General features: G+C 41.0%; 4 protein-coding genes across 6 annotated transcripts; 3 read left to right on the forward strand and 1 right to left on the reverse strand.

Annotated features, from left to right (window-relative positions):
• Window positions 1-17,341: 17,341 nt before the first annotated feature.
• Window positions 17,342-22,331, forward strand: krt8 (keratin 8). 2 transcript variants are annotated; one of them, XM_029505812.1, is made up of 9 exons: window positions 17,342-17,542; window positions 17,612-17,856; window positions 19,417-19,625; window positions 20,166-20,226; window positions 20,331-20,426; window positions 20,676-20,840; window positions 20,929-21,054; window positions 21,180-21,448; window positions 21,568-22,331. In XM_029505812.1, the coding sequence occupies exons 1-9, from the start codon at window positions 17,455-17,457 to the stop codon at window positions 21,776-21,778; spliced, it is 1,470 nt and encodes a 489-aa protein (XP_029361672.1). In that variant the 5' UTR covers window positions 17,342-17,454; the 3' UTR covers window positions 21,779-22,331. The 2 variants fall into 2 exon arrangements, with proteins under 2 accessions (XP_029361672.1, XP_029361671.1); XM_029505811.1 differs by having other exon boundaries at window positions 17,342-17,856; window positions 21,180-21,444; window positions 21,558-22,331.
• Window positions 22,332-41,270: 18,939 nt separating this feature from the next.
• LOC115046040 (keratin, type II cytoskeletal cochleal-like) lies at window positions 41,271-46,171 on the forward strand. Of its 2 annotated transcripts, none has more exons than XM_029506124.1 (9): window positions 41,271-41,897; window positions 43,263-43,471; window positions 43,571-43,631; window positions 43,751-43,846; window positions 43,948-44,112; window positions 44,464-44,589; window positions 44,742-44,962; window positions 45,067-45,114; window positions 45,440-46,171. In XM_029506124.1, the coding sequence occupies exons 1-9, from the start codon at window positions 41,376-41,378 to the stop codon at window positions 45,585-45,587; spliced, it is 1,596 nt and encodes a 531-aa protein (XP_029361984.1). In that variant the 5' UTR covers window positions 41,271-41,375; the 3' UTR covers window positions 45,588-46,171. The 2 variants fall into 2 exon arrangements, with proteins under 2 accessions (XP_029361984.1, XP_029361983.1); XM_029506123.1 differs by having other exon boundaries at window positions 41,272-41,897; window positions 45,067-45,125; window positions 45,361-46,171.
• A 2,707-nt stretch (window positions 46,172-48,878) lies between these two features.
• On the reverse strand, window positions 48,879-57,048 carry LOC115046041 (mitogen-activated protein kinase 14A). Its single transcript, XM_029506125.1, has 12 exons — window positions 56,907-57,048; window positions 56,019-56,148; window positions 54,815-54,873; window positions 54,345-54,456; window positions 53,771-53,800; window positions 53,300-53,347; window positions 53,058-53,172; window positions 52,241-52,312; window positions 50,586-50,665; window positions 50,341-50,419; window positions 49,630-49,803; window positions 48,879-49,456 (listed from the first exon to the last, which is right to left on the reverse strand). The coding sequence occupies exons 1-12, from the start codon at window positions 57,038-57,040 to the stop codon at window positions 49,395-49,397; spliced, it is 1,095 nt and encodes a 364-aa protein (XP_029361985.1). The 5' UTR covers window positions 57,041-57,048; the 3' UTR covers window positions 48,879-49,394.
• Window positions 57,049-58,345: 1,297 nt separating this feature from the next.
• On the forward strand, window positions 58,346-118,179 carry plxnb1a (plexin b1a). The gene is made up of 39 exons (XM_029506022.1): window positions 58,346-58,634; window positions 86,845-86,937; window positions 87,450-88,318; window positions 88,490-88,732; window positions 90,340-90,522; window positions 93,771-93,899; window positions 95,472-95,572; window positions 95,659-95,791; window positions 95,980-96,136; window positions 96,256-96,364; window positions 96,585-96,693; window positions 97,094-97,831; window positions 98,854-98,952; window positions 99,214-99,336; window positions 99,739-99,832; window positions 99,961-100,130; window positions 100,720-100,871; window positions 100,967-101,072; window positions 102,279-102,415; window positions 102,546-102,719; window positions 104,042-104,279; window positions 104,362-104,604; window positions 105,945-106,121; window positions 106,295-106,443; window positions 107,579-107,679; window positions 107,789-108,006; window positions 108,276-108,454; window positions 108,544-108,610; window positions 108,749-108,895; window positions 109,849-110,023; window positions 110,330-110,433; window positions 110,524-110,608; window positions 111,194-111,366; window positions 111,552-111,712; window positions 112,815-112,962; window positions 113,255-113,319; window positions 115,202-115,277; window positions 115,401-115,475; window positions 116,068-118,179. Exons 3-39 carry the CDS (start codon window positions 87,458-87,460, stop codon window positions 116,170-116,172), a joined length of 6,504 nt encoding a protein of 2,167 aa, XP_029361882.1. The 5' UTR covers window positions 58,346-58,634; window positions 86,845-86,937; window positions 87,450-87,457; the 3' UTR covers window positions 116,173-118,179.
• The last annotated feature ends 18,318 nt before the right edge of the window (window positions 118,180-136,497 follow it).

The raw sequence follows: 136,497 nt of genomic DNA on the forward strand, positions 1-136,497 counted from the left end.
GCACACAACTCACCCTAGTTATTGACCAGTAGGTTGCCAATTACTCTACTTAATCTACTTACTATTTAATCATGGATGCCTGCATTTATCTCCCATCAAGTGATTGGCGGAGAATGAGTCTCCATGGGAACAGGACATACCAATTGACTCACTGACCAAAATGGATAAAACTACCCTTAAAAATAGGAAGCACTGCTCATTGCTGTGAACATCCAGCCTATTTTCCCATTGATAGACTTAACATCTCGTGGATCTCCCTCCTCTGGGGTAAATCTCTCAAGTAAAGCATTACATAACAGGATTACATGCAAACACATGCAGCCAGGCCGCACATTGGCCACATTTTCTTCTGCCGCTGAGCTGCAAAGACAGATGGAGACTGCCATACAAGGAAATACCTGCGCAACAAATCTGTACCACAACAATGTCAATTTTGTTTATTTTCTAATTTTTTGCATCATGGCATGGCATTGGTTCGTTGAATCATTTCATGAAAACACCTTCAGGTTGTGCAGGCGATATCTTGAGACAGCAACAGCAGCTGTGGCAGGAGGGGGCAGTATAGTGCAGGTGTTTGTTGCCACAGGTAGAGGCAGCAGGATGAGTGTCAGGTATCATGGTTACTTTTCCCACCTTAATCTTCCCAGACCTTTGCACTCCATTGCTTTTACTGGCTGTGTCCTTTATTGCATAATGTTTTGCTGTGCCCCAAGAGCCCATGTGGTCTTATCTGATAGTTTGGCTCAGTTAGTTTGATTAAATCTGTGTGTGTGTGTGTGTCTATCTGAGGGAGGCATCCAGCAGAGAACAGAAAGGGCGTCTATGGGGGTTTGAAAGGGTGGGTGTGGGTGTAGCTGTGTGTTTTCTCGGAAGCAGTGTTATCAGCAGCAGGGGAGCCAGAAACATTAAAGGTTTTGCAACTGGTTTCCAAAACAATAACCTATAAAGAAAATAAACTGTGTCTTCCCACATGCTGATTTGAAAGCATCTAACTATTGTCTCACCAGGGCATACAGACCCAGTAGGAAAAAACAGGTCTGCACACTGCACCCTTCCCTTTCCTATTGTAGCCCACCATGTTGGCTTCCCCTGACTCATTCCTCACCTCACTTATATGTCGCTGTCAGGTTTTAATTCTAGTTTTACATTTCTTTGTCTTGCTCTTTCCCTCCCTCCATCTGTAAAGCACCTTTATGTCCCAAGACAGAAAACTTGTTTTTCTCCAACCATAAGCAGTACATTTTTCTGCTCATCTCCAGTCATTCTCCCTGAGGCCAAAACCGCTGCTATTTTTACTCCTCTACCTGACTCTTGGCTACTGTGGCACCTTTGATAACAAGAAGCATGAGCGCACAATATGCGCGTGTGCAGTACTTTCACTGAATTAATATCAAACACAGAACTGATTTAAAATCAGAGACACATGGAGGTCTACTTTTAGACTGTCTTAATTTTTAAATCTTCAGACTGTATGGAAATTGATAAAAAGCCAACATTTGAGGAAACCTCTGCAATGGGACCGCCTAGTTTGTCTTTTTCAGTAGGGCCTAATTACAAAGGGTGGCAGCACGACGGCATGGTGGTTAGCATTGTTGCCTTGCAACATGGAGGCTGTGGATGCGATTCCAAGACCTGAGTCCTTTCTTTGTGGTGTTTGCATGTTCTCCTCATGTCTCCGTGGGTTTCCTCTGGGTACTCCTGTTTCCTCCCACCGTCCAAAGACATGCATGTCTCAGTTGATTGGTGACTCTGAATTGCCCGCAGAAATGACCGTGAGTGTGATTGGTTGTTTGTTTTTGTCTGTCTCAATGTGTTGGCCATGCAATGGACTGGCAACTGGTCTAGGGTGTGGTCATGTACCCTAGTTGTGGGTGTTTTGTGTCTCTAAGTGGCCTCATCGTTTTGGGTGCCACAGAAGTTAAAACAATAGGGCAGACTTCAAAGATAACCCCCCTTTTGTTATAAGAAACACATTATGTATTAGGTAATACCCAAAGCGCAACCTGCCCTTTAAAACTCCCCCTTTGCACACACATACTCACAGCAGACCAATCCCTGGCTGTGGGTCAGAGCAGTAATAACTCACTCCAAATGTCTGAGGGCATTATTGAAGCAGACATGGCCCTTTACTGGGAGTCAATATAAGTTATGTAACCAAAGATAGGAAACATTATAAGTATGTATAGAAAAGAGATACAGGGGATTGAATTGGAAGATGTTTAGGGTTTAAAGATAAGAATGGTGCACAATGAGACACATGGAGCATTCAGAGCATTTGACCTTTAATTTACAGTGTTGTTCTGTACATTCTACATTTATATCAATTATTTAACTGTGAATTTAATACTATTAGTTATATAAGAAAGGAACTCAGACTTTTGTCAAGCCTAACATTAAATAAAATGCAACAAATCTCAGAGAGAAATAGTCAAAGTCAAGATAAGCCCCCAAATTACATCCATTGTTGAGCCCATGACTGATTCCTTCAGTTCAGGGGAAGCTGGTTCAGTAGCTTTAAAAATTCACATGGGCAATATATTTCACTGGTTGAAAAAAACAAAACAATATTGCCAACCTGGTGGTTCAAACCAGCAGCTCACCAGCCATCACAGAGGGTTGATGGATGATCACGGTAAGAGATCATGTTCAAAACTAAATGCGACCAAGAAGCAATGCCAAATTCCAAAATGGGTCCACAAAGTTATGTGCATTATTAGCAAATTCACCCAGCTGTAATTCTCTTTGGGGCCAGTATGTGTATGGCTCCAGTCCAGCAGCACAGATGTTTACCAACAACACAGGACTTCAGGGAAAATAAGCCATCAATCATAGTGGATGAGTTCACGTTGTCTAAAGTGGCTTTGTGTGCAAAGCTCTGAGCCCAGAGATAAAAAGGCAAGTCTGGGCATGTTAAAATGCTTCTTCTTCAGCCATGTCCTGAAAGCAGGGTTGTGGACTGAAGACAAGTGAGGAATTGGACACCTCACATTCTTTGTTGAAACTCATAAATCTCCCTCCACCACATTGGAACTCTGACTCCAATGTGCACTGCACTTTCTGCACTTTCACTTTATTCCACTCCCACAGTTTATCCCATAATCCAGATTTGTACTCCCTACTTCACTGTTGGCTGAAGAGGCAGTTTGTGACACTCTGAGGCCTTGCCCTCGCTTTCTCTTCTTGCTTCCACTTTTTTTTTTCTCTCTCTTGTTGTTCACTGCAGCTGCGTCTGTTGTCTGATTCATTCTTGAGTCATGCTAAAACCCCTTGTCCGCAAAGCAAGATTTTGAGATTTTAGGAAACAGAAAGTCAGAGAAGATATTCCCATTACCTGAGTTTAGCTAACCTGTTTCGGAACAAAGTTAATAAATTACAAATAACACCATGACTTTTCAAGTTAGTGCTACTTCATCACCTCCTCAGTTTTTCTGGGGATCACCTGACCCCAGCCTGTCCCTGATCTATCAGTCCTGAAACCAAACCTTGTTTTTCCATTCCATCCTTCCTTCCTTATTGATCATCCCTCCCTTTCCTTGTCTTTCTTTGCTTCACTTGCTCGCTCTGGTTCTGTGCAGTCCTCTGTCTTCATACCTACTTTTCACACAAACTCTGTGTTGCACAAGTTTTCCTCTGCAGTAAACCAGGTTGTGGACAAAGACTCTTTGATGTTGCTCAGGACTCTTTGCCAACTGTTCACAGATACTGCACAGGGAGCATAGAAATTATTTGGACTTACCAGTAAAGTTTGATTATTTGTGGGCTCAGCAAATTTTGGAGATATACATTTATTCCATCTTGTATGAATTTACATTTATTTGCTCGGGAAGGTTCATCTTGTAAGAACATTTTTAATGTTTTCATAAAACATTATAATCGAGTCTGAAAATACTGTTATGTACAGTAGCCACAGAACCTTCTCTGCTCAACGTTTAATAGCTCTTTATGACTCATCCGTGGTCAGAACAGGAAGCACAGATTTAAGGCTTAAATTTCGAGATGTTGAGTTGATTCTCTTCTGCCACATCTTTTTTCTCTTCCTCACTGAAGAGCAGCCATGAGAGAGTGAGTCACATCCACTTTAGTTCCCTTTGGTGAACGTCCCCTGTTTTGCCACACCATTGTTTCTCTTTTTATTGTTCTCCTCTCTTTGTGCCAACATGTAATTTAGCTTACTTTGGAGAGTGTTAAAGGCAGAATTGTATAACCACATTCCATGTTTTTGGGGATGAATGTAGTGTTAGTGTTTGCTTGGGAAAGTGGGAAGCATTTGCAAATACAAAATTAATTGTGGTGTTGAATGGCCAAGCCTGCACCCTGACTGGAATCAAAACTACTTAAACATCTCAGGAGCCACTCAACACAGATAGTGCTGCATGCAAGCTACAAAAATACACATTGTAAGTGTCATTTGTCACACTGTCTCTGTGCCAAAGTGACACACCTTGGCATAGACACAATAGCTATCAGATCACCTTCTCCCCTCTGTTTATATTACTGCTTTCATCTGCTTTGCCCCACCCAGCACCATATACCATGTATCACACAATGAAATCTAGTCGCCTGTTTCAAAAGAAGCACAGGGAACCCAGCTCTGATCAGCATGCCCCAGTTTTCTTGTTGTTTTTCTATAAGTTTGCTGCACAGCCATCAATGATTTCTCACATAGCACTAAAAAAACAGTAATCATAAACGTGATTCTTGACTCTCTTTTGTTTCTTCTAACTACTTTTCCAAAGTATAACTTTCTTTTATGGTGATCCGAGTGGAAGACTTGTTTGACCTTTTGGATATTTTTCTTATAGCTCTGTTATTCCCTGTCTCTTAATGAGGAAGATTTCTCTGAAATTATGTCTCTGGAACCCAACACAATACACCCCATTCAACCCCAACAATTTGATAATAATCTTATTCATAAGTCATACAAATCAAATGTGAGTTTTCCTGCTCAAGCACCTGGATCATGAAGAGGCGTGGTGCAACACAAACAGTTTCGTTTGCTGATAATGAAGTTAACCATTAGGCCAAGGAGGGCCCAGGACCCCTCAAGGGCCCAAGTCAGTGAGGACACAAGGCAACATGTCTCGTTCAGACCTCTTTGTGTCAACATTTATTCACTTGGAAAAACTAATATTAGCAGTTAGCATAGAAAGTAGCTCACAGCAGCTATTCTAAAACTGTAACAATGACTCACATGCACAAATGTTTCGGTTGAAAAAATGTCACTTGAGCTCACTTTTTCTGCTTCCCGTCTCAAGACTTCCTCTGCGGTGGCTCTATAAAAACACTCTTTCACATTATTTTGCAAAAAACGCTATTTACTTTGTAATAGCATTACTGTTTTGATCGGTTGTAATCTGTGGTGTTTTTATAGAAATTATGTAAATGTATTTTTATCATCATGTCACTCAGAGACGTGCTCATAATGTGGCACTAAACAGAAACTAGTTTTAGCACTTCTGGTTCCCTAATGCTGAACTCCCTGTGTTTATGGTTAGAGGAGTGTGGATCGTGGTCAGCCGAAAACATCTTCACGTTTTTCACTTTCACTGATTTAACTCTGATGGTTGTATATGGCCTTCAAAAATGATAAAAGGTGTTTACATGTGTGTTTTTTTAGTTCTTGTAATTCAAAAGCAAATCTAAAAATTGTGTTTCTTTTCATCTTTTTTATCGCCTGACCCAAACAGGTTGGCCTCAAAAAACATTTAATCACTATCAGGCATGTTAAGGTGTTACAAAAATTCAGGGTTAAGCTTTGATTCCATTCATTCATCTTCTACCGCTTATCCATTTACAGGTCATAGGGGGTACTGGAACCACTCCCAGCTCACATTGGGTGAGGGCGGGATACACCCTGGAAAGTCACCAGTCCATCACACCAGGCCTGGGAACCAAACCTGCAATCTTCTTGTTGTAGGGCAAAAGCACTATACATTATGCTGCCATGCTGCCCCTTTGATTTAATTATCATTTATTATTTGTTTTTGCTTAAATCTAAAAGTTTTAAACTTTTGTCTACTTTTTTACCCCAAATATTGTTAAAGGATGTGTGACAGAGTGTGTAGTGGGTAGCGTGGTTTCTTTGTGTGGTGTTAATTGTACTGATCATTGGGTGATGCCATACAGGTGTGTTGAAGTGTTGCCTCCAAACCCTACTTATCTAGCCACACGCAGACTAGAGGCATCATCTTTGTTGTTTCTCCTGTGTGTCTCCTTTCTGTAGTGGAGCTTTTTTCCTTTGTGTAAACAGCAAAGGATTACTTGCATGTTAATGAGCTACTTTGCCTGATCCTCCTGTGTGCAATGGGAAAAACCATACATACAGTGCCTAAAGCCGTAATTCAGCCTACAAAAGATAAGGTGTAGTCCATATTATTGTGCAACTGTCCTAGCCCGTGCCTCTCAAAATAAGTGGTGTCCATTTTGTCTTTAAACCCAAATTACCAACACCAAGATAAACAGGGCCTCACACAGCAGCAGAGCATTAGAGTGGGCCCAGTTTAAACACTGTCATCAAGCTATGTGCTTTCGTGTTAGTTAAAGCATAGACACACCCAGCTGCAACATGCAATGGCCAAAGAATGCAAGTCCCAAGCAAGGACAGAATATAAATATCTGTTCAAATGTTTTTTTTTTTGTTTGTTTGTTTTTTTTGTCTTTCAGGTTTTTCACTGTCTGTTTAGTCAGTCGTGCTGCTCACCTATGACAGATCCACCCAGTCCTTCCATTATCACATAGTGATAAAAACGAGAAAACAGGTTGTTGCGCCACGATTGCACTCTGGCTCTCTCAATGCTAAGTTACTGTTTCCTGGCTGAACCTGTCTGCAAGATAATTGGCTTACCCACATCTCATTACTGTTCCATTTATTCCTTAGCAGCATTAATTTTGAGTAGCATTAAAACTAAACATTATTTCAAAGGGAAATGAATTGTTAGTCTCCACATTAATGATGTGATGCAGTTTGAGGCCATAGGCACAGCTCCTTCATGTCAATCATTCCTTTCTATGAAGTGGAGCTGCAGGGAGGGCAGGGCCTGTCACTCTCACTGTTTGAGTGCCCAAGAATCTGGTTTCCAGCTCAACTGCAACAGATTGTGACAGATATGTTTTTCCAGAGAAAAAAAGGAATAATGTTGTAAAAAGTCATAAACTAATAAATCTTTGTGTTGAGCACTTGAAGGGATCCATTTTATCTCCTGACAAGTCAAAATACCACCTTATAGACAGGAAAATAATTTTTTATTTATTTCTATTTATTTTTATGAATGAAGCTCTCACACATACTACACAAAAGCATTGTTGGAGAATGAATCATACAACATGCAGAGTGTACAGCTATGCCAGATACAGACAAGTTAACAAAACTTTGCTGGGAGTTACACCTAGTCAAATGTCATTATTCAGACACTTGCAACAGAGGAAGTGGAATTTTATCAAATTTGTTAAGGTAAGGCTCTTATTCCTATCAGGTTCTAAATTTCTCCCCAGAGCTTTCCTACCACAAACCAAAACACTTTCCAAGCTTGGCTCTAGCGCTGTTTTTTTTCCATGCTTTTTCTTATCACTGCTTGGCCTTTTGGACATAAAATGCTGGCATGTGAAACACAGTGTAAGTATTGTTATGGGGCTCCACTGGGGCTGAAGAGTTTATGATGCACTGGAGAGCTGCAACTATACCAACTAAAAATTAAAAAGAGGAAAGCATAATAAACTACAACATCATTATTAGAAAAAACTGCCAACAATGCCCAATAACTCCTTTATGAGGGAAAACTAAGGTTTACTAACATTTGAATTTAACCTAGGTTTCTGATTACCATTCATGTATTATTAGTTATAATGCTAATGCCCATTTTCTGTTACACTCCAAACAAATTGGGGCAAAACTGCATTTGGGGATGAAAGTGTCAATGCAGCCTTGTTTTGAAAATTGACTGAACTGACTCCGACAAAGCAGACAGCAATGAGCAGCTCACATGCTGCATTGACTGCATTGAAATCTGTGGGAAAATGTCCTTCCTTCTCTCCTGATTTGTTATAGGAGTAAACATTTTCCTAATGAGTTTAGTTCTTAGCCTCTACTTCTAAGTATAGACTCTCTAAGTATTCAACATGATAATTTTTCAAATAATCCCATTTAGAGGAAAATAGACAAGAAATTAGGGGATGGACTTGGGGGTGGGGCTCCTGTGTGATTGACAGATTGAACTGCCCAATCAGGATAGAGCCCAGAACAGGTTAGAGCCACCTCTCCAGGAAATGATGGTTTAAAATCAAAATGCCCGACAAACAAATGACAGACTGGAGGCTTAAAATAAGACATTTTACCAATAAATGATCTTGAAGGGGGTTGAAATTATTTTCAATCCGGTAATTTTGAAAAGAATCTGTTTATTTTTAGCAGAATGGAGTTACAATGGCATGCATTATCACCTCAGAGCAAGTAGTTTGTGGGTTTGATTTTCTAGGCCTGGGTTAGGCTTCGGGTTTTCCAGCTGCAGTCTCAAATGTCTGTTCATTATTTTAATAACTTGTCTTCTCCATGACATTTCATAAGTGAAATGTAATGCACAACCAAACCCCAAAAATTACTGCATGCCCACCAGAAGACATGTTTTTTTTCTCGTTATAATTTTATAGGATGAAGAACAAATAGAACATGCTGACTTATTGATTTATCTATCTATCTATCTAGCTCCTGTAAATGTAACTGAGGGTGGCATCGCGTCAGCACCGTAGTATAGTGGTTAGCGCTATTGCCCCACAGCAAGAAGGTCATGGGTTTAGTTCTGGTACTGGTGACTTTCTGTGCGGAGTGCAATGCCCCCGTGCTTACGTGGCTGTCCTCTAGGTACTCCAGTTTCCCCATCCAAAGACATGCATGTTTAGATTAATTGGTGACTCTAAATAGCCCGTAGACCTGAGTGTGAGTGGTTGTTCGTCTCTATGTCTTAGCCCTACTGACTAGTGACCTGTCCAGGGTGTACCCTGCCGTCACCCAATGTGAGCTGGGATTGTCTACAGAACCCCCTAAGACCTGGAAATGGACAAGCAGTAGAAAATGAATGAATGAACTCTAATTGAAAGCACACTCTTTGTCCAAAAACAGGGATTATTGAAGGCACTTTTATTGGAAACAGATTCAATTTAGAAATTATCTGCACTGCACATAGACTTCATTTTTTTATTTGAAGCATCTGCCACTGTTTATTGGTCTTTGTATTGTTCTCCAGAAGGACTGTTTTTGTAATCAGAATTCAAGTTTCAGCACAATGATATGTGCGTGTGTGTATTTGTCTTTTCCCAGGGGGATAGAGATAAAACCCTCCCGTTTCCACAGTTACTGTAACTGCACTCCATGTGTAATTTCACATTGTATGTTTTCTTTTCCCCTGTGTGCTTGTGTGTTTGTGTGTGTGTGTGTGTGTGTATGTATGTGTGTGACTCCGTATCCATGGCAACCAAACCAACAGTATTTCAATAGTAGTGTGTTGCACATACAACTGGCAAAGTCATTGCTGCTCTGTTATAATCCCTGTTTCCATAGCGACAGTGGGTGTGGTTAGAGGAGGTGGAGCATTGGAGTGACATGAGTGGTAAGCGGAGGTAAAACAGTTACTGAGGGATTGCTCAAGGAAGCATGCATAGGAAACCTTAAGGGTGACATATGGTGTGCGTGTGTTTGTGTTGATAGAAACAAAAAAGAAAATAAAATTTGTGATTCCTCTCACCAGCCATGCAGGAGAATTATACAAAGTGCTGTTCAAAAAGAGGAGGAGGAAAAAAAATCAGGTGACAGAAACTCAAATAAGGAAGGCAACATTTGTGTGCCATGGCGGAGCATGTGTGAGGCCACTGAGAGGGTGGGATCAGGTTTTTCCATGGAGCATGTTTGTTTTTGCTCCTCCCCTTCTCTCCCCCCTCTCTCCCCCCTCTTAATTTTTCTAGCCATAATATGCAAACTGCTGTGGGAGAGTTATAAATATCAGGAAGGAGATGGCACAATGGCAGAAAACGGATCAGAGTTATTTCACTCTGTAGTGTTTATGCTCGACAGTTGGCTAGAGTATCTGGACTTCACCCACTTTATAGATCATGCCAGCTTGAAGTAAAAAGATTAGCTAATGTTATACTGTAACATAAATTTACTAAACCAGTTAGTTTGACATGCAAGTGAGTTCAGCTATTGAGATTCTTTTAAATTACTGCACAGAAAAATACTGACACTGTTAACTGCCTCGATCAACCCATTTGTCCAGCACCAACATGACTTATTCATGCAGCTCTCTACAAAACATTTTAAGAGACAGTAACAGTTTGGAAGAGAGAGAGTATAAACCCAATGAACCTGTTAAGGTTGTCTGATGAGCAGCTTGGTGTTCATGTTCAACTTGATGATGTTTATCCTTCCAGACATTATTGGTTGTCTCTTTTAAAAGACGTAAAAACTTTATTCCTACTGTTTTCTCTTGAATTTTATGCTGTAGAACAAATAGCTTGATCTAACCACAGACTTTAATTCAGTCAATGAGCAAATAACGTATTTAGAAAACCCAGAGACTTTGTCACAACTCAACCAGAAACACTAGGATGCAGCTATGTTGGGTTTAAAGACAGATTCCTGCAGCACTCAGTCAACTCATTACACATGTTCTCTTAAGTTTTTGGAAAGAAAGGCAAAGAAGGAAACATTTTCCTGTTATTATTATTATTTTGTTTGTATCACTTTCACTGCTATCACATTTGAGCTACTTCAACATATGCAGACTGTCAAAGCTTTATAAGCCCCTGTACCTAGTCACAGTTGCTAAGCTGTGATTGGTCCATCGTTTTAAAAATATTCCCCACCAACTTCCATTTATGTATTTTTACAAAACAGAAAAACCTGCATGCAAGTCGTGATTTGATCCCTTTCCAGTTTTCTTCAGCTGCTGCTGATTACCTGTCTGACAAAGCTGCTATGGGGAAGTTATGAGCAGAGCTCAGTGTTTACTCTCATGCTCAGGCAGAAATGACAGGCATACCAGAAATAACAGGTCAAAGTGTTGTGGACGATTATTCAGGTCCAACAGAAGGCTTTACTGCTGGGGAACAGACCAGGACTAGTACTACGTACATCAGCTACTACTGAAACACAGTATGGCTTAAGGTCACTGAGACAGAACAGACTTGCTATTACGTGTCTCACCTGACTGACATGCTGAATTCACACTGGCCTCACAGCTGGATATCACACGTAGGATGATTTTAATTGAAGCCCATAAGAATCTTTTCAGTTATTATGGTTGAGACCTTTGAAAGTTTTCGCTTCTGCTGCACCTGATGAACAGGATAATTTACAGACTTGATTATTCAAACATGATAACTATATCTAACTATATAATCAACACAAATTTCAAAATCTTGAGATAGGGATGGAATTACAGGATGACAACAAAATAATAAAGGTAAGTAAGTAAAGGTTATGAGCTGTGGTTCTTCCAAAGACGGTTATATCACAAAATTAGCACCCTGAGTAGCTATATTTTCATGAGACTCCTTATTTAAATCTGCAACATTCATTCATTAATTCATTCATTTTTAACTCTTCCGTTTCCAGGTCGTTGGGGTGCTGGAGCCAATCCCAGCTCACACTGGGTGAGGACAGGGTACACCCTGGACAGGTCGCCACTCTATTAAAGGGCCAACACATAGAGACAGACAGAAACCAACAACCACTCACACCAATTTAGAGTCACCAATTAACCTAAACATGCATGTCTTTGGATGGTGGGAGAAAACTGTATCTTGAGGAAACCCACGCAGGCACAGGGAGAACATGCAAAATCCAAAAAATAAAGGCCTCAGGCTGGGAACAGAACCGCTAATGCAGCAGGTCAGACTCCTGCTCTTTACTGGATGACAAAAACAGGAATAACATATCACGCCTGTTATATTTGTTGCCATTACATGGCTGAGAAAGCAGCTTCCTGTGCTCTCATATCTTCCACAGAAGTTATGTCATACATTGCAAATTGTATGGCATATGGGAACGCCTTTTATATCTCATGGGTGTCGTCCTTCAGCTGTGCACTTCCAAAATCTGTGTATGGTGAGGATGTTAAAAAGGCTACACCATCATCTATCTAGGTTACAGAATTTCAAAGGTTTTATTCAGGCATAATTGAATAACACAGACACTGAACTGCAACTGAACATCTTAAGTGTTTGTTTTTCTCTGCACTCATTTAAGTCTACACTGACTGAAAATATCTGCCCCCCACACCTGTACTTGACACTGGAATTTCTTTGTTTATCCATATGTTTGCTCCAAATATTTGTTTTCAAAAAACAGTGAAATGTGAATAAATTCAAGGAACAAGAAAGTTAAGCAAGATGAATCATACAAAAAAAATAGCTTTGTTTATATCTCAAAATTACAATATTTATGACTGTTTTGTACATTATTGTACAGTCTAGGTTATTTACTTTCTATATTTAATTCATTTTGTACTTTTTTTTTGCTCTTTTTCGAAGTATTTCTTTAATTCTTCTATACTCTCCACTTTTATTTTTTTAGTATTATGTTACACCGTAGAGGACAAAAAAAAAAGAAGCATGTAATTTTGATTCCTTTGTGTATCTTGCATGTACAGAAGAATTGACTATAAAGTTGACTTTGATAGTAGCAGCCTGCATACTGGATCTCAGTTGCATGGTGAAAGCAGAAAAGGAAGGACAGCAGTTAGGAAATTTTATTAGAGTCTGTCGAACTGGACCTCCCTCTGTGTTTCAGCTGAGCTCTGTTTGATTGTATGAATCCAATGTGACAATAAAATAAATGTGATTGTGAGAGCGGGGGGGATTTGTGGGTCCTTCACTGTTTAATGGTGTGGACATTTTGATTGAAACACAGAGTCCTTAAAACACAAAGGGCTGTTCAAAGTGCAGAGTGATTGTGGTGTATCCCAGCAGGAAGGGCTGACAGACAAGCTGTGCATTAAAACCAGAGTCTTATCAAACATATTTGTTTAGGAACAGTGGTGTGACAGGAGGCCCAGTGTAAATCACGTTAGTGATAAAGAATGGCGTCGGGTCACAGGGTCTGTGAATGATGATTAACAATACAATGATCCTCCGCCCTGCGTGTGTCAAATGGAGCAGAGGGGAGTGGGAGAAGGATTCACACCCATCAAGACACACCCTGACTGGCTGCTCCAAACACACACACACACACGCTACAGCAGCCGGTGACACTCAGTCTGACACACCTTGTGACAGTGATTGGTTCTTTGAGATGTTATAGAATGTTACAGCACACACAGTGTAAAGGTTCATTTCTTTGTACTCATATTTATCCCGCTGTAAAATCCCACTCAGATGCAGGTAAACAAGAATAATCAGCGGTGTGTGATTCAGATAGCGTAAGGCCATTGATTTCTAGGCCTTCATGAAACCTATTCACCCTGATTGAGGTGATTAGAATGAATGATATCACCCTCAGCACTGACACTCACACAGTTTATCAACCTCATCACACATCCTGAGACATTGTTGCTGTTATTATAGGGTTTCTGAGAGTAAAAGTGCAAATATAGTACAAGGGTGTTTCACAACTTTACTGTACTGAGTCACAGCTGGATTTCTCTCTGTTCTTCTAAAAACTGCTGATGCACATTTATCTTATTGTTTAACACACTCTCAATACACAAGTGGCCATCTTCCTTCATTGTTTTTACACATTTTTTTACACAGCTAACATTGGGTGAGGGGTATACCCTGGTCAGGTTGCCAATCCATCACAGAGCCAACAGACAGAGACGAACAAACACTCATACTCACATTCAGAACTATGAACAGAGAGGCACCAGTTAACCAACACATGATGTCTTTGAATGGTGGGAGGAAGGCACGGGGAGAACATGCAAACTCCTCACAGAAAGGACCTGCGAGCTTATTGTGGTGAGACAGGACTAACCACTATGCTGTGGCGCTGATTGACAACATACACACATTAAAGATGCTAGCTAAGCTAGTATATATATATATATATATACATATATATATATATATATATATATATATATATATATATATATATATACACATACAGTACATATACGGAAAAGACCGAGTATTTTTACTTAGTCTGAAATGAATCTCGAGAGGAACTTTAATCAGTTTGGTTAGCTCAGTTTGATTTAAAGGTAAACTACTTTTTACTCATGTACCTAAAAAATAATTATAGTAGTAACAACAAAAGTTTTATCTTTGTGTTTGACTCAAATCCAAAGTTTTATCATGGAAAAAATGAGAGTCATGCGATCATCCAAGCCATGTTTTATAATTCATGGAGTTATGAGCTGACATTCCATTAATTTCCTGGCAGCTCTGAGAAAAGTCTGTGTTTGTGAGGGTTCAAATCAATGTCCTACGTGATTCATAACCTGGTGATGGGGAACAGGGAGATCTCCGGAATTTCAAAGCAGTCATGTGAACTCCTGTTCACAAAGCAGAACAGGAGTTCCCCTTTGGCTCACTTTTGTTTCCATAAGATACCAGATTGTTAGTATGTGGTGGCATCCACGCAGATTCAGAATTGAAGTTGCCACATGTTCATTTTATAGGACAACTGAGTCAGTCCCTCTGCGCTTTGCAACCTTGCACATGGCAGTTGCAAAAAAATGTCCCGCCAGTCATAAGCTGGCATCAGTTTGGGCTGGGGGAGGACAGGAGAGTGTTTTATTTCGGTACGTTTCCATGGCGATAATGAGTCCAAGAGTCACCAGCGGGAAAGAAATATGGTTAGAGAAAGGGGTCCAGTGGAGGGGGTTGGGTGAGCAATGCCAAGACTCATGACTCATGGTGAGGGACTGGAGGAGGAAATAAACAAGGGCGGAGAAGAAAGCACCAAGGGCATTGGTGGAGGGGCAGCTTTGTACTGCTGCAGATTCACTGTGAGAAATGTGATGAAGTTACAGTTACAAGCAGGAAAAATAAAGCTGTCTGAGTGCATCACCACACTGTTTTGCACACTGATGGGTCTATGAATGAGCCTTGGTTATGAATTATGAACAGGTGGTAATAGAGTAACAATATAAAACAGGACAGCTGTGTGTATAAGCATAAATACCCTTTGAAAATTGTGCTCATTGGTTTGTTTGTTTGTTTTGTTTTTTTTTTAAGCCTTGGTATTAATCTAACACACTTCCAGTCCAACAGTAATGGGAGTCAGCTGGTCACTGCAATTCACCCAGTGTGCAGGTCCAAGTATACAGAGACAAAGGGATGCACACAGGTTGCCCAGAGCTCAGAGGCACCAAACCTGCTAAAACATCTGACCCTGGTAACTAATTGCATTAACAGCTGTAAACCTGCTTAATGAAATTAATTAAAATACAGGCACAGTAATTACACCGTTACTGTTAAATTTCTCAGCATCATGAGCTATTTAATTACTTGTTTTGTCAGACAACAGATAGGATTGGTTTTGCTTTTTTGAACACACAGCACTAGGCCCCTTTGTTTACTGTAAATTCCTGTGCTGTTCCAGTTTTGCAAAAACCTGCACATGAGGCGCAATCATCCTCACAACTGATGCAATGTCATAATACATGAACATGTGATGTTAATTACACTCCTAGGCTGCACAGTTACTCACTTTCACAGAGTTTGCATGATGGCCTGTCTGGTTACTTTTAAACGAGCACACACTCAGTCAGATACCAGTTGTTAACATAGCAAGCGATAGAACAAATTTTAGTTATCATCCAAAGTGACTGCCCTGTCAGTCGATGATGGGTTGAGGCTTGAAAATATGAGGCGTTAGAGGTGTGTGTAAAGTAAGTGTAAAGTGTGTAAAGAGTTTATTTTCGTGTCATATATTACCACCAGCATTGGGATAATTTTTAACTGTGAGTGACTACAAACATGTTTTTTTTTTTTTTTTTCCTTTCACACTTTTTTTCTCACTTGCAGAAAAAAGATTAATGTAATTTATGTTGTATGTATGTAATATGTTGATATGTGATCTAAAGATGTAGGTTTCTTAGATTGTCTAGTTTCTAGATGTTTCAGCTGTTTTCAGACTTAACAGGTCTAGTTTTGTATTTAAAGCACATACAATGAAAATTGTATGAAAAATGTTTTATCTAACATTTGACAAGACAGTGAATATTTTCACACTGAGCTGTCCCTTTAAGAAGACAAAGACAAGCAACATTCCTTGAATATAAAAGTTGTAGTTTTTTAATTGTATCTAGGATAACATGGGGTAATATTGGGGTAATATTGACATGTAATGTCACACATAAATAAATGTGTTACTAATTATTCCAAAACAAGTTCTTTGCTGCTGTGTGTTCAAAAGCAGCACATAACAATAATACACACACTGTCTAACTTTACTAATGGAAAACAAGAAAGAAGTTGTTTGCTAATGTAAGTAATTAATTTATCATAAAGCAGTGGATCTGTTATCCAATTATTTGGATCTGGATCTGAAGTCAAATTCATGGATGTCAGCACATATCATATCTTAAGATCCAAATATTACTTCCTGGGAAATTCATGAAAATATTTAGAGGCTGGGGCAGCACGGCAGCATAGTGATTAACACTGTTGCCCCCACAATAAGAAGGTTGTGGCTCAATTCCCGGCCTGGGGGCTTTCGTTGTGGAGTTTGCATGTTTCCTCCAGGTACTCCGGTTTCTTTCCACTGTCCAAAGACATGCATTCAGGTTTTTTAGTGACTCCAAATTGTCTGTAGGTCTGAGTGTGAGTGTGAGTGGTTGTTCGTCTCTGTCTATCTCTGTATGTTGGCCCTGTGATGGACTGGTGACCTGTCCAGGGTGTACCCCACCCTCACCCAGAGTGAGCTGGGATTGACTCCAGCACCCCAGAAACAAATAAGCAGTAGAAGATGAATTAATTTAGAGGCTGGTGTAAATCAATTTAGAGCGTTTTGCATGAGCCATTGAACGAACACAAAGAGATTGAAAACATAAACTCTGTAATCAGTAGCCCATCCCTCTTTCCAAACAGAAGTTCAGATGTAAAGATGAGTCATGAGTAAGGACATCTGAACCTCTTATCACCCATCCTGTGGACACAGAAGACACACAAGAAAATTAAATTAAATGTTGACAAGCCTCTCAAAAGATAAGCTTTTCTCGACTAACAAAATAGAGAAGCCTGTCGAAAGACCAGGTTATGATTCTGAGTGACTGGACAATGTGTCATAGAAGTATAAAGTTACAGCCCCACCTCCCTCACTCACCCAGCCATGCAGCCAATGGCAGCTCAGCATAAGCCCCTCCCACACCACCAGGCTTTAAAAGTTTTCAGGAGTTTCTTCTCTTTCTATCCACTTGGGTCTGCCCCTCTGCCTGCTTGTTCCACGTCCGAGCCACACGGTCTGACTTTTCCAGACTCAATTCATCCAAAATCAAAAACTCTCATCCAGACTTCAGTATGTCTTCCACCTATAAAACCACTTCTTACAGTGTGAGGAGTTCCACTGCCCCACGGAGCTTCAGCAGCAGTTCCTACGCTGGACCAGGCGGTATCACCTCCCGCAAGAGCTACACTGTCAGGAGTTCCTATGGAGGAAGCAACAGAGGATTTGGAGGTGCTGGCATCACGAGCAGCTCTGCCTATGGCCTAAGCTCATCCATGGGCGGCACAGGGATGGGGATGGGCATGGGCTTTGGGGGTGGCATGGCCACTCAGGCCCCCATCACCGCAGTCACTGTGAACAAGAGCCTGCTGGCCCCACTCAACCTGGAGATTGACCCCACCATTCAGGCCGTCCGCACCCAGGAAAAGGATCAGATCAAGAGTCTCAACAACCGTTTTGCTTCCTTTATTGACAAGGTAACAGAGGGTAGACAGGTGTTTGTGTGTGCCTGTGTGTGTGGGGGTGCTTCAATGCTGTGAAATCATTATGCAATTTTTAATATGAAAGCCCATTTTGGCTGTGTGGAGAATAGGCTGATTTATTTCTCTCTCTACTTTCATCACCTCCCACAAATGCAGTCAATGGCAGCAAAGAGTGAGTTTGCTCAAACTGCAGGATTAGGCACTTTATCTTTTGGCTCTGGCTGCCTTTTTATGGTGATGGAAAACAGCTGTGCAGAGACAGGCAAAGACAAAGGGAGAGAGAGCTAAGGGTGTGTCAGGGTAAAACTCAGGGCTTGTGATATGAGTTACCTTGGGACTGGTCCCTCCCTTCATTGGGGTGTGGCTCTTTCTACTGCCCTGGTTGTGCCCACCCCTCCTACACCACACACACAGACACATACAGTGAGTACTTGCCACCACTGTTACTTCTCTCAGGATGGCAAATTTTATAAGGATTATTCATTGGGTGTATGAAAAGACATTTTAATCAGCATCATCATAACAGTTGGTGTTAAAGTCCAGGAATTGCATAATACTCAGGGGTGTCAGTCCTCCAAGGCCTCAGCTGTGGGTTAATATTTAAAAAGGCCAGCTGGTTTCATGTTCTGGTCATTGCCAACAGACTGGCAGCTCTATCAGCTCTCTTCCTGGCAGTGCAACAATCAAAAGAGGGATTGTAGTTTGCAAACTCAAACACAAAATGACAAACTCCAGTTGTGTGCTTTCACACTGTAGAAGCATATGCATTATTTAAATTTACTTCACTTCAACTCGCATCCTTGACTGGATGTCAGGCCCATTGTGTCACGTATCTGCTTTCACTATTTCGCTTCACAAATATGCAAAATCCTCACCTGTTTACATTCCACCCACACCACCCCATTTCTGCCAAAGGCCTTCACTTTCCAAGCTCCACCTCCCACTAACCTTATAGTCTATTTGCATGTATAATACAGTTAAATGTTTCATTTTATGGATGTGACTTGGCCTCAGCCCCTCAACCCCCCCCCCCCCCCCCCCCCCCCAAACACATATCATCACCTCTTCTACTTCAACTTCTACTACTCCAAGTTGGTCTTCTCTGGCCAGGAACTCCTCTGCACAAAAACAGGAAGACATGGCAAATGAGGGGTTAACTAGTTCTATTTCTCCCTCCCTCACTTTTTCCAACCTTGTCTTCTTCTCTCCCTCCCTCCCTCCTGTCAGGATGCACGCATGTTATGCAGGCCTTCCTAAGGAAAAGCATTGCCAGTGTGGAAACGTAGCCAACAACAGCTTAGTGATCCCTGCAGATAGATAAGAACAACAAAGACAACAGACAGTGAAAAAATAGGAGCTGCGAAAAGGTTATTCCTGTGAATGACTTTATAAACTATATATAATTTCTCAACGATTTGCTACTCATGTCAGGCAATAAGTTTGCACTTCTGCCACAGAAAACAAGCATGTAAGTCATCAGTTGTCTTTCTGAGTAGTTATTCAACTCCAACCCTCCATGAATTCACATACTCCTTTCTTTCTCCCGGGCATCAGGTTCGCTTCCTGGAGCAGCAGAACAAAATGCTGGAGACCAAGTGGAACCTTCTGCAGGGACAGACCACCACCCGCTCCAACATTGACGCCATGTTTGAGGCCTACATTGCCAACCTGCGCAGACAGCTGGACAGTCTGGGCAATGATAAGATGAAGCTGGAGGCTGACTTGCACAACATGCAGGGCCTCGTGGAGGACTTTAAGAACAAGTGGGTCCGGTGGGGGGGGAGGGGGGGGGGTAAAAATCGAGCATATCATTAACATTTCAATATTAGGAATGCATTTTTTTCCAATTATACTGGATAGCACAAAAGACAGAAATTTTATCCTCCAACACAAACCTTGCCATAGGGTGAGTTAATGTTTAGTAGACTACTCCCTACATCTGTCCATTGTCTTGCATCAGACAAACTCATGGGAGTTACAACATTGAGACAACGTGTTCTGCACTCCCATTACATGGGAGAGGAGGAAAATCTATCTGTAGCTTTAACTAGTAAGAGAAACACAGTAAATTTCTTGAGGACTAACGGGTACAACAGTGCAACACTTATTTGTCAGTTGTCCGTTGAGTTGAAATATATGCAACAGCTCTTGGGCTTGGCCCAGAGTCAATAGATAAGAGTGTGCCACAAATGCTTAAAAGGAGATCAAGATTCAGGGATGGACTGCTTGTGCCTCCTAGTGTTAAGTCAGTGTATTGACTCTCAGAGCTGAACTGGAACATGACTCAGATATTTCTCTCTCAGGTACGAAGATGAAATCAACAAGCGCACAGAGTGTGAAAATGACTTTGTACTCATCAAGAAGGTCAGTATCAAGATTTACTCAACAAATTTGTTTCACTAATCCAACTTTTTGGTTTGTTGCTGAAGATTTAAATGATAATCTGTTCTGACTTTTCTTGGTTCCAGGATGTTGATGAGGCCTACATGAATAAGGTTGAGCTGGAGGCCAAGCTTGAGAGTCTGACAGATGAGATCAACTTCCTGAGGTCGATCTATGAGGAGGTTCAGTGCCATCAATTCTTTCTTACTCTGCCCACAGACATTAAAACCGTCAAGCTGCAATCTGCTGACTACATTCATCAGCATTGTTTTTGATTTATATATGCTGTCAAGGCATTCTCATGATGTTTTTGGTTTCATCTTGGAATCCTTCAACATCTTGACACTTCTTCTGAAACCTTCGAAGTGACATTAAGACTGATGTCTCTCTTTTCGCTGTTTTTTTTTTTTTTTTTTCCCCCTCCTCCGCAGGAACTGCGTGAGCTTCAGAGCCAGATCAAGGACACCTCAGTCATTGTGGAGATGGACAACAGTCGCAACCTGGACATGGACGCCATTGTGGCTGAAGTCAAGGCTCAGTATGAGGACATTGCCAACCGCACCCGTGCCGAAGCAGAGACATGGTATAAGACTAAGGTGATGGATTAGTCTTACTGAGATCTTATCTTAATCATTGAAAGGCTTTCAATTTTCTAATATCTTACGATTGATGATGTTCATGTAGTACGAGGAGATGCAGACGTCCGCCAACAGATATGGTGATGACCTGAGGGCTACCAGGACGGAGATCGCAGACCTCAACCGCATGATTCAAAGACTCACATCAGAGATTGATGCTGTGAAGGGGCAGGTATGGAAAGTGCTTTTGCATGGTGGCATTTTCAGCCAACATGTAGTTGTTTTTTTGATCCAAACACAATTGGAGATAAGCAAAAGTTTATTATTATTTATTTATTTTTTTTAATCTTGTGCCAGCGTGCCAACCTGGAGGCCCAGATCGCTGAGGCTGAGGAGCGCGGTGAGCTGGCAGTGAAGGACGCCAAGGCTCGTATCAAGGACCTGGAAGACGCCCTGCAGAGAGCCAAACAGGACATGGCCCGCCAGATCAGAGAATATCAGGACCTGATGAACGTCAAGCTGGCTCTGGACATAGAGATCGCTACATACAGGAAACTGCTGGAAGGAGAGGAGGACAGGCTGGCAAACGGCATCAAGGCTATCAACATCTCCCAACAGAGCAGTAAGTCACCTCTGTCAACCTAGCTTTCATTCCCTGGATTCTATTTGACTCTTGTTCAGTTTGAACAGATTCCACCCATCTGAATATTTTTTCCAAACTCTTTGGCTCAACAGCGAGCTACAGCGGTTATCCCATGGACAGCTTGAAGAGCAGCTATTCCAGCGGCTACTCAAGTGGCTTTAGCAGCGGTTACGGCAGCGGCATGGGTGGCTTCAGTGGCGGCAGTGCTGGCGGATACAGCACCACCCAGAGCAAGAAGAATGTTGTGATCAAAATGATCGAGACCAAGGATGGCAGAGTTGTGTCCGAGTCCTCTGAGGTCATTGAGGATTGAGCCGTTTAGTTTAGAAGTGTAGCTACCTGTCTACTATGATCTCCTCTCTGATAGTTTTATACCCACATTTCACCCCACACCCTGAGTAAAATGCTTACAAGCCACTCTCAAACACACCTAAACATGCATTTTTCACCAAGCAGTAAATGAACACTTCCAAAGATCTGAAAGGGACCAAAAAAAAAAAAGAAATTATGTCTGTCTATACTAAAAAAAATTTTCTCTAGAAGTTTAAAAAAAAAAAGGGGCAAATTGCAACTATGTAAAAAAACGTCCTTGAATCATCTATTCCATACAGGAAGGGCCATGACTTCAAAACTGTTTCTTCCAATGGATATTGGTGTCAAAGGAATGTAAATGTACTGAAAAGTGCGTCAGTGCGCTTGGTTAACTAATTTCTTAAGATTGCCTGCTACAGTAGGTAGTGCATGTCCTCCCTATGTGTGTCCTGTAACTGAAACTGTTCGACCCCTTAGGAAGCTGCCCAAATCATACTGTTGTCCTGAGGTGCTGTTTTTGCTACCAAACAATAAAAATTTGTTTTTTGTGTTGATGTTCTGTGTGGTTCTGTTTTTGATTTGAAATTAATATTCAAAGAAGTAGTTCTATAAAAATATCATATTCCTATAATTTTGATTTAATTAATTCATTCATCTTCTCGTGTTTCTGGGTTGTGAGGGGTGTTGGAGCCAGTCCTGGGTCACATTGGGCGAGGGCAGGGTGTACCCTGGATAGGTCACTGTCCATCATAATACTCCAACATTTACCCTAACATAGAAATGCATATCTTTGAACTGTGGGAGGAAACTGGAGTATTCAGAGGAAATACACGCATGGGGAGAATATGCAAACCCTATATAGAAAGGCCCCATGTCTGCATGGCATGAGAATGTAAAAAAAGTAATAATTTGATTCTATTAATCTTAGTTTAACATGACTAATTGTGGAACTGTGGAGGTTTGGTCTTGAAAAGTGAGACCAGTCAGTTTAACTGTGTAACATTTCATTGTATATGTATAATATGATTGTTCAACTCCCACTGGTCAATGGAGTCATAATAAATATCCAATATATAGATGACATCAGTACAAAGTTTATTTCATTAGGCTTTTGCATGGCTGCAGTGTTTCATCTTTTAATGTTTGTATATTTATAAAAAGGTGTGGTTTCAGAAAATGAAAAATTAAAATACATGTGTGCTGAAGGATAATTAATTTTAGTGTTGGAAAGTAATGAAGTTCTCAAATCCATTTTTGAGTTAAAGGGAATGATTTCACTATTAAACTGGAAAGATGTAATTACCTATATACGGCAGGCATCATGCATCGAAGAAGGATATTGTAGCTATGAATTACAAATGAAAAATGTGCAGCGTTTGTTCAGTGTGGATTTTAACCAAAACCGGCAACCAAACAGGCCTTCCCTTGGCATGACAGTTTTTTCAGTTATAGTGGTACTGTGTTTGCATTGATATAGTAATCTTTATTAACTTTTCATATGGGTGCTTGAGGTTGTCTGCAGTAATTCAATAATGTTTCAATTTCAAAGCTCAAAAAAAACAAAAACAAAAAAAACAAACTGAATTAAGCTAGTGATTTGACAGAAATGATCATTTCATGCGACAATGAGAGTATTTCTCCCTAAATTGTGTCATAATTACCATTGTCACAAAGAGAATAGTTTTCAGAGAATGGAGTTTCAACAAATGACCAAGCAATGATTTGACAGATCATGCAAATAGAATTTCTGCTTTTGGCAATTATTTACCACCAGGGGGCAATCAGTCACCACCTGGGCTGCAGCGCACAATGAGTCCTTCCATGGGGCCTGATTGCACCCAGTGAGCTGTAAAGCTGAAGGGTCAGGTCATGAACAAGATAATTCGTTAAGCAGTAACAAATACAAGTTTTAGGAACATGCATTAATCAGTGAGATGAACATTACAGTAAACATTAAAAGAATCAAACTGCATTCTAATTCAGTTGGATTATGCTTCAGCTTTTATCAGTGTCACTCCAATGAGACACTATGAGCACAAAGTGTTTGCTTACTGGTCAGGCTGTCTCTCAGTGTGTCCCTGTAGGCTCTCTGAATAAAAGGTCCTCATCCACAACAGCATTAGATGGCAGCATGGTGGCATAGTGGTTACCGCTGTTGCACCATAACAAGAAGGTTGCAGGTTCAGTTCTTTCTCTTGCGTCTTCTCCCCGTGCTTGTGTGGGTTTCCTCCCATGATCCATAGACATGCATTAGATTAATTAGAGACTCTAAATTGTCCATAGGTCTGAGTGAGAGAGTAAGTAGTTGTTTCTCCCAGTGTGTGGGCCCTCCTACAGACTGGCGGCCTGTCCAGGGTGTACCCTACTCTCACCCAATGTGAGCTGGGATTGGCTCCAGCCCTCTGCAACCCAGAAATGGATAAACTGTAAGATGGATGAATGAATGAATGAATGCCAGCACCATTTGAGGCCTGTCCACAAGGAGGCACTATTGTGTTAGACTCATCAGCACCTTGTACAACAAAGCTTTTTCTTTCTTTCCTTCCTTTTAACTTTGATGTATTTTTAAATTTAGTATTAAGAAAAAGCAAAGAATATATAAAAATGATTGAAATATAGTCTCGTTAATCCCTGATATTCAGTCAAGCAAAGAAAAAAAAAAAAAAAAAAAAAAAAACCAAACACACCAAAATTAAAGATTTTCGGGAGCTGTTCGTTGTGTGTGCAACACTTTCAGTGGCAGCTCCACCCACGGTGCCACGGTTGAAGCCATGATTCATAATGACTTGTGGGCATGCTAAGTGGGCGAGGCATGGAAAGGGAGTAGAATCTGTCTGCTCTTTCTTTGTGTTAAAGCCTAAAAATCAAGCCCTGACTGCTAGTCTTTGGACATGCACAAATATGTACAGCAATTAACACAATGGCAATCAGACCGGTAACCATGTAAACGCAGATAATTGACACCACACCCAGATACTGACATCCATGTTTGCAAAAAGAAAGTCAAATTAAGTACAGATAAGTCATAAAATAATGATCCCGTTCTTGCTTTCCTTCCTTTAAAAAAAAAAAAAAAAACTCCTCTGTCTAGCCTCATAAAAAGGCAGCATGGTTAAGTCTTCCTCAGGGTGCAGTTAAGTCCTGTGGCTCTGTGTCTGACTCTGTGCTGCTGCTAATGTGGCTCTGTCTGACTTTGCTGCTGGTATGGTTCTGTGACAGCCCAAGGCTTGGGCTGCGTGTGTTGTGTTCTGCGTATTGTGTTGTGTGCTTCCAGGTCTGCCATTAAGGTGATTGAGAACACCTGGCCAGTGTTCCCACAGAGGCCTATTTAACTCTGCCTTTTCAGATGCCCACTATTGCTCTGCTATCCACTCTGCCTTTGTTCTTGCTCCACCCAGCCGGCATGCTGGTTTCTTCTTTTGTTTTGCACTGACAACATACACTACACATTGATCATTGCATACATACACTCACCTATAATACTGACATTAACTTCCACACCCCATTTGGTTTATTATTTACTTTCATAAATACACATTTAGTTAGCTTAAATTCATGCACATCTCTTTTGTTCAGGCCCACGTGCCGAGGCAAAGAAGCAGGCACTGCAGAGGGTGGTAAATTCTGCACAAAAGAGCACCGAATGCTGCTTTCCAGCCCTGTCAGTTATCTGCATTAGCCAATGCACTGACACAGCTCCCTGCATCATACAAGACCTCCCCCACTCTACACTCTAGCATCTGATTGAGACCCACCAGACTGAAAAACAGCTCTTCTTCGACTGCTAAACAGATTAGCACTGCCACACCTCTGATTGCAGCATTTTTAACTATCCATTCCTTCTTATGAGGTATTTGACGCAGTTGCACTTTGAGGGCTCCACTATAGCCCTCAAACCATAGCTATACTATAGCTACACCTTTAATGTTCATTTTAACCTTATTTTAGATATTTTGAGATTCTTAGTTCTCTATACATATTCTTTTTACCACTTAACACTGACACCTGCGTTTATTTTTTCCTTTTCATGTTCCTTGGTGAAAAGTTTACAATAAAATGAGTCTGAATCTTTACCCTTGTGAATACTCCAATGGCCCAAAAGAAAGCTTGATGAATTTGTTTATGCAGTGGGTACAGAAAATATTCAGAGCCCCTTATATTAACCCCCCCATTGTTACATTGTATCCATCCATCTTCTACTGCTTTCCCGTTTCCAGGTCGCAGGGGTGCTGGAGCAAATTCCAGCTCACATTGGGTGAGAGTAGGATACACCAGTCCATCATAGGGCCAAGACAAAGATGCACAATCACTGACACCTACGGACATTTAAGAGTCACCAGTTAATCTAGAAATGCATGTATTTGGACGGTGGGAGAAAAGACACGCAGTTACGAGAGAACATGCACAGAAAGGCCCCATGCCTGGAACTGACCCTCAACCTTCTTATTGTGGGGCAACAGTGCCAACCACTACATCACCGTACTGCCCTGTTACTTTTGCTAAAGTAATGCAAGTAGTTTTTTTTCCTCATTAATGTACACAGCACCCCATTTTGGCAGAAATGTAGACATTTTTGCAAGTTTACTAAAGAGCAAAACCCAAAATGCCAGCATTGAGTAGAAGCACTCTTTTGGGTCAACACAGTAACAAGTTGATTTGCAACACAAATTATGTGTTGGAATTATGCAACACATTTTTCTCACCTGGATTTGGGGATCCCCGGCCATTCCTCCTTGCAGATCCTCTCCAGTTCTGTCAGCTTGGATTGTTAACGTTGGTGGACAGCCATTTCCAGGTGTCTCCAAAGATGCTCCATTGGGTTTAAGTGAGATCACTGGCTGCGTGGCTATAAATATTCTCATTCATCCAAGTCATTGTTCTCTCTCAAAATTGATTATACAAGAGGCTTCATCAGTTCTGCTTGTTGGTCTACTAATCTGCACTAGTCTGAGCAAGACAGTGGAGCAAGACCCAGGTATTTAACCTCTTTGGGTGTGAACACATGTCTAAATCAGACCAGAGAATCTTATTTCTCACAGTCTGGGAGTCCTCATGTGTTTTTTGGTAAACTTTGCACTTAGGCAAGGCTTCCATTTGGCCACTTTCTAGAACTTCCTCCCATCTCCCCATTGCATCTCTGGAGCTCAGCCACAGTGATCTTTGGGTTCTTCTTTACCTCTTTCACCAAGGCTCTTCTCCCTCGATTGCTCAGTTTGGCTGGATGGCCAGCACTAGGAAGAGTTCTGGTCATCACAAACAGCTTCCATTTAAGAATTACTGAGGCCACTGTATTCTTAGGAACCTTAAGTGCAGGAGAAACTCTTCTGAAACTTTGGCCAAATCTGTGCATTGCCACAAGGCTTTTTGGGCAGTTCGTTCAACCTCATGATTCTCATTTGCTTTGACAGGCATGATGAGCTGTAAGGTCTTATATAGACAGGTGTGTGCCTTTCCTAATCCAGTCCAATCAGTTTAATTAAACACAGCTGGACTCCAGTGAAGGTCAAGGATGATCAGAAGAAATGGACAGCAGCTGAGTTAAATATACGAATGTTACAGCAAAGGGTTTGTATACTTATGGCCATGTGATATTTCAGTTTTTGTTCTTTTATACATTTGCAAAAATGTCTACATTTCTGTGGTTTTCTGTCAAAATAAGGTGTTGTGTGTGCATTTTGATCTACTTAATCTACTTAAATGAATTTTGCAAATGGATGCAATGTAACAGAAAGTGGAAAATTTAAGGAGGTCTGAATGCTTTCCGTACCCACTGTAAATTGCATTGTCTGCCAGCAAGAGACTTGAAAACAACAAATTGACCTCACAAGGGGTTGGGAGCACAGAGCAGTAACCATCTTTCCTTTCATTTACATATTTTAATCAAATTCAACCAACACAGTTATTACAGCCTTTGCTTGTATCTGATTGAGGCCTGTGGGCAAAGCTTGTTTTTACCAGAGCCAGCAGAAAGCAGGTTCAGGCAAGACGGCAGCATAACTCACTAAGTTTGGAACAAGTCAGATTTATCTTGTAATAAAAAAAAAGAGAGAGTGGCTTTGGAAAGACACAGAAATTCAGCTCTTGTCAGAACCTGTTTTGTGCAGAAACTCTTTGTGCTCCTGGCAGTGGTCTGAAAAAAAATTTATCAAAACCTCATTGCAAAACTCATTGATGAAAAGTGCCGGTGACCAATGAACCAGTGACTAATGCTCAAAAATCCCTTGACCACGTTTGAAGCACTCCTTTTCTGATCATGGAGGATAACCATAGCAGAGCTGGTTTGTAGTGTTGCTGCTTGTTGGCAGGAGTGTATATGGGTGTGTGAAAGGGCGTTGGCACATTAATAAGGTGAGGAGATACCAGCGGATGTATAGTAAAATACAACAACTCAAAAATGTCATCTAGAGCCAAAAGCTACAACCTACAAAAGACTTTTACAATTTCTCTGCCTTTATCAGTGACTCAGCTGAGTTAACGTGATTTTAATAGAACTTTTATATGACTTATTGATTCTGTCGATGAGAGATTATTGCTGATACTTGTCGCTCGGCCTTATCTGTGATAAACGCATGTAAATCACAGCTCTGCAAAATCAAATCAGAACGTCATGACTAAGAGCATCTTCTCAAGCTTTCAAAGAAACAAGATTCTGACAGGCTTTATCCAAGTTAAGGTATTAGTGGGGTTTATTTCCCATGAGACTGACTGGGAAAACAAGAAGGAGATGTCCTCTTCATCGTTTAAAGAACCAACATTCAGTCCTTTGATAGCTGTTCAGTGCCAACTGTTCCCACTGGGTATTAAACCAACATCTGTAGTATCCTTTGCAAGTCTGCACAGCACGACAGTGTTTGAGCATGAGTATGAGTCATAAGCTTTAGGCAACACAGTCTTTGGCTGCTGGTACTGGTTTTGGTTCTTCATACTGATTGAAACTAAAGTAGTACTTCAGGTTAATGTAATATAATGTAATGTAAAGTTGTCTGAGGTAGCAGCAGGGGCACTGCCACAAAAGCTGCATGATGCTCTGCTAACAGCTAAAAAAAGTCAAACATAAATCCTTTTAGTGTCAGGCATGTGCAGAACATCTCGCATTTTTGGATTTTATTTTGCTGCATGGCCTGTGTCACACCTCACTTATTTTTTATGCATGAGGGGCAATTTTTGTTAAGAAATAACCTGCCCATTGATAGCCCATAAAATATCAGGTCATTTTGACAAGTGACATAAGTATATAAGTATACTTTCCGCTATATAACATTTAGATTTTTTATCCATTTAAGCAGCTACATGAGTGGCATTTTAGAGTCACACATTCAGCAGTGATCAAGGGTCATACCACCATGAAATAGGTTTGTCATCTGCTAGTGGAGTCACATTACAGCACCAAGTGATATTATTTTTCTTTATGCATTGCTTCACACTTTGAACTGATATATTAGGTGTAGAAAATCAATGCAAACCAATGTTGCATTCTCTACTTAATGCAACTCTGCTGTCCAAAAACATTGAATAATTATATTGAAAATAAACTCAATAGTTAGTGCCAGCTGCAGCATTTTAAAACAGAGCAGGGCTGCTCTGTCAACATGTCTCAAGTGCTATGCAATTAATTGATCTCTACTTGTTGGACTGTATGAGAAGTGGTGTGAGTGAAACAAGTTATGATTAGAGAAAAAAATCTAGTGCACTTCAAATGTGCTGAGAGGTGTGGTCTTCACCTTGTGGCGGTTGTCATTCTTCTCTGACAGTGCAGGTGTATTAAATGCCCCAGGAAAAAAAACCAAGCCTTCACTCAGAGGTGGGGTGGTGACAGCAGAAGTCTGACCATAAATCAGTCAAAGGCAAGTGACAATCGGTAAATTACAAAAATAAAATAAAAAAAAAGATTTAAGAGTGCACAGGTAATAGATAGAGCCAGAAGAAAAAGAATGAGTTAAAACACAGTCGGCAAACCACCTTCTTAGAACTCAGTCCTGATCCTTTTATTTCATTTTGCCTTGAGATGATTTCATGTGAGTAAAACAGCATACTGCAAACAAAATTGAGAAGAGGTTGCAAAAGGTGGCCTTTAGAACAAATGTCAGTGTCAGTTGTTAGCTCATAGTAAGCCAAACATAGGATGAAGGCCCAGTATTAATTTCAAATCCATAGGATTTGTATCCAATATCCATAGATTTATATCTAAGGTACCATTAACCCCTGTGAAAGAAGGCTCTCATGCACCCTGCAAAAATTAGGTCACCAATTGAGCACTTTGTTTTCAGTGATTATCCACCTGCAAATATGTAGTGTAAAAATAACAATAGTACAATAGTATATTTGAAAAATATAAGTCTGGATTTAGTAAGAATCACAACAAGCTCAGGTGTAAGCTCAGGTGTAACATGGACTCACATATGTTATCAGTAATGGTGCTACCTTCGACACAGTAGATCACCCTATTCTTTTAAACAGGCTCCAACAGCTAGTTGGCCTATCTGGTACTGTTTTTGCTTCACTGAGAGAGGAAAGATTTTTGTTTTTAAGTGTGTCTTGGCTCATTCTCAACTGTAAGGGTTCAAGGACCCCATGAAAGGCTTTCTAAAACTCTTGCCCAAAAAAAAAAAAAAAAATCAGTCCAAGACTATATCCAATTTTGGAAAGCAGAGCAAATCAAAAAACTGTTTGAAATCTCCTTGTGTAGCTGTTGATTTGGAAGCGTAAATTTCTGAGTAAAATTCTTTAAAACATTCATTGATGTCCTTGAAGTCTGTAAGCATCCCTTATAAATGGTTTGTTTCTTCTTTCAACTGTGTTGCCAGTAGCTTCTGTGCCTTGTCGCCAAGCTCAAAGTGCCTCCTTTAAGTTGTAATAATAAGCAAATAATAGTCATTTGCTTATTTGTTCTCCCAGAATGATATTAAACTCGTACCTTAATTTAAGAATTGTGTTGTAATCTGATGAGTAGTGAGGTAGACCTGTTGAGCGGTTTGTAGCCCTTTTTCAATCTTCTCCAATCTACCTCGTTTAAGCCTTTTCAGCATTGCTTCATAAGAAATAATTTGTCCTCTAATATACACTTTGAGAGTTTTCCACAGCATTGTGCCATTCACCTCCCCATTGTCGTTGGTCTCAAGGAACTGTGTTATGTGCATAGTGGTGTGTGTTTTAAAAGCCTGATCCTCAAGAAGATTAGGGATTAAAACGGCAACTATAAGCTTGTCTAGGGGAGCATAATTTAAGATTGATATCAATGGGACTGTAATCAGATTATGATATTTGGCTCAGAGTCAACGAGAACATTTTCTTTCTGGTCTTCCCAAAAAAAGGTATCTCAGGCCTACAACATTTACAAAAATCTGCTGCACATTTGCTGACAAAGTCCAGAACACTGCATTGGCTCCGTGTGTCTCACAGGATTGATTTTAAGGTTCTTTTAATGGTTTTTAAATGTCTTAATGATCTTGGGTCTTCTTATCTTACAAAATTTCTTGTCCACTACGGACTACTACTGTCCTCACGGACCCAGAGGTCTTCTGGCACTGGCCTTTTAATTATTCCTCACGTTCAAACATGTGCTCTAAGGGAGGCATCTTTCAAGTATTATGGCCCCCATCTGTCGATTGGCCTGCAGAGGGACCTGAGAATGTTGATATTTTTGGATTTCAGACTCTGGTGCTGGGGGTAGGTGGGAGGGGCATTCCCTTTAACCATGTAAAGCACTTTGTGCTACATTTATTTATAAAAAGATATTTATAAATAAAGATTGATTGATGGGCTGTCATGTAATTTTATAAAAGTCAACTGGTCATTGGCCTCAAAATGAACTAAAGTATAAAACTTGATCTGGTCTCTGGGTGAGTGAAAGGTCAGTGAAGTCCATGGTGAGAAGCCTGAGGTTTTTATTGCCACTTGCGCAGGTACACTAAGGGACAGGTACACTGAAATTCTATGTGCGTATCTAGGATAAAGCTAAAGGATAAAGGGAGGCCTTCTGAAAGTAAACTAAATACCCATTCACATTAAATGGACAGAAGCAACACTAAAAAGAAAACTATACAGATTGATTTCAGAGCTAAGATAGTCACACACCTCTGGGAGCCCCATCAATTTGTGTAAGACTCAAGACTGTTGACTGAATGTTTGTTCGTATGGGTCAATTTAGAATATTCATATAGATGCATTTGCTTTAAATATCCAACCTTATCTTTTACACTCCTCACTCATTTAATAGATACTGGACTTCATCAGGGCCTTCTACTGCACTGCACTGAGGCTGCACAGATATCCCTCACATGAGTTTGTATAAATTTGGATCATCATTGCACAGATGTTCATGTTCGATTTCCTCGTTACTGATAAATCATACTTTTTTGCTGATATGTCAGGCACCAAAATGTTCAGGATAGCTCAAATTTCTTGCTCAAATGTAATAGTGATTTATATTTCGTTTTTTGAAAAACTGCAATGTGACCTTTAGACCCTTGTTGAGAGTGAGAGCTGAAGAGTGTAAAGGAAGCTAGTTGGATCTCAGAAATAACGAATGTTGCACACAATTAACTCAGAGGCAGATTTAGTTTTCAGTGACTGACAGTGGCAAAGGAATTCTTAAAAAGTGTATTTGTATTTTAATAAAACGTGTATATATAGCCAGGTCTGTTCAACTTAATTCATCCAAGCGGTTTACTAAGTGACCTACCACTCAAGTTAAAGGGCCGCTGAGTGGAAATGAATACTGTTTCTTGATGTCTGTTGAAGGTAGTGACAAGTGGGATTATCAGAATAAAACTCTCTGATGAAACAAGAAAACATCCAAATCTTTGCTGACTGATACTGACATTTCTAACTCAAATGATGGGTGCTGCACGTTTCAGAAATCCACCATCATGGGTGAAGCAAAGCCCTGAGGCGGCCCACTCTATAAGCATGCAGTTTGATTATGCAGCTGTTAAGAAGAGGTCTTATATAACAGCTGTGGCAAGTTGTCTCATGTGGCGAGTGAGCAGGTTTATCCAGTCCTCTAGTTCTTCTCCAGCTCTTACATGCATTATCTAATCAAAATTAGTAGTTCAATGAAACATATTTAAAATAGTGCTTGTTTAGTTTTTCCTGAACTGTCAACACATGTGAAGTGATTTACATCTGAACATGCACATAAAAATGCCAGCTGGGGATATTTTTATATAAGCATGTCAAATATGAAGTGATCCAACAAGTTTGCAAAACTGCCTGGCCTATAATGAGAATGAAGGTCAGCAGAGCTACCATGGATCCAGATTCTGCCAAATTAGGGTATCCTTTTTTTTCCCAGTTTTGTGAATGGACTTTTCCAGATGCATGTAGAGCAGAGCAGCAGCCAACTTCAGTAGTCATCTTCTTGGCTCACTGTCTGCACCAGGGCTTCAAAACAAAATTAAACTCAAAATTTAATTCAGAATTACCACAGCACATTAAAGACACCAAGATATCACAGAGCAATATATTTGCAATATATTAAGGTTCCAAGTGTTTGTTGTTTAGGTTCACTTTTATGGGACACATAGAAACTGTGTTAAAAAAAAAAAAAATAAATAAATCCTGTGGATACCCGGGCCCACACAACACTTGTACATTCAGGATGTTAGTATTGTTGCCAGGGTGTGGTCTGTCTTTCAAAGATTTGATTAACAGTAACTGCTGTAATTCTGGTGTCATGTATGACTGACTGTCTCTCACACACACACAGAGAGAGAGAGAGAGAGAGAGAGAGAGAGAGAGAAGCAAAGAATTATGTGAGGCGTTTGTTCTGCACTGCCACCTTCAAGTTCAGCTTTGCCTCTGCTGTACCAATTTACCCTCTGGCTATTGTAGCACTGGGTGTGGTTGAAGATGACTTGAATTGTAGGAGCTTTATTCTCCAACATGGCACAAATTCACTAAGGTGAATAACCCTAACCCACATTTGAAGAGGAAGAGTCATAATGGGAGTTTGGGTTATTTGATGTGTTGTTGAGTGAGGAGACTGACATTTCAGTTTTTGCCCACTGAAAAAATATTTAAGTGTATTACTATAATAACATTAATTATAATTTTAAAAAAAACAAAAAAAAAAACTATTTCCTTCAAACTGCCCTTTATTTTGGTTTTCTCAATCATCACACTTCCATATTCCTTCCTATCTGGGTATGAGTTATATGCAGGATTACTGGCCTTTACATACAGCAACACATTTTGGTGTGCTCGCTGTAGAAAAAGTATTAACCCCCTTTTACACGAGCATGAGTATGAGTAATCAATATGGCCAATAATGTGGTGATGCACTTTACCGGACTTCTTGCACTGCTGCTATTTCTACTTCTTTATTATTTTGGCCATTTCCTCAATTTAAGGGCATCAGTGGGTGAAATACAAGTTTAAATGACTTAAAAGCTGTGCTATCTTGGGCTGAATGTTTCATTCACTGGTCACTAACTGTTGTATGGAGTCAAAATCTGATAATAAAAAGCACAAGAATGTGGCAATCATCATAGTTAAGCAAAAAATTTATTAATTTATTTGAAGTCTTTATCCATTGATACACCCTTCTAATGGTCTGTGCACATTAAGAAAATTTAGCTTTTATGTCTTTGGAAAGAGGACTCTGGAGTTACACGTCTGACTGCAGATTCACTTAGCAACACGTCTAAATGACAGAAAGAACTGTCAGGAGTTCAGTGCCACTCACAATCAGAAAACATAAAAAGTTAAACACAGCTAAACAATCATGCATCGAAAAGGTAAATCATTAAACTGCTGATTTATTTTACCTGTGAGGATAACTTTATTGTTGCCCAGTGACTAGACTCACGCAAAAAGACACAGAATGTATGGTAAATAAACTGAAATAGAAGTGTGCAGCTGGATCAGATCAGCCAGTAAACACAAAGCTGAAATTTTCACTTTACTCACTTCACTGAAAGCAACTTGTTTGAGTGTTGCTAAAGCCTCTTCTCTGAGATAGAAATACACACTGTGCATCCATGATGTGAGCTGTTATTCTTCCTAGCAGGTTGCCCCACCCTGGTGCTGCAGGACCTTGTGTCGTTGCAATTACCTGCACCAACATGCCGGATTCAAATTAGAGGCTCCCTATGAAATCTCTGCAGAGCTTGAAGGCAAGCTGATCATTTGAGTCAGTTTTGGTCGAGGGGTGAAACCTCTAAAACATGCTGGTCAGTAGCTGGGGACCCCTGGTTTATATTCACTGGTGTGCTAACTCTTTGCATACAAGGGTGCCTCTTACTTCCTTACCTGCAGGCTGTTGTTTTCAGTCTTTAAAACTGAAAGTCTTCTTTGTTCCCTTGAAATCCAGGAACCTTTGCAAATAAACCTGATCCCCTTGCCCGATATGTGAAGACCAATTAAAAAAATAAATAAAAACTCGCACCCTTCAGGATCAATACTACTATGTGATTGCAGTTCCTTGCACCATCCACAGTCGTCTATACTACTTGTGTTTGGACCAGAATGCAAATCCAAGAATGTATCAAGGCACATAAGCATATCACTGCAGTCTCAGCCTGTGTTCACTTCCTCTTCCCCTCACCACTAAATTTAAAACCTATATATTAAACCATGAATATCCAGGCCCAACTTCAAATCGCAGACCTGATCCACCACTACTGAGTTCCTGAACCTCAGGTTTGAACCCTCATCCCTCATACTTGTCCCACAGTCACATTTAAAAACGAAAGGGTCAAAGCTTTTTAAATTGAGTTGAACCTGGTCACATCCACAACATACCATTATGTACATTACTTGTCGTCACCACTTGACACTGCACAGCTCACACATACAAACTAAAGTGCTAATACAAATGGATTTTCAGAGCGAAAATAAGCACAATGCAAACATAAAAGATAAGCCCCCCTCAAAAAAAAAAAAAAAAAAAAAAAAGCTATCTACAGGATCAAAATCCACTCAGTCAGGAGGGCAACTGAATATATCTGATGTGTTTCATCTTTTTAGTAGAGGAGTGATGCTTCTCCACAGCAGAAGAGTATCATGCAGAATGGTGGACTTAAAAACCAGACAAACTATTCCAAGAGTCAGGGTCTGTAATCCAGGCAGGATCAGTACACAAACAGTGGTCAGCTCAGCCAAAGACCCTTTTAAAAAAAAAAAAAAAAAAAAAAAAAAATGCTCACATAGGGGAAAGCAATTCAACAATCAGGACAGCAGGAACTAAACAGGACATGTGGAGACACCAGACCTTCAAAATAAAACAAGAAACAGAACATTTAGACCCTGACAGTACCCCCCTTTACAGCCAGCACCTGACAGCTCTGGATCCTGAGGGTATTAGTGGAAGAAATCCTTAATCAGGTCACAAGTGTTCCCTAGCAGCAACTCAAGCTCTTTCCTTGCACCCATAGCGCTTCCAGTCTAGCCAAGTACTGCAAGCATTTACCCCTGCGATGGACTGCCAAAACCCTCTTCCCTGTGAATGTGATGTGCCCATCAATGAACTGGTGGGGCAGAGGGGGTTTGGAGGCAGGCACCAGCTGGCTTTCCTTGACAGGTTTGAAACAACTGGCATTGAATGCAGGTTGAACAAACATCTCATATTCAGGGATAGTTCCCAAGTAGAGCAAGCTGCCCCCAGTTAAAACTGTCCCAGAAAATGTTCCCAATTTGAATGGGGGAGAGAGGAAGAGTTTTAAATAAATAAATAAATAGTGCATGCAGACTCCAACTGTAGTTATTACTATCGCCAGTTAAGCTAACAGGCTGATGGCGGTATCAGAAACTACAAGTTTTGAAACATCTCACTGGCTCACCTGACTGCATTGTCAAAATACATAGACATGTAATTGCCCCTGTTATTTATTTCATAATGATTGCATTAAACTTTTGACCGCTGTGCAGAAAATGTCACCAAATTCCCTTCCAGAATTCTGTCAATTTAAACTCATTAACCTCAGCAGCTGAAGTCTCACTGACAGAGGACTAATACATTTTGACAAGGGAAACTGGGCCAATGAACCAATTTACTTACAAAGCAGACAGGCTATTTCATGGTTCAGGCTCTTCAATCCAAGCAGGGTCAGTATACGAAAGGCAGTCAGCTCAGGTGAATGCATCCAAGAGGGTAGACAAAGGTTCACTGGTCAAAAGACAGGCGAGTCACACCCACAAGAAGAATACATTAGGGAAAAGAACTGCCAGGAAACTCACACAGGGGAAAGAAAATCAAGCAAAGGACAATGGGAAGACACTGACAATAAGCACTCAGGCAGGGGAGATAATATAACACAGGTGCCAGCAATCTGACGATCAGGAGAGCAGGGCGCTTGACCTGAGCAATGCATTTACTGAATGACAGGAAAAAATTTACAATGGTGTGATTGTGTGTCTTTAAGAGATGACAAAGGTCTTTCAATAGGCACACAGACTGACTAGTAATGTCCTTGGCCTGGGGGGTATTCCAGGTAGGAGGTTCAACAAACTCTGAGTCTATCCCTGAACTCTGAGATGGGGAAACTCTGAGTATCCATTCCAGACCAGCTGATCTGAATTGGTTCAATCAACTCTGACTATGTTCACTTTGAGTTGAGCGCATGCACAACCTCGATAAAAACCTATCATCAATAGAGCCCTCATACCACAAGTCACCATGACAACTGAGAAAAAAAAAAAATTCCCATTATTTCAACCCAAGTGTTGGAGGTCTTAATGCAGGCCTATGGAGAGTATGAGCACATGTTTCGCCATAAATGTAACACCACTGCAACAGCAAAGGAGAAACAGCAATACGTAAGTTTGGATGTACTCTTCGATTGATTTTACATTTAACCATAAGAGATCATAACTTACAGTTATAACTATAAATGGGAATAAAATCAGATGTTCATTTAGGTGCCGTCCATCAAGAGAGAAGCGTACTTGGAAGCAGTAAAAAGTGAAATATCAAAACATCATTCAAAAAGGTCAGGGATATTTTGCTAGGCTATGATTGTACCTCACATTGATTTTAATAGCCCACTGAGTAGATGAACACATCATACAATGTTTACCCATTTATTGAAGTAATTAAAAAAGTGATGATGTGTACACAAATGAAATAAAATCTACTAATTTAAAAACAGAGATTAACATTTGAATTCTGCTTAGCCAACAGAAAGAAGGCAGAGGCCTGAAAAACGAGTGGAGCTGCCACCACCACCTCTGACAGAGGCTGAGGAGCTGAGGGCATCCTGGGGTCACCCCCCCCCCCAGGACACAAGTACTTTCATCAGATGTAAGTAAAAAACTTGTGTCTTTTAAAAATGATGGTGTCATCTGCCTCTTTCAGCCTTCCACTGAAACTACTGAACACCCAGCAGTTGTGTATTGAGTATTCCAGACTCAGATCTTGCCTCTGTTCAAAGTATTCTGAAACAGAATCATTTCCTGCATCAAAGGAGGAGGAGGAGGATGATGATGGTGATGGTGGTGATGATGAAGAAGAAACGCTGTCTGCTGCCACAGGGAGAGCAGCAGAATGTATTATTTAAAATAATAGAATATATGATTTCTAAATCAGTCACCTGCAATACTGTTGAATTTCTCTTTGATGTTTCTTACAGGTTTGTGTTTTGGGAACACTCCCAACATTGGGAACAGCCATTTCAGTGCAAGAGTTATTTTTCTCACATCTCTACACACTGTTGCTTTTCCAAAGTGCTCTGCATCACTGATGTTGTAAAGAAAATTACCGTTTGCAAAAAAACCCAAAAACTTAGCACCATGCAAAAAATTTGCTGTGATGTGAGCGCATGTCCACAGTGTGAGAGGTTGGTGATGTATGGCCGGAGAATGTTATTGAGATAAATGACAAACTCCTCTGGAAACACCAGGACATCTAATATCTCGCCATGTAAAGCATTTCAAATTACTTGGCCTTAGATATCAGTTGGCTGGGAATGAATAGGCAATCCATGTCCAACAGCTGTCTTTGTATGGGAAGAGACAGGTAGAAACTCAGGGTTTCTTAAAGAAAACCTGCCAGCAAGCAGGTTATGTTCACACTGTTACCATTGTGATTGACTGAGTTTTCACATAACCCGCTTTCTGGAATACCCCTCTGGTCAACACAAACAACTTGATAATTAGAACTTTTTATCACAAAACTGCACTGGATTGCTGTTTAGTGTAATAGACACTGAAACATCAGATTACATTACCCACTAGAAATGCTTTCATAATTGGCACCAGTGAACAGCAACTACTGCTTGGCAGAATAAAGTCATTCTGAGTTGATTGTTCTTGCTTCATTGCATGGCACCTCCTGCCAAGTTTCAGTATAGTAAACTCCAATCTCAAGCTAGGTTCTCACACCTAAAAGAAGCTTGAACATTCCTCAGCATGTGCTGACAAGAATGCCTGAAATGTCACCTGTCTCATCGTGTGAGATCAAATGCAGTCATGTTCAAGATTTGTGGGTAACACCACCACTGAGTGAAGCTGAAAAGCTTTCATTGCATAATGCCTGCCAAAAAGTCATGTTTTCATTCTGACCTTTCTGTAAATGTTAAAAATGTAATGGGGCAAGGCATTTATCCTTCCACCCATGTCTCACTCAGACCAATCTGAGTGTTTTTTTCAACCAGATTGCTATCAAACTTGTTGAGTCCACCTTACCACATTATTGTGCTGGTCACTTGCTGCAACTACAATGCAATTCCCTGCCCGTTCTCCAAACTGAAAGATGAGCATTGGGATGATGGTAGAAAACGACGGCTGCTGAACACACATGGTGGTGATTCTCTTACAATCCATTTTTCCAGAAGTCATTACTTTTTGATTCTTGTACAAGCAGTGTTGTTGTCTGGAATGGGGTGGGCGCTCATACAGTTGGTCCGATCAATCAAGCCTCAACAACAATCAAAGGAATTTTCTTTGCCAGCTTTATGCATACATAAACTGTGCTATTAGTCAGTGTCATTTGTGCACTAGAGATTTCTGGCAGTGAGAGTGAATTACTGGTATTTTTGGGGAGTGGGGGTTGGGAAGGGGTGAATCAGTTTTGCCCTCCAGCTCATTTAGTGTTACTACTGGACTGACAGGGAAGCCAACTGCAATGTCATGTTTTTTTTCAGGTATCAACAACTCTAGTTCTGTCAGAGCTATCTGGTTTACATTTAACCCCTGATCTTCTGCAGAATGTGCTGCAAGTTTACATTTTAGCAACAGAGGAGCCGTTGCTAAACTAATGATCTGGTGCAACTGTATGCTGCCAGCAGGTCTTTGAGATCCTCAGATCTCAGAGACCTCAAGGACAGACTAAACATTCTGAGGTCTTTTGTTTTTTATATTTTTTATTTTTCTTTTTCTTTTAATGAGCTCCTGACTTGGTGAATTTCCCCTTGGGGATCAATAAAGTTATATATATCTATCTATCTATCTATCTATCTATCTGTCTAGATCAGGGTTCACTTGCCTACCCTTGCACTAAGTTGAAACTATAGGTCAGGCTTTACTTTTTGACTTGAAAGCTGCAACCTCTGTTGATATCTTAAAAAGGCAGCTAAAGACCTCCCTTCTTAAATAGGTATTAGATGAAGCATGTTATTGCGTTTTTCTTCTTTATATGTGAATTATTCCAATTCTGGTTATAGATTATTTTAACCCGTGAAGCACTTTGTGATTGTGTTAAAAGTGCTGAACAAAAAAACTTTACTTACTTCCTTACTTAAAGGGAAATAGTGCAGTAAATGCTCATACTGTGAACACAGTGACTCTGAGTGTAACTGAACTTTAGCAGATTAATATAACACATACACACACCTATTTGAGTAGTCAGTAGTAGGAATTAAACACATAAATGAGGCTCATTTCGTTCGACTTGATTTCTTACCTTGTTAAATTCAGACCACTTTAAAATCTACTTAAAACTGTCATTTAAACTTTTGAAGGCAGATTTATCACTGTGAATTTAAACCGATTTTAATTCTGTGCTGGGCAACTAGCTCACTGCCTCCAAGGAAACGCCTGCTCTTAGAGTTCGAAGAATATCAGGTCTTTCTTCTCTCATTCCTCATGATACTTAGAGTCTTTGCCTCCATCTCAATCCAACAGAGGTTCTCATGCAAAGTAGTAAAATTATACAGTATTTCAAAGCTCATTAACTCTCATGATTAGGTCGACGGCTCATATGTTGCGTTGAAAAAGCGGGAATCCCCCAAGAATACTGTATGTAAGCAGATTAATTTTTAGATAAGGATGGACAAAACTCATACCTATCTATCTAACCATCAACCACGCAGACCTCTCCACATGGCTCCCAACTTATTAAATGAAGATGTCTTTACCTCCCTGATCATTTTACATGGGCGGCACTTTCACTCATCTGACAGAATGAGCTGCTCCAAGCCAGTCTACCTGCCTGCAAATGCACCTTCCAGGATCCAGGTAATTGGAGAAGGGTTGCGTGGGAGGTGCAGAGGGGGTGGAGTTCACTGGAACCTCCTCCACAGTTGGAGGCAAATAAAAGTTCATCACAGACAGGGAGAAGGTACTTAGAGGGACTTGACTCTCCTCTTTGTGTGCTCCACTGGTCTCTGTCTCTATCCGCTTCCTTTTCTCTCTGTGAATCCTTCCTGTTCAACAAATCAGCCATGACATCTTATAGATCTTCGAGTGTGAAAACTGTCAGGACTAGCTATGGTGGTGGAGGCAGTGCTGGTTTTGGTGGCAGCAGTCGCATAGCAGGAGGTAGATCATTTTCCTCGCAGTCTGCCATTGCCATAAGACCAAGGGCCAGCATGAGCAGTGTTAGTTACAGTTATGGAGGTGGCTCTGGTGGTGGTTTTGGTGCTGGTGGTGGTGCTGGTGGTTTTGGTGTTGGTGGTGGTGCTGGTGGTTTTGGTGTTGGTGGTGGTGCTGCTTTTGGTTCTGGTGCTGGTGCTGGTGCTGGTGCTGGTTTTTATGCTGGTGGTGGTTATGGTGGTGGTTATGGTTGTGGTCTTGGTGGCAGTGCTGGCGGTATGGCAATTCCCCCAATCACAAACGTCCAAGTCAACCAGAGTTTGCTGGCCCCCCTGAACCTTGAGATCGACCCCAACATCCAGACAGTCCGCACCCAAGAGAAAGAGCAGATCAAGACCCTGAACAACCGCTTTGCCAGTTTCATTGACAAGGTGAGTGCCCCATTTCTGTTGGTTACCAAAATCTAATGTCTTAGAGTTGATAAAAAAAAAAAATAAATAATAATAATAATAACAATAAAATTAAACACCTCAGAATGGTTATGGGAGCAGATGTTGAATGCTGGGCACATAGTCTTGCTAAATGATCTGTATAAGTGTGAATGTCTGCAACATGTGGCATCTGAAGGGCTCATTACGTATTACAAAGCTACCGAGTTATGTAGCACCTGGCTGGTGGAAAGTCTGAAAATTAAAACTTATACAGCAAATAAAACTATTACCAGTGTGAATATGATTCAGTCATTTTCATCTCAGTGCTCTTAAAGTATTACTGCACATCAGCAACAGCATCTACGGTGAAACTTGAGAGCTGCTTCTGTATACAGCAGGAGGCAGGAAACGCTAGAGTGGTCATATCCAATGACGGGTGGCGCTCAGTGTAATGGGGTGCAAGGGATCAGGTTATGTCCTACTCCGATGGTAGCAACAAGCTATCAACAATGCTGCACTAAGTGAACTTGAACTAGTTTCAATACATTTTCTACATTGATTTCCAGTCAAGGTTTGAGTTAATGCTGCAAATGCCTTTGCTTTTGTCCGCAAATGCCTTTGCTTTTGTCCGCAAATGCCTTTGCTTTTGTCCTCAAGTAAATGTGAAGAAAGACAATGCAGTAACTGAGGTTTCAAAATGACCTATCTTGGCTGTCATGTATATACTCTTAAAGAAGATGAGGGACCTTTTGCCTCAGATAGAAATGACAAGACCACACCTTGTATGAGAAAACGCTCAGTTAGCTTTTTCTGTGGTATGTACATGCCACACCTCATCTGCCCCCACAGAGACAAGCTGATCCCCTCTCTGTGACAATGATTAAGCATGGCTTGTTTGAGTAAGTATTTTTATTAAATGTCATCACTGCATGGCGTGAATATTTAAAACATCCTCACTCTCACAGATGAGGCAGTTAATATCTTCAGACATGTAGTGACGGAGGCAGACAAGTTCACTCAAAGGAGGCCCCCACAGTGTCAGAGCTGGAAGGAGCAACTGAGGTGTGGTGCCTTGGAAAAAAAAGCTGACTGGCAAAGACACACCCAGAAAGGAGGATGGGTGTGTCTGTATGCTCTGCAGGCTTGAAAGCAGTCCAGCTGGGACTTGCATGTTTTCTATGGACAGCAGATGAAACATGTTACTGAAACTTTGCAATTGCAGTTCAAGGAAAGCAGATGCCAGCACTGGTGCAAAAGTAATGAGAAATGAGGATGTGATCAATCCGGTTATGCAGACATTTTGGAAGTAGAATCTCTCCCCATCTGATACTGGAGCTAAACTTGGGAAATTATGTCATCTTTCAGGTTCGCTTCCTGGAGCAGCAGAACAAAATGCTGGAGACCAAGTGGAGCCTGCTGCAGGAGCAGACCACTTCCCGCTCCAACATCGACGCCATGTTCGAGGCCTACATCGCCAACTTGCGCAGACAGCTAGATGGGCTGGGCAATGAGAAGATCAAGCTGGAGGGAGAGCTAAAGAACATGCAGGGACTGGTGGAGGACTTCAAGAACAAGTGAGACAAGAGAGGGAAACAAAGTGTTTTCAGCTTTTGAGCAGTAACTGACAGCCATCATTGCTATCAGCTAACCATTCCTTCATTTTTTTATGTTAGATATGAAGATGAAATCAACAAACGTGCCACTGTGGAGAATGAGTTTGTACTCTTGAAGAAGGTGAGAAAAAACATTTTCCTTGTTTCATCATGTTGTTAATGCTAACTTTTAACTACAATTGATTGTTTTTGCCTGAACCTGTGACAAATCCAGATCAATTCTTTCATATGCATTTACAGGATGTAGATGGTGCCTACATGAACAAAGTTGAGCTGGAGGCCAAAGTTGACGCCCTACAGGATGAGATTAACTTCCTCCGGAGTATCTACGAGGCGGTAAGAACGTTGGATCACACCTCAGTCTAATTAGGTCAATTCCTGTTTAAACGGAGGCAACACCATATTTCCCCTTTAACTAACACATTTCTTCTCTGCAGGAACTGCGTGAACTCCAGGGACAGATCAAGGACACGTCAGTCATTGTGGAGATGGACAACAGCCGAAACCTGGACATGGATGCCATTGTGGCTGAAGTCAAGGCTCAGTATGAGGATATCGCCAACCGCAGCCGTGCTGATGCTGAGTCATGGTATCAGCAGAAGGTAGGACTAGAAAGAAAATTATTTTCCCAGATTCTGCAATCAGGTCTGTGATGTTGCTTTTTCGTTGCAAATCACTCACTCACCTTCATCTGTATCCGGGTCATGGGGCTGCTGGAGCCAATCCCAGCACACCCTGGCAGTCCATCGGCAGTCCATCGCAGGGCCAACACACAAGGACAAACAACCTTTACATGCATGTCTTTGGACGTGGGAGGAAACCGGAGTACCCACAGAAAACCCACGCAGACATAGGGAGAACATGCAAACTCTGCACAGCGCTAACCACTACGCCGCTGTGCTGCCCCTTTTTCATTGCAAATGTCTTTTTTTTTTTTTATCTTCTTCCTTCAGTACCAGGAGATGGCGCAGAACGCAGGCCAGGCAGGGGATGAACTCCGCAACACCAAGAGTGAGATTGCTGAACTAAACCGTATGATCAGCCGCCTCCAGAATGAGATTGAGGCAGTCAAGGGACAGGTACATTTACACTTACAGCTGGATTTACCTGTATTCAGTCCTTCACTTTAAAAACCAAAATATGTAAAAGGCATTTTGAAAAACAAACAAACAAAAAGCAAAACATACGACATCTAACATGTGAAGTTTCTGCTAACTCTCCAACCTCCCAGCGTGCCAACTTGGAGGCCCAGATTGCTGAGGCTGAGGAGCGTGGAGAGCTGGCAGTGAAGGATGCCAAGGCTCGCATCAGGGACCTGGAGGAGGCCCTGCAAAGAGCCAAACAGGACATGGCCCGGCAGGTCCGTGAGTACCAGGAGCTGATGAATGTCAAGTTGGCACTGGACATTGAAATCGCCACATACAGGAAACTGCTGGAGGGAGAGGAGTCTAGGTAAATGGCAATCTTCTGTAGACAATTAGCAAGAATGAATTCCATCACATTGTGCAGGCAGCAGCATTAGCAGCTAACATGCTCAATTATGTACCTCCTTGCAGAATTGCATCTGGTGGTGGATCTGCAACCATCCACGTACAGAGCTCATCCAGCAGCTTTGGTAAGTATCAGCATGTTTTCACAGTTTCAGGCCTTTCTATTGTCTTTGTGAAAAAATAACAATGGAAAACGAGTAAACCATCAATAAAATGTCACTTTGGGTTATATGTTTAATACACATCCATCCATCCATCTTCATCCGCTTATTCGGGGTCGGGTTGCGAGTGTTTAGTAAACTTCAAAAAGGAAAAAAAAAATTGTGTTTTCTGAAAGGCTGATCTTTTTCTCGTCTATAGGAGGGGGCTCAGGAGGCAGCATGGCCATGGGTGGCTATGGCACTGGAATGGGAGTGAGCCTGATTGGTGGTGGCGGCGGCGGCGGCGGTGGAATGGGACTGAGCACGATGGGCAGTGGCATAGGCGGAATGGGACTGAGCCTGATTGGTGGTGGCGGCGGCGGCGGCGGCAGCAGCAGCGGAATAAGCTTATCAAGTATCAGCAGAACCAGCTCCCGCCGTTTCTAAAAACAGCAGTCTTCTTTTCCTCCATTTTCCTTTCTTCATCTTTATTTTCTGTCACCACCAACTCCTGCCCTGCAGACATTCGACCATTTACAGCTTGCAGATGCATTAACATTGCAGCTCTATTTGGCCTTTAGTTCCTGTGCACTTCTCCTGGGCACAACACACCCACCCACGGTAACGATTACATCCAAATACAAGCAGAAGCAAAGAGATGATTCAATTGGAGAAACAAAGAGCAAAAGAGACCAGAGTCAGCCCTCTCCTTTGATCAGTCAGCCATGCTGCCTTTTGGTTGCTGGATGGGCTGTTGTGTAGACAAGATGAGACTTGTAGTGTGCAACAGAGAATCCTCACAAAGCAACAATTAATGCATATAAAGTGACAGCAGCAAAAGGGGTTGTGGCTGTTTTGAGTTGTCTTGAATCTTTAAGGCATTTGGAGAGAAAGTGAGCTCTCCACTCAATATATTGTGTGTGTTTTTTAAACCAGTCCTTACACTTATGTTTCATTCTGAATAAAAAAAAAAAAAAACGACTTGGTTATGGCTGACTCGGACAACCAGATTTATTGTCAACTTGTTCCAACGAAACACCTGAAATAAATCTGTGTTCATATCCACTCTGAAAAATCTGATTGTTTTTATTGACTGGAACCAATGAATTGGTCTACAATTAACATAATCATAACACTAATCACCTTTTACAGTTTGCACTCACACGTTTAAATTTAACACAAATGTAGTCAAAAGGTTTCTCATCTTCAGCCCATTTTCTTCACCTTTTATGCTTGGCTTTGAAGAACAGATAATTCCCTCCGAATACTCGAATACAGACTACAGACTTCTCTTCAGCAGGTGCAGGTGTAAAATATTTTTAATGTGGGGGGCCCAGTTGGGCCAAGGACCCAAGAGGAGGGCGACCCATTTATATACATTTAGTACAGTCAGATTTAATAAGCCTCAGGTCATATATTCTCAGAAAAGAGTTAGTTAGCTCCATGGAAGCCGCAGACTTTATCTTATACACATGCATGTATTAACCACACAGAATTTTCAGTTTGTCAACATTTTGGCATGGCATGGTGTGTTCCCTGTCATTTCATTATGAGATTATGGTATATGATCAATTTAGCCAATTTCATCCACACACATCATATTGCTTATCTGTTGTTGCTAAAGAAATTGTCACATCATCATCATCATAATATCATCAACAGTGCTATAAGTTAGATTGATGCACAAAATATTTTATTAAAATTAATTAATCAACCATTGGAGGGATAATATAATTGATCAGATATACTTGCCTAAATTTGAATTAAATCTTTAAACAAGGAATTGCAAATGTTCCCGATTTTCCGCATCTGTTTGAATGTGCTTGTCTGGAAAGTTTGGAAACTCCATCCAGACTTGTAATATAGGGATTTATCAATGAGGTTTTTTTTTTGTTTGTTTGTTTTTTTTTTACAAATTTTAGGTAAAAACCTTTTACTCCATTAAGTTACTTTTATAATTTGGAATATGTCATAAAGGGATTTGAGATAATGAACACAAGTATGCTGGTCATGTTATCAATCGTGATTTATGAAGCTTCAGAAAATATGCTCAGAGTAATTTATATTCTTTACATCCCAACAATGCTTGTTTTATGCATATATTTACATTTCCAACCTAATCTTGATATAGTTAGCACATCATTTGTGTTTTCAATGACAAGTTAGATTGGGAAAGGTCATATCTCACTAATGAGCTTTTCCCACAATAATTGATAACAGTCAATGCAGTTGGAGGCAGAAATTGAATATTATGGCCATACCACAGCTCTGACTCATAACTGAAAATCATGCAGAAAGTTGGTGAGTATTTGTACAATCTCACAAATATGAGGGGAAAGAGGTAGTGTGCAACATGCCCAACCAAAAATATGAAACAGAAGCGCTCACCAGAGGACGTTGGGTGGTGATGGGTAGTGTTTCATTCGTCTACAAGACACAGACTAAAAGATTGAGACATAAGATCAAAGATAAGAAGCTTGGCTGTACAAAGTAGTTAGATTTTGTTGTAGTCTATTGGAGAATGTCCTTATGTCTCCTTTTATTTATTTGCTCGGTAAACAGGTTCATGGTCTTGGTCGCTAGTTTCAAGTCTGCATTAGGGGATGGGGCTACTGTATGATTGAAAGACTACACCACCCAATCAGGGTACACTACAGAGCAGGTCAGAGCCGCCTTCTCCTTCCAATATGGTTTCTACTGGTCTCAAGAAAGATGGCTGACAGACTGGAGGCTTCAAACAAGCAGCTCATAAATTGGAGGCTGACTTTAGGGTGGGTCAATCCTTGGCCAAACTCTTGAAATATGATCTATATTCATAGGAAAGGGCTTTAATATCTGCTGCTGTCTGTGAACAATAACTGTTTTGAGATTCAGGATTTTTATCTAGTATGTCTGGACTGGACTGCCTGAAATATCATTTCTGCACTCCCTCTGCAAATCTGCCTCATCTCTGTCCTGCTCTCATTCATGTCAAAACACTTTGTAAACCCTGTTATTGAAGGTTCTGTATAAATAAATGTATTATTATTGTTGTTGTTATAGTGACCTGCATATAATAAAGAATAAGTATCACCAAGCTCATTTAATCTTGTTTTAATCCTCTTCACTGTTAATTTATGAAACTGTCAGGGCCATCATGTCTCTGCCCTCCTCCTCTATGATCTAATGCTGCCCTCTAGTGATCAATGTCCATTTAACCAGTAACTAAATGTGAGCATGAGTGGTTCTTTGTCTCTGTATGTTTTTACTGCAATAGACTGGTGACCTGTCCAGCATGACCCCGCCCTGGCCCAGTGTGAGCTGGGATTGACTCCAGCACCCAATGCAACCGGAAACAATAAGTGGTACAAAATAAATATAAATAAAAATAAATAATAAATTAATGAATGGCCCTGTTTTTACTTCTGGTCAATCTTTGCTATGATTCAATACAAACTGCTCTATTGCTTTTGGAAAACATATTGTATGTAACATTTTATATATCCATTTACTTTGTTGCAATGTTGGGCATAGACCAATTCCTAATTTGCATTTTATTTGCATCAAAGGAAAACAAAATGGGCAGGCCTGCTGAGTCCTTTTCAGCCTTGGTCCACATGTTGGACATCCCTGTTGTGGACTGCCCTACTGATACTGTGCTTCACAGTACAAAGATCATTATAAACAGTTTTTAATTTTTATCAATGTTTTATGAGAGAACAGGTGATCGTTAGTAAGAGAAAAAAAAAACACCAAAACAAAAACAATAATGATCTTTATGAATGAGTCTTCAAGTGACACTGCACCACTTAATGAATATGTTACACAGGAACAAATAAAACGTGTGAGACACAAATTAACAAGGTATTTATAATATAAACTAAGGTTAGTGTTTTACAATGCTCCTTACTATTCAAGTAGAGAAACACACACACACAGTGTCCTTTTCTAAATCAAAATCAATCTTAATCTTCAATCTTAGAAAACAATCTTAACTAAAGGTTCACTAATTATTGTATTTGTGGTCTTCCACCTTAACATTGCACTGAATCCTCTATTAGCAAGTATGATAAAGTGCTGAGATGTGCTGTTCATCTCACAAGTCTCAAAAGTAGGAAGTGGACCTTGAGAGAAGATGATTTTGTGTTTATTTAAATCAGGCAACCTTATTTAATTTGCATAAATCATTGCGTTTGTTTCTCAGATTGCTGTTGACCTTGACAACATGTGCGTGTGTTGAAATTAAACGTTTGGAGGCATCAGGATATCAGTGTCCTACATGGCGGTTTTACTGGGATTGTCAGGGTCAAAGGTCATGATCTCCATGTGGATTAAACCTGAGTGGATGGAAAAAATGCAAAATGTACACTTTAGATTCTGGTACTGTCACATTTTTCTAAATCCAAGAAAACTTCATCTGGGACTAATTTATTTATTCCAGGAGTTTATTCTGCTCTAATTTCCCTACATTGGAGAGTCAGCTCCCGCCTCTCAACACTGCCGTACTTACTCTTCCACTCGCCAACAGTGAGCTCCAGGCTCTCGAAGGAGTCGTCATACGGCTCACAGTCCAGCTCACTCTCAGGATCATGATATTCAGTGAGGAAGGGGTGTGTCAGTCCCTGCTTGGCTGTCAGCCTTGTCTCTGGATCAAGCAGCAGCATTCCCTCCATCAGGTCAATGGCTAGGAACACCAGGACAGGAAACACAGAACTCTCACCTTATTTCAAAGAAACGTATCAACCAGCGGACTAAAGTCTCACATCTTTTAGTATCCATAAGTCATTACAGCTCAACAGTTTGTTAAAAATGAAGTCTGATGTATCTAATTTTGAAGGAGCCGTGATATATGTTAGCCTGCTATGTATTCATAAGACCAGAGGTTCCCACACTGTGGGCCAAATATAATCTAGACATTACACATTAGATGAAAAGATGGAGAAAGAAATCAAATTCTAAAAAAAACAACAACAACACATTTTTAAATCTTTTGACTCAATAAATACGTATAATTATTTTTTATGAATTTAATTTCTTCTCCTGGTTTAGTTCATCGTTGAAATTAAGTGTGGTCTGATCTGGTTTCATGTATCGTTACCAGGTTGGATGTAGGCTTTCAAGTAGAGAACAGGTTGGAAAAGGTTGAGAACCAACAGTTTAGAGCAAATTTGTTGTGTTAGAAGATTAAGAGATTCAGGCAAGCTGAAGCAGTATAGTGCACCGTTTTCATTCATGTCTGGAAACATTTCCTTCAAGTTTTTCTTCTTTTGTAGAGGGAGACCTTTCACGTATGACTGCGCCTGCAAAACAGGATATAATCCAAACAAAGCGTTTAAAAGAGAGAAAAGAAATAAAGACACAAAGCCACATTAAGCAAGGACACAAAAGAATGTTGGAGGTGGCACTAAACACACAGCATGTAGCATGCAAATGTTAGAATACAGACATAGATGACATAAAACTCACATCTTTGCTCAGCATCTTCTGGACCAGCGACGATTCCGGTGTGCCTGTCATAGTGAGGATCTTTTTCAGCTGATCAATACCTGAACACATTGGTTAAGGAAATGTGAGGATCTGCAGTGCTTCCATTTCCCCAGTTTTTCTGGTGTTTTTTCTCTTCTTCATGTTTAGCCTTTGTCTCGAGCCTTATTGTGCATTTGAGGGTGCGTGTGAATGGCTATATTCAACTTCCCTGCCAAGCTCTTCCTTCACATGATTGTCACCTTCTTCCCAAGCTAATCAATTAAAATCATATCAGATGTATTTATACAGCGCAAAATCATAACAAAGGTACATTAAGGCACTTTACACATAGAGCAGGTCTAGACCAAACACTTTATAAAATTATTTAAAGAGACCCAGGAGATCCTCTGATGAGAAAAAAAGTTCTTGAAGAGGCAGAAACTTCGGTCATCTGCCTTGACCAATGGGTTGAGAGAGGGAGAGGCGGTCGTGGTGGTGGTGGTGGTGGTGGTGGTGGTGGTGGTGGTGGGGGGGGGGGGGGGGGGGGGGGTAAAGTTGGGTAGAGTAGGGAGAGATGAGAGCAAGAGGAGGGGATATTCAAAACAGTGCCTGCAGAGTCCAGAGTGGATTCACATTTATTATGATATTTAGAAAATAGCACAGTTTTCATGCCAATCGTATTATTTTATTTTGTTGCATTTATCCGCTACACATTAATGGCCAGTTCGTTGAAAAATTGTCTAACATAAAACCCGTCCGTGGCACAAAAAAGGTTGGGGACTGCTGGCCTAAAGGAAACAGAGAAAGAGTGAAGAGGATTGGTCCAAATACTGAACCCTGTGGGGCTCCATAATTGGCTATAGTGCTTGAGGAGGAGCTATTAACATGAACAAACTGATGTCTATCTGATAAATAGTATTTGAACCACCTAAGTGCAGTTCCTTAAGCGCTGTTTCTGCACTGTGATGAGCTCTAAATCCTGCCTGAAACTCTTCAAGTAAAGAACCTATGCAGATGGTCGTGTAATTGGTTTGCTACTGCTTTCTCAATTATTTTAGAAATTAATGGAAGGTTCATCTGGATCAAGATTTGATCTTGATAAATGAAGATTACTGTCTAATGTAGGTAATATCTGATGAATTCTTTCTCTGATTGTTAGAATTTTCTCTGTAAAAAAGTCCAGACAATTATCAATGCTGAGCGCTAAGGGATCAGTGGTTGGTACAGTGCTGAGGAGAAGCCTGGGGTTGTTTTTGTTTTATTCTATTAGTGATGAATAATATGAGATTCTAGCACTGCAGAGAGCTTTTTACACACTTTAAAGCTTTCTTTCCAGGCTCGTTGAGACTCTTCCAAGTTACTGGAACGCCAACATCTTTCTAATTTCCTTGACGTCTGCTTTAGGGCACGAATTTGAGAATTATACCACAGAGCCAGCCTCTTCTGTTTGATGACTTTCTTTTTGAGAGGGGCAGCATCATCATGATTTGAACAAAATGCAGCCATAGTTCTAATCACAAGTTCATCAACCTGTGTATGGGAGAAATCCTAATTTGAATTGAGACATTGTTGGGAATAATGACCGAATGTTCTCTTTCAATGTCTCTGCTACTGAGTTAAATTGTACAATACACCAAGCTGAGCATAGAGGATACTGTCATGTCCTGGGAACAGAACCCTGCCTGTAATCATCTCTGCCAGGATACAGCCAGCTGACCACACATCCACTGTGAGAGACAAAGAACTTTATTAACACGAGTAAAATCATGTGTCAAAGTATATATATATATATACAGTGGTGCCTCAGCTTTCGAACTTAATCCGTTCCAGGTTGGTGGTCGAGGTCTGATTTGGTTGAGGTCTGAATTAATTTTTCCCATAAGAAATAATGGTAAACTCATTATTCCGTTCTGGCCCATATGAAAAGTCCACTTTAATTCCCATCGCAACATTGGACTTCTTGATGGCCTCCTTGTTCTTTATGAAAGTCAAAATCGTAGACTTAGGTAAGCAGTACTGGTTAGCGAGATCAGAGACCCGAGCACCACTCTCGTGTTTACTTATTATCTCTTTTTTCAATTCAATAGTAGTAAATGTTGTCTTCCTTTTCACCTTCCCTTTCTCAGCTGGTTTCTCGGGAGACATAATGAAGGGTTTGAAAACCAAAAAAAAGCACAAAGTACACAAAGTAATAAAAACTGGTTGTAGGTCTGTTCGTGTTGAATTCTGAATGAGAAAGAACGCACGCGGTTTGGCTGCCCGAATGCTCTCTCGGCTTGACTCGGCTTGACGCGGGCCGTTCAAAAGCTGAAATTCGGTCGAAAGTGAAGGCAAATTTTTCTCTAAAATTTTGGTCGAGGGTCGAGGGCTGAGGCGTTCGGAAGTTGAGACACCACTGTATATATATATATATATTTTTTTTTTTTTTTGGATGAAATTATTGTTTGTATTTTTGGGTGATAATTTCATTACCAGCCTGACTGTAATGCATCCAGTTGAATATGACCTCTGGTGCTCTGTACCAGCGGGTCACCACATAACCTGTCATTTCACTCTCGGTGTGTCTTGCCAAACCAAAATCCAGGATCTGAGAACAGTTAAATTTACCATCAATGAGAAGCATTTTCTCCTCTGTATTTAACCATAATTCACCTCACTAAGAAAAGGGAGGGTTTAAATGTTTAAAAAGTTCTGTTCCAATTGGATTAACTTACCTTTAATTCACAGTTCTCATTCACAGCAAGGTTACCAGGCTTTAGATCCTGAAGTCAAACCAAGCAAACAAAGTTTACTGAGACATCCAGTGAACAAATTAGTAAGGTCAAAAAGCTGTATACAATCTCGTGTCTGTACAATTCCCTGATATTCTGCACAACTCACAGGTTTATGTGCACAAATATCAAGGCATAACGTGTGGTTGTGGTTCCATTGACAGGCTTGCTGTGGAATACTCAGTGACTTTAGGGGGTCACTAGAGGTTTCAACATATTTTCAGTATTCAGGCTAAGATAAGGAAAGCTAAACTAAGTTGATTGGCTGCTGCATTCATCTTTTTGTTTAACAGCAAAGAAGTGAAAAAGTGTATTTTCCAAAACGTTGAACTCTTTCACTTGGAGTACAACACATAGATAGGGATACGGAGGCTGAAGTCAGTGGTTGTATTATAGAAAGGTTCAAATACCAACCCGATGAATGATCCCTGCAGAATGAATATACTGTAAATAAAAGAAGATTATGGATTATAGATGATACATTCCAGATTAAAGGACTCAAACAAGCTGAAGTGAAGACACAGTTATATACTTGAGCAGTGCAGGCAGATCCACATGCTTATAGATTTTTGTTCTGTCTCTTTCCAGCATGGTGTGTGATTTGTATGTGCGTGTGTGTGTGCAGGTTTGTGGGTGGGTATGTGTTGGTGGGGCATTACAAAGTACAAAGCCTCACACAATTGTGAGCATGGTGAATGAGTGGATGTCTGTGGGCTGTGGCTGCAAGTTAGACTGCCTGGAGGGAACCAGTCTAGAAAGTTTACTTTTAAATGGCACTTCTAATGCTCGCAAAACTGACATTTGAACAACTACAACTGTCCAACCTGATACTCCACCTGCACTTACATGAACATCACAGCTCAATTAGGAATTTATACTTTGCCTTTACTTATTTTGATATGGGCATTTACATTAAGTGTGCCATCTTGCCAGTAGCCTTTTAAAAATATAAAACTTCCTGTTATGTGGGATTCAGGTAAAAACCCACCTGGAGTCCCCATAGAAGCTGGTAGAACAGGTATGTGATGATACGATCTGTTAAGCGTCTCTTCTTCATTATGTGGCCCAGATCCTGGGCCACAAATGGCATGACGATGTAACTAAAGAGAGAAGAAGAAAAAGACAAAGACAAAAACAGCATTAGAAATAAATAAACAGATAAGCAGCAGCACAGCAGCATAGTGGTTGCCCCACGCTAAGAATATTGCAGGTTCGGTTCCCGGCCTGGGGCCTAGGGAATTTGCATGTTCTCCCTGTGCCTGCATGAATTTCCTCCAGGTACTCCAGTTTTCTACCACCATCCAAAGATATACATGTTTGGGTTAACTGGTGACTGTAAATTGTCCCTAGGTCTGAGTGTGAGTCTGAGTGGTTGTTTGTCTCTGTCGGTCGCTGTGTGTTGGCCCTGCGATGGACTGGCGGCTTGCCAAGGAATGCAGCTCCTAACTTGCAACTCACAAGGTTTGGAATTTCTCCAGCGTGGAGTCCGGTGTGAAAACATCGAGGAGGTAGATCACCTTGAAGGAAAAACACAGAGATGATGTTAACATACACACACACACACACACCTATGAATTATACACACACATTTCTACAGCTCAGATGTACCACATAGTTGACAATACTGCATGTTGTGGGAGTAAATCTGGCCTGAATGCCATGTGTCGAAACCTTCAGTCAGTCCTGGGCTTTTTGTGACAACATTAGAGAAACAAAAAAAACTCATCTGGCGTCAACCAAAGGCTGAAACACCATTATGTGAGTGTTTTTGGTTGCAGGATGTTGGTTTTTAGTGAAAATACTGAATTATGAGGGTCCCTGTCAGGGAGAACTGGTAAGATTATGAGCTACTGTTGAATGGTAAACAAAGTCCTCTCACTCCCCACGACTCCCTCTCTCTCTCCAAATTTTCATGCAGTGACACAGAGTAGCAGCCAGATTTCAGCCAGTCAAATGAGCTGAACTTCTGTCATGGTGGCCTGGGTCAGAGCATATGCTTTTTGCCAGTCAGGTTGTCTTTGTCGAGGATTCAATTCAATCTGAAGTCAACGGGATGGACATTGGAATAAAACTGTTCGGCTGTTTTAATCCTCAGTTATGTCACCACCATTGGTCTGATTGTGAGTTGATATTGTGTGACGCGTTGACCAATTATTTCTGCTATTATACCAACACGTTGACAGTTAAATATGACTGAATGAGTATGCCCTATCCGATTTCATCAATCAGCATCACACTTCAGATTTTGTTCAGTATTTTCCCCAAGATTTAGTGGAATTCTGTCCAACAGGGTTCAAAGAACATGTCTTGCTCATTTGTAATCCAAATTTTAATTCTAGTCCTTCAAGGTTATATTTACAGTATTAAGTTTAAAAAAGTTCATTTGACCATTCTTCCAATGATGCCGATAGAAAAAAAAATGTTTGTATGGGCAGATTTACAGGTCAAGGTTTTGGATATTTTTTTTTTTTTTTGGGTAATGCACACTGACCTGGGCCTGATAAGAATGTTAATCATTGCAAAAAAACACATAGAAATAAAACAATACATTCACATAAAAAATTACTTTTGCATGCTCTTGAACTACTTTCACCTGTATATGATACATGTTTGAACAGTGTCTATCGTCTAATCTAAAGATCTTTTCTTTGTATCCTCTTACGTTTTCGTGCCGTATGTGCCGGAGAAGCCTAAGCTCCCTGTAGGCCCTTTTTGCATGGATGAGAGACTGAAAAGGCCGATACAGCTTCTTGATGGCCACCTTCTCCTTTGTCTTCTCGTCTATGGCGGAGCTAAGTGGGAATAAAGTGCAGCATTATGATTGGATCACTCATGAAGATTATTGTCTTCATTTCTTAATCCATTACCAATGTTTTTATTTTTTTTTTTGTTTTAAATAATGACTTGGAAAAAAGTCATTGCTTCCCAGAACCAAAGGTGACATCCCGTCTAACCAAATCAGGTAATCTTGTTGATAAGATGGATCTGGGGTGCTGGGTACGCAGATGAGATTCTTGCTGTCAGAGGACCTGTATTGACTTGCTGAGTTGCCTCAGGCGGACAATAGTGCTTCTGTTTGCAGAAGTCAGAGTCCTCTGTTCCTTGTGGACTGCATGAAACAAACTCAGGCAGAGGAATGCAGACTTAAGACCCACAAAGAGAAAATAATTTATGATTCCAAACATTTGGATAAATTAACAACAAAGGCATGGACTCTCGACCTGTTAAAAGCAGAAACTGTGTGGGAACACTCAGATTATTAATTTTGATCAATTCTCCACTGCTCTTTGTTGGAGGCTGATTAGATTAGCAGGAATAGTCTAAACTTCGGGTTAGTTGTGAGTGTAGTGTTTTCTTAAGGCTCTATTTTGTCACATTTGTAAAGTTAATCATCAGCTTTACACCACACAAAGCACAAAAATACAAAAGTACACAGATTTACTTTATTTTAAATATTATTCTTTTCTTTTCTTTAAAGACTGACATAAAGTGTGGTGGTCTCCGGCCAGCAGCTGTAGCCCCGTGGACCCCTTGCCCCAGGTAAACTCACCAAACTGTCCCATAAGCTCCGGAACCGATCGGCCTAAGGCTCGCGTATCTCTCCGGGACGTCCCACGTCGTTTTCTGGACCTCTAAGCTTCGAAATCCGGCTCTGACGGGAGAGTCCTTCACCTGAGACTCCATGACACTGATCTGTTTCACTTTCAGGCGCAGTCGATCCGACCTGACATGTGAGCTCAGGAGAGCAGGAAACGCCCCCACGTTCCCTGACCACCTGGATTGACGTTTACTTTTGTGCATATCTGTGTTATTGTGCTACATCAACCTGCCAATGGACTGCAGATGAAAACGAGCATTATGAATGTTGATGTTCATTAATATACCCAGTCCCTATTTTGAATGAATGAACAGGCATCACGGCAGCATAATGGTTAGCCTCACAACAAGACTCAAGACAAGGTCTCGGGTTGGATTCCCGCACACTCTCCTGGTGATGCCGAAACCATACCAGCAGAGGGCAGACACATAACAGTCCAGAAGGTCCAGATAAATAGGAGAGTCCTGAAGCTTCAGTCAGTGTCCTTTGTCAACTTTGCCGAAGGCCTACAAAACTGTCACTGATTCAAATAGGTAATGCCCCTAACTGCTCGCCACAGCAGCGCAACTATGAACGACTGAGACCATCCAAAAGAATGGGGAATGAAACAAAGAGCATCAAGCATGTTGGCTTGGTCAAACATACTCATAAAGTAGACCTGTAATTTACTAGAAATCCCTTCTTTCAAAAACCCTCTTCTGCTGCCAGCATACACAAATACAATGTGTGCGTGTGTGTATGGAAAGTATGTTTCAATACAGACAAGTTACAGTGTCAACACAACACTGTGTTGGTCTAAATTTCAAAGTAAATTTACTTCAGCTTAAGCTGAGTTGAAATGATCTGACAGAAAATTTAAGGAAAACAAATAATTGTTTTAGTTATATTTGTGTGAGAATCGAACATGACAGCTAAAAATGGTGGATAGGGGAAGCAATGGAACTAAATTTAACAATAGTTCAGTTCAATATAATAGAGAAAGTAAGAAGGGAAAAGTAAAAGCAATGTTGGCATCAAAGTATACCAACAACACAGAAATTGACGGTGCTCAGTGCTCATTTGGTCAATTTCAGAATAATACATTTACATAACAGGATGATTTGTTCATTTCCCACAACTTTTACATTGGATTTGGCAATAATTATTCATACTTAAATAATCCAATACTCAATATTCAATACTTAAGTAAAACTATAATATTTACTTCGAGCATCAGAAAACAATGTGCAACCCCCGAGCCCTGGGAAAGAACACGGTGGTTCAGTGATTTCTGGGTCCTAACGTTATACAGTCTCGGTGCTTTCAAATTTTATTTTGAAGGCTTCGCTGTCATGTTTTCTGGCAGAGCAGCAGCAGCAGCTTGACTGAGCGGCCGAACTGCTGATCCCGATCAGAGGCGTCCTGGCCGGTCCGAGGAGCTCTCTGCTGGCCGAACCATACTGAGGACCGCAGGGCAACACGCTCACGGACACACACAGACTCACAACCTCCCTTGAGCACGGTTTATTCTTCCTGAACACTTCCTTCCTCGCAGTTGGCGCTGCTTTGGCTTTTTCTTTTTGTTTTTCTTGCTGAGGTGAAGTAGCAGAGTCGGGAGGGAGTTGGAGCTCATCAAGTTCGACCTAATTATCAGTGATCCTTTACTGCCCATCATGGACGACTGGCTGACCGACCCTACAGGTGAGTTAAGCCTGTTATTTTTGAAGTGAGACAAAGAAAAGACAGGAAAGATCCACACGTTAATAGGTGACAAAAACAAACAATAAACAAATGAAATATTTTCCCACATCAGCTGATTGCTATCTGAATGTAAATGTGATGAAGTTCTTGTTTTATAAAGGTGAAATCCAGGATGAATTGTGAATTTAAATTTGTTTTTCTTCCAAGCAGCAGAAACATTAGTTTAAGTCAGGCACTGCTGTCAGTTTACTAACACACACACCCGACTGCTAGCTCTGGGACTCAGTCCACACACACTGGGCACAAACTCTTTTGTCAGCTGATGTGTTAGCCAAATGCCTTGTTCACCTGCTAGCATTCTGCTGGATGCGCGCGCGCACACACACGCACACACACAGCTTCTCATTTTATGGCATTCTTTAGAAAACAAAAATGTTCTGAGGTCACTAAACTTGACCTTGCGTGGCCATTTATCTCAGATTTGTGGGTGATGATGATGAAGGGGAATGTTTGTATTTCTGTCCTAAATGTCTCATCTCAGTGTCCCAGCTGGAGGAGCCTCTCCAATGAATGGGAACAGAGCAGAAAAAGCTTCTGTCTTGGGGAGAGTGTGTGTTTTGGAGACCGTCGTGCAGTGAGTGAAGCTGTTCAGACTTCCAGAGAAACCCACCCCCCCAGTCTGGGTATTGCACTTGATGAGCCGGCTGTGCTGGATCTGAGCTCAGGAAACTGTGCTGTGGGCTGAGTCCATGATTTCATTGAAGTGGTTAAAAGGGAAAATGGAGTTCAGTTAGCAGCTGGGTAGCTTCCTCTTTAACAGCTGTCAGGTTGTATCCTGCAGAATGGCAAACAGGTTAGAAATTGAATCAAAATTACAGTTTGGCCAAATAGAATTTCCTCTCAAATATCCAAGTGTTTTCCCAATCTCATTAAGAAGCAGCCAGGGGCTGTGAGGGGCTGTATATGTCAAGAGCACATTTCATACACAACCTTTTTCAAGATTGTTGTGGTTGTATAGTTCAGCAACGAACCTCAATTCAGTTTTTTCTCTGTTTCATTCTGGGTGTCTCAGCATCCAGACCCTTCTGAATAGATTGCCATCTGCTTGCTAAAGAAGCTTGACGTCATATTGCCCACAATCTGGGGGGACAAACATGAGTGTGGTGCTTGTGGCAATATCACAAACAGTAGAGTTTAAAACAGGCTGCTATTAAGACTTCACTTCAATTTGTCACTTTTACCACATTAAATAAAATATCTATATGATTAACAAAATGAACATTTTAGTCAAACATGAAAGACAATTTCATAATTGTATTTGTTAAACAATTTGAAATAAGTCATGAAGAAAAGGAAAACTTCTTAAAATTACTAATAAAATTACAATATGGATCTTATTTTTTTCATTAAAAAACAGCAGCCTCCCAATATTAATCATCCTCATGCTCTGCTGCCTGTTGCCATAAAGAGTGTTGCCACTATCAAAAGTTTATGATGTAACAACTGCCTCAAGGGAACTGAATTTACATCATTGTATGTAAAATGGTAAAATGTGGAAGAAGAATATTATATTGCTAACTACTTTCTATAATCTTGAGCAATAATTGGTAAACCTGGGTCTTAAAAAATAAAAGCCATGAGATCCATTCAATATATTCAACCATTTTTTTTTCTTTTAAAAACCAATTTCAGTTATTAGGAAAAAAATCCACTGGCTGATGTTCCTTTACAGCATTTTGACAGTTTGGAGTCTAAATTAGACCCAAGAATGAGACCCCTTCTGCCTCAAAAACCTCTTGGTCCAATAAAACAATGTTGCAGGACCATTGTGATTGCCATTCATGCAGAGCTTTTGAGAAATTGAACTGTAGGCTGATTATAGCTATTAGGTGGCGTCCAGGAAGTGACCTCAAATGGGTAGAAGGCCACTTCAGCTGCAGCTGGTCATTGAAAAGCGAAGCTCCGCAGCTGAAACAACCATATCCTTGCCCTTTTTGTGAATCAAAAAAACTTACAACTGCTGGGACCGCACAGAGTTTGGCAAGGGTGTTATGATTAAATGGTATCAAGTCTCAAGCATGCCATGGGTTTAAGAAACTCACAGTGTCTTGATTCAACTTTGTTATGATTTGGCATTATATAAATAAATCTGATTTGATTTGACAACATGGTGTGAGAACAGAAAATTAATGAATGCATGGAGCAATGGGAGAGCTCTCTTCTCACCTCTTCATCTCAGGTGTCACATGTTGTAGTAGCATGTGTGAAAGGTTTGTAGCACAATGTCCGTTGGGCATCAGCTGGCTGATGTAATGCGTAGTGACGACAACAGGAAACAAAACAACTGGGATGGGATGTGATCAAGTGTTGAGTCTTCTTAAGCTCTTGTCTTGTAAATGAATGATTGTCGCTTGATGCATGAGTCTGTATCTTTGACTTCTAAAAGTATCTGAAAGTCCCCTTTAAAAAAACACCTAGTGTAAAGAGTGTGAGAAAGAAAGTACATGATGGAAGCATTCTGGGCATTTCCTATATCAGTCAATGCAACAGCTGGAGGTCCCTTATGGTGCATGTGTGTGTGTGGGTGTGGTAATGGAGAGCATTTGCTGGGGCAGCACTGTGGCCACAAGGCCCTCAAACCAAGTGGCATTGTTTGGTTCCTGGCTGCATATTTTTGTCTCTAACGCCAAGCCACTTCTCTATTATTTTTGCAAACTCAGGGAAAATGCTACATGAATGGTTGACAATGGTGCAGATATGCTCACTATCTGGGGGTGGGAGGTGGGTGTAGGTCAGATCCCAGGCCCTCAACATGCCCTCCAGGGAGTTTGGCTGACACTCAGATTGGCAGCCTAATAAATGGTTCTTTTCATTAGCAGCAGTTTAAATCCACCATACTTACCCTGGAATCCTCTTATCCCATTGATTATACACACTCTACAACTGAGGTACAGGATGGTGGACTTTGAAAGTGCATCTTCACTGATGTTTCACAACATGAAACTAAACCTTTGGATCCACATTAAAGTTATAGGGCAGTAGCTGACAGGTATGATCTCATATTTGTATCAATTCAACATGATGGGGCAGCAGCTGACATCAGCTAAGGGGGCACACAGATGGGCGTGTCTAGATAAACTCTTCTCCCAGCTTCATTCCCTCATATTAAAACTTGGTGGAAAACTGTTGAGGGAATCCTGAGTGTTGGGACTTCACTGCGGTAGTTATCTCTGCTACTTGTCTCCTTTTATTTGCGATGACCTCCAGGTCAAAAGGTGGGTTAACTACTTTTAATTAGTCTAAAATGGCCGTGGTCTCAGTTTCTCACTTGATGTAACTTCATGTACTTTTGAAGCCACAAATGATAAGAAAATAGTTAAATGCATCCAGGAAGTTCACTAAAACGGGTTCATTTCTGAAGGTCCAAAAAGAACAAAACTCTTCTGAGAAGAGTCTGTTACACATTGATGGCCTTTCTGGCAACAGCAGTCAAATGTTGACACAGATGATTGGGATGCATTGGGATGCTCTATTTACAGTCAGCTTGTTGCATCTTTATGTTATATTGCATTGCATATAGCACAAAAGGTTTGTTTGCCTTAAGCCATGAGTGACTGAAGTGGTATATTATCATGGGCACAAATATTAAAGTTTGAAGTTCTGCTACTTCTCTGACCTTTCTCTGCTTGCTTTGACAAAGTTCTTGTTGAAACCCTTATACAATTCTCTATTTCCTTTGAGTTAGACTACAAAGGTGCACATCAGGCAGGGATGCTGGGACACCATGCATTTCTATGGCCTCTGGAGCTCTTTGACAACAGTGTTAAGGTGCCGCCTGACAGCTCTAACCCTTCCACCTATAATCCAAGCTAATTTCAGACGTAACACAAAATCCATTTAATTTCATCAGCAGGATAAGTTTCTGTTGGATTCCAACCGTAAATCACAAATCCAACAATAGGGTCTAAATTAATCCTCACTAATGCAATCCTTTGTGAATGTGTAATCTTCTTACATTAAGTCAGGGGAAGGCTATGCCATATTAAACGAGAAGGGTGTGGCTTTTATTGTTGTGCAGCAGCCATCAGCCGCAGGACAGTTGTGTATGTCCCATGCTGCCAGTGCCTAGGCTCTCCCACAGCCCCAATCTTCTTGTCCCTCTCCCTAGAGAGCCTAAGCCCAGCCTCTAGACAAAACCTTAAACTCCCAGCTGCCCTTTTCTATATTGCTGCCTGAGGCTACAGCCGTCCCTGTGCACTATAACGTTTTAGTATGTAGTGTTTTTGTCTAATGAAGTTAATTGATTACCACACCAGAGATAAAGACACAAGACCTTGATTGTTTTCATTTTAAAAACTGAAGTGCCCTCAAATCTGATGCTTCACCAATTATGGGCAAATCTGAGCCTCATCCAGAGTCCATCTCAGTGCTATGTGGAGAGCTGCTTAAGTGTACCATATTACAGCATCAGCAGATATTTTCAAAATTATGTGTTTGATAAAATCACTGATCATCTTGCAAAAACAGTTTGCTGGATAGACCAAATTTGTCTATGTCTGTGGGCCCAGCTGGCTGCAGCCAGAAACATAACCTCCTTTACTCCCAAATTGTTGATCCTGACTTCCACCCACAGGCCCTCAGGCCCCTGGACAGTTGCCTTCTGGCCCTACAATACTATGCCAACAATCTGACTGATGCACAGGTGGAGTGTTCCTATTCCTGAAGCTATGCTTCTGCATTTGTCTGCAAGGTCTCTGATGTGAACTATTCCAGCAACTGTCTTGAATGTAATACCCTGAAATCCAATCTCTCTCTCTCTCACACACACACACACACACACACACACACACGTACACAATGGACACAATCAGCATTTGATTTGACTCACTAAATTAATTACTTCTGCTTGTAAGGACTGGTAATCTCAGTGGGCAATAACTTATCAATATCATTTGCACAATTGTCAAGATTACATTCAATGGAAGTGATTGATCTGACAAACCCAATTCAACCGTTTCACTCTGCTGTCAATCCAGCTAATGGATTTGGGATTACTTGTTTGTACACACAGTAAGCAGGTTGAGAGGCTACTGCTAAATCAGCCCGGCCTTGCACATTGTCTGCAGGCCTGGCCGTTGTACGGGGTTTTGTCTGATCCTCAAGTTTTTCTATAGTGAAATGTATTTTCATAGTGTCATTACAGATCTCCACACATAATAAATGGGTTAAATCCCCTTAGGGTGCCAAAGAGAAGGGGATGAAATAAAAGGAATTTTCTTGTGAGGCTACATCTGTCCTGGACTCTTCATTTGCCCATTGATTATCTTTAACCCATGTAGTTGGCCTTACTTTGTATTGAACAGTCACAGGTGTACTGTGTATTTGAGAGGGCTAAATGTACCAAAAAAACTCTCTTCCTCATTAATTTTCAATGTAGGGCATATTTTTTTTTCTCTCATACCATTTTATCAGATCAGCCAATCCTGATTTGTCTCTCTGCACGCATTTTAATTTTAGGAACGTTCTTGCAGTTTTGATGCTGGTGGATTAGCTCACTCTGTATTTCAAGCGTTTTATGCTGTGATGTTGTGTGAAAGTAGTGAAAGTAAAATCCTCTTAACCCCCACACTGATTAATGAAAGATTGAGGGAAAGTAATAAGGTTGAAGATTAAACCGTAATACTTCAAGGGTGAGTCCGCCGGCCAAACAGTATGAAATCCACTGATTGTGTCAGGCAGATACAGTTAATGCTGCACGTCAATACACGTCATATTTTTGGTTATGTCAGATTATTTGAGGAAGGCTTTATCACCCATCATTGGAGAATCAAAGAATTAAATCACAAATATCATTTATATTGCAGACAGAACTGAATTCAGCTCTCAATCTGAGGTTTGGTTCCTGAAGCCTGTTCTAATGTCTGTCGGCCAACTTTGTTTTTCTAAACCAGAAGAAAACATATTTGGAGGAGAAGATAGCTCTGAGGAGGAGTGAGGGGATATCTGACCCGCTGTCTGCTCTATTGATTGGGTGATCCAGTCTGTCAATCACTAATCCCTGATCCCTTATCGAATCATTGCTTTCTGGTCTGTTTTCCTCTAAATGGGAGCCTCATTTAAAAATGAACATAATGTTGTATTGAAGGTGAGGTGAAAAAAGTCTGGGTGATCAGTTATATTTGATCTTCTCATTCAAGTCAACTTGTTCAAACTTCCTACTAATTGGGTTGATACTGTAGAAGTGTACTTTTTGATTTTGCATTCTGATACCTTTACTATACTTCTTGATCAGCCTGTGACCCACAGTGGATTTTACCTACCTGATTGACTGGCAAATACAGACCTTTGTAATAATTGGCTTCTTGGCAGCTAGCATCTATTGACTGGGACGCAGCGCACCACTTTGATTCCAATTGCCATATTACTGCTATGCTCCGCTTCAGCCACACAGACCTCTTGTTCTCAGCAGTCTCTTGTACTAATTGCTGATTCTTTAAAAAAAAGAATCAGTTGAAACATATTTGTATCCTACATGCATATGATTAAATGAACAGCAGAGCAGTCATAGAGTCAGTGGCATCCAATTAGAATGCAAAAAACTGTCTGGTTATTATTTGGATCTATTGAAAACGTTATAAAATTAATAATAATAACAATCAAACTATTAAATATCTGCAGCTGATTCAGATGGTGCTACTGAGGTTCAGAGTAAAACTAAGAAAAGAGCTGGAGTAACAATATGGTGCTTCACAATATTTAAGGTTGATTGTATCCTGACATTAAAGCAGAAAGTTTCTGCTGCCCTAACTCTACTTTTTCTTTTCATCAGTTTGTATGGTTGTCCTGGCAAATACAGAAAACTTTAACAATACATACAACGACCATCAGTGTAAATTTTCTTTTTTTTTGCTTGTGTTATGGACGCTGGAATTGCACTTAGTGTTCAAACAGTAGCTTAACGGTGTTGTGCATTGGAGACTGGCAATGAATATCAATGATTATGAAACTGATTATTGACATCTAAAAATATTTACTATAAGTAGTACATTTTGGGGCATCACCCTGTTACCAGGGACCAATGTCCAAATTAGCAAAATTAATATCAAGTCTCAAAAGGGTTAATAGAAGGAGTAAATCCGAGCACTGGCTGTTATAAATCCACCAGTGCATGTGTGTGCGCGTGCGTTGTGTGCGCGTGTGTGTGTGTGTGTGCATGCATAGGAGGAGATAGAAGGAATGTGTGAGCATGTTTGTGTGTGTGTGTGTGTGTGTGTGTGTGAGCAGTAAAGATGGCTGGAGAGTCACGTGAGTGACGTCTGCAATGGCCAAGATGGCGACGGAATACTATCGATTACACACCCGTCGGAGGCAAGATGGCGACTGGTCACCACGTGTGAATGTGTGTTAGGGGAAGAAGAGGAAGCAGAAAGAGATTGCAGATGATGTCACTGCAGTTGATCATTACAATATCACTACACAATAGCCGAGCCGGCAAACGGAGTTAACGGGTCGGGTATTGGTTTTGTGGTGGTAGGATCCAAGTTTGGTGCTACTCCCTTTGGCGATCCGGTTGAGACGAAAGCTGGGACGGCTCTCTGCTGCAACTGGGGCACAGGAAAATGGGAAACTGTTCAAACTCAGAACCACACCCTAGGGGTGGATCCTGGGCTCATGGCGCCATTTTCAAACAGACAGACAACTCTGGCTCAGGCTTCAGGAGAGACATGTAGGCCTCTCTTTTGTTCTTTTTAGAGCATGTGGGAGGCGATCCCAACAACGGGAAACACTGATCTCACTTTATGTGGGATTTATCCGGAAGGTTGGAACTAAGCCTGAAAAGTGGCTTCAAATTACCTTGCTCTCTGGCTCACAGGAACTGACAGATACATGCTTTCCTGCCAATCTACTCGAAGCCTTTGTGAGCTGCTGCTCTCTTAGTGTTTATTAGATGAGGAGAGGAGTGGAGAGGGATACTGTTATGTGCTTATTGGTTTAATTTAGTCAAGGGCCTTGGCCTGTGGGCAGAGTGTGGCAGAGAAAACCTCAAGTTTGTGTGTGGTTGTTCCAAATGGAGCAGCTGCAGCAGAAAGGACGAAATCATTTCGAAGGTTTGTTGACCGGTTTGACCACGGCACGGCAAAATTTTGCTTTGTTTCTGAGATGCAGGAGATAGAATGGGTAGGTGTTAGATCATCTCTAAATCTGGACCTGAATGAACTCCAAACCTGGACCTGGACTTGGGTATTTAAAGTAAAGTAATTGCAGAAGAGCCTTAAACTTGTTTTCTATCAAATGAATGCAAGTTACAAAGTACAAAAATTGTGTTGAAATCTATGGGAAAATGTCCCTCCTTCTCCCTTGATTTGTCAGCTCAGTAAACATTTTCTTTATGAGTTTATGGTCTCTAGTTTCAAGTCTTAAGTGCAACATGACCAGAATGCAGGGGATTGATTAGGGGGCATGGCTTCTATGTGGTTAACAGACTCGACCATCAATCAGGTAGGAGTTTCCCAGTGGTGAAACTAAACAACTGGTAAACAAATGCATGGCCCAACACAGAAGGGCCACCTCCTATTATTTATTTATCTATTTAGAGTTAAATGAAAAGGCACACTCCTTTGAGGACAGCAATGTTAAAATCTTGGACAGAGAGGAGAGATGATTTGAAAGAGGGGTAAAAGAAGCTATGTAAAAGTGGAGAAACCTTCTCTCAACAGGGGAGGGGGTCTCCGACACCACCTATCTCCCATCTATAATGCTGCCCTGTCAACCTTACCCAGGAGAAACTCAGCCTCCAATATTGGCTTCCTGAAACTAACCTCATGTGACTCCAACGACCACAGCGACTGCCGTCCACCAGTGGGCTCACAAGACACCTAAGGATGGCCATTCACTGGAGGCCTCACATGAAGAACAATGTTCAGTGAAGCTCCACTAACAAGCTATTGTTGACCAGGAGCTGTGTGAACACTCAGAACACCACAGAGGTTGAATACCTGGGTCCAACTCCACTGTTTGTCAGACTAGTGAGGACTAGTCAGACCGATGCGTTCCAAGCTGATGAAGCCCATGGAATAAGGAGATAAACCTAGGTCCTAAGTCCAATTGCATTAGAATCAGTTGTTGGCTGGATATGACTATGACCTGGATGAATGAGAATATGCACAGACACAGAACTTCCAAATATGGTTTCTTCTGGTATAAATTAAGCCCATCAGCCACTCTAGGAGGTTTGATGCTCAGCTCTGACAGAATGCTCCTTCACATGCAAGGGGCAATGCAGAATCAGACAGGCGACAGTGTAGACTTTTACAGTGTTCACAGCTGAACACATGCATGCATGTTTGATCATGCAACTGCTTTTTGGCATTAATGTCACCCTAACCCAATAATGAAAAACACAGTTTTAAATGTTCAAAAAAGTGTCGAGTTCTTAAAGTAACAAGAATTTATTTCATGAAATGGCCTTACTGGCTTTCTGGCTGATGATGCATCATTACAGATTCAATAATGATTTTGTTAGCCCTCATTGTTCTTTTGTCATTTGGCCAAAAGTCATTGCCACAGAGATATCTTCTATACATAACTTGACTGCTCAGTGTCAGTGCTCTTGTTAAGAAATGGATGGTTGCTATTCAACATGTGCCTGTTTCCAGGTGCCCTCTTCTATTTGCACAGATGACACCTCCCACCAGGCCTGACCCACAAGCTACTTGGGTGATGCCAATATGAGAAAGAAACCTGAGGTTGTTGTTATTGAATGTCTACCAGGCTCACACACACACACTGTTGCAGTGGCTACAGTCATGCATGGTACTAAATTAACTTCCTAAGTTTAGCCCCAAACTATCCTCGCTAAAAATTCAGCCAGCACAAAGCGGGCTGTCCTTTTCCGACAAATACAGCCACATTTCCACCCTGAGTCACACACTCATATACACACACTGCAGCCCTATAGCTCCCAGTTGTATCTAAATGGATCCCACCTCCCTTCCCATTGATGAGGCATGTTTCTGTCTCCCTCCTCCTCCCTGTAATCCTTTGCATCTTTCTTTTTCTGGGCTGCAAAGTTTGACCCCAGTTGCCCTTGAAATGCATTTCAATTGCTGCAGCCAACCAATGGAGACTCCTGTGTCCCAGTGTCAAAATGGTGGGTCCATTGATAGAAACCAACAACAACCCAACAAATTGAGAATGGGAACTTGTACTTGTGTACATTGGTTTGAAGAATGAGGAAGATGAAGGGCGTGCCCCATTCACATAGTGATGAGCCAGTAATTAGCTTTTGTTTGAGACATTTTTGCAAGTTCAGTGAGAAAAAATGTGCTGGAAGTAGGCCTGTAACAATTATTTCATAATTCTCTAATTGCAATTTTTTGACATAGTCGCAGTTTCTTTGTTTAACCTCAATTAAGCAATTTTTTGGGGGGTGGGGTGGGGTTTATTTGCATGAGATGGGTCAAAGCATCATAACTATTTTGTTTGCATCTATAAAACACGTTTCCAGTGTCCCATGTACATCCTACAGCCTGACAGAACAGTAACTGTCCCATCAGAGGACGCCTCATGAACATTGATTTACAGTTGTGAAGTCAAACCGGCTTTCTAATGTTAATAGTCCAAAGATAATTGGGTAATTTCATGAGAAGTGGTCAACATTAAGCTGGTACACGTTGGTTTTCACTGGAGTTTTCGTTTAGTGTTAGTAATCAGCTTTCAGCTATAGCATCATTTTGACACTGAAATTGGAAAACGAGACCCGAGATGGATATTGTTTCTAAACAAAGTACAACTTCTCCCTTGTGGGATTATTTTGGTTTTAAGACAAACCAGAAGGGAGAGCCTGCAAACCTGAGAGAGGCTATTTGCCAGCTATGTAAGAAAACGGTCTATGTAAAAAATGCTAGCACAACCAATTTCAGACATCTCAAAAATCATCCCATCATCAAAGTTTGTACAATTAAACAAATCGATCAGTGCCCGTGCATCAGTGGATTGTGTGTTAATGGCAATTATTTCTGAGACAATTGTGTAGCAACATTTGCTCTAACCACAAACATGTGTTCTATACTACAGTGATGAACTGACTGATGAATGCGGGCTCAGAATTTTGGATGCAAGAATTATTAATTACACTCAGTGACATTTTTAGAAATGACAGCTATTTATGGAACAAGACAAGCAGATGAAAATTAAAAGTGCTCCAGGGAGGTTGGTTCATAAAATATTGACGCCGACTGACGTGTTTGCTGCATTACCGTGACACAGCAGTCAGCAGATGACAAAGACAAAGCTCTCAGCCTTCAGCTTTTGTTTCTGTGAACGAGCAGGTGACAACAACATTGTCCAACTGTGGCTTGGCCAAATGTGGGAGAAAAAATAGCATGGCCCTCTTTAAAGAGTGGAGTATAAATAGTCTATCTTGACAATAATGTTTGTCACTGTTTTCAATAACAACACCTTACTTGCATGGTTCTTTTCTGATCTTGTCTCAGAAGAAAAAATATTGCTGGCTTGAATGAGTGTTCAGTGTGGGGGCAAAAAAAGAGGAGGAGGAGATGAGGGGGGAATTAATCCCAAACTTCTGTCAGACTATTCTCATAAATAATTTTGAAACAGCAGTCCCGACATAGGTAGTGGATACAGGATTCTGGATTTAGGTTTTTAGCCTTGTAGCCAATCTGCTTTATTGGAGAATCACCTATTACAATTTTTTTTTACAGACTGGAGATACGATCATCATCATCAGTGGAGTTGCCCCCTGGTGGCAATCAGACCCAGAGTCTGCAACCAGGATCAAACACTCTCTGGAGCTGGTTTCGCGCACTACTAGAGTCCAGACAACATTTCCTGTGTAAAGATGGCTGCTCATACTGTCACTGAAAGGGCACTTGTATGCTTCTGTGTGTTGTGTGTGTCAGTTTGTGTACCTAAGCATAACGTTCTAGTCTGTGAGGATTGATTTGAGGTTCTGTTTGTCTTTTGCTGGTCTGAGCACAGCCAAAACCATGTGGGTCGGCATTGGAGTCTCTGCTACAGAGCAGCGGTTTGGCCTTAATGGGCATGTTTGTTCCGCCAAAGCTTCTCTCTGGCTAATATTCAGTGAACCCAGTCTGTCTTTTGTTCTGAGCTGTTGTTATTTAGTTTTGGTCAAATTTGATGTTTTCTCAGTCCATTCTTTGTATTCTTTTTTTATACCCCCCACCCCAAATGGTTAAACCCTCTTGTTTGATCAATCATCGATGATCCCAGGTGTCCTGAGACCTCAGGGGAAATCCCATTTGGCTATGTAGTCCTCATTTAGCCTTCCAGCCCCCATACATACACACACCCACGCACTTACCTCTTGCCTCGCATTCACAACCCGCACAAGCTTTTTGAGATCATGGTGAAATCTCACTCCTTACCCTCGCCCCAATCACTCACTCTCCTTTGCTGTTTCTTATCTCAATCTCTTGTCTTTCCCCACCCATTAGCCATATTAGTCTTGGGTCCATGCCTGTGCCCATTCTCAGACAAAGACCTCCCAATGCTTCCTGGAGCAGTTTTGTTGTCGCTTATCTAGATTTGGTGCTTTGGAGCCACACACCCTCTTGGAGATGCAGCTGGTGGTGGCAATATGGCTGTCTTACTATGTTGCACATCATCTGGGTCGCTTACATGATATTTAACTTGCAGTTTCATTCCTCCTCCAGAATGGAGAGAGGCTCAGCTCTCTAAACTGGACCTCCAGGTGGTTTTGACAGTGGTCAATATACACCTAGCCAAATCCCACAATGTGCTCTGGTCATTCATTGAAAAAGATGGCAACTGAATGAAAAGGGCAGGTCCAAGTGATGGCTGTGTGGGTGCGTGTGTGCGTGCGTGTCTGTGCATGTGCGCACACCCCCGCATATGTGTTGAGCAAAATGGAGAGAGCACAGTCTGTTAAGCATTTGACAATTGAGGACCTCCCACTCTTAAAGACCTGCTCAGATTGTTCACTCTTCAAATCCCAGGAAGCTGAGGCAGGGAGTGGGACAAAAGCAGCCGGGGGCGTCCATTTTTTCCCTAATAAAGCTGTCTGTCACACAACTTGTTGACAGGAGGCTGTGATTTCACACCCACCTGCCTCCTCTCCACAACCAACAGTTTGGGAGTTAAATGAGCTGAAGTCATTTTGAACGTTAAGAACAACGGGTGAAAAGCCAAAACATGATTGAATGCATTTTGGAGACAGTTTCATTCAGAACCAACTCTGAACGAGATGTCGATGATAACCTTTATTGGACATTGCATTGTCTTGGAGTTTCTATTGTCTTAGAGAATTTCAGGATCAGTTTTGTGTTAATTTGTGCTGACAATAAATTTTTTTGCCACTTCAACCCAATCGCATATAATTAATTGATTCTTTTGAATCCTTCTTTTCATCAGAGGCGGATTGAATTTGTCTGTGATCCACCCTTTTTAAACCTTTATTTTACCAAACAAAATATTAAGAAAATGTTCTGAGCTTTTACAGCAAATAGTCTTTACTATTACTACTATGCAACGATATTCAATATTTTATTGAACTGTTCAATGCACCCTGTTCGCTTCAATACACAAAGGCACAAAACTTTATCAAAATTTGGTACAGTGTATGCTGTGCGGTTAGATACACTCAGAGCAGACACAGTAGAGAGAGCAGTGCTGCTCTGTTCATTCTGCTTTCATAGCCAATCAGAAGTCCCTGAATTTCGCAGGAGCCAATCAGCGCTCAGCATGCAAACGCTAGAAAAGACAGTGGAGACCAAACCTTGAGCAAACAATGAATAAAGAGGTGCAGTCCTCTTTATAGTGCTGCACTTAATGTCATGGTCATGTTTGTTGATTGTATTTGTAGCAGTTAAGTGGTTTCTGTAAGTGGGCTGAAATTTTTAAATACTACACTTTCTATTTGATATTGCCTATTTTTGTCTGACACATACACATACAAATGCATGTGCAAACACCCAAAAGGTTGCACACTCCCACATTGATATTTGATTTCTCCAGTCAGACAGAGTAGTCAGTGTGTTTCTCAGACTGACCCAACAATAGGTCTTTCATCAGGCGGCCTGTAGGGTTGCAAGTTCAGGTCACTGAATGCAGTTCTGCTGACCACGAGCTTCAGCATGCACGTCTTCAAAACACATAAAGCAAATAAGCAAATTAACTTGTGTTCCACTGTCTGATGCTGATGAAACAATTGCTCGTTGGACAGGTGACATAACTGTCTTTCCCTTTCTCAGTGAAAGTGTTGGTCAACATACACACAAATATATTTATAGCTTATTTACCATATCATATATATATTTGTGTGTGTGTGCGTGTGTTTTGGTAAACGAGCTATATATTGTTTACTTAATATTTGTGTTGTTTTTGTCACAGTTAATGAACACAGTATTACAGAAGCCCACATTATTTGTGGACTTAAAACATTCATTTGATGTCTGGATGTACTTTCCCCTAAAATATAGATAATTCAGTGAAATCAGGAATTTTTACTGTCATAAATAACATACTGTAATTTTGTAATGAATTAACACATATTTTTATTGACAGTTGTTTGAAATTGTATTTTGATGTTTTGATGCTCAAAACATCTCAACAGCTCAAACAGAGCTGAACAAATTGAATAGGCTCTAGGGCAGCACGGTGGCGAAATGGTTAGCGCTGTCGTCCCACAATAAGAAGGTTGTGGGTTTGATTCATCTGTGCGGAGTTTGCATGTTCTCCCAGTGTCTACGTGGGTTTCCTCCCACCGTCCAAAGACATGTATAGATTAACTGGCGATGTTAAATTGACCATACATGTAAATGTGTGCGTGAGTGGTCTCTGTTTGTCCTTGTGTGTTGGCCCTGCGATGGACTGGCGACCTATCCAGGGTGTACCCCGCCCCTTGCCCAATGGTTGGGATTGGCTCCAGCAGCCTGGGCCCAGATACGGATGAAGATGAGTGAGTGAACTGGAGACAGGCGACAGCATAGGACAAAGGGAACAAAGGGGGACAAAACTGGCTCAACTTAGCATGTTATGAGTCAAAATGAGTTAGGTACACTGGGAATAGATGTGGGAGGGAGTTCTTTAGGCTTTTGCGAAGCCTGGGGGACAGCAGACCATATTTTCCACTCTCATTCCAGACTTATTAGCAGCAATACTCTGGTTGCTATCATTGGTCTTGTGGCTGGATGTGGCACTTTTTTTCCTCAGTTGATGTTGTACTTCAATAATAGAGCAGAAAATTTGGCATGATGTTTTCCAGAGCTCTGAGACCGGATTGATTTTTGCTGAAGATGTGCTTATTCAATAAAGAAAAGGAAAAGGAAAAAAGCAGAGAAATATCTCTGGTCTAAGAGAGGGACGGAGACAAGCAAAAGTGTTGTTTGACCACAGTAGTGTGACAAGCTGATTAAAATGCCCAGAGTCCGAGAGAGCCGGTCCTCCCCTCTCTATTCACTCCACCCAGGCACGTCGTCACGACAACCCAGGATGACAAAGAGCGTTCTCAGGCTATTGAGTGCTGTGAAAGAACAGGCGTGCGTGTGTGTGTGTGTGTGTGTATGTGTGAAAGACAGTGAGAGAGAGAGAGAGACTCGGAGTGGATATGTGTCTGTACTACCACTGTAGGTGGTAATGCATGCAGACCATCCACAAACAAATTAATACACATCACGTCCCACCGCCACCTTCCTAGCATTCTACCACACAATGACCAATCTAGAGCGTCCTGCATGACATAATGCTTCGCTTCAGCATATGCCAGATCTGTATTCAAACTCCAGAGCAGCCACAGAAGAGCTATTTAAACCTGCTGGGTCTTTCTGTAAGTAGTGTATCCGTTAATTTGACTGCAAATCTTCCTCTTTACTTCTTAGCTTTACTCTATGGTTCTGAAAACGATCTGGACTGTGTATTTCACATTGGCTTTCAGATGTAATCAACATTGGACAACAATGGTCACTTTCAGCCTGATTTCTATTTCTGGTTTGCTCGAGCTTGAAGGAGCAGCTCAACAAAGTTATGTACTACGTTTAAAATTACATTAGCATTACAATGCTAGCAATCAGATTTTCCAGACATAAAGGAGTATGTCTGTTTGGTGCAAGACCAAACAGAAATTGCATAGAAGTGGAAAGGTTAAAAAAGAGCTATATTATAGTATCTGCCATATCCTTTTGTATGTCATACAGCTCTTAACTTTCTACAAAAATCTTAACTTTCTTTTGAAATTTTTGGCCATAGTGATTGATGATATATGATTTTCATGTAAAACTTTTTATTTTTATCCACAAACTGTCTTTCTAGTAAAATTTCAAAATAAGAGTACAAGGCCCTGTTGAAATTATTTTTGTAGCTCTTCATTATTGTGGGGAAATAAAATGTTATGGTTGGAGAGGTAGAGTAGAATGTGGCCTACTAAGAAAACACTGGCACTTTTTTTTTCTTTGTAATTTTTTTATCACTTTATCATTCTTCATTATTTTTTTTTATCACTTTATCATTTCAGACCTCCATTCTTTATCAGAATAGAGGTCTGAAATTGTGGCGGGATTTGTTGGCTGCTGTCCACATCGTTGTGGTCCAGCCATGTAAACAGAGGCTCTTTCTAATGATCTGACCACTGGCCACTTAATAAGCTCTGTCTTGCACACACAAAACATGTACACACACACACACACACACACACATAAACAAGATAATGAAAGCACCCAGCCAAAATCATCTCCCCAAAGGACATGCATTCATTTTGGTTGACATTGGCAGGCCTGGCTGCCACTCATTCCCATCAAACTACATTCTCAGAGGCCATTTGGGCCCTACTAGCATTTCCCTTTAGCTGGCTGAAATGTTAAATTGTTAAATTAGGCCTCAGCTGCTATTGTCAGTAATTCTGTGTGTGTGTCTGTGTGTCTCTGTTTCATTAAGCACATTCACCGCTGGCCTTTTCCTTCTCCTCCTCACTGCTCTTTGATCCCTGAGCCTGTTGAATGTTGAGATGAAGAGTAACAGTATCATCCATACCACTCTGTCATTTTTCCATGAAAGCAGCAGTCTCCCATTTCTCCAACCTAGTCAGGGTCACAAGGTCAAAGGTCATATGCTCAGAGAAACCATTTGGACCTTGTGATAAACTCTTCTTCTCTCCTCTTGGACCCGCTGTCAAAACAGGTGTTAAAACTGTAAGCTTCACATTGACTTTTTACAGAGCTTCAAGCAATCTGCATGATCAAAAATTCTGAATTAGGAGGAAGGGAAAATGCATCATTCATTATGAAATTAATGGAGTGAGTAAATGAAAACAACAGGAGTGTAATAATATGCAAGTGTGTCACAGTGAGTCAACATGATTAAAACCAGGACCCTTCATGGAAACAGCCAAGTGGATCTCAGTCGTCATCTATTTTCTTGTCTAGCCTCACTACAACATTTCAAAGTGTCTCCAGTCAATGTTTTTTAATTGGTAGATGCTGAACAATCAGGAGTTGATGTAAAATAAAATGAAAATCAGATTGCTCCTCACCCTGGTCTATGGAGTAATTGTGTGGCTTTGGTGATTGTGTTTTTTGTTTTACAGAATAGATCTAACGGTGGTGCAGATGAAAGCTCTGAAGGTCTTACAGTGACTTTCAGGTTGTGTGTGTCATGTTGTACCAAGCAGCTCAGCCTAACACCTGCTTTTTCCAGGGAGAGCGTTACTGTCTGCAGGGTGAAAGGATCTTGTCATAAAATGATCTAAGTGTGCGTGTGGGCACATGAAAAAGTCTGTTGTGTCTCAGCACTCATGTAGATATGTGTGTGTGGACTCTCTTTCCAAGGGAAGTGGCTTTTATCCTGTGTCCGTTCAGTGCAGCCACTTAGTGTTGGAGCTGTGAAAGGGACACTATTCTCTCCAGCAGCAGACAGAGAGCGCCTTCAGTGTACTGGAGGGATGGAGAGAGAGACCCTCTGTGTCTGCATGTGAACTGAGGGGAGAAAGATGGCCATTGACCCTTAAGAAGGCGAAGGAAATGGAGAGAGGCCAAACTTGCACATCTGGCTCTCATAATATTAGCGCTTTCACTGATCTAACCATCTAAGTCTACACACACATGACCAGTAGTGACACTGCTCATGGGTGCACTGACGAGATGTTAAACGTGGATTAAGAGTGATGTGAAGAGTGCGCTATTGCCAATTTAACGGTTTTGTCGCTATATTTAGCAAGTGTTCCACCCCCCTAGTGATTAAGAAATTTAAAAAAAAAAAAAAAAGGTGACTTTTGGAGCAGGGGCAGAGCCAGAGCATTTTTATAGAGGTGGCACAAAGGGTACCACCAGTTAAACTAGGGGTCACCCAAAAGTCCAAAAAGTTAAATCTATTTATCTTTAGATTGTACTGTTAAACTCTGCATTTCTGTCCTCATCTTACTTTTGTTGGCTACATAACCTCATTGGCTTTTCCCTTGCCACTGTTATCATTGATATTATGATTCGCATGTACCCTTATTTACAATTCTTTCGTTGTATTGCTTGTTCGAGGGTGCAAGACTCAAGAGCATGCACACTTAAAAGTGAAGAAGACATGTTGTGTCCAGCAGAATATCTGCTAATTATTCAGTCAAACAATATGCCGTTATTCTTTTATTAGTTATGCCTGGAATGAGGGAAATAAGTAGGTGTAATTTAAAACTTTGTCAAGTTACTTCAACTTTTCACTGTACAGATTTTATGCACAGAACATAATTTAAAATAATGTCTGGAAGAGATATTTTAGGAAGGTCAAGTTTGAAATAATTTTTAATCAAAAATGTACACCCCCCCCAAAAAAACAAACAAACAAACAAAAAAAAAAAAACAATAGGGGAGTTCACATATTTCTAGATGATGGATCAATAACATTTTAGTAATTTAATATTCTACCTTGGGGACCTTTAGGCACAGCAAAAGTAGATTGCACCACTGAAAGGGACCTGCTGCTGTTGCTGCTGCTGTCAACTTATCATTCCCTGGTGTAACAGTTTTTTTTAATAAAGTTAACACATCATTAACTGTCTTTTAGGATAACAAATTAAATACTGAATCAATTTCCCCTTATATTTATTTTCGCCTGGCATCACAGGCCGAGAAATTCAGAGTGACTCTGACTCCCAGTGACTTTCAGCCTGCTGACCAATACTGGCCCTGCACTGTTTCTTCATGAATGAGAAATCTTGAATATCTCTTTTCTTTTCATTGACTGCTTTGAAAATATGCCACAAGCACAATGAAAGCAACAGATTATTTGTTCTCCCAATTCAAGTTGCAAAATGAGGCTATAACTGCAATCGTGAGAAACATGTCTTTTTATGTTAGGATGGAGAGAAGCTGTCTTACCATCCTAACAATGTAACAAATTCAAGTTTACAAGGAACACTCTGCTAATCATATCTAAATCTACCGTAAATGACCAAAAAAGTTGATGTGTGTTTATTACGTTTGTGTGTAGTTTGACTCTGAAGGACATGTCCACCGTTTATTTCTCCAATTCACTCCAATAGATTTTCTCAAGAGAAAATCAGAACCTTCTCTGTGTTTTACGTCGCTGTCTGTCCACATTTTAAGCCAAAAAACCATACACAGCTTCAGGAATTTGTTGTCGAGGTCACCGTCTGGTCAGTCCTCTGAGAAGAGTTACCGCTTTGTCATAAGTGCTCCTAGTTTGAGGGCTTCACCGAGCTGAAAATCAGCTGGTTTTGGGCTCTCTGCCTCTGCTAACAGGGCTTTATCACAGTAACCCTGGAACTACAGGTAACAGCTGCAGCGGCAAACCATGATTTAATGAGAGAATTCTCACAGTGTACCTGATCAAGACGATCGAGACACACACAAATTCCACAGATGCAAGCAATTACTTAATGTTAGACTCCTTTAATATGAGTGCAGTTTATCAACTGTTTATTGACACACATGCACACAGACATACACACAGGGATATATACAAAATTCAAGACTCACACACAGACAAAGTTAAATTCCATGTAGTCAAGCCTATACAAAGACAGCCAGACAGACACTCATAAATACAGACAAACACAGGCAGGGTTAAAGTCCATGACATTCATTTATTTCATACATTACTTTGGAACAGACATACACAGTGAGTTGAACAGGATTTGATCTCCAAAGTACATGTCCACCATAAATGCCTTCCATTCGCCCCACTACAATTTCTCAGAGACAGCAGAACTTTCTCTGGGTCTGACACAGATAACGGTGTGGTCAATTTTCTGTAAGAAATTGTCGTTTTCTCATTAATGGCCCCAGTTTGAAGGCTCAACCAAGCCAAAAATCTGCTTGTTTTTGGCTCTCTGTTTCTGCTCTAAGGCCATCATTACGGCAACCTTGCAGATTCAGGAGATGGCTGCAGCTACAGGTATATATGTGCTGCAGATGTAGACTCCTCTGATATTAGTTTATCAACTGCCATGGACACACACAGACATTTACATATATTTAGACATATGCACACACAGACATACACTAAAAGACAGATACATATACACATACAGACATTAATTCATTCGCACCACTTACCCATTTCCAGGTTGTTGGGGCTGCTGCAGCCAATCCCAGCTCACATTGAGTGAGGGCAGGGTACACCCTGGACATTTTGCCAGTACATCACAGGGCCAACACACAGAGACAGACAAGGATGAACATTCACACTCACAACTCCTGGCAATTTAGAGTCACCAATCAACCTAAAAATGCATTTCTTTGGTCGGTGGGATGAAACTCAGGGAAGCATAGGGAGAACATGCACAGAAAGGCCCCTGGCCCAGGACCTCCATCTCTCTCTGGTGGTCTGAGCTCTCAATTAATTTAACTTGTTTATTGAACCCATTCATGGCGCTATGGTCTATGATGCATTATTATATAAAGCTACAAACTTAAATGCAAATACATTATTGCATAAGCATACATTAATACAAATAATCATCTGTAAAGCTTAAGAGGTCTGAAGAATAATTAAATAAACAAGTATGTGAATAAAATGAACCAAATAAATTATGCAAATTTAATGATCATCCACTGAGTTTTGGGACAGTCAGTAGCGACTTTCCTTCCTGATGAGTTGGCAACGGTGGAAGAGCGTGATCGCCCTTGTACTTTTAGTGTTTCAGTGTGAAAGTTACTTTGAACTGACTTCTGATATGTTTTGTTTTTTGAGCTATTGGTTGCGACTTGTCATGACATGTCAGATAACATTCGCTGAATTTGTGACTGAACATGAGCAGGAGTGCAGTCTTCCTAGTGTTGGATGTAGCGCTCCTGGCTTCAGGATCTGCAGATTATCAGGTTTAGCCCACAGATTCATGCGCACAAGAACTTTGGACAGCTTATTTCAATGGAGCAAGTAAAGTGTTTTTTTTTTTTTTTTCCTGTGTCTGACTTGAATACACTGTGATCAGTTTTGCAACAACCTTTTTTGTTATTCATTCACCACAGGCTAAAAGTGTCATAAATTCTTGACCTGGGGCCAAATGTTTCAATGATTTCCACCTAGCATTCCTATGAAAACTAGGATCTGTTGGTGAGAATTAATGCCTTCTTTTTTTATGTTGTGTTTGATAATACAGTCAAGATTTTATTCAAAAGCTGAGCCATGCTGCACCGAGAGAAGTAATGTCACATTCATAAAAGGTAAGGAGCAGGCAGGTCTTAATAGGCTAATCAGAGTATGTTCGAGTCAAACGCAGAAAAATCCCATCAGTTGCTCCGCTGAAATGAGCTGTCCAAACTTCTGCTGTACACGATCCTACAGGCTGAACCTGTTGCTGCTGGACCTCAGCACTGCTTTTAATATACATCACCAAATACTGTTCGACAGGTATAGAATGCTGGTGGGCCTCTCAAGTACTGTTCTTAATTAGTTTTATTCCAATCTCTGGTTGTAGATCTTACGTCATATTATTCAACCTATAAAACATTTTGTTTTACAGGTTGAATTTTAGGTCCATTACTTTTTAATCTATATATGCTTCCACTTGAGAGACGTAATCAGGATGGACAGCATAAATTTTCATTGCTATGCTGACAAAACACAGCTTTACATTGCCGTATCTACTGCTGACCCTGGTCCATACAGTTGGATGGCAGATAATCTCGTAAAGCTCACCAGGACAAAACTGAGGTTTTAATGATTGTGCCTGAAGGCAAGAGACAGAAACGTCTGCCAAAATTTCAAGGTTTTAAACAATCACATTGAGTACATTGCATGTGCATTGAGAACCTGGGCATTCTTTTTGACTCTGAGCTTGATTTCATTCCACATATCAGGAATATGAAAAAAATAGGATTTTATCATTTTAAAATCGTAGCCAGAGTCCGTTTCTGTCTCATGCCAGCACAGAGGTACTGATTATTTCTTTTATTTCAAGTTGTTTGGATTGCTGTAATTCCCTGCTTTCTGGTCTTCCAAAAAGAGCATTTAAACCTTCAGCTAATCCATAATTCAGCTGCACGAGTGTTGACAAAACCAGAGGCAGGCACACATTAGACCTGTTATAGAATTGCTGCATTGGTTCCCCATGTGTCTCAGGATCGATTTATGTTCTTATTCTTATTTTTTAGCTATTAACAATCATTATACTGTATACTTTCCTGTTCTCAGTTTGTCAGCTCTACTTCATACACTTCACTTCAGTCTGACAGATTTTTTTATGGTGGAGGTTAGCACAAACTGATTAAACTTATAAATACAGCGGTGAGCCCTGCGTAATGCTGCTGGAGGACTGATGGCAAGATTAGGAGGGAGAAGGTCTTCAGGGACCATAATGACTTAAACTGTCCTTCAATGACGCATCTGTGATGGTGGCACACTTTGCAAAGATGTGTTAGAGGGCAGGCTTCTTTACCTTCCTGCCAAAGTGTGCTGTATTATAAGAGCATGTGTTACACAATGTGGTAGAGAGGAATGGTATCCCCCCACCCTCCACCCAGAGGCAGAGCCCCCTTCAAGACAAGCGGGATATGAACAGGGTCACACTATCAGGGTGCAAGAGTCTGTCCAGATGTCATCTGGCATGTATAAAGAAAACTAAAGGTTAATTTTTGCACATTGCCTTTTAATATTTCTGCTTTTTCAACCATTACGTTTCTCATTTGTCTCAACTTCTCTGTCAGGTTGTTGATTGCTTTTATTGTCTCCCTTTTTAGCTGCAGTACTTTATCGGTGAGCACCCAACCGCTTGCAGGTGTACCAGAATGACGGCAATGATGGATGCGATTTTTGAGTCTGTTGGTGTCAGGTCAGGAGCACTTAACAGCTGCAGCAACCTATTGGCACTCACTTTGCTTCCTTTGGTTTGTGATTCCGGCGCTGTGACCTCCAAACAGGATGGTTTTTTGGGCCTCCACCTCACGACAAGCGTCTCCACTTCCACATCAGAAAAAATTCTTTCTTTACCTTCCTGACAGAATACTTCCCAGCATCTCAGTTTTATTTTATATCTAGGCCACATTCATGAGGTGCTTTGCATTGACCATTTATGATTAAAATGGGTGTGTACAGGGCATGACATGAAGTTGATACAGCTGTGCACACTTGTTAAGTCTGTGATTTATAAAGGAAAGCTTGCTTTAAGTATGGGTTTTATAAAACCAATTGTTTTCTGTATGCAAACTTTGGCTTTCGGGTGTGCTTACACTTTCAGTAGCAATCCTATACACAGTTTTATAAATGAGGCCCCTGGTTCCTGAGTGCTCTGCCATTTTTACTAGTGCTTAACTGTGTATGCTGTATGCTTTATTTTTCTATGTTTTTTTTTTTTTTTTGTTTTGTTTTTTTTCATTTTCTATGTGTGTTTCAAGGTTTTTGAGGGTTTTTTTCTTTCTTCTTTCTTTTTTAACCTGTGAAGCACTTTGTGGATCTATGTGAAACAGGCAAAATAAATTGATTTGATTTTGATTTGATAAAATACTACTTTCTTCCCTGCAGTATCACAAGTTCAGGTGTCAGACTCGATATCAGGATCCAAAAAGGGTTCTAGGTAATCTCTACTTGGCATAGTGTTAGATATTTAAAACATTGGTTTTCCCTGATAGTCTGCCGTCAGTGACAGCTGAAGGAGAGCGATGGCAGGTAAATCCAGACCTGGGGTTACCCCCTTTTCTGCCGTCATGCAGTTTCCTCTGTCCTTTGTCAGAGGGTTTTGACATAGCAGGGGCAGTGTCTTTTCTAGATGCATATGCGTTAAACACACCAGTGCATTTGTTATTTTTTTGTTTTAGTTTTTTTTACTTTATTTCCATCTTCACTATCAAAAAATACAGCAAACTGCAGTTCTTTCCTGCAAAGGCATTGGGAATTGAATTTTCAGGCTTTTCAGCAACATTACTCCCAGCTTAACTCTATCAGTGGTCATTAATGTCATCCAAACACATGTGCCAACTCTTTCCACTCCCTTCTTTTAAATCTGTGTGTTTACCAGCAAATGTATGTGCCTGGCCTTCATCTTCCCAGTGGTATCCTGTGTGTTGTCAATGAGGCCTTGTTGATCTCAAACAGACCAGCTACTCCTCTCTCTACTGTAGCCTTTGGATGGTAGTTACAGATGGTAATGTTAGGATGAAGTTGGGGGTGGCGGTCCGGGTGAGACGCCAGTCAACCCTCCAAAACAAAACAATGGTTGGTTCGTTGGTTGTCAATGTGATTCATTAACCTGGACAGCGAGAAGAGCTTGAGGCAGATAGGATTGGCTATGGCAGAAGTTCACAGATGGAAACGCATTCTAAGGAGTGTATGGAAGTCATGAAATAAGTTTGATAACCCTTGCACATACTGTTGAAGGGAAGAGAATTGAATCGGAATGCCCCCTGCCATCAGCAGTCAAGAGAAAGTCATAATTGTTGGTTTAAGTAGAGAGTTGGGTCAAGACTTCCTGTTTCAACTGTGTGGCATCACTACGATTCTGAGAAATTCACACGTTTATTTATAATTCACTTGCATGTGAATATTTACTCCATAGCTTCTTTGCGACCGGCATCTCCCTTCCCCTGTTCGGTTGACATTCTAATGGACTACCAGAGGTTATTTATAGATTGTTGGACTGTGCCCCATGGCTGAACATGCTGCATACCAGACATCACTGATCAGGTCTGGAGATTGTTGGGTGAGCAGCATGGGAGAACGGCCCCTCTGCTCCTCTGCAGGGTGACGGTGGTGTTTGTGCTTGCCTATCAGGAGTAAAAGTTTGAGCTTTCATTGTGGCAAAGGTCTGATACAATGAGGAAAGATGGTGAACCTTGAAGATCTGATCATTATAAAAATAATAAAAGCAAATACGCTAATAAATGTTCCTGGAAATCCACAATCCTCCCTTACTGACATTCAAAAAGAAATCTGAGTTGACAAGTGGTTCTTGATGGATGAAGTGAAACTGTTGGGCTGCCATTAAAGATCTTGGATGTTAGGAGGAATATTCCAGAGTGGACTTTCCCTTTCTTCATTTACATAACTGCAAATTTATTTCTTTGTTCCACATCACAGTCATTCAGTCTGATCTCAGTGGAGTGAAGCAGTCCTCGTCAGCTGTTGAGAGGAAGTTCCCATGGTGATGGCGGTCACTCTAGGCTATTAATAATGTCAAAGCAAATCAAATCAGATTTATTTTTATCGCGCCAAATTATAAGTTACATCAAGGCACTTTACATATAGAGCAGGTCTAGACCACAGTCTTTATTAAATTATTAATTGACCATTTAGCAATGGTCCGACTGTGTTGGAATGGGCATCAAAGAGCAAGTGAGGAAACCAGTGTTTGCCAGGCTGTGTCACAGAGGCTGGAAATAAAAATCCACATTTGCAAGGTATTGTTCTTCAGGACTGGACTAAGTAACTGTTTTCACTGTGATAGGATCAAATTCACTGAACAGACATAAATTTGCTTTCTAAAAAGTGCTCAATTAAACCAAACTTATCATTATTTTTGTGGCTTTATTAATTCAAGTACCATATTTTTCGCACTGTAGAGCGCACTTAAAATCCTTAAATTTTCTCAGTGCAGTGCGCATTATAATCCGGTGCGCCTTATGTATGAATTCTTGTTGTGCTTACTAACCTCGGACCAATTTTATATGGTACACTGTGCTCAAAAATCTGTCAAAATGTTTTAGTGCGACTTTGTTAAGTGACGAAGCCACTCCGCTTGATGGATTGTCGGCGCATTCCCAGCTGACACAGAGAGTTGTATTAACGTTGGTCCTTGCTTGGATATGGGTTGCAACGTCAGATAGATAACTAATTATGTAGTGCTGGCAACCAACCATCATCCAAGCCAACGTTAGGTTTTTCACTTAAACCCAATTTTCAAATCCATATCATAATCCAATTATAATCAAATGTTGGAATACAACATTGTTCCGTCACGTCACACTAACGTCAGGTGTTTTCTGTCTCTGGCAATGATGAACCAATCAGAGAACAGTACGCAGTACACTTACCTCTGCCACTTTTTGTAATACCAGTACATACTGTGCTTTGCTTTATATATGTTTTGTCATGCGCCTTATAACCCGGTGTGCCTTATGTATGAAAATAGACCATTCATTGATATCGCTCCTTATAATGCGGTGCACCTTAGGATCCGCAAAATATGAAATTTTAATTTCATAATTAGTCCTAACACCACCAAACACCATAACCATTATTTTATTTTCATTTAATGATTACTTACTGATATCAAACCATTCACATCACATGGCCTACTCCTTTTCTACTCTTGTCAACAATTCTTTAATGTTAATGTTTAATACCGTGCAAATTTCATTCAAATAACTTAAAATAACTTAGGTCCCAATACGGAACCTTGAGGAACAACTTTTTTAAAATGTGTTACAATATTATTAATTTTTACATACTATAACCTATTATTTAAATAACTTATTTAATTTAGTGTAACACCTATTTGCTCTTATGCTATCATACTCCAGTTTATGCAGAGGTAAGGAATGATTAATTGTGTCAAATGCTTTACATAAATCAACTAAAACACCTGCAGCATATTGTTTCTTATCTATAGCTGTCACTGTATTTTCTACAAATTCTATCCCTGCTCAGGATGTTGATCAGATGCTCCTAAACATCATGTTGATGGCCACTCAATAACTCATATTTCTCCATAAAATCACCCAGTCTATTTAATTTTTTTTTATATATATATTTGAAAACCAAGGTAGCAAAGACATGGGTCTGTAATTTGATATAGTGCGTTTGTCACCTTAGCCATTGTCATCACATCAGGAAAACTACCTGTTTGAAATTACTAAATAACAAGCAGTGATCCTGGGAATGTGAACGCTGGAATATTTCAAAAATGACAAAAAAATATTGAAGTGGCACTTAGAAAACTGAAAGATCAGATCTGGACAAAACATTGTGGCAATCCACAAGCAGATTTGACTCAATAAAACATGAGGCACAGAGAATTTGTCTTTGAATTTGTTGCTTATTATACTTCTTAGGCTGCTCATGAATAAGTAAAAAGGAAGTCGGAACAGCACTCACCCTCTTACCACACACATATTAAGACACATACACCTGCTCCTTGATGGCCCCTGGTTGTAGACACACACAGACACACACAGATGTCTTAGTCCCCACCCTTCCAGCGCTACCCCTTCTTTGTCTAGACTGCCTCAGGGGGCAGACTGTTAGGCAAGTTGACACAGCATGTCAAATGTCTGTGTAATCTAGCCACACTAGCAAGTGCAAAATATTTATAAATAAAAATTATCTCAGTTCTAATTTAATATTTGGTGTACTTTATGGTTGTCTTGTGTAAAGATTTGCTCCACTAACTGTGGTTTTAGTTATTTATTTATTGTGGTGCAACCTTTCTCTGCGAGGTCAATGAAAGGTCTGAGGATCCTTTTCAATAATTGAAGGGGTTTTATCTCTAATGTGAAGACTCTGTGTCCACAGACTACTCTCCTCAGAAGTGTTGAGTGATGGCTGTGGAAAGGAGAATTGAGTGTTTGGGTTTGTTTTTTGTTTTTTTTTTATTATTGGTCCAACTGTAGCGGATACTGCTGGTGTTTTCAATCCAATAAATGGCATCTATATCATGCCCATGGATGCGTGTGTGTAATCGTATACTAGATGCTATGACCTTTTGATGAATAATGCTGCAAGAGAGACATCTATCGCTTAGTCATGTCTTTGTCTATCTTTTTGTCTCTGCTTGCAGATAAATAATCATTCATCGAGCGAGGAAAGGAATGGGATCTGATAGCAGTTGAACGGACAGAGGACGTCTTCATCTTAACAGAGAACATAGATGGTGAGATGTCATTCAAGTGTTATTAATGAAAATCGTAAATGTGAATTTTACTTTAAGCAAACAGCTGTGAGCTTTACTTTCTTGCACATATTACACAAAAACAGACTTACCTTGTTCACGTGCTCTGAATGTGTCTTCCACTACTCATACTGTGTTTACTGGACAGACTAGAAACAAACTACTTCTCCCTTTTCATACTGATGAACAAACAAATCCTCCAATGGAATTGCCTGGCTCATTAAAGTGTGTTTAAAAGATTTTAGTGGAGCTTTGTGGGACAAACAACAGACAGACAAAATGTAGGATATACTTCTCTGTTGAAAATGAAAAAAAATTTTCTTGCTCTTTAAAATTTTTAAGAGCTTCCCACTACATTATAACATTTTCCCAGCCACAACTTGCAATGTACTCAACTGTAAGAAAGCAGCTTTTAGCACAATTAATTGCAAATTTTCAACCTCCAACATCTTTTTGTTAAGACCTTTAACCTCGCTCTTTTTCTTCCATCACAGCATTTGCCATGCTACATGGGAAGGCTCTGATCTTCACCCTGCTCTCGTTCCTCCTCCCCGTCATCTTTGCTTCTGCCCACAGTCGGTCTTACCCCAGTTTTTCCCGAAATGGTACTGAATTCCAGCACCTTGTGCTCCACCCAGACCCCTCTGTGGGGTTGGTGTATGTGGGGGCAAGGGATCGCCTCTTCCAACTGAATGCACTGGATGGACTCCAGCTGGAACAAGAGGAGACAACCGGCCCCGTCAGTGACAGCAAAGAATGCCTTCCCCCAGTGAACGAGGACAACTGTCCCCAGGCCAGGAGAACCAGCAATCACAACAAGTTACTGCTGGTGGATCCAAATGCTTTGGAGTTGATCACCTGTGGGAGCGTCCACCAGGGCACCTGCCAGAAACGCAACCTTTCATCCATCAGAACAGTTCTCTTCTCCACTGAGAGGCCTGTGGACACGCAATACGTTGCAGCCAACGATCCATCAGTGTCAACTGTGGGGTTGGTGGTGGGGCTTCGTGGTGGAAGGACGGTGATGTACGTGGGAAGGGGTTATACTGCCAGCCACCCGCCCATCTCTACCCGCCACCTTTCGTCAGAGCCCATCTTCTCCTACGAGGAGACAGCTAAGCTGGCTGTTGCTGGGCGGTTGTCAGAATATGACCACCATTTTGTTACAGCATTCACTCGGCACTCGTACGTGTATTTCTTGTTTTACCGCCGTGACATCAAGTCAGCATCAAGGGAGTACCGTACCTATGCCGCACGAGTGTGTCTAGATGACCCCTCCTATTACTCCTACGTGGAAGTTCCTCTTGTCTGCCATTCAGCAAGCTCTCATTCAAGGACGTACAACCTACTCCAAGCGGCCCAGGTTCTGCCACACATTAATACATTCCTCCAAAAGATATTTGTTTATCAAAACAACTCAAAATAGTTGAATATTTTGTCATCAGAGACCTTGCTCTTAATTTTCTCTCAGAATCAAAATTGCTCCTCTGATACAGGCTGCTGTTTAAATTTTCCCACACCTTTGTTGCAACAGGTAGGCCAAGGTGCAGGTCAGGAAGGCACAGACCTGCTTGGAGTTTTTTCCACCCATATCAGCTCCACAAAGAATGGTCCTGTGGATGCCTCGGCCCTGTGTGTTTACCCTCTCGATGAGCTTGACAGGCACATTGACTCTACCCGTGACCTCTGTTACACACAAGATGGACGAGAGGAAGGAAGAGGAGAGGTAGCCTACATTGAGTACGAGGTCAAGTCAAGCTGTGCCAACCTGCCCCTGGTAAGGATACAATAATTTTTTTTCTCGCTCTTGCTCTCTCTCTTTTTTTTTTTTTATACATGTATGTTGAAGCATCTACATCCATTTAATGTTGAAGTAGCCTTTGTTTGTTGGAGCAAAAGCAATTAACTGAGAACAACCATTCTATGAATGAGATGATTGTATGAGCCTCTTGAATTATTGTTTTTCTGTGGTCCTTTCAGGTGAGTCACGTGTTTCTGTGTTTTCTGCTTTTTGAGCATGGCAATTGCTTAATGTACACATATTTCAGCTATACATCATTATGAATAATTTCCAGTTGTCTTTCTGCAACATGCATTTACTGACTGATTCAAGTTCAGTGTTCGGAGGAAGACAAAACAGAGGAAAGTAACAAAGGATGACTTCACTGGCAAGACTAAGCTGAGAGACAGGAAGAAATTGTGGCTCTGTGTAATGGATGGTTGAATGTCCTGTAATTAGGCTCAGTGCTTAAAAGTAGTTGGAGGAGCAGTTTTGCCCAGCTGCAGCCTTCAGTGCCCACCCCGACCCCCCACCCCCAACCGAAACTAAGGCCCCAGCTATCAGAATTATTTAATGAGCTCATTAGTGATCAATAAACCAAACTAACCCCGAATCAGCTGTGCTGCTGCTTAATGAGCAGTGACAAGGGAGGATTGGAGTCCTTTTAAAACCCACTGTCATAGGAGAATAAGAGAGGGGGGTAAAACATGGTCAAAACTGTAGTGCAGGAAGGGAGACTGTAGAGAAAGATTATGCTGAAAGAAAGACAAGAGATGATTAAATGAAGAGGGGGATGTTGAGCCACAGCGCATTCATGATAAGGACAAGATGACACGCTCCTTTGTTCCACAGGCAAAAGAGAGTCCTTTGAACTCGGCACCCACAGTGCTCATCTTTTCACATCTATGTGAGAAGACAACCGCAATTTGTAATTCCAGCAGCTATTGGCCGCTGTAAGGCATGTTACCCTGGTCTACATTAAGCAGGTCTACAATAACTGATAAGCCTCTCCTCAGGCTTATCAGCTTGAGTGATCCAAATTAATAGTATTTCATGAGACTGAATTGGTGATTTGGCTATGGGTTCTGTTTAAGGATGGTGCCCTGAGGTAAGCATTGATATTAAAGTTATCAGTTAATGTTAATATTTTTACTATTGATAGTTAAATACATTTTTTGAAAGCCAATCACCAGTAAACCACCAGGCCCCAACAAAATTGTGCCACATTTAAGTTGTATCACAATAAAAGTGGTGCCTGATGTCAGGCTGTGTCACAACAGGGACAAGATAGATCTATTAGATCACAGTCCACCACCCATGTTAATTTTTCAATAAACAAACTGTAAGTAGGCTATAATAAGATATCCCATTCAACTCTATCTGTCAGTGCCAATTATGTGGAGCCAGAGCTCACAGAATTAATGAAAAGCAGGATTTGGAGTGCTTGTTTTGCCAGGCCAAATGAATGAGTTTGCTTCTGAATCAGTCTGCTCAGACCTTCTGTTCAATGCTGTTATTAACTAAGAGTATTCAGTGATAGGAAAGAATAGAAGATGAATGGATGGAAAACCCTGCTCACAAAATCCTCTGGCAAAATTTCACAGAATACCCTGAATGCATATCCCTGTGGCTCTGACCACACCCCCAGCCCGATGGCCAGCCGAACTCCGCTTGAAGCTCAAACCCTGTGGCACACCTCAGCTGCCCATCTCACTGCTGTGGCTGTCAGTGTCAGAGACGGACACAGCATCGCCTTCCTGGGAGACTCCAAAGGGACTCTGTATAAGGTAGCTTATCCCATTTGAAGTCATGCATACTTTTATTTTTCTGCCAATTTCTTGACGCCCTTTAGCCTGTCCAGGCATGAACCAGATGCCAGGCAAGGAGACGCCTCAGACAAATGAGGATCTCATTATCATGGGAATATTTGGGTCATTGGGTAATATCCTATTATACCACGCATACGGTAGGGCTCACTCAAGGTCTCTCTACAGCCCCAACCTTGAGGCAGTTCCCATCTGCTTTTTTCAAGTTCACCTATGAATCGCTTCCCAGGAAAGCAAACTCACTTCACATCAAATAAACTTTTTTTTTCTGTCCAGGTCTCTGACGGTTCTCATATGCATCTGTATCACTGTGTGATTGCAAGAGTCCAGCCTTTCTGACTTCCACGCCTTTCCAACATACACAGACATGCATACCAGGCTCCAGCTTTACATTTAAAAGAATGTGAGTGGCAGCATGCTGCCGTCCAACAGTGAGAAGCATAGCATCTAAGCAGCATCAGCTTCCTTTCCCACCATGCCAGTTCTCCCTTAAATAAGTGTGTATTTGTGTAGTATGATAACATGAAGGAGAGATGCCAAGACAATTAAGACAAGAGAAACCTCAGCTTGTCTATGTGTCAAAACTGTTTAACATTGACATGTTTCATCAGTTGGTTTAAGATTTAAGAGAGGGAAGGCAACTCTTCATGTGGAAAGACACAATTTAAAGGAAAAAAAAGAACAGTATTTAGTAGCTGCTCTATTTTTTACCACATTGGCTATTTGACTCTCTGTAATGTTAAAACTACCCCCATATCTCCCAGAAAGATAAATCCAGCCTCAAAGGCACTTTGAATTTCTCTCAACTTGTATGAATTTGATCAATTAGTTGTAACTTGTGAGCTTTAGGGGCCAGCTTCGTCTTTCTGCTTTCACATTTTACAGAAAAAATGGAGAGTGGTATCAGTCTCTCACTGAGCTTGACCTTTGTTTCCTCTCAGGGAATCAAAGGCCTGCATGAAATCAATGTGAATCACTATAGTGTCTTAAAAACTGCTCAATAACTTTTTCATGTCTGTCTTAACCCACTTATATATATACCACACTTATATTCCCATATATGCTACTGAGGCAGTCCTTGTTCTTCCAAGGTCTTTGAATAATTTTTTAGACTTGTGCTTTAAGTTTTTTTTTTTTTAATTATTATTTATTTTTTTATTTTTTGGCTAATAGCTGGGCTTCTTTGACCAACCAGTAACTGACGATGAATGGTTAATTGATAATACTGTCTCTAAACCAATGATAAACTACAAATACAAAGGGCAACATGCTGCTAAACAAAAACATGTACATCAAATCAGCTGCATGTGACTTTTTTTTTTTTTTTTTTTTACAGAGGCGCAAACTACTTGTTGACTCGGGTAGGATGGTTTTTGACTACTTATCACACAATGCACAGTTGGACTGGCATTGATTCTGACAATGCATAGACCAGGTTTACCTTAGTGTTCCGCATATCTGAAAGCTCATCTGCTCATTGTTATTCAGAGATGGCAACATAACTCTTTCAGATGGCACTGATGTCTTAAATCTTCCAAATTGACTTTTTTAAAATACATTTCCTGTTTGTCTTTCTTTTCCCCACCCCTTAGCAAGGTAACACTGTCAGAGGAAACTTACTGAGGGTATAACTTTACTGAACTTGACTGTTTCAGATGATGAAGTCTCAAACATCCGAGTGCTGTTTTTAAGATTGACTGTGAAAAAAATCCCAACATATTAACTTAATATATCACTCTATTCTCCACAAAATAACAGAAGCAAAACAGAAAACTGCAGAAAACATTCAGTCACCAAGTATTGCAGCTTCCCAATGCCATTATGTGTTGAGTGTATCCTTTTAATGGGGCAACTGAGTCTCCATGCTCTTCACAGTGATCAAGTGAGCGCTTTATGGAAGGGGGCATGAAAACCTCTGATAATCACGTTAACGTTAATGTAACATGAGAGTTTGAAGGCCTGTGATTCACTTAAGCTCGAGGTGTCTTCCTGTTCTTCATATTAGATTTGACTGTGTGGTAATCACATTCATTGCCACTTCTCCTGCAATCCTGCGCAACAGTAATTCGATTTATTTTTGATTTGTAAGCTGAAGAAGATATTCCTCTTGTGTTATTTTCTTTTTTGACAGCCTTGCAGCACCTACCACTTATTTTGTGTAAAAGTGTCTCTCTATCCACCTTATTTTCAAACACGGAAGTAACTTCTGTGTTTTTGTGCGGCACTTCCGGTCAGCCGCTTTCCCTTACCGGAGCAAACAGTACAAGCTAATGTTGATCAACAGTGTCATGGGTACACTATAAAGAAACCGTAATAAAACAAGATGCGAGGCTGGTACCACATCCTCAGACGCTTACCGACTGACAGTACCAGTTCCAGTACAAAGCTGATGTACTGCCCAGCCAAAGCAAATCTGACCTCCACTCTGCCGGGGTCCTTACTACATTGGCCGGGTGTTCCTGCATTCACGTGTGATTTAAAAATTTAATTGACACTTGAAAATGAGAAGACATTTTATTTAACATCAAGCTGTATGTGTAATTATATACTCTGAAACTCTTTTGGTAAAAGTCTTGAAATATAATCACAAAAATAGAAGAATTAATGAAAAATAGAGGTGACAAACACAAACTGTTCAGAATAAAGCAAGCTCATTCAAGAAACACCCTCTTTCTCATAAATTGTAATTGTTTAGTAAATGGTTTACATTTACATTATATATTTATGTATATCATATGTAAAAATGAAAGCACAATCAAGGCACAATGGTCTGTAACTAGATTAAAGAAAAAAAAAAAACAAGTGGACATGACATGTTTGATAGCAAAGGGATTTATCGTCTTTAGGTGGAGGATGCAGATCATATCGTGCCTTACATCCACATTCAGCTGTCGTACGTGGCCGATATTCAAAACACTCCCCTTCTAGGTAAACTTTGCATTTATACCAGTTATTATTATAGCCCCTAACTGCACAAGAGATCCGGGTTTTCCTTGATGCCATTACTTAACCAAAAAACAGCTGCGGTAGACACAAGTTAGCTAATAGCTACACAGTGGTGAAGCCTGCTTGACCAGAAGTGTCGGACAAAAAACTGGAAGCTAGCTGCGTTCTGTCTTGCCTCCGTGCCTCTGTGAAAAATAAGTGACAGTGATAATTATTATGTATCATATATATCACAATTTCTGAATCTTCTCTTTGTTTTTCAGGTTTATCTTGGCCAAGATGGTACAGTGGAGGTATACGCAAATAATACAATCCATCTTAACTCGCCGATTAACAGCGATCTTGTATTGGATCAGAACGAAGCCCACATCTACATCATGACCAAAAACAATGTAAGTCACAGACAAAAGATTCATAATTTCATTTCCTGCCAAAAAGGAAGGAGAATGTGAAAACAACAGTCTGGGTGGGCAAGGAGGCTTTTATAGGTTCAATGTGTTTGAAGCTGAAACAACTCAACAGATGCATCGACAGCTGCGGCCATCTTGGGGATCCAGTCCGTCCAGCCATTTGTCCAGATGTCTCCATACAGGAAACTGAACGTGGCCATCATTTATCAGCACATAATGTTGTCAGTTTTTCAGGCCTTAATACTTGCTCAAGCTGTGCTTCACTCATGAAAAAAAGGATAGAAGAATAAGAGGCAAATAGCATAAAAGAAAACAGAGAGGCCAGCTGGCTGCAAAGGTCAAAGGTCACTAACCCTACTATGATGGGTACAACAGTCAGCAAGAGGTGTAAGGTCAGACATAACAATGGTATTGATCATGTGTTGGCACACTCCCGGTAAAGTGTGTCTGTGTGAGAGGCTGATAAATGGATTTGGGAAAGTGCTGCTCATAACAGTGAATGAACTGAACTTCTTAATCCAAAAATGGACCTTGAGTTACCATATTCTTTGCATTATAAGTCACACTTAAAATCCTTAAATTTTCTCAAAAATCAGCAGTGCGCCTTATAGTCCGGTGTGCCTTATGTATGAATTCTTGTTGTGCTTACTGACCTCGAACCAATGTTATGTGGTACACTGTGCTCCAAAATTTGTCAAAATGCTTTAGTGCGACTTTGGTAAGCAACGAAGCTGCTCCGCTTGATGGATTGTCAGAGCATTCCCAGCTGGCACAGGGACCTTTTATTAACGTTGGTGCTTGGTTGGATATGGATTGCAACGTCATATGTTTTATCATGCGCCTTATGTATGAAAATAGACTAATTCATTGATATCACACCTTATAATGCGGTGCACCTTATAGTCTGCAAAATACAGTATATTCAATGTTTATATTGTTTCAAGCAAGCTGAATTTTTCTTGGAGTCTGATTTATTGTTGTACATCTGGAGAAAGCTACTATAAAATAATAATGAAATAACACATGGGCAATGAGACGTCTGTGAAGATTTGCATTAGCATTTTTTTAAAAAAGGCTGCAAGTTATAATTTATTTTGGTCAAAATGGTCACATTAAATAATGAAGCCTGCTTAACTGTGACTTGTCTGTAATTTTCATAGGAAGCTAGCAAGCCCACTGATTTGCATGTATGGTGGTTATTTATTATGCTATTGACTAATTCATTAACACTCAAATAAATGTGGAAGATGGTGTAAAAACAAATAAGTGCTTTTCAGGTTTTATATAGTGCTCTCTGAAGGTTGTTTAAGAACACAGATATTGATGAGCCTATGGACTGAAACAGCAAAAGAGCTGGGAAGTCATGTTAAAAAATGTAATGAAAAAAAATTATAATAATGTGGCAGTGCTTTCATGATCTGTTATCTCACAAACCATTCAGCTGACCTTGTGCCTTCTTTGATTAAGCAGAGAGCTGAGCATGAAAAGATAACGTTTAGTACTGCCACAAATGCATGCCTCTGAGTACTGACCCTCACTCGCTTCACTTTTCAGGTGGAGAAGCGTCCGGTGGCAGAATGTGGAGATCACCTGGATTGTCAGTCCTGTCTGTCCGCCAAGGATCCCTACTGTGGCTGGTGTGTTTTGGAGGGCAGGTATGTCCATGTGCATGTGTTGTTTAGGGGTTAATGGTGGGGCTTCTCCAAACACTCAACCTCTCTACTCTTGTGTGGTGTTTCAGGTGTGGCCAGCGTTGGGAATGCCAGCGCGGGTCTCTACAGGAGCAGTGGTTGTGGAGTTTCAACCAGACGCAGCAGTGCCTCAGTATTCAGAACCTCAGCCTCTACAACATTAGCCGTGGAGAGATAACTGATGTAATTTTGGGGAGGGAGAGGGAAACACATTGGAGTAATGAACTAAAATATTCACTTGTTTGCTTGTCTGAGTCTGACCTGAATTCATGTATCAAAATAGTTTAATGTGTTTCATCCTTTTTGTGTGTGTGTGCTGGGAGCAGAATGAAATTATTGCCATTTCCATTTTTCTCCTCCCTCATCCATAGATTACAGTGTCAGTAGAAGGCCTGCCTAGTCTTTCAGAAGGAGAGTTGTACTCTTGCTTTTTTGAAGACACAGAAACTCCGGCCTTGCTGACAAACATGGGTGTGACGTGCTCCACTCCAGATGCCAGCTACCTTCCTCCCATTGGCCATGGAGATGGTAAGCATCTTTGTGTTTGCTCAGCAACTGCAGCCGATGCAGCAACAAGAAGAAAGTCACATTTCTGCAATCCAAGAAAGTTGTTCAGGTTATACTGCTGCTGGTCTGTATAATTGCAGAATTTGTGGTGGTCACCCTGTCATTGCGTTTCATAAATGTGACTGTGGCAGAGACGGAATTCACCTTTTACAACTGCACCTTGGTTCAGGAGCTCTCAGGACACAGGCCGTGAGTACATCAGTTTGAGAGAAAGACAGTATTGCAAGTAAACTTACTGAGTGAATATCTAGGAGAAAGTACTGTTTGGCAAATTTGGTAGACAATGGCAACAAGTGGAAAATAACAGGTATTTGAGTTTTATGTGTTTGTAAATGCATAAACAGAATAGATTTCTTTACGGTGTTTGATGTTTTTTTTTAATTTTTTTTTATTTCTTGCTCTTTGGAAGATGTTATGGATGTGTCAGCAGTCGCTGGGGGTGTAACTGGTGCATCCACCAACATGTCTGCACCCACAAACGCACCTGCAGCCAAGGAGCCACCATCTATAGCCAAAATGTGAGTGAAGTATAAAAAAGGAAGTACTTTGATTGTGTTAAGATTTGTGGTTTTATCTATATGTTATAGATAATTTATATTTCAAAGGAAACACTGTGCAATGTAGCTTAAACGCATGAGAGTTGTTGGAAGTGTTTTATCACACTTGCATATATTGTGCATGTGCTGTCTGTATGCTTTGTTTGTTGTATTCTGTTTGTCTTCCATTTGCCTTTTTAATTATTATTATTTATACATTTATTTTACCATGAATCTTTTTTTTAAATTCACCTGTTAGTTGCTTCTTACTATAGTATTTACATACCCTTTGGTTTGTCCTAATATTGCCTCCTCCCCTTCTTTTTTTTTTTCTTGTTCTTCACTTTCCTCACTTGCTCGCTTTTGCTCCTCCATCTTGAAGTTCAAACCACCAACATCCACCATTCCACCACCCACCAGAAAACTGACCCCTTTTCCCCCGACTTCCCGGATCACACCTACAACAATAACAACAACAACAGCACAGCCACCATCCACAAACATACCTACCCAAATAACAGCAAGTGTCACCACAGTGACACCATACACCAGCCCTAATGCTGAATCTGCAGCCCCTTTCACACTGCCCATAACCCCCCCTCTTGGCAGTAAAGAGCCAGCCACTGTTTATGCTGGCATCACCGCTATTGAAGGGTCCCGTTTTGATGTCAAAGGAACAACAGAGGGGATTGGTGCCGCAAAAAGAGATTTTTCAGATGGTTATTACATTGACACACTAAATATTGCTGTGGCGACGTTGTACACTGAGTTACCCAGCAGTAACAGTGGCCAAATAGACTCTAACTTTAGATTTTTCGAGCTGTCTGGTGAAGCGGTGGGCTCATCATCTGAGCTCAGCTCAACCATCTCCAGTGAAAAGGCACTTTTATTAGACATGTCCGCGTATGACAATAAGGACTCCAAAGATGTTGACTCCCCAACATGGCTGACTGAGTGGGAGAGGACGGAGGGGGAAACTGAGTTGGACTCGGCAACATATGTCGAAGGTGCTAACGAACACTCATTCAACTGCACACAATCACCAAATACAGCTGATGGCCTCAACTCTGAATCTGCGACAAACTACCAGTCAGATTCATCAGCTGGTTCTTATTTCTCGGTGAGTTCAGAAGACGCATTGTGGAATTTTGTTTTCTTGTTCAACGCTGGATGAGAAGTTTGACTCATCATTGTATCTGAAGATACATTTAGCAGGTGTATAGCTTAGCGTAGTTTTGAATAAAGGCCAACCAATGGGTGTCGATCTTCTGGTCTAACTTTCAATAACCCAAGAAATGTCAAAGAACATGTAAAAAAAAAAAAACTTACTTTGGTGAATACTCAATTTCTCTCCTTATAATTAGCTGCCCTGTCAACAGGGAGATTGACACAAAATCAATTTGATTTCAGATGTGAGGATTGAGAAATTCACTTGACTAATCCACCTTTTCCAAATTGTTTCTGTCCACCTCATTCAGTGCGAGCTGCAGAAGGCAGCACCCACACCCTGAACACACCTTTTGTCCCACTAGTAAAGAGAAAAGCCATGCAGCTATGCTTTTGTTTATGAAGTCAACTCTCATCTTGTGTTTTGCTTGTGCATCTTGTTGTGGTCTAGTTTTCCTTTTTGTTTTCTTTCATTCATTCATCCTACCACTTTTTCCCAGCTGACATTTGGCGAGGGCAGGGTACATTCAGGGCCAACATACAGAAATAGACAGAGATGAAAAGCCACTCACACTCACTTCAGACTTGCAGACAATTTAAAGTCACCAATTAACCTAAACATGCATGTTTTGAGACTGTGGGAGGAACCTGGAGTACCTAGAAGAAACCCATGCCCATGGTGGAGTCCTTATCTAGGTCTACTTTTCTTTGATCTCTCAATTCCAGTCAAAAGAAATATAAACAGTTCAATGAAACCCTTTGATGATGATTATTTACTTTAGAGCTTCAGTGAGTGACCTGCACAGACCCGGAACTCTTCAAACATCCTTTGTATGACTGGCACTTGAGCCAAGCTCAGTAGTGAAGCAACACTACATAACTCTACATAGTTCCTGTGATCATTAAATAAGAGTGGTTGTGAATATGGTGTTGCATTTTACTTTCGCAATTTAATGACTGATTATATACCACCAGGAATGTCCATGTGTGCAGAAAGTTCAGGATTCTTCTCTCCTCCCTGTCAACGTGGAGAGGAAAATCACACTGGTGGGAAGACATTTGAACCTGTTCCAGGTAATGTGACCATCCACAAGGTCAACAGCCCCTTGCTTTAGTAGAGGGAGTTTACATTAGTGTCATACATGTGTTCAGTTTCCATGTTAGCTAAAGCGCTGAAGGACATCTTTACTAGCAGCAAACACATTTATGTGACTTTCACAGTACAGAGTGAACATTTCTGCGCTGTGGCAGCAGAGATAACTGGTCTGTACAGACAGTATGCTGTCAGACAAAGGTATAGATGCGTGTTAAGTATATGCAGTTGTGTATGTTCAGGATGAGAATCTGGACTATGAGTGTGTGCTGAATATCGAAAACCAGTCAGTGGTGGTAGACGCATTCGTGGAGTCTGATACCACAGAGCCTTCAGTCTTCTTCATCACCTGCCAGCAGCACCAGGTCAGAGAATGAATGCCATTTAAGTCTGGAAACAATGACACTGTGTATTCATTTACAGCCATCTCTAAGTAATCACACATTCAGTTTCCCATCAATGCACATTCTTGAATGCTATTATTTATAACAACGTGTTATATAAATTGTTGTCATCATGGTTATATTAGTTCCAGATCCTTTCCTTGATTTTTCCATGCAGGATCTCAGTAACCATTTTGCAGCAGCAATGAAATGATAACATACTGTAGTCACAAAAATCATTCTAGTGTTGTCTCTTATTCTGTGTGTTTGTGTTGGCATGAATGTGCCTCAATAGGTCTCCTAACCAGATGTGTATGCTTCATATGTGGCAGTGCATCACATCAGCTAAAATAATGTGTCACGCATGGTGTCTCTGCATTTCAGTATGCCTACTCTGCCCTGATGGAGGAATACCATGCCATGATCAATATAAGGAGGAAAAACAACTCCCCAATCGACAGCGCTGACGATCTGTATGGTGGGTGATTTTCCTCACATGTGTCTCTGTGAGAGACCACGCATGTGTGTTCACACAGTAACGGTACATACAGTGTGGATCTATGTAGTGTATCCTTATACCATTTCTCTCTCCCTCCCTTATTCCAGTGACCCTGTTCAATTGTTCAGTGGGGCACTTAGACTGCAGCCGATGTCGCACTGCTGACCCCAAGTATGGCTGTGTTTGGTGCGGAGGCACCGCCAGTTCTCGCTGTGTGTACCAGGACTCCTGCACCGATGAGGTTAAACACACCTGCCCTGCACCTGTCATTCACTTTGTAAGAATTTCTCCCGGTCTTTTAAACCTGAGAGAGAAAGTAGGCGCAATGAGTGAGGTGTCCTAGTTTTAAAAACTAAAGTTGCTTTCTGTGTGTTTGTGTTGTAAATAGTCACTGACAGTTATGAAACTGATGTGAACGCTTATATCTTTGACAGCTGGATTAACTCCTTTGTGGATATTTGTTCATTTGTTTCAAGTCATTACAGTTTTCATTGTGCTGTATGGAAAAAAAAAATCAAGGAATGATTGGGAGAATAATACACTAAGTCTGAAAATTTAAATATACATTTCAAAAGTTTATCTATATTAAATGACTAAATATGACTCTTGCACACGAAAGATAATTGTATTCTTCTTCTGATGATGATGATATTATTATGATTATGATTATTAATCATAATCATAATACTACTACTACTACTACTACTACTACTAATAATAATAATAATAATAATAATAATAACAATCATCATCATCATAACAATTTACAAAATACTATACAATGTCAGATTGGAAAACATGTAGACTGTGCAGTAATTCAAGAACTGTGTTACATGCTTCATACTTTGGAATGTCTTGTGTTTCAGCTGGACCCAATATCTGGTCCTGTAGAGGGAGGAACACTTGTGACCATATCAGGCTCTAACCTCGGCCAGAGAGCTGAAGACATCCAGAACTCAGTCACAGTTGCCGGGGTCCCCTGCAGTGTCATCCACAGCAGATATGAAGTCTCCTCAAGGCAAGACTGCACCTCAATACAGGCTGCTGTACTCTTCACTTTTTTTTTTTTTTTTTTTTTTGTAGCTCTAACAGTCTCATTTTATAATCTTGCAGGATAGTGTGTGAGACCACAAGAAGTGGAAGAGAGAAAAGTGGCCAGGCCTCAGTAAAAGTGAGTGGAGGAGGTGTCGGACTGTCAGCTCAAGTCTTCAGCTTCCAGGTAAACACAGTCGGTCAGTTCATGTGTTTACACTCCAGACTGGACACAAAAGTGGGTGTAAATGTTTATACTCATGTTAATGAGTTTATACTCTCGGTCTTTAGTTCCAAGTCTTCAGTACAAATGATGTCTGCTTTTTAAATGATGGTACCACTGAGAGTAAAATAGACCAGAAAGCACAGGATGGATTAGGGGCAATGGCTACTGGTGGATTGACAGACTGTACCACCTGATCAAGATAGAGTACAGAGCAGGTCAACTCCACCTTCTCCTCCAAATATGGTTTCTATTTAAAATAACCAAGGACAGATGGTGACGTGACATTGGCTTGACACTTGAACACTAACTCTTCTGTTTCGCTGGTCAGCTGTGATGGGTGGGATCAGGATTTCTAATTGAAGAATTATGAATAGATGCTTTTAGCCCATTTTTTCATGCCGAAGAGAAACATTAAACAATATATTAATCACAGCAGAGTGTTTTTATGTAATTGAAAGAAGGAAAGAAGGAAACCCAGTTTTCTTTTTCAAACAGAAATCTATCACTCCTCCAAATCTCAACCACAAATTGGAAAAAGGGCTCCTTGTGTGTTTTTCTGATTTAGACATGTTTTCCCTTGTGTGTGCTTCAGTTATGTGAGAACATAGTAATTACTCCTGGGAGGAAACGAAAGCGGGCAGTCCAGGACCTTGCCCTTATTATTTAAAACAACAATAATAATAATAATAACATTGTCCTGAACTTTTCCATTAGGAGGATGCAATTCAAACATGATCAGCAGTGAGTTGGTTTTATAAAACTGTTACTGTAAATGTTTAATTTTGCTGTTTGTGTATCTAAGAAAGAAAAAGATGCACAACCAATAGAGGTAACGACTGCTCCTTTTTTGCTTTTACTTTTGTATGATTAAGCTTCATTTGAGATTGTGCTTTGTCAAATGCGGGCCACATTACATTACAGTAAATGGTCTGTAGGTTTGACAACAGCCTTAATTAACTGACCAAAGTGACAAGTGGATTAATTGTTTTACTAGCTGGCTTTGAGGCATCCCTTTCGTGTTTCCCCAGAATGCCCTGGTGTCTTATTTATCTCGCCAATACATCAGCCCATTCAGTATCAGATTATTGATTGTGCTTTTTTTTCTCTATCTGTTTTACCTTTGCATCTCATCCTTCCTTTTGTCTTTTCTCACTATCTCTTTATTAGGATCCTGTACTGAACAGGATTGTCCCGCAAAGGGGGCCCAAGGCCGGGGGCTCATCTCTTGCTATCAAAGGCCATAGACTGAGGACTGGTCACCCAAATGAAGTCAGTGTCCTGATTGGAGGAGTGCCATGTGTGGTGTAAGTGCATCCAATGAACCATGAGCTTCCCCTTCCTGTTTATGCATGATCTGTTCAAGTGTTTCATATGATAGTTTGTTGGAGAAAATGTGCATGAGCTGGATAAAAATGTCAAAAGCCTTTTTCTCAGGCTGAACATCCAGGAGGATCAGATCAGTTGTCTGACCAAAGGCAGCAACAGAACAGGAGAGCATCGCATCACAGTGCGGTTTGGTGGGGCAGAGCGCCACCCTCAGGGCTTGTTGTATTACTACACCCCCAACCCCAACATCACAAAGGCTACTCCTTCCAGAAGCTTTCTCAGGTACAGTGGAATTTAACATTTACTGATTAAATATTTCTATTTGATTTAAATCAAATCAAATCAAATCAGATGTATTTGTATAGCGCCAAATCATAACAAAGTTACATCAAGGCACTTTACATATAGAGCAGGTCTAGACCAAACTCTTTTATAAATTATTTAAAGAGACCCAACAGATCCCCCGATGAGCAAGCACTTGGCGACAGTGGCAAGGAAAAATTTCCTTTAAGAGGCAGAAACCTTGAACAAAACCAGTCTCAGGGCGTGCGGCCATCTGCCTCGACAGGTTGTGTTGAGAGTGGGAGAGAGAGTGAGATAGGCATTGGTGGGGGGTATGGGCAGGAACATGTTGCTGCATGAAGTTCATGGAGTTGCGCTGTAGTACAGAAATCATGAAGATATGGGAACAGCAGGTGTTGCAGGAACATGGGATGGCGATGAGTCACCACCTGCAGAATGAGGAAAGGGAGAGAGAGAAGAGGAACTGGGAGAGACAGAGACTTGCAGAACATGGTTAGTAAATGCAGTATAAATGCGTAGAACTGGGTGAAACTGTGTTTTTTAAGAGGGGTGGTTCTTATCAGCGCATTAATGCCTCACATTTTCCTTTCCCCATAAACTACTGTTGAGTTGGAACTGCTGTCACTGTTATTTATAGCTGATTTTTTTGAAGAGGTAAATACTTGTAACAGGCTACCCTATGAATGTTCTTAAAGGCTGTTTCTTTAGTAGTTAGGATTTTGTACAGAAATTGTTTCATTACTTTCTTAAAGCCATGTTTTATGGTATGTCACAAACTAAATATGCATGCCTTTATACAAATGCATGAATGGGACCAAGCTTTTATTTATCATCCTTATGTTTTTCCTGTGTATAAGTAATTAGATACTTTAAGAAACATTTTTGCAGTAATTAGGATGCAAATATTAATATTGTATGCAAGCAACAAATCTTAAACTTCCTTATAACATTCAACCAAACAACAATCAAAGAATACTGTGATTCTCCAGGTTAAGCTGTGTATTGACTTTGACTGCTGGAACTAAAAACAAAGCAAACGTTCTGATGGTGCAGGAACTGGTACACTTGGAATCTTAATGCTGTCCTGAAAAGGTTTTAATCAGTCTCCTGTGAGGATGTAAATAATGAATGACGATATCAGTATTTTGTAATATTGGTTTTTTCAACTAGTTATAGACCCACAAAGTCCTTTTTAAGAGTGTTCTACCAACACTGTGTATACACCATGCTGAGTAATAGTAGCTGTATATTATTTTTATTTTTTCAGTCTTTGACATTAATCTTTCATCACTCTTTGGCAGTGGAGGCCGAATCATCCGAGTGTCTGGTCAGAACCTGGATGTGGTCCAAGAGCCCAAGATGCGGGTCACCCTCAGTCCTCCTGATATTCTCCCTCCCAGGAAGAGAAGGAGCATCATTAGGAGTAATGAAATGAGCCTGACCAGAGGAATGGTCCGCCTCCCTGGTTCACAGAAGAGATGGCGGAGGATCATCCCTGATGCAGACTGCCCTGAGGGTGCTCTCTGTCATGTCAAACAGGTGTGGACCAAGCAGAGATAACTACACCTTAGTCTTGTGTTGTGTGTTTTCATTACTTCATCTTCCCTGTCATCTCCTCCAGTTCGAGTCTCGCTGCACTGTGAACAGCTCCTCCCTCATCTTGTGCCCGACCCCAGCAGTGGGTCCAGAGGCTCGGAGAGCCGGGGTCAAAGTACAATTCCTGCTGGACAGCCTCCATTTCGACTTCAGCACTGTGGGGAATGAAGACTTCAGCTACGAGTCTAACCCAAAGCTCCACCCTCTGAACCAGAACGACCCTAGCAAACCGTACCACCACAAACCTGGCAGCATAATCTCTGTGGAGGTAAGTGCTAATGCTCATTGCTACACCCTAGTCAGGTCCCAATTCACTTCATCAAGATCAGCAGGTGTGCTGACACTTTTTTCTTTTTTTAGACAAGTGAATGCAGGTGCTGTTTACATTTCAGACAAAAAAACAGATCTCAGTGAGTGTGGAAATGTTTTTGGAACTGTTGAAAAAGCAGTTTAGAATCTAACAGCCATTCACATGTGTGGGCAGGTTAGGCATGAGGAGAGCAAACAAACAAACAAACAAATGGTCCTCAAATGGACCTGCTGTACCATGTCACTGTGAAATCTTGGTTTTGTTTTGAATCCATTTTGTCCCCAATTCAAAGAGAGAGAGAAAAAAAAAACATCTCACTTCTTTGTGGAGATGATGTCTGTGCATAATTGCAAACGTATCCCCCTGGAATTGAGATGAGCCACAGGAGATATGAAATTCCATTGATTCATTCATCTTCTACCGCTTATCTGTTTCCAGGTTTCATGGGGTGCAAGAGTAAATTCCAGCTCCCACTTGGCAAGGGCGGGTTACACCGTGGATAGGTTGCAGCTCCATCACATAGAGACAGAAAGAGACAAACTAAATCAAGTCAGATTTATTTGCATAGTGCTAAATCATAACAAAGTAACATCAAGGCACTTTAAATATAGAGCAGCTCTAGACCAAACTCTTTAGAAAATGATTTAAAGAGCACCAACAGATCCCCCAATGAGCAAGCACTTGGCAACAGTGGCAAGGAAAAACCTCGTTCTTCCAACTTCCAAATTTTAAGAAATCTTGGGCAGAAGCAGGCTGAGAGAGAGAGAGAGAGGCGCTAAGTCCTTCCGCCAGCAGTTTAGGCCTATATGGCAGCATAACTGAAGAGTAAATGGACTTAAATTTTTTAACTATAAGCTCTGTCATACAGAAAAGTAAAAAAATTAAAATTACTGAAGAGTCCACCCCTCAGACCGATACTGGAAGGTGGATTGGAAGTCACCAATCAACCTATGCATGCATGTCTTTTGGATATTGGGAGGAAACCAGAGTACCCAGAGGAGACCCACGCAAGAACGGGGAGAACATTCAAACTCAACACAGAAAAGCCCCAGGCTCAACCTTCTTGCTGTCAGACAACAGCGCTAACTACTATGCTGCCACATGAAATCCCATCAATTTATAATAATCCATACATCCTAATGATCTTAACTAAAATATAAATACAATATAAATTAAGTTTTAACAAATAAAACACACTCACTTGACTGAGTGATGCTTCTTTCACCTGACATGAAAGATGGTTGCTTACTCATCTACAGAGCTCCAGCTCTGAGTCATTTTCTTTCTTTCTCCTCCAGGGTGAGAACTTGGACCTTGCCATCTACAAGCATGAGGTAGAGGCTCGGATAGGGGAGAGGGTGTGTTCGGTCAAGACCCTGACACGCAACCACTTGTACTGTGAGCCACCGGTCCAGCAGCCGTTGCTGGCGACCAGCTGGAAGCAGGATGGCATGGAAATACTGCCCGAGTTCACAGTGAGTGAACATTAGGGAAATTGATGTTCATCTTCAGTGATAGCTGACTGCATCCTGGGGCTCTGGTGGGAGTGTGGTCCTGGGGTGGTAATTTGTTTTAAACAGTTTCTTCTTAGCTTGTTCAACTCAGTCTAAATGTCCATGCCGATGCTTCCTGTCTCTGTGTTTTCCAGGTGAGAATGGGGAACCTTAACTTCTCCCTGGGCAGAGTCCAGTACGACAGCCAGCCCCTTTCCACCTTTCCTCTGGAAGCCCAGGTGGGAGTTGGCATCGGAGCCTCCATAGTGGCCCTCATTGTGCTCATCATTGTGCTCATATACAGGTAAACATTCACGCTAGCTTGGGTTATTTTGCCATTACCTGCAAGTAAATTTGATTTTTAGTAAAAAGAAGCAACATTTAATAAGACGAGCCCACATGTACAAGGAAATATGAATGAATAGATGAATTTCCTCCGTGCAGCACAGAACAATTTATTCATCCCAGTAATGGCTGCTGGAACAAAGCTCTTTCTATCATTCACTTGTAAACTTTGAGACTATGAACCTTTGTCCAGAGGAAGTAAGCTCAAATTCATTGAGCCATAATTAAAAATCCAGCCTGCTATCTGCTATAGCTGACCATGAACAGGGACGTCGGGTCTGGCTGCCTACTGGACAATTTAACAAGTGGACTCAGGTAATACCTGTTATTTAGAGACAGATTTCTAAACTATGATGCCACAGAAAGGTATGTTAGTCTCGTCAATATGGAACAGAACAATTTCCTCAGCCACAGCAAACACAGGTCAGATTCAAAGCCAGGCCTCTTTGGTTGTGGGGTCAATCTGACCTCGGCAGTTTCAACCTCCAGGAAATGAGAATAATCAAGGTTTTAGAAAAAAAATTAAATTGCAGGTTAAAGTGAGTTTTTTTTTTTTTTTTTTTTTTTTTTTTTATAACCAAAATGAGTGTTTGAAATATTGATACTTCTTTCATGTCAGATGAATCTTAAATAGCCTGATGAACATTAATGGGACATTGAAAACATATGATCATGCTCATTTCTATAATTTGTTTACGAAAAGTAATAGTAAAAAGCAAAGTAAAAACAAAAATTGGATATCAACTATTTTTATTGAAATGATAAACATTGATTGAGGTCAACATTACTCCAAGAGTAGCAGGAGGGGAAAGGGTAAGCATCCAGCCATCTGAGCCACTTGGCCAGTCTTGTTCAATAATTGTCACAAAATTGATTGTAGATTGTACACTTTCTGATTTGTAGTGTATGTGACTTCACATTTGATGACACCTCTTCAAAAAAACACTTCTTTTTTGAAATATTCATTTGAAGGTGCAAGTCACTCAAGGTCTAGATCTTTTGATTCCACAGCATTTTCAGGATGATTTGTACCTGAAAACTTAAAGAATATAGTAGTTTGCTGACCTAAATGTTGTTAATGATCTGTTTGCCAGGAAAAAGAGCAAACAGGCCATGAGGGACTATAAGAAGGTACAGATCCAGCTGGAGAACCTGGAGACAAGTGTGAGAGACCGCTGTAAGAAGGAGTTTACAGGTATGAGCCAAACTTTTAGAAAATGACATCAGCTCAGTCACCACTTCAGTAAAACAACCACCCTGGACCTGAGGTTTATTTATCCCCTGCCTCCGTACCCCTCCCTCAGACCTGATGACTGAGATGATGGACATGTCCAGTGATCTGGTGGGTTCGGGGATACCATTCCTGGATTACTGTGCCTATGCCGAGCGCATTTTCTTCCCAGGCCACCAGGACTCGCCACTGAGGCGAGATCTGGACATTCCTGAGAGTCGGAGACAGACTGTGGAGCAAGGACTTATCCAGCTTTCCAACCTTCTCAACAGTAAACTCTTTCTGACCAAGGTCAGCCAACAGAGCTGGGCTTTATTCAGTATTCAGTAGGTGTATTAATGTGTGCAAGTTAGATGTGGGTGAACTGAACTGAACTTGCTTTGGAAAAGGGACATGTAGTTTATCATTCAGCCTTACTTTTTGTAACTTCTTTCTCCCTGATGTATAAATTGTAAAACTGAATTTCAAAACAAAACTTTTCCCAATAATTTTTCACCTAAACTAAATGGGAAGCTTTTTTTTTTCTTCTTCACATCACCTCATTTCTTTTGTCTCTCCAGTTTATTCACACTCTGGAGGTCCAGCGGACATTTTCCCCACGAGATCGGGCTTATGTGGCATCTCTGCTGACCGTGGCCCTTCATGGGAAACTAGAGTATTTCACAGACATCTTGAAGACGCTGCTTAATGACCTGGTGGAGCAGTGCGTGGCCAAAAACCCCAAACTGATGCTCAGGAGGTAAGGAAGAAAGCCTACCTGCCAGTCTTTCAGTCCAGTTTATTTATCTAGCATCCATCATTACAGCATTTTCTCTTTTATTTTTCAAGAACCGAATCTGTGGTTGAGAAGCTCCTGACAAACTGGATGTCCATCTGTCTGTTTAGTTTTCTGAGGGTATGTATGGGCTCAGGAGACATTTGTTGACAAGACCAGAGCCCAGTTGGCCAGGACACTCATCTAAAGTCTCTGAGATAAAATGTTGTTGTTATTGTGTTAAGACGCTGTTGACCTTCCATCTCTCTGCCTGTTTAGGAATCAGCAGGCGAGTCGTTCTACATGCTGTTTAGAGCAATAAAGCACCAGGTGGACAAAGGACCTGTAGACGCAGTGACAGGAAAAGCCAAGTACACTCTGAATGACAATCGTCTGCTCCGAGAAGACGTGGAGTACCGCACACTGGTCAGAATACACATCTGTGTAGAATGTCACTGTTGAGAAAATACTCAATCATTTTCATATTTTATTTAACACAGATATTTATTTCTTTTCACCATATTTCTGATGAGATTCACGTTGCATTGTCTTCACTCGTTTTGGTGCTGTTAAAACTTTGTGTACAAGCTTCTTTCAAAATAAACCTGAAAATAAAATATGGCACTTACTTAATGCAGAGAAGAAACACATAATGACTTGGTTTATGTAAACCAAGGGTCAAATGGAATTGAACTGAAAGGAATTTAAATCTGAAACAGCTTTATGAACCACTTTTTTAATTGTTCTATTTGAAAAAGCTAACATGAACTCGATCTTCATTAGAATAATCCAATATTGATCGGTAAAAGGATGAGATTGATGGATAATTTAGCATATTGATTGAATGAATCAAGGAACTTGGAAGAAAACATTCTACCTTCAAAGTGAGCATATGCTACTGCTGACCTCTGTGCTGCTCAGTGGATGAAGATGAATAGACAGTAAACTTCCAAATGCAATAAAAACCTAGAATTCATTCAGCAGCTGCTTTGGTTCGAGAGCTCGCTGATGGATGTGAACATAGTAGCTGCTGTTTCATAACCTTCAAAATGGGCTACAGCTTCACCATGTGTGTGCACCATATGCACATTCTACCGCGTAAACGCACACTAGAGCACTACATCCACATAGGGAGAGAATGAATATTAAAGAGTAATAGCTTTAATATAAAACCCTTAAGAGTCTTTCCATTGTAGGCTAGATATTTTACAGCAACAGTTCTGTGAGAATTTCATTCATAACAATGGAAAATTGTTTGTTTGTTTTATTGAAATATCTCTGACTGCATATAATAATATTAACTTGGAATTAAATCAGTAACTGAATCAGGAAATCAGGAATCGATATTTCTATTAGAAACTGGCTCTGCATCTGTCTAGACACTAAATGTGGTGATGCCAGCTGCAGTATCCAGTGGACGCACCACCACCCAGACGATACCTGCCAAAGTCCTGGATTGTGATACCATCACCCAGGTGAAGGAGAAGCTCCTGGAACAAACCTCGAAGGGAACATCCTTCTCCCAGAGGCCACACATTGAGTCGCTACTTCTCGGTGAATCCTGTTTATTTTGCACCATCAACCAAGTATCTGACAGTATCTGACAGCAGTGATAAGTTGGCAGAATGTCAGTCCATCACATGAACTGATGGGCAAGGTTCCATCTTGACTAATTATTCAAAGACACATCAAATCTTCATTCGTTCAGAGAGAGAATATCAGGCCTCTCTGTGAATTAATAATAAATCAAAAGTTAATGTCTGTTTCTTCTTGGATTTGAAATTGTGCAGTCATCAAAGTCTTAAATCTGCAGTGATATGACAATGTGCATTGATGTCACATGATCATATTTCCCTCCAGAGTGGCGTGCAGGCGTCGCAGGTCATCTGATCCTCTCAGATGAGGATCTGACATCTGTTGTACAGGGATCATGGAAGCGCCTGAACACATTGCAACACTACAAGGCCAGTGCACGCACACACACACATGGGCACTTAATCAATTTATTGTGCAGAATAATGCGGTGAGCTGACGAAGTGAGCTGTGTTTTACAGGTGCCTGATGGAGCAATGGTTGCCCTCGTCCCCAGGAACACCAAACATCTCCTCCATGACAGCCACGATTACATGCCTGGAGAAAGTAAGATTCAGGCCCCTCTGGGTATACAGACAATGTGGCATGTTTAGATATAAACAGTTATGAAGAACCTGCAGTGCCCTTAGTGTCGTGACTGTCCAGGGTAAACAAAAAAGGTAATGGCTGAACTTAGTTACCGTGATAATGAAAGTGAAAACGCTGCTGGAAATAGCAGAGAATTTATCAAAACCAGGTCTCCTCTCTTCTAATGTTGGCCTTCTTTCTGATAAAGGCCTAGTGCAATCTGCAGTCAAGAAAATAAAAACTGCCGGCCATACAGTTGGAGGCCATATGGTACTTAAACTATGTTCCATATATGCAAACATTGTTGTGTGTATACATGTATATACATGTGTATATATATGTATATATGTACATGTATATATAGTGGATAGAATGAAGATGATAATGAATGAGAATAGCAGCTTTAACAAAAATAATGCAAAAAAAGAAGCACAATTCTTGAATGCGAGCCATGTATTGGCATGATTTCTTGATTGGAAAGAGAATTTAGCTAAAAACCCTGTCAGCAGTACTTAACTTTGTCAATAAATGTAGACTACTTTGACTCTGTTTGTCCTCCCCTAGAGACCCCCATGCTTGATGACGGGGAGGAGGGAGGAGTGAGGCTCTGGCATCTGGTGAAAGCCAGCGAGGACTCTGAGCTGCCCAAGCACAGGAAAGGCAGCGTGAGGGAGAGGGGTGGGGAGAGAGCCAAGGCCATCCCAGAGATCTACCTCACACGATTATTGTCCATGAAGGTAACTGACGTGATACAGAGAGAGTCCATCACTGATGGCACCACACAATTTTTTATGGAATCATTGGAAAAGTGATTTAATTTAGTTTTCATTCAGATGCTAAATGCTCCTTTTTAAAAATTCATACAATCATATCTTTCTTTCTTAATCAAACAATCTCTTTGGCTGTCTCTGCTGAACCTCAGGGCACACTGCAGAAGTTTGTGGATGATTTATTCACAGCGATCCTCAGCACCAGCCGTCCTGTACCTCTGGCTGTTAAATACTTTTTTGACTTGTTGGACAACCAAGCCTTGCAGCACAACATCACAGACCCTGAGACCATCCACATTTGGAAAACCAACAGGTAACTGGGCTGCAGCTTACAATGAGTTTGGGTGGTACAAGACAACAAGGCCAGAAATGGGACCGGGGCCAACTTGCTGCTGGGACAACATATGAGAAAAGTTATAGACACACCTCAGTAGAACTTCGTCCATAGGTTGAGGAACATCTTGTGCCAGTGGAGCTAATCACAGGGTTTTTAATATACCAGGCTTTGTTTCAATAAATCAACAATATGCTTGTAGTCCTATCATAAACTTTTTCTTGGAACCTTTGATATGTCTGTGATACAATAATGTTGTGTGTATATATATATATATATTACTATATATATTACTATATATAGTAATCTTTATGAAATGGGTATTTAAACAAAACAATTTCACTTTTTCAAAAGAAAATTTGTTTTCTGTCTTGGTTGCCAGTACAGTAAAATCAGACGATTGATCCATCTGCATTAGAGTCATAAGCCAGTTTGCTTTTCTTAGCATAGCAGTGTTACAAAGGTGCAACTCTGCATTTTTGCAAGTTTCCTACAGCATAAATAAGAATTGTCATGACTGGCTCAAATCCCTGACAAAACAGCAAGGTAACACAAAGCACTTCAATCACAAAATGAATAATTTCTTAAATAACCAAGGCGAAAAACAACATTTATGATGTTTGTCGGTCAGTAATGCGAAACCAAGGAGCATGGAAACCAGGCACAGACAAAAGTTTACCCATCCACTGGCTCCTCTGAGGCACCACTGAATAGGACTTATAAACCCATGGATCAACCAAACCCAGGTGCATTCGGTCACCTATACCCGGACCACGCCTCCTGAAACACAAAATCATTTAGCACAACAAGACCAGAAAAGTGGAGTCGTCACAACACCATAGCAGTTTCCATGTTTTATTGTGCATGAACACAAAAGAAAGGTCCTCTCATCTGTGTAAAAGCTCAGATGGTTCCTCATAAGACCTTTCTGATGTTCCTTTGGGAATATTTTCTAAATAAATGTCTCATTGAAACATGTTTTCTCCTGTTATACAGTAATTGTTCAAATTAACATACATTAACATACAATTAGAAGATGACTTATTACATGTATGTCCTATCTATTTCCTTTTACAAACAGTTTACCGCTGCGGTTCTGGATCAATATCCTTAAGAACCCACAGTTCATCTTCGATGTGCACACTTCAGACCACGTGGACGCAGTGCTGTCTGTCATTGCCCAGACCTTTATGGATTCTTGCACCATTGCCGACCATAAACTGGGACGGGTGAGCAGGGCACTTTCAATATTATAAAACAATGTTTGTCAACATCTCTGTGGCCATGCTTTAAAAATTAAAAAGTAAAAACAACTTTTCAAGTGAATGAATCAAGGAAGTGGTGGGTATGTGAGTAAATCTACTGTATGCTACATATTGGGAAAAGTAAATTTGTGTTAAAGCTGAATCATATAAATGGTGGTTGTACTGAGACCCCATGCTGTCATACTAGTCCTGTACCAGCTACATATATCACCTTTTTAATCTACTAATAATTTCTCCATTTGTCTTTGGTGTATAGGACTCTCCCATCAACAAGTTGCTGTATGCCAGAGACATCCCTCGCTACAAACAGATGGTGGAGAGGTAAGAGCATGGCAGCCAGCTGGCCCACTGACCTTAGGCGTAGAAAACATGAGGCATAGGACAAGCTGTCAGCGCCAGAGAGAAGGCAGACTAAACCTGCAAGGCTTCCATGCATGGATGGTCTGAGAGCAGACTGCTACACTTACTACCGTCTGCTGCACATTTAACCCTGCAGATTACTGTTGATGTATCAGGGCTTCATTACTCCAATCTCTCATGTAGAAAATACAGTAGTTTCATCAAAACACTTCAAGGTTGTTGTTGCTATAGATTTGTGTATGTCCCACAGGCTGTGAAATAGCAGTGACAGTGCTACTCTTTAAGTCATAGTATAAAATCTGATAATGTTCCAAGACAACCAAAACGTCCCTTTTTTTTGACTCCCAGTAGTTTACATTTAACCGGTCCTTACTGCTACATTTCACAAATAATCTGTCCAGAGCTGATTCATATCCAAATATGATGTGATGTTGCTCACCAACCCGAAGGTCAGGGTTCGATTTCCAGTGTAGGCACCTGAACATGTCTTAAGTTAATTGGTGACTTGAGCAGCACAATGCAATTGTCAATCAACACTATGTGTGATGCGAGGGTGGCTGGAGTGATTAATTTGATATGTTTTAATGTGTATGTGGGAGGCATGGGGATAAAGAAGTTTAAAAAATCATAGCCACAATGGGTGGTGGAGGCCAGCTGAGTTTTGTGGACCTGAGGATGAAATGCAAGCCCTTTTTCAACATGAACATTACAAATTAAATATCTGCCATATATACATTACCAGTCAAAAGTTTGGACACACTTTCCTATTAATTTTAATGAGAAAGTGTATCCATACTTTTGACCGTTAGTGGATAATGATATAGATTGTCCCATTTGAAGCTGCAGACCCTTTCATATGATGTGACTAAATGTGCATTAACATGTATTTTTAAGTTGATACTTGAAAAGTGACCTTTAGCTTCAGTCTTGTTGCTCGGCAAGTAACACATCCCAAAATGATGTCTGTCTCTCTGACCTTTTTCCTGAGTTTGTCCCCCGAAGACAGCATGTATACAGAACCCATGAGCCATTAAATTGTGACCTCTGACGGGGGAATGAGTAACCTGTTGATTACCTGGTTACAAGGGATACCTGTCAGAGGGTGGGGTCTATCAAGCAGCAGTGGAATATTTAGTCCTGAAGTTGATGTCAGAGAAGAAAAATGTTCAATGATGAAAGAGACTTTGAGAATAACCAAACTGTGATGTGGAGACAAGTTAGAATTTCTCCAACACTGCACTGAGGGATGATCCTGGTCTGCAAGGGGTAAGACCTGCCTTTTAGGAAGGAGAACCACAGGGTCAGGGGTCAGGAATCACTGATGGTCTGATCCAGCAGAAGAGACCATAGCTCAAAGTCCTCAAAGTTCAAGCTGGTTCTAAAAAAAAAAAAAAAAAAGCTGTCTGAACACAGATTTTCACTACGTTTGTTACGTAGCTGCAGACTGCTCATGGTGTCCATACTGACCCCAGTCCAACACCAAAACCTCCTACAGCTGACACATGAGCATCAGAACATGACTAGAATGTAAACCTCAGGTCCTCCTTCATATGGATCTTATTGTATTTGTTTTAATTACCGTATTTTGCGGACCATAACGTGCAATACCAATAAACGGGTCTATTTTCATACATAAGGCGCATGATAAAAATAAAAAATAGAAAAATAGATGAAAATACTGTAATTTATTCATTTATTTTTTTTTTTACATATTCTTACATAGTCTGCAGGATAAAGGGATTGGACACTGGAGTCCTTTACATTTCATATTGAATGCTTAGATTTTTTATTGTTAAAGAAATTGTTTTCATGTCAGCAGCATCTACATGTTTTCTCTCTCCAGGTATTATGCAGACATTCGTCAGACCATCTCAGCCAGTGACCAGGAGATGAATTCTGCTCTAGCAGAACTCTCCCATGTATGTTTTTGGTTCTAGTTTAATAAACTAACTTTAACAACTGTAACAATCGGAATTTAAAATTGACGCAGTTTTTCACAGCCCTGAAACTTCTACTACTTCTCACTACTCTCTCCAAAACAGAATTACGCTGCTGAGGTCAATGGCCTTGTGGCTTTACATGAGCTGTATAAGTACATCAACAAATACTATGATCAAGTGAGTACAAAAACATGACTGCAGCTTGTTGAAATTTCTGTTTATCTTGTGCAAATGTGCATATCATTGCATATCAGTTCATGCAACACACAACAAATTTTACAACCTGCACTTGATGGCTGCACATATGACATCACATTAGCTACTATTGCCATCTAACTATGATAAGACAAAATATAACATCAAACTGTTATTGTATTGTATGCATGCCCATCTGACATAATAAGTTATTGTTTGGCTTTTGTTTGTTGCTAGGAAGGTAATTTGCTATTGTGTCGTAGCTAACAGGAACCGTTTCATCAAACTTCAATCCTTTACTCAAATGGAATTTTCCAGAAGTGGACAAAAAGCCAATATTAGTACACCTTTTGCTCCACTCTTCAAAGACATGCCCATGTTCAGAGGGAATTTTATAACTTCTTGTCTGGATGGCTGAAACTCCTGGTCCAAACTAGAGACCAAATCCAGTAGCGGCTCAAAGTTATAAAGAGCTTCTTCAAAGTGGCTGTATTCACGCTCAGATAAAATTGTAGAAACCAGAGCCAGCATATCTCTCATGTTCATCTGACATCCACTTTCTCCTCCCTGTCAGATCATCACCACCTTGGAGGAGGATTCTACAGCTCAGAAGATGCAGCTTGGCTATAGACTCCAACAGATCGCTGCTGCTGTCGAAAACAAAGTCACAGATCTATGACCTCAAACATTGGATGGATTTTTCCTTTTCACCTTGAAAAGGTTCTGTCTTCTGAAAAAAAGAAAAAAAAAAGTTTTCTTTAAGACTGTGGTGGACAGAGCAGCATTGTGGGACATGCAGTCGTTTGCTGTCCTTTTGTTAGACTAATTTCTTAATCGCTGATGTTGGCCATGTTTCCTGACCTGAATTCAGGAGGTACAGTAATCCTCCAACAGGTGTCAACACTTGGAGTCAACACATCAAGACAAAGGAACTTCCTTTGGCCTTTGATGTCTCTAATTTCAAACTGAAGGGAAATACAATATGAAAAGAGATCTGTTAGTTTTTCCTCTGGTTCAGTGTGTAATGGACTTAAATGACAAACTGCGCAAAGCATTCCTGCACATCCTTTGCTTATGCAATCCTCTGCTGTTGATGGGTTGGATGCTGAAAGAGGGAAAAAATGGATGAGGACGACATCAACTGTTATGGATTTTTTTTGTTTTTTTTTTTTACTGCATTGTGTCACAGTCATGCACAAAGGACAAACAGTGTCACAGATAAAAAGGCCTGAGGAGCTTTTTTCATTCTACTTTTAGCTTCCTTAAATCACTCTACCAAGTCTTACTCTGTTTGACTTTGATTAGCTATAGATTTCCTGTTTTCCTGTTTTATTAAGTTTCACAAAAGCTGTTGTCTTTTGACTGTAATTTATGGGTCCTGCATTGTGTCATTGGAAAAGAAAAGTAGTGATACGTAAACTTGTTTGACCTACTGCCGTTGTGAATGGTCTTTTTCCCAGGATTTTGTTTGTTTGTATTTCCCAAGACAATTTAGCTGAAGCCCCTACAGCTCACAACTCACTGACTGATCCGTCCTTAAGAAAGCCAGGACGCATAACGTCATGTAGGCAAATGTGTAGTTAAAAACAGTAACAAGAACTACTAATTCAACAAAAATAGACCAAGATGAGTTTATCACTCTTGAAAGACCAAACCTGATATTAATGGGAAATTAATGCAAAAAAAAAGGAAAATAAATAACAAAGTAATTGAGGAATACGCCAAAAACTAATTTATTTTGCTTCCCTTTCAGCAGGGTTTGCCTTTCATTTACTTTCCCACCATACATGTAATTCTTTTATTTGTAACAAAAAAAATTACATTTAAATAAGAATAACATTACTTGGTAGATTGTTAGCAGGTCTGTCTCAACAGCTGGCTAAAAGATGTAGAAGAGGGCCACATTACTATGGATATTTGCTTGTTTGCAAAAAAAGAGAAAGAGTGGTATCTAAATATGATGTGGTTGGTATGGTGTTTTTTTTTTTAATTTTTTATTTATTGCAATCTGGACACCGCATCTGCTCTAAGTTTAAATAAACACTGTTAAGTATTTATATATCACCTTCTTTCTTATTTTTTTTTTTAACCCACAAAATGAAATGCAATTAATAATGAATGAATATTAGTCACAATTACTCTACATTAATCCAAAGCTGCCATGAAATTAATCTGATTTAAAATTTTAATCGGTTGATAGCCTAAATATATATATATATACACACACACCATCTATTTTGTCTTCATTACTTGTGTCTGCTCTGTAGCAGAATCAGCTCCTCCTGTAAAAGTTCCAAGTGTTACAGGTTCTCTCAGGGTGAGAAAATGCAAGGACGCTGCTTCTCCCTCCATCGGATACTTATTAGAGAGTTGTGTGACCGATCAGCTGTGTTCTGATTTGAAGCTTTAAATTGCATTCACATGTTCAGTGTGGAAACAGAAGGCAGATTTCAGCAGTGCTGCCAGCAAAGTGGGAAGATGCATTCAATAGTTTGAGCTGAAATTAGTTAATTAGTATTTTTCCAAACTAATTTATTGTTTATTTATTTTATTGCACATGTTGTGGGTTGGGCCGCAGGGTGGCATAGTGGTTAGGGCTGTTGCCCCACAATAAGTCACGGGGTTTGCATGTTTTCTCCATGCTCCATGCCATGGTTTCCTCTGGGTACCTCCCACCATCCATGCATGTTTGGGTTAACTGGTGACTCTAAATTCTCTATAGGTCTGAGTGTGAGTGGTTTGTTGGTCTCTGTCTGTCTCTGTGTGTTGGCCCTGCCATTGATTGGTGACCTGTCCTGGGTGTACCTTGTCCTTACCCAGTGTGAGCTGGGATTGGCTCCAATGCCCCCTATGACCCGAAAACGGAAAAGCAATAGAAGATCAATGAATGAATGTTGTGGGTTATAATTCTTGGACATATTAAATAATAACGTTTATGTCCTCCCAGATGTCAATGTGTCAAATGTTAAATCAGATGAAGCATCTGGTATCTTTCTTTTTTTTTTTTTTTAAATAAAAATAAAAAAGCCACTGTACAGTGTTTGCTTTTATCTGATAATCAACTCTCAAGCTAAAGGTGAGGATATACAAAATCAAGTTAGCTGCTGAAAAGTCTTTTTTTTTTTTTTTTTTATCTTTTTTCCAGGCAGTAGAGAAACATGATGTGTAATGCTGCAAGCAATTGCTTTGTACATTATAAATTTGTCATTTGTCAGGCATAGTGTTGCTTTTGACTTCCCTGTGTATGCCTAACTAAGTCCTGATGTGTGGCCCATTGCTGTTTTGTAGATACAAACTGTTCTTAAGTATTACTGAATTTAGTCTTTGCTAACTAATTGATAAGACAAATCTAACAACAACATAATGTGATGCAATAAAGTGGTCTCAATGTAAATGAGTATCTGTTCCCAACACCTGGTTGTTCTGGTTTTGACAGTTAATCAGTAGGCACAAGGTCTTCAAATGCCCTTTATTTAGTGTTTTTTTATCATCTATTGATTGCGCCTGTTTTAATGTGCCTGTGTGACCTGAGAAAGGAAATGTGTTGCTAACACATATGTCTGCAGTTACACCTTTTCTTGCAGACTCCTGCACCCCTGGTGGTTCATTACTCAAACAGAACATCATATTTTAAATAGAGACTTTCTCAGCTACTTCATTTCAGCAGCAATAATTATAAAATACAGAATATCCATTATGTACCCAATAATCGTCCCTCAAATCCTTCAAAAGTTCACTTGCCATGATACAACTGAAGTTTTAAGCCCCGCAGGATTTTGGGTTAGCATTGTTTTAAAATGCTGCCTTAGGTGTAACCAATAGAATCAATTAGAACATGCATGATTTTAAACTCCCTTCTATGAAACGCCAGAGGTAGGTTCAGTTTTTATTCAGTTCATTAGTGAAACCTAGATTTTTTTCTGGGATTCAAGATAAATGACTGTCATTGGGTGGCCTCTTTACAGTTTTATGATATGTTTAAAAGGAAGACACAGAAAAGTGCTAAAGAATTAAGCTGACTCTGTATAGACTGGGCAGCACCACAGCTTTATGGTTGGAGCTGTTGCCTCACAGCAAAAAGGTTGTGGGTTCGACTCCCACGCCTGGGGGCCTCTTGTATGTTCTTCTTGTACTTTTCCTCAAAGTACTACAGTTTCCTCCAATAGTCCAAATATATGCATGTCAAGGTTGATTGGTGACTCTAAATTGCCCGCACATGTGAGTTTGGATTGTTGTCTGTCTCTGTATATTGGCCCTGTGACGGAGTGGCGACCTGTCCAGGATGTACCTTCCCCTCACCTGGAGCATTGACTAGGGTGGCTCCAGCCCCATGACCCTGAAAGGATAAGTGGTAGAAGATGAGTGAGTGAGTGGTACAGATTGACTTCTTACAAAGGGGAGAAAGTTTTTTTCTGGAAAAAAGCCTTTAAACATTGTTAGTGTTTAAAGATAATGTTTTAAAATATTGGCATATAAATATATATATATATATGTAGCTTAGACTGAGCGTCTTTGAGCATTGTTAAAAGCACTCTATAAATAAAATGTTTTGCTATCATTATTATTATTTGGTCAGCCATCAACACCAGCAAACACCACCATGCAACAAAGAAGGATGCCACCTTCATCAAAGCTGGAGAAAAACAACAGACTCAGCCAAAACCAATGACTGGCCTACTCCACACAGCCTCTGATTGGCAGCTGCAGGCTGACATTCCCACATCGCAATAACTTTGCAACATTGTGACAAATTCACTTCAGACATGATCATCACCTCAGGGGCCCAAAAACACCTAATCACGCTGGAAATGACAGTGCCTTGGGAAGGCGCATTGAGGATGCGTACCAAGAACCAGGAACTAGTAGAGGAGTTCAAGGGCAGAGGCTGGAAAACATTCTATGAGCCCATAGAAGTTGGCTGTCGAGGATTTGCTGGAGATTCTTTTTGCAAGGTCCTCACTCAGTTGGGTGTCACAGGAGCAGCCTAAAACAGGGCCATTCAATCTGCCAGTGAGGCTGCAGAAAAAGCCTCTAGGTGGCTTTGGTTAAAGAGCGATGACATGTGGGCAGCTGCTGGGACACAAGTAGGGGCTTGATCAACCCCGGATGGGCCGCCTGGGCGAGGATGTATGTTTTCAGATCCGAAGCACGTTGATGATTTTTCCCAGTGCATCCTGGAGATGTTTCTTCAATACTTCCAAATACACCTTGTGCAGGTTTGTCACTAGATCACTGGTCTAGTCAAGTTCTGCTCAATTGTCTGTGTATGAAATGAAACCATATTTTCTCATGGAACTTTACAAGGTGAAGACCTTACAATACAGGTGCAGCTCAAAATATTAAAATCTTAGAAAATTTCTAATGATGAACTAAAAATACAGATTTTCAATTCAGAAATATTCTGATTGGTTTGTTCATGTATACAATGATCGTGTTTATACTGTATGATAATATACAGTATAAACTGTACTGCAAATTACATTGAAATATCTTAAGATATTGCATTTCTGATTTTCATAAACATCCAAATGTAATAATAATAATAATAATAATAAAATGTAATAAATGACATCTCATTCTACGTGCAATGAATCTCGATTATATAAAATGTTCACTTTTCAGAAAAACTTCCACTAGAACTGGACTCGGGATGTGTGGCTGTCTGTCTGAAGAGCCTGTTTGGACAGTTCCTCAGGTAATTGCTTTCAAACCATTTGACATTTGACAAAGTCCCATCACGTTTGTGTTTTTATCATAAACCCTAATTAATTTAAGGCTGTCCCTATTTGTTGACACCGGTGGGAGCACAAGCTGTATGCAATACATTAACTACTTCCAGACATGATCAAGTCAGGCGAGAGAATCGCCACTCCACATATGGTGCTTCCAGCTGAGCTTTGTTGGGTTCCCACACAAACACAATTCAGTTTCTATTTTATGTTCTGTGCAGCTATTGGAAGGTAAATTATATTATTCAGCGTCAGAATAAAGTAAAGAAGAGGACTCCATCAACTTGATTGTTTTGGGTGGACATACCTTATTGGCTGAAAAGTCTGTCAATCACACATACATTTGATTGACAGCTTTATTAGCCAATGGTGACGTTGGTTGACCTACAACGTCTTAAATTCATAATTGCATGTTTAGCTATTCGTATGCTTCATGAATTTATATTACAAATGTGCCTCAAAATTACATTTGTGAAGTCCGAAACAAAACTACGAAACGGCAAAATATGACTACAGAACAAAGCATTGTGAAAAGCCCAGCAAGAGTTCATTAATAATCAATGATATGACGTTGATAACTACAACAGTGCCATGTATGAAAAGAGAGTACTTGAGAGACTTAATAAAAACTTAAAGTGGGCTAGTATGAAAATCAAGCCTAGTAAGTTTAGAAGTATCTCAATAAGTAGAGGAAGATTAAGTGATCGAAAGTTTGTAATAGATGAAGAGGAAATTCCAATAGTTAGGGAAAAACCAGTAAAGAGCCTAGGTAGGTGGTACAAGGCAGATTTGCATGACAGAGAACAGGTAGTGCAGTTTCGGAAGGATGTTGCTGAGGGACTGGATAGAATTGACAAATCAGTACTTCCAGGAAAGTTGAAGCTGTGGTGTTTACAGTTTGGATTATTTCCCAGGTTGATGTGGCCACTGTCAGGATATGAGATTCCAATATCTGCTGCAGAGAAAATGAAAAGACTAGTAAGCTTTTACATTAGGAAGTGACCCGGTGTTCCAAGATGTTTATCTGTATGGGAAAGGCATACTTCACCTCCCAGTATCTAGTCTAATGGAGGAGTTTAAATGTACTACGGTTAGGACAGAGCTCCTGTTATCTGAGAGTAAAGATGTGGTTGTTAGTAAGGGGAGAAAATGGAATCCAAGAATGGCAGTGCAAGAAGCAGAAGCAACTCATAGGCATACAGATATTGTGGGTAATGTACAGATAGGCCGGGGAGGCTTGGGGCTTGGCCTAAGCAAACTGGTGTGGAGTAGAGCAGGTCCCAAAGAGGAAGCTAGTTGTGGAACAGGTTCGTAGACAGGAGGAAATATTAAGGAGTGCGAGGGCAGTGGCTCAGGCTAAGCAGGGACAGTGGTTGAACTGGGAAGGTGTAGAGAAGAAAAAGCTTAGTTGGAAAGAGCTGTGGAGTATGGAGGAAAGTAGTATTACATTTTTGATATGTGCAACATATGATGTATTGCCAACTCCCCAGAACCTAAAACACTGGGTAAATGGAGACCCACTATGTTCATTGTGTTTAGGTACTGCAACTCTAAAGCACATCTTGTTAGGTTGTAAGGTTAGTCTGTCACAGGGACATTATACATGGTGACATAACCAGGTTTTAAAAAAGCTTAGCTGCAGGCATTGAAGATATACGGAGGCAGGCAAATTTAGGAGGGTCTAAAACAAAGAGAGTGGCAATTCAGTTTGTTCAAGAAGGAGGGAAAGTTAATAAGGTAAGGAGGCAAGATAGCTTAGAAGATGCTGGTGACTGCAGGTAGATTTAGGAGGAAAGCTTGTTGTTCCCTAGTAAATAGCCTGTACAAAGCTAAGGCCTGATATAATTTTGTGGTCTAGGATTTGAAAGAAAATAAATTTCATAGAGTTGACTGTGCCGTGGGAGGATTCAGTTAAAGAAGCATATGAAAGGAAAAAGCTCAGGTATGCAGATCTCGGTAAAGATGCTGAGCAGTGAGGATGGAAGGTGAGGATTTGTCCAATGGAAGTAGGATGTAGAGGGTTTGTAGCCAGATCTGTTGTTGCTTTTTTGGGGAAGTTAGGAGGAAGGGGACAGAGGGTGAGAAAAATATTGAAGGAAATGTCAGATGAGGCAGTAAGATCCACTAAGCATTTGGATTAGATTAGATTAGTAATAGTAGCTGGGGGCCCAGCAGGGGGAGCTCTTAGACTGACAGACTCTAGGGAGAAGCAGAGGAAGAAAGCCAGGAAGAGATAGTGCATTTAAGTGGAGGGTATGGCCTGTTTGAGCCTCTTTGAGACCATGCGGTCAATCCAGGTGAGTTGGCTTGTATTGGTTTGATTTGGTTTGAGTATAGGACTGTTCAGGTGAGTTTAGATGCTGAATCTGCTAGTGTAGCATGCCTTCCACCTCTACACCCTCTACACTTTCATGCCTCCTGCCCAAAGCAGCGTCTGTATCCCATCCCTACTTTTATCTCCACATCTTCTATTTCTTCCCCCTACTTGAACCAGGGCCTGTATCCCCATCCCTGCTTTCACTGGTGCAGTTGGTGAGAGGTCAGAGTAGTTGACGGTAGTGCTGTGTGAGCTAGTAGTCTTTGTGTGAGGAGTTGTGATGGCTGGCATTGGGGGGGGGTGACTCCGGGATGTCAGTGATCACTGTTTAGCCTCCTGGAGGTGTCATGGCCCTAACTAGACAAAACACCGGTGAAAAGAGGTTCCCACCTGATGACCCTAAGGTCATGTAAGCTATCACTGCTCACTGGCTTAGTAGTTAGATATTACCTTTAGGGCACATAGGGCAGGGTGAAAGTTAGCTGTCAGGGAGTTAGTCAATGATTCTGGTCCTTTTTTTTTTTTTTTTTTTTTTTTTGGTCGCACAAGCTTCTTGTGTTTACGCTAGATGTCTCATGGAGGCTACGTAGAAATTATTAAGCTTCCTTTTCATTATCATTGAGCATTTGGATTTTGGGACTGTGAAATATGTTACTGGAATTCACCAAAAAGTTTATGATATCATCAAGAGTATGTACTTTGGTTCACAATTGCAAAAAAAGTGGAGTGTTGTCTTTTTAGACAACTTGGCCTTACATGTAACTCATGTTTTATTGTACTCTCACCTTCCTTTGAACTGTTCACTGAAGACTCTGTTTGAAACTGCAAGCCAGCAAGTCCATTTCTCTGGCATAAGGTACATTCAGCACAGATTACTTAGACTGACAGTAGTAGTACATGGGATAAAATGTGACTACATTGTGGCTGCTGTAATTGTTGATGCAGTGTATTGTTGTTGGGGTAGCTGCAATATTTCAGTCAAGCCTATTAACCCTTGACCAAAATCTGGCTGCAGATCTTTTGACAGCCAGTTCTGTTAGTTACAGTTTACCGTCCACCTTGTCCGTACTAGGAATTCCTATCACAGTTTTCTGAGTTTATATCAGAGTTAGCACTCAGTACAGATAAAATCATTACACTGGGAGATTTCAATATACATGTTGATGTAGAAAGTGACAGCCTTAGTTCTGGGTTTCTTTCCCTACTAGACTCAACTGGCTTTTCCCAGCATGTGAATGAACCCACTCACTTCTACAATCATATCCTTGATCTTCTTCTAACATATGGCATTGAAATTGACAAGCTAACAATTCTTCCACAAAATTCTCTCCTGTCTGACCATTACCTTATTACATTTGTGTTTACTTTAATGGGCTCCACAGCCTTGAGGAATAAATTCAGCTATAGAAGATGTTTATCTGAAGCTGCTGTGGCTAAATTTAAAGAGAACATTCGGTCATCATTCCCAACAATGCTGTATCTAAATTCAAATGAGAATTTCTCCCATACGCAGGTTGATGACCTTGTGACTAGCACTATGGCCACACTGCGTTCAAATCTCGACAATGCCGCCCCTCTCAAAAAGAAAGTATTCAATCTGAAGAGGCTGGCTCCCTGGTATAATTACCAAATCCGTGCCTCAAAGCGGACATCAAGCAAATTAGAAAGAAATTGGCATTCCAGTAAGTCAGAAGAGTCTCACAAGCCTGGAAAGATAGCCTAAAAACATGTAAAAAAGCTCTCCACAGTGCTAGAAGTTCATATTACTCAGCACTCATAGAAGAAAACAAGAACAACCCCAGGTTTCTCTTCAGCACTGTAGCCAGGCTGACAGAAAGCCATAGCTCAGTTGAACCAGTGATCCCCTTAGCTCTAAGCAGTGATGATTTTATTAACTTTTTTGCAGATAAAATTCTCACGATCAGAGAAAGAATTTATCAGCTCTTACCTATGTTAGATAAAAATCTCCTACTGAATACAGCAAACCCTGAATAAGCTGCAATGCCTCTTTTACATCTTTTACATTCTTACCTCTGAATCTCTCAGAGCTAGCTTCTAGAGTTTCATCATCCAGATCATCAACCTGTCTATTAGACACAGTACGAACTAGCCTCTTTAAAAGCTTTTATTTAATTGAGCCATTCATTCTAGATTTGATTAATCTGACTTTATTTCTGGATTATGTACCTTAGGCACTTAAAACCACGGTCACCAAACCCCAGCTTAAAAAGCCTAATCTTGATCCAGATGTTTTGGCAAATTATAGACCCATATTGAATCAATTTATTTCTAAAATCATTGAGAAAGCTGTAGCAAAACAACTACACGACCATCTGGATGGGAACAGTTTGTTTGAACAGTTTCAATCAGGATTTAGAGCCCATCATAGCACAGAAACAGCGCTGGTTAGTCTCCAATGACATTCTAATGGCTTCAGACAATGGCTCAGCCTCCATACTTCTCCTTCTAGATCTTAGTGCTGCATTCGACACCATAGATCATAATATTTGACTACAGAGACTGGAACATGAAATTGGAATTAAAGGAACTGCACTAAGATGGTTCAAATCCTACTTATCAGATAGACATCATTTTGTTCATGTAAACAACAGCTCCTCCTCATGTACTGTAGTAAGTCATGGAGTCCCGCAGGGTTTGGTACTTGGACCAATCCTCTTTACGCTTTATCTGCTTCCTCTAGGCAATATTATCAGGAAACACAGCATCAACTTCCACTACTATGCAGACAACACTCAGCTGTTACCAATCAATGAAGTCACTCAGATAGTCAGACTGCAGGCATGTCTTGAAGACATAAAAGTCTGGATGACTGGAAATTTTTTACTTCTCAACTCTGACAAAACAAGTTATTGTCTCGTTCCTAAGCACCTCAGAAAAATATTATCCTAAACCTTGGAGTAATTTTTGACCAGGACATGTCCTTTGTCCTTCACATAAAACAAGTTAGTCGGGCAGCTTTTTTCCACCTGAGAAACATTAGGAAAATCAGAAACATACTTTCTCAGGATGATGCAGAAAAACTAGTCCATGCATTTGTAACTTCTAGGCTGGACTACTGTAACTCATTACTATCTGGATGTCCAAGCAAATCTCTAAAAGGCCTTCAGTTAATTCAGAACACTGCTGCACAAATATTAACAGGAACTAGGAAAAGAGATCATATCTCTCCTGTGTTAGCTGCTCTTCATTGGCTGCCAGTAAAATATAGAGTAAAACTCAAAATCCTTCTTTTAACATATAAAGCTCTTAATGGCCAAGCTCCATCATATCTCAGAGAGCTCATAGTTCCCTACTGCCCTAGCAGGCCACCCCCCTCTCTAGATGGAGGTTTACTTGTGGTTCCTAGAGTCTCCAAGAGTAAATCTGGAGGCAGATCGTTCAGTTATCAGGCTCCTCTTCTATGGAACCAACTTCCAGTATTGGTCCGGGGGGCAGACTCTTTAGTAATTTTCAAGACCAGGCTTAAAACTTTCCTGTATGACAGAGCTTATAGTTAAAAAGTTAAAGTCTACTACTCTACTCTTTAGCTATGCTGCTGTAGGCCTAGGCTGCTGGGGGAAGGACTGAGCTTCTCTCTCTCTCTCTCTCTGTCTCTCCCTGTCACCCTCTCTCCCTCTTTCTCTCTAACTCCCTCCTTGCATGCGCTGATAAAAACCATCCCTCTTAAAAAAAAAACAAACAACAGTTTCACCCAGTTCTAAGCATTTATACTGCATTTACTAACCATGTTCTGCCAAAGTCTCTGTCTCTCCCAGTTCCTCTCCTCTCTCTCCCTGTCCTCATCCTGCAGGTGGTGACTCATCTCCATCCCATGTTCCTGCAACACCTGCTGGTCCCATATTTCATGAATTCTGTATTACAGCTCAACTCCATGAACTTCATGCAACAACATGTTCCTGCCTACACCCCCCCCCCTCCAATGCCTCTCTCTCTCTCTCTCTCTCTCTCTCTCTCTCTCTCTCTCTCTCTCTCTCTCTCTCTCTCTCTCTCTCTCTCTCTCTCTCTCTCTCTCTCTCTCAACCCAACCGGTCGAGGCAGATGGCCGCCCCCCCTGAGCCTGGTTCTGCTCGAGGTTTCTGCCTCTTAAAGGAAGTTTTTCCTTGCCACTGTTGGCAAGTGCTTGCTCATCGGGGGATCTGTTGGGTCTCTTTAAATAAATAAAATAAATATAAAGAGTTTGATCTAGACCTGCTCTATATGTAAAGTGCCTTGATGTAACTTTGTTATGATTTGGCGCTATACAAATAAATCTGATTTGAGTCATACTGTTCATCAGCTGTGTCTGTCTTTGTTTGTCTTTTTTTTGTGTGTCTGCATGTGTTTGTGTGTGTATGTTTGTCTGTGTATGTCTGTATATATGTTTCTCTATGTATGTATGTATGTGCTTATGCATAAGGCTGTCTGTTTGTATATTTGTATCTTTGTCTGTGTCTACATATATCTGTGTGTGCGTCTGTATATCATTCTCTGTGTGTGTTGACACAAATGTCAGTAGTAACGGTTGATTAACTGCTCTCATATCAGAGCAGTCTGGAATGAGTACATTGATTTGTCCGAGTGGGAGAAGAAATCCTTCAAACTGATGGCTGTAGTCATAGTGTTCGTCAGCTGTGTGTTTGTGTCTCTGATTTTTATTGTGTGTTTCTGTATGTATTTGTATGTCTGTGTCTCTGTGTGTGTGTCTGTATATGTGTTTCTGTATGTATGTATGTACCTATTTATAGGGCTGTAAGTCTGAATATTTGTGTCTCTTTGTATGTGCCTGGCTGCCTGTTTGGGTCCCCGTCTGTTTATAAGTGTGTGTTTGTGTCTGCGTATGTCTGTATGCGTCCTTATATCAGTCTCTTTGTTGTGCAGTCTAACCCAAATGTCAGTAGTAACAGTTGATCAGCTGCTCTCATATCAGAGGAGTCAGAGATGAGTACATGTATTTGTCTGTCGTAGAAGAATTCCTTCAAACTGATGGCCATAGATGGCCAGTAGTAACAGCTGATCAGCAGTCTGATGACATCATTGACTGCAGCTGTGTGTCTGAGCTTCGATTGCGTCATCCTTCATCCTCCTGTATTTTAGTGTTTCTAGGATGTAAAATATGGACACGGGAGCGAGTTAAAAACACATGAAAATGTGAACTCCTCTCCTTCCGGCCAGAGAAAAATACATGGGGAGTAATAGGAGAGAGGAGGGGTGAGCATGTCCTTTAGAGGGGCACAGTTCAAATTTGGTTTGTCTGACAGTCTTGTCTACTCTTGTCCTCAAGAGCAACTTTAACTTGCAAGTTATGCATAAGGCTGTCTTAACTTGCAACTTTTAAGTGGCATGTTTTGACTGAAGAGGCTATTAGCCAGTCAAAATACAATATACAGGACTGTGGTAACTGTAATATGTTTGGAGAACACCTGACTGAAGACATTTATCAGGATGTGAAATGTAAATGTGATCAATCAGTGTGATCTTTCAGTGGTCGATTCAGTAATTGAGTGGAGCCTCCTGACTGAAACAAATCTTTGATGCTTCTCTTACCTTTGGAGAGGAGATCCTCATTAAAATCTCCACAAACAACAATTGGCTGGTGATTTAATATGTCCAATGAGTCCAAGAGGCTTTTACCAAAAGCCTTTTGGTAAAAATTTTTCCAAATTGAAACAGTCAATTAAACAGTCGCTAAAAGTACTTTGACTGGGGCCTCAATTTTAACAACAAAAAACTCCACATCTGTGACACCTTGCATGTACCTGCGAGGCTCAGCGTGAACACTGCTCCTGCAGTACACTGCAACTCCACCTCCATCTTTTCTTGCCATGTCCACACAGCTGTTGTAAGACAGTTGTCTGCTGCGTGTGAACATGCTGTATCCCTCCAGATGGAAAATTGGGGATACTGAGGACTCTGATAGGTGTGACTCTGTGAGGCAAAGCACATCTGCCAGTCTCAGCTCGTGATGCGCTTTCAGGTCCACAATGTGAGCTGGAAGTCCTTGAACGTTGCGGTGTTTTATTGTCACAGTCTGAAGCGATTGATCCATACATTTAAAGAAATTCAACAAAGGTCTTGCAGTCTGGAAAGAAGCATGATTCATATTTTCCAGAGTTGTCGAGATGTTTGGGTCAGCATATATCTTTCGCTCATCAAAGTCCGTGATGGCGAGACCCTGTAGCGAAGTTGTGTGGCTGAGTGCGACATACTTCATTCCAGGTTCAAAAACACATTTGAGGCACACAACCGCTGATGTCATGGTCATGCCTTGCACTTTGTGGGCTGTACATGCAAAGGCAAACTTCATGGGAAACTGACGTCAACATAACGCGCACTCCTTCAGCAGCCATTGGCAAGTCAGGCAAGTCTCTTTTGTTGCCTTTGACCTTTTGGGACATGATCGACATGCAGCCTGTTCTGGGATCTTTTCGGTAGTCTTCAGCCGCGATGTTGATAAACTCCTAGTGGAGAGCCACTATAATAGCGGAATTGTGACGGTTGACCTCTTTGTTGGTGGCGTAGATGTGTTGCCAGTTGGCTGGACAATCCTGGATATCAGCCACAGCCTGTGTGAGCAGCTCCCCGTCTGGGACACTGAGAGGATCTGCCTTTTGCTTTATTCTAAGGGAGTTCAGCAAAGGTCCGGTCTTCTCTCTGTCGCATCATGGCAACAAGGTCCTTGGGAGCTTGAGGATGGAGTGCAACGTTTAGCCTGAGATGTTGAAGGCTGCTGTGCCAGTGAATGCAGTCAGCAGCACTGCAGGCTGGGACATGTTGGCTTGGTCCCGGAATCTGGAGAGCTCATGCAGAATCCTGGTTGCCTCCTGATGAATGCACTTGATGACGTGTGATTTGCCACAACCAGCCCCTCATGAGACAAAATAGGGAAAAGGCTCTGGATTGTGGCCCCACACTTGTTTAAAACACCATTCATGCACACTGTAGAATATAGACGCCTGCGTTTCGTTTAGACTTTGAAACATTTTCCTGAGAAAGTCTGGGCTCAACTGTGGTGCATCTATTCTCGGCATGGAGCCCATGCTATCCCTCTTGACTTGATAGTCGGGGATGTCGTCTTCTTCATCCTCTCTCAGTATGGGTTCACGCTGGGCGAGACACTCCAACCGGTCCACTTCTACCTCCGGCGCAATGGTGTCCCAAGTGTTCGTAGGCGGACCATGCTCCTGATACTGTTGGAGCGTGTCGTCCAGTCTTTTCCCTTTGCCTTCGTATCGTTTCTTGTTGTCGTCCACAATACGCCTGACGTCTATACCCTCCCTCTGACCGGATTTGTTGGTCAATTCATCATCTGCTCTGTGAGGGAGATAGAGCTTTAACAGCCGCCTGCAAAATTTCTCTGGCGTTTTCTTCTCTGAAAAGCATGCAAATCTGATGATCACTCGTTTGCCCACACTCTTCTTCTGAATGGACCCCTTTTCATTTAGGAGAGGAATGGCTGTTGGACATCCAATTTGCTGGCCATAGACCATCCTGTACTCTGAGGCAAACTCAGCCAAACACATACCTTCGAATGTTCGTCCAACCGGTCTGTGCAAATATTTTTCAGGCACTCCCGACATTCACACCTCCTCCGAATCCAATTCCATGTTTTTCAGTCTTTTTAGGGGGTGACTCATCTTCAGACCATCCTCATCAGTTTGGAGGAACACGACAGTACGGGAGCACTTCTTAAGGGTAGGCTGCAAGTGCGAGCTATGGCTTCTTGAGCACTGACTTCTCTGTGTTTAGCATAGGCTTGCATTATCTGCATAATTTCGTCACACTCATTTACTTTTTCCTTTTTAACATTTTGGATGACAGTATTCAGGAAGTCCGCCATCTCGTGCTCTGGCTTGAACACGTACGACATCATATACATGATGCAGCTGTAGTCATCCAAAACATATTGGATGTCCATATTTGCAGTCCAAGCTCGCAACAGATCTGCTTTGTAGCCATGGACCCATCAATCATTTGGATTGCGCTTGAGCATCACTACAAAGCTGCTTGTCAGAGAGAAAACGTGGTCCAGGTACTTTTTTTCCTTCATGTTCAGTTGGTGGAGCAGGTCTGAGAAGCTGCTGAATGAGGCGTTTGAATCCATGAGAAGATCTCTGAGTGGCTGAAGTTTAGCTTTGGCTTCCTTCTGCTTCCTTGCCATCTCTTTCTTCCTCATCAGTATCTTCATTTGCTCCATTCTCCTGGTCATCATTGTCAGGTGCAAGGATGGTGATGCTCTTCTCTGGCATCGGGAGTTTAGGGAATCCAAATCTGCAGGATCTGCACGTTGCCTTTTTTGCACGACTTTGAATGTTTCCTGCTGTGCACAATTTTGTGGAGCTCTGAGTCCCTCTTTGGGTCGGGGATCTTGCACGTAATATGCCGATCTATGAAATTGTAGAAGTGGCTTTCCAGGTCCTAACCCAACACAGGGGCATCTTTAATCCAAATTAACATATGAATGTGTGGGCTTCCTCTTGCTTGAAACGCCACACGGTAAAAGTAATCCTCCACCTTGCCGATGGTCTGTGCAAGTGAGAGGATGAGGTTTGTCATTAGTGCATCTACTCTTTTTTCAAACATGCGCATGACTGTGACCGGATTGCTGCGCAGAATGTCACACTTTGCATTCCAATCGAGCTCAGACAACTCCCCCACTTCTCCCTGTTGAGTTTTCATGACATCTATGACTTCAGGCCATCTCATCTCAGCAGTAGAAAATGTCAGGAAAAAGGTCGGTTTTCCTATTTGTCTGACCATGGCATGGACATCTCTGAGTTTTCTCCCAATAAGCTGGTGTACCTCTGAGGTGTAGCATGAATCGTGTTACATCTTTGTTCCAGATGAGTCTTTCCACCTCTTCCTTGTCCTGAATCATTCTGTTATTGATTTTACGGCCATCTTTACTTCTTGACTTAACTTTGCGCATCTGAATAGACATGCTACAAGTGGCCAAGTGTGTCTCTGTGACAAACTGGGCAAAGAAAAGGTAGCTTTGGTCACTGGCAAAGCGCGTGTCAGCAGCAAACAGTCTCAAATTGAAATACATACTTGGAGAACCAGAATAATTCTGGCCTGTTGGAAACTGCACAGGAAAGGCCATGGCTTCCAGCCTTGGTATGGTGCGGAAACCTACCGGCTTGTTGCCTTGGGCAGGTGCAATATTGAATATTGCAGGTGCAATATTGAATATTCCATCACCATATGAAAGGATTTCCTGTGCAATATCAGGGGGCTGCATGCAGGTGTTCAGTGCCAGACCAGGGTTCCCCTCCTCACCTCTCTTGTCAGCTTCACCGGGCTGCCAGCTCGACTGTCCTGGTTCTGGTGCTTGTTTTTTTTTCCGTGTCTTTGTCAGTTGTCTCATCATCATAGATGCTCTCAAATGTGACGCTCTCATCAATAGACACATTTTGATATTCGGAATGAATCTCTTTAAGTTTAGCCAGGCCAGCTAAAACATTCTTCATGTCGACGGTGTAAAAGTGCTGGTGGCCTTTGTATTTGATGTGTCTTTTAAGTTTAACCTGCAGCAGCTGTGCATCAGCCCTGGGTCTCGGGAGACTGGTGACTGTTGCTTCCACCTCTGAAGGAACACACACAACTGCTCCGTGAACTGCCCTCTGTTGACCTTTTGGCAGAGCAATTATTTTTGCGAATGGCAGAATTTTTGCAATAAGCTGTCTTTCAAGAACGTTAAGTTTGTTCAACTCTGGGGGGATAGGTGCCAACTCTAGTCTATTGGCTGCTGCTATGGGTGGTATGCTACCTTTCTTCAGGTGGTTGTCACAATTGTGACATATCCATTCCTGAAGTCTCTCTTGTGGTTCAGAGCAAGGGGAGGAGCATTCGACTTTGCAAACGTGAATATAGTTTCCTGTCAGGCAAGCTGCTGCCACCTCCGAATTTTTGGTGTATTTTACTCTCTTGCATGCCCTGACCTGATTTGGAAACGTGCAAACTGAGCAAACATATGTTGGCCCATATCTGCTTGTTTCACAAAACGCGGCTATGGTTGCATCCATCACAGCATTGGTAATGGGCTGCGGTGCTTCCTGACGATGGCTTACATTATTTCTGTATTTTATTTTAATTCTAAGTGCTCTCTCCGATTTGTAATGAATGCTCAGAGCAGCATCCATAGTACATTTTCTTCTCTGCTGGCCACAGTGCTGTATGTGACGCAGTCTAAATCGCAGGTCATTGTGATATCTAGTGTGTGCAACTACTTTCTGCTTCTGTCTGAAAGTCTCGTCACATGCATATCTACGTGTTGTCACGCTGGAAAACGCGGTGCGAGTGCGTTGCAGGGAGAACCCAAATGCAGGAGCTGGAAAACCAGGTAGGTGACGATGAAAAACACTTTAATAACGACAGAGCAGGAACAGAATCTGGCAAAGAACTAAAAAGCACTAGACAGGGCATGGACAGAGCAAGGACAAGGCAGGAAAAAAACGACAATGATCCGACAAGGACTAGACCGAAAACAGGACTTCAATACACCGTGCTAGACAAGACACAGGTGATCCACATTAGGGCAGGGAAGGCAATCAACATGGGACACAACCAGGAAGTAACATAACGGGGAACACGAAGGAACCAGGACTACAAAATAAAACAGAAGTTACATGGACAGAACACTAAACACCAGAATTAACTCAAAACCTGACAGTACCCCCCCCTTAAAGGACGGCTACCAGATGTCCCAAAACCAAAAATCAAACATGGGGTGGAGGGCCATCGGAAGATGGGGGGGAGGAGGAGTCCAGGGCTCAGGAGGCAGTGACGCAGGAACAGAAACCCAGGACGGCTGTGGTGGCGGCCCAGCCGGGACAGGAACACAGGGCGGCTGCGGTGGCGGCCCAGCCGGAACAGGAACGTAAGACGGCTGCGGCGGCCCAGCCGGAACAGGAACTCAAGACGGCTGCGGCGGCAGCGGCCCAGCCGGAACAGGAACGCAAGACGGCTGCGGCGGCGGCGGCCCAGCCGGAACAGGAACGCAAGACGGCTGCGGCGGCGGCAGCCCAGCCGGAACAGGAACACAGGACGGCTGCGGCGGCAGCCCAGCCGGGACAGGAGCAGGATCAGGAACGGGAGGTGGCTGCATGGGTGGGTTGGAGGTCCGTTGCAGGTGTTCCTGCAGTTCCCGCAGCAGCACAGACGACAGCCGACCAACCCCTGCCATCCATGCCTCCCAAATATCCTCCTGGCGGGAGGGCTTGAGACCCACAAAACTGAGTCCCGAGGGCTGGGGAACAGCAGGCAGAATGGGCAGCCGCACGGTCCCCAGGGCAAGCACAGACTCCGCTGGGTCCATTACTGGTCGGATCATTCTGTCAGGCCGGTGCGAGTGCGTTGCAGGGAGGACCCAAATGCAGGAGCCGGAAAACCAGGTAGGTGAAGATGAAAAACACTTTAATAATGAACAGACAGAGCAGGAACAGAATCTGGCAAAGAACTAACAAGGACTAAACAGGCCATGGACAGAGCAAGGACAATGCAGGAACAAAACGACAATGATCCGACTAGACCGAAAACAGGACTTCAATACACCGTGCTAAACAAGACACAGGTGATCCACATTAGGGCAGGGAAGGCAATCAACATGGGACACAACCAGGAAGTAACATAACGGGGAACACGAAGGAACCAGGACTGCAAAATAAGTTCATGTTAAGTTACATGAACAGAACACCAGAATTAACTCAAAACCTGACACGTGTTATGTACATTTTCTTGATTTTCTTAACTTGGAGGTCAGTGTTGTGTCTGTGGGTCATGTATTTTTCCTGTTTTGAAAACCCATATTTGTCTTATACCATCTGATATTGTCTTCTTTCTTTTTATTTTGAACTTTGGGATCTCTATAATAACATTTGTATGACAGCAGCCGTTGTTTGTAATAATTACTGTCTTGATTATATATTTTTTTCATGGCCCTAATTTTTTTTCAACCTAAATTCTGAATGGCTGGCATATTGGTCCCTTTCTTTTTGGCTTCTGTTTATCCCTTTTGACCCAGAAAACAGTTGTGCATGTTCCTTTCTGCTTCTCGAAATTTCTTTGGCTTTGTGGCGACATGCTTTATTAAGCTTTATTAAGCTTGGACAAATTTGCTGCCTGTGAAACTGTTGCAGAAATTTTAATGTCCACAGGACACTTTTCTGAATTGTTCCGAGTTGTAACAGCAATCTGAAGCTCTGTTTTTTGGATTGGGGAGGCTGGTTTTCGGGGATGTTCTACATGACTGACAACTTCAAATGTCACAGGTAGAAACTCATAACTCACAGAGGTTCCACGATCTTCAAACAGTTTGAGCAGGTGATCAGCCAGGTCACTGAGTTCTGAGAAGTTCATGGTGATGGGTTAGGGTTAGTTCCATTGTACTGTGGCAAGCCTACTGCATTTCTGGAGTGGGAATCAAAAACTCCATACCTACCTGATCTGTCACGGAAAACTGCAATGCACTCTGGGGCTATGATTATTGTGGCATGGCTGATTTCTGTTGGCAGACACTCCAGCTGGGTGGCGAGGGGTAGCCACCACTGCTGTGTTCCAGGGCTGGCTGCTTGGTCTTGCCGACAACCACATCTGATGTCTTGCATGTGTGCAACATATGCATTTGTGTCTGTCAGGACATGTTTGGGCATTTCCTCTACTGTCAGATGATTACTTTGGAATCTATTCTCCTCAATCAGCTTTTGTTTGACTCCAACATACAACGAGTCTCCCTTTGTAAGAACTTTGTCAAGTGATTCCCTGTTCAACTGTCAGCCTTCATAGTGGAAAGCCAGAAATGTCAGAGACATGCATGTGCATTGGTGATTTCTAGAGAATGAATCGTACCAGCTATCATTCTGACTTTGACTGGCCCTAACAGACTGAAACTGGATCTAGGAGAGATACTTAACCTTCCAGCTGGAGTACGAGAGGAGCATTGTGCATCACTGGTGAGCTGGGC

This window comes from Echeneis naucrates, chromosome 7 (genome assembly GCF_900963305.1).
Source record: "Echeneis naucrates chromosome 7, fEcheNa1.1, whole genome shotgun sequence".
Classification (NCBI taxonomy): domain Eukaryota; kingdom Metazoa; phylum Chordata; class Actinopteri; order Carangiformes; family Echeneidae; genus Echeneis; species Echeneis naucrates.

Excerpts from the sequence above, each read along its gene's own strand:
- krt8 (XM_029505811.1), top strand. The coding sequence starts at position 17,455 with ATGTCTTCCACCTATAAAACCACTTCTTACAGTGTGAGGAGTTCCACT. Across the intron at positions 20,841-20,928 it reads AGACATGGTATAAGACTAAG|TACGAGGAGATGCAGACGTC; the intron begins GTGATGGATTAG and ends ATGTTCATGTAG. Across the intron at positions 21,055-21,179 it reads TTGATGCTGTGAAGGGGCAG|CGTGCCAACCTGGAGGCCCA; the intron begins GTATGGAAAGTG and ends ATCTTGTGCCAG.
- LOC115046040 (XM_029506123.1), top strand. The coding sequence starts at position 41,376 with ATGACATCTTATAGATCTTCGAGTGTGAAAACTGTCAGGACTAGCTAT. Across the intron at positions 43,847-43,947 it reads TCCGGAGTATCTACGAGGCG|GAACTGCGTGAACTCCAGGG; the intron begins GTAAGAACGTTG and ends TCTTCTCTGCAG. Across the intron at positions 44,113-44,463 it reads AGTCATGGTATCAGCAGAAG|TACCAGGAGATGGCGCAGAA; the intron begins GTAGGACTAGAA and ends TTCTTCCTTCAG.
- LOC115046041 (XM_029506125.1), bottom strand. The coding sequence starts at position 57,040 with ATGGAGTCTCAGGTGAAGGACTCTCCCGTCAGAGCCGGATTTCGAAGC. Across the intron at positions 50,666-52,240 it reads TCTGTTCCCAGGACATGACA|GTATTGATCAGCTGAAAAAG; the intron begins GTATCCTCTATG and ends CAATGTGTTCAG. Across the intron at positions 49,457-49,629 it reads CACTGTTGGCGAGTGGAAGA|GTTTAATCCACATGGAGATC; the intron begins GTAAGTACGGCA and ends CCATCCACTCAG.
- plxnb1a (XM_029506022.1), top strand. The coding sequence starts at position 87,458 with ATGCTACATGGGAAGGCTCTGATCTTCACCCTGCTCTCGTTCCTCCTC. Across the intron at positions 106,444-107,578 it reads ATCATTGTGCTCATATACAG|GAAAAAGAGCAAACAGGCCA; the intron begins GTAAACATTCAC and ends TCTGTTTGCCAG. Across the intron at positions 108,007-108,275 it reads GTAAACTCTTTCTGACCAAG|TTTATTCACACTCTGGAGGT; the intron begins GTCAGCCAACAG and ends TTGTCTCTCCAG.